The sequence below is a fragment of the Hemibagrus wyckioides genome, linkage group LG22, assembly GCF_019097595.1.
Source record: "Hemibagrus wyckioides isolate EC202008001 linkage group LG22, SWU_Hwy_1.0, whole genome shotgun sequence".
Taxonomy (NCBI): Eukaryota; Metazoa; Chordata; class Actinopteri; order Siluriformes; family Bagridae; genus Hemibagrus; species Hemibagrus wyckioides.
The window spans coordinates 20,356,750-20,500,928 of NC_080731.1; the positions used below are offsets into that span (position 1 = coordinate 20,356,750).

Sequence of the window (144,179 nt, forward strand, 5' to 3'; positions counted from 1 at the left end):
TGTTACCAGTGGATGATAAGTGACCAGGAGTGGTTTATTTGTATAAATAATCTTACAATAATCCTGACGCTAAATTATAAATCTGATTTAATGATAAAGTCTAATGACAGATCAGATCACACTCAGCTGATTTCAGAAAGTGTTCATAAAGATTTCTGTAGCTGTTCTCCTCGTTCATTTCTGCTGCATATTTCTCTTTCATCCCTAAGACATCAGACTGGAAAGGGAATCAGCGTGGAGCCTGATAAGAGTTCTCAGAAACCATGTGACTTTTCTAAATGAAACTGAAACTGTATAGATGCACATGCAGGCCTGTGTTTCTCTGAAACCATGTGATTTATTTGTACATTATATGTTTTCTCAGAAACCATGTGACTTTTCTGACTGATTTAAATGTCTGTGTATTTATAATCAGTAAATGAACTGTTTAAGCAGCTATTTACATGCAGTAAGACATTAGTTTCAGCTCATTTGCAGATCATTATCACTCCTTTAGTTTATTAGGCTTTAAAATAGAATATTTTCTATTAGTATAAAATAAACTATTTCTTACGAGATAGCATTTTGCTCCATAGTATTACCTGGTAAGGATTTTATTGATTAATTAGGACTTATTCTTTGTATATGCATTTCTTTTGTGTGTAAAATATAATTTTTAAAACAGTTGTTTTAAATTTAAAACTAATTTAAAGCTTAAATTCTTTAAAGCCACATGTACATTTTGCATAAAGTCTGCCCCCTAGACTTTACTGAAGTATTTTTTTTTTTTACAGTAACATGCCAGTGAATGCAAAGGTGTTGAAATCTCCGGGGTCATAATTTTCCTACAGCACCTCCTTTAAAAGGGTGTGTTCATTATAAATACACAAGTCTACTGAGTCTGCACACTTACTCCATCCAGAATTCAACATGATTAGGTAAGACATTTTGATTAAATAATGAATTATTGAACAGAAAGTGCACTGCATGTGGGAAAAAAAGGCTTTATTTGCAGTGGAAGGGCAGATTTTAACTGAGGCATGTTGACCCCAGCCCCCCCACCCCACCCCCAAACAAATGAAGTTTTGTCAAAATTATAGTATATATATATATGTTCCTAAAATACATTGATATTCATTGGTGTGTTATTATATGGTTCCACGTTATGAAATGCAGTTTTATCCACAACAATTCGCACTGGCTGACTTTCCCCCAAATCCCAAAGACTCGAACCCGGAACCTGCAGTGTGTTTAATCTCAGATTACAGAGGACTTTAACCTCACCTCTTATCCAGACTCATGTCGCCCTCTAGTGGCTGTTTAAGTCCAAACTGAGTTTCATAATAATAATAATAATAATAATAATAATAATAATAATAATAATAATAATAATAATAATAATAATAATAATAATAATAATGCACTTTACAGGTAAACCTGTAGCTGATGCCGAGTTGAAATGGATTCTTCAGACCCTTCAGACCCTTCAGATGGACTGGCTGCTCAAAATGTAATGAATATTTTATACTGCATTTTCTTCTGTTTAGAAGGAGTATAAAACTGTTATTTAGTCCTTTCAATTACTTTTCTGTCAGAATCCTGCTGAAGAGAGAACAGATCCTGTGGAGAATGCTGACACGCTTCCTCAGAACATTTCTCACGGTAAGAAGTCCAAGAAGCTCCATAAATAATCATTTGCAACTCAACACTTTCATAGTGATGAACTAATGTGTGCTCTAATCATTAGCAGACCGAGAAATAATGAAGTGTTTCTGTGCACATAGTATAGTACAGTTTAGTAAAGTACTTGTGCAGGGTGCCCTTAAGGCAGGACTGCAGAGTCATTATTATAATCTTTTCAAACATCTTCATTAGAAACAGCAGGACAGCTGCAACCAGACACACCGGACATAGGAACAGAGGTGAGAGGAGCTGAGAAAGTCAAATTAGATCATTTCACTTAGAATATCTAATGTACACATCCTTCTGGACACTTACATTTCATCATTCTAACTTGAAGATCCAGGTGACAGCTGAGGCTACTTCAGAGAGAACAGGAGAAACTCCACATGATGGACAGAAACACACAACACTGACCGGTACCCTGACTGCCTCTGGTGTTCATGTTCTGATTCTGAATGACCTGATAACTGAAATTTATTTAATCCTTGGTTGAAGCCTTTGTTTGCAAGGACATCATCTAGATGCTTCCTGTATAAATACACTAATCTCTCACAGAGTATAGGTGGGATTCTTTAAATCCTAAAGATTTATATAAACACAGAAAACACCACCATTTCTACTCAGTACTGTAACACACCAACCTGATTACTATCCTACTATTACTATAATTTATGAAAGCACTTTCTGGTCATATTTAGGCGTATTAAAAGACGGTCCACCTGAGCAGGACGTTCCACTGGGGCTCCCCCAGAATCTTCAAACTGAGGAGGGATTTCAGGTAAGGAGCAATTCTCTACATTCATGTTTGCAATTTATATTTTATATTAATGGGATATGAAAGAATTGTTGTGTGTAAGGAAATAAAGAAATGTTAAAATTGCTAACATGCTTTTGGACCACTTTTAGCTTTATATACACTGCCCATCCAAAAACAAGTCACCACCTAGATTTAACTAAGCAAATAGATAAGAGCCTGCCATTGGATAATTACTGCAAGGATGATTATGTTTCAGCTGACAAGAAGTTATTTAACCCTAACTGAGGCAAGGAGTAGCTTCCCATTTCTTAAACAACCATCCTGTAGTCATGGAAAAGATGTTCATCTGTTTCAGAAGGGTCAAATTACTGGCATGCGTGAAGCAAAGAAAACATCTAAGGAGATTACTGAAACTACTCAAATTGGGTTAAGAACTGTCCAACACATTATTAAAAACTGGAAGGATGGTGGGGAACCATCTCTGAGGAAGAAATGTGGTCGGAAAAAAAAATCTTGAATGATCATGATCAGTGATCACTTAAACGTGTGGTGAAATCAAATCGTAAAAAAACAACAGTAGAACTCACGACTATGTTTAATAGTGAAATTAAGAACATTTCCACACGCACAATGTGAAGGGAACTCAAGGGATTGGGACTAAACTGCTGTGTAACCAAAGCTTCTGTGTAACTTGCAGTATTGTCTTACAGGCAATGGCAGTTAATATTAGAGCGCTGAAATGACCTGCACTTGTTAATTAGCTCATATTCAGTTTTATTAAAGAAAAGTTATACTTTTATCTATTTTATACTCCAATGCAGTGTACTACAATGTTAAATTATTACACTCGTACACAAATGTGTCATGGTTGTGATGTAATCGTCTGGGTAGTACATGATCATTAATGTAAAGGTCACTAGATATTGTAGTAGTAATGTTGTGTAGGAACTATAAAATCATCATATTACAGATCTGCTTCTGTCTCTCTGTGTATGTAATTAGCATATGAATAGCTAACTGAAAATTTTTATTCTAGGTTTTGTCTGTTCCACAAGATGAAGGTGTGTTTTAATATTGTCCTCGAAATCAGAGTGTTTGTTTTTCAGATATATCACTGTTAATTTATAGAAGTAAATGAGAACTGTAGACAGTTTTTATAGACAGATAATTACATTTTTTTATTCTGTTAGCAAAGGCTTATAAATATATATATATACACTATATTGCCAAAAGTATTCGCTCACCCATCCAAATAATCAGAATCAGGTGTTCCAATCACTTCCATGGCCACAGGTGTATAAAATCAAGCACCTAGGCATGCAGACTGTTTTTACAAACATTTGTGAAAGAATGGGTCGCTCTCAGGAGCTCAGTGAATTCCAGCGTGGAACTGTGATAGGATGCCACCTGTGCAACAAATCCAGTCGTGAAATTTCCTCGCTCCTAAATATTCCACAGTCAACTGTCAGCTGTATTATAAGAACGTGGAAGTGTTTGGGAACGACAGCAACTCAGCCACGAAGTGGTAGGCCACGTAAACTGACGGGGCGGGGTCAGCGGATGCTGAGGCCCATAGTGCGAAGAGGTCGCCAACTTTCTGCAGAGTCAATCGCTACAGACCTCCAAACATCATGTGGCCTTCAGATTAGCTCAAGAACAGTGCGCAGAGAGCTTCATGGAATGGGTTTCCATGGCCGAGCAGCTGCATCCAAGCCATACATCACCAAGTGCAATGCAAAGCGTCGGATGCAGTGGTGTAAAGCACGCCGCCACTGGACTCTAGAGCAGTGGAGACGCGTTCTCTGGAGTGACGAATCGCGCTTCTCCATCTGGCAATCTGATGGACCAGTCTGGGTTTGGCGGTTGCCAGGAGAACGGTACTTGTCTGACAGCATTGTGCCAAGTGTAAAGTTTGGTGGAGGGGGGATTATGGTGTGGGGTTGTTTTTCAGGAGCTGGGCTTGGCCCCTTAGTTCCAGTGAAAGGAACTCTGAATGCTTCATCATACCAAGACATTTTGGACAATTCCATGCTCCCAACTTTGTGGGAACAGTTTGGAGCTGGCCCCTTCCTCTTCCAACATGACTGTGCACCAGTGACCAAAGCAAGGTCCATAAAGACATGGATGACAGAGTCTGGTGTGGATGAACTTGACTGGCCTGCACAGAGTCCTGACCTCAACCCGATAGAACACCTTTGGGATGAATTAGAGCAGAGACTGAGAGCCAGGCCTTCTCGTCCAACATCAGTGTGTGACCTCACAAATGTGCTTCTGGAAGAATGGTCAAAAATTCCCATAAACACACTCCTAAACCTTGTGGACAGCCTTCCCAGAAGAGTTGAAGCTGTTATAGCTGCAAAGGGTGGACCGACGTCACATTGAACCCTATGGATTAGGAATGGGATGTCACTTAAGTTCATATGCGAGTCAAGGCAGGTGAGCGAATACTTTTGGCAATATAGTGTATATATACAAAGGCTAATATATTTGAATATATTTCTTTAGGGTCAGACTATGCAAAATACTGGACACATTACGGAGATCAAAGGTAAGAATGATTTGATGCTTACCTTTTATTTTTATTTTATTTTTAGAACAATGAATTACATTTAAAAAAAAAAATCAATTCAGTTCAAGTACATACATAGCTATGATACAAAAATCAGGATCCATACAATGGAAGGCTACACACCCCTGATAATATGGCAGGATTTTGTGATGTAAGCAAATATGAAACCAAGATAAAATTTTAAATGTTATAACTTTATCCACCCTCAATGTGAAATTATAACATCTAAAAATTAAGTGAAATGTAACCAGAAACATTTTTTTGGAAAAAAAAAGGAAAAACAAAAAAGCCTATGATAATCTAGTTGCATTAGTTGCATAAATGAGCACATGTCTAAACTAATACATTGTGAGGCACCTTTGGATTTTATATCACCACTCAGTCTCTTTGGGTAAGAGTCCATCTGCATTCTTTTCCAGCCTTTCTTGCAAGAACATTCTGTATCCATCAAACTGTGAGGGCATCTCCTGTGCACAGCCCACTTCAGGTCACTTTGGGCTCTGGCAGGCTCTTTCTTTAAAAATTTCTTGACCAGCCCTTACCAACAAATCCCTAGAGTAAGTGCTCATGCTGTCCATTAACTGTTTAAAAATAAAATAAAATAAAATAAAATAAAATAAAATAAAATAAAATAAAATAAAATAAAATGAAATGAAATGAAATGAAATGAAATGAAATGAAATGAAATAAAATAAAATAAAATAAAATAAAATAAAATAAAATAAAAATGAGGAGGAAGAAATAATAAAAAAATCAATAATAATTATCTTAAATTGTCAACATGGGTGAAAGGCCGCCACATAAAGTTTTTTTCTGATCCTCTAAATGAGTAACTAATCTTTTCAAGCTAGAGACAAGACGTCATTCCTCTAATCCATTGAATATGTGTGGGTGGTAGGGGATCCTTCCATTTTAATAGGATGGCTCTACGTGCCAACAGAGAAGGATTTTGTGCATTGATGCTGACAGCCATTCCTCCCTTAGAGCCACTCCAAATAATGCCACAAGAGGTTCTGGCTCTAATCTGTGTTGAAGAACCACAGAGAGGCTGTTAAATATCAATCGCCAGTAACACTCTAATTTTGGACATGTCCAGAACATATGGATTAAAGTACCCTCATTGACATCTATTACACCAGAAAACATTTGAGCTAACTGGATGAGAGAGTGCCAAGCACACATAGACGATGAATGAACCTGTCTAAGAAGTTCCAAGTGTCATCTGAAAGTGGTCCGCCAAGGTCCTCCTCCCAAGCTCTCTTAATCTAAGGAAGAAGATGACTTATTATTCATTAAATTGTAAGTAATGCAAATTGAGCCCTTAGCTAGTATATTACATGAAAGGTAACTATCCAAAGGATTTTCAGGAGGCATCACTCTAATGACTGTAAAGAAATCAGATTTAATAAGACCAAAATGAGACACTAAGTGTTCGAAAAAAGCAAATAAATTGTCAATAAATAAATGACCCATCCTTCATTGAAGGCAAGAAGAGGTGATTATGGGTAACAGGGCTAAGAAGAGAAGGATCCTTAAAAGACCTTAGCTTGCATTTTAGATTTCTTCTACCTATTTGGGGTTAGGAGAAACCAATAAATATAATAACATGATGTGATGTCCACATATGTGGACGCCCGGTTGTAAAAGGTTAAAACCAAATGATTTCCTAAACTGGGTCCATATCCTCAGCAAGTGTTTTACCACTGGGCACTCAACAGAAGTATAAGAAGTTAACTGTAATTTGCTTGCTAGAAGTGCTGGAAGGGAAATTTGCTTATGGGCATGTATTTCCATGTCCATCCAGGGTGGTTTATTAGGTAGAAGGTGATAATGCCACCAATACTGTGTATTTCATATGTTTGCTACCCAGTAATAAAACTTAACATTAAGCATAAGAGACTTACCACTGTCTCGTCTAGACCTCTGAAAGTAGGCTTGCAAATTAGGATCCTTACCATTCCAAGGGTCCATGGATGTAAAAAATGTTTGAGGGATAAACAGAGGTAAACACTGAAAAAGATAAAGAAATTTGTGGAGCACTACCATCTTAATGGAATTAATGCGTCTGATAAAAGAAAGGGGACCATTTAGAAAGATCTTTCTTAATCCGTTCCAAAAGCATACCAAAATTTTGTTTGAAAAGATGTTCATGATGGCGAGTGATACAGACACCAAGATAAGTAAATTTGTTTTTAACCAGCTTCAAAGGTATGTTGGAGTACTGTAATTGCATGTCTACCTTACTGATTGAAAAAAATTCACTCTTATGCAGATTAAGCCTGTAGCCAGAAAACCGACCAAAATTCTCAAGTAGGGTTAGAGCTATAGGTAAAGAAGTCTGTGGATTAGAGATAAAAAGTAGTAAATCGTCTGCATATAGAGTTACCTTATGCACGGCCTCACCACGTGTAATTCCAGTATAATTCGTGTAATTCTGCTGACATTCGTGCAGAGCAATTGCTAAAGGTTCAGTAGCTAGGGCAAATAATAATGGACTTAACGGACAACCCTGGCAGGTTCCACGATGCAAGTTAAATGGTTGAAAATACAAACCATTGATCAGGACTGCAGCAGACGTTGCACTATAAAGTAACTCAATCCAAGAAAGAAATCCAAATCCAAATTTTCCAAAACTAAAAAAGATACTCCCGCCCCACCCTGTCAAATGCCTTTGCAGCATCCAAAGAGACAACACATTCTGGAATGGACTGAAGCTAAGAATATACCACATTAAGTAAAGTGTGTGTGTGTGTGTGTGAGAAAGACAGAGAGTTTTGTGCATTTCAGTCCTGGGTGTGTGTGTGTTTGTGTGTGTGTGTTTGTGTGTGAGAGAGAGAGAGAGAGAGAGAGAAAGAGAGAGAGAGAGAGTTTTATTCTGGATGTTGAGAAGCCTGATGGCTTGAGGAAAGAAACTGTTACACAGTCTGGTTGTGAGGGCCTGAATGCTCCGGTACCTCTTTCCAGATGGCAGGAGGGTGAAGAGTGTGTGTGAGGGGTGTGTGGGGTGTGTGGGGTGTGTAAGAGTGTGTGGGGTGTGTAAGAGTGTGTGTGAGGGGTGTGTGTGGTGTGTTAGAGTGTGTGTGAGGGGTGTGTGGGGTGTGTAAGAGTGTGTGTGAGGGGTGTGTGGGGTGTGTAAGAGTGTGTGTGAGGGGTGTGTGGGGTGTGTTAGAGTGTGTGTGAGGGGTGTGTGGTGTGTTAGAGTGTGTGTGAGGGGTGTGTGGGGTGTGTTAGAGTGTGTGTGAGGGGTGTGTGTGGTGTGTTAGAGTGTGTGTGAGGGACAGTGTGTGGTGTGTAAGAGTGTGTGTGAGGGGTGTGTGTGGTGTGTAAGAGTGTGTGTGAGGGGTGTGTGTGGTGTGTAAGAGTGTGTGTGAGGGGTGTGTGTGGTGTGTATAGAGTGTGTGTGAGGGGTGTGTGGGGGTGTGTAAGAGTGTGTGTGAGGGGTGTGTGTGGTGTGTTAGAGTGTGTGTGAGGGGTGTGTGTGGTGTGTTAGAGTGTGTGTGAGGGGTGTGTGTGGTGTGTTAGAGTGTGTGTGAGGGGTGTGTGTGGTGTGTAAGAGTGTGTGTGAGGGGTGTGTGTGGTGTGTAAGAGTGTGTGTGAGGGGTGTGTGTGGTGTGTTAGAGTGTGTGTGAGGGGTGTGTGGGGTGTGTAAGAGTGTGTGTGAGGGGTGTGTGTGGTGTGTTAGAGTGTGTGTGAGGGGTGTGTGTGGTGTGTTAGAGTGTGTGTGAGGGGTGTGTGGTGTGTAAGAGTGTGTGTGAGGGGTGTGTGTGGTGTGTTAGAGTGTGTGTGAGGGGTGTGTGTGGTGTGTTAGAGTGTGTGTGAGGGGTGTGTTAGAGTGTGTGTGAGGGGTGTGTGTGGTGTGTAAGAGTGTGTGTGAGGGGTGTGTGTGGTGTGTTAGAGTGTGTGTGAGGGGTGTGTTAGAGTGTGTGTGAGGGGTGTGTGTGGTGTGTAAGAGTGTGTGTGAGGGGTGTGTGGGGTGTGTAAGAGTGTGTGTGAGGGGTGTGTTGGGTGTGTAAGAGTGTGTGTGAGGGGTGTGTGGTGTGTAAGAGTGTGTGTGAGGGGTGTGTGTGGTGTGTTAGAGTGTGTGTGAGGGGTGTGTGTGGTGTGTTAGAGTGTGTGTGAGGGGTGTGTGGGGTGTGTTAGAGTGTGTGTGAGGGGTGTGTGTGGTGTGTAAGAGTGTGTGTGAGGGGTGTGTGGGGTGTGTTAGAGTGTGTGTGAGGGGTGTGTGTGGTGTGTTAGAGTGTGTGTGAGGGGTGTGTGGTGTGTAAGAGTGTGTGTGAGGGGTGTGTGTGGTGTGTAAGAGTGTGTGTGAGGGGTGTGTGGGGTGTGTAAGAGTGTGTGTGAGGGGTGTGTGTGGTGTGTTAGAGTGTGTGTGAGGGGTGTGTGTGGTGTGTTAGAGTGTGTGTGAGGGGTGTGTGTGGTGTGTAAGAGTGTGTGTGAGGGGTGTGTGTGGTGTGTAAGAGTGTGTGTGAGGGGTGTGTGTGGTGTGTTAGAGTGTGTGTGAGGGGTGTGTGGGGTGTGTAAGAGTGTGTGTGAGGGGTGTGTGTGGTGTGTTAGAGTGTGTGTGAGGGGTGTGTGTGGTGTGTAAGAGTGTGTGTGAGGGGTGTGTGGTGTGTAAGAGTGTGTGTGAGGGGTGTGTGTGGTGTGTTAGAGTGTGTGTGAGGGGTGTGTGTGGTGTGTAAGAGTGTGTGTGAGGGGTGTGTGTGGTGTGTAAGAGTGTGTGTGAGGGGTGTGTGTGGTGTGTAAGAGTGTGTGTGAGGGGTGTGTGGGGTGTGTAAGAGTGTGTGTGAGGGGTGTGTGTGGTGTGTTAGAGTGTGTGTGAGGGGTGTGTTAGAGTGTGTGTGAGGGGTGTGTGTGGTGTGTAAGAGTGTGTGTGAGGGGTGTGTGTGGTGTGTTAGAGTGTGTGTGAGGGGTGTGTTAGAGTGTGTGTGAGGGGTGTGTGTGGTGTGTAAGAGTGTGTGTGAGGGGTGTGTGTGGTGTGTTAGAGTGTGTGTGAGGGGTGTGTGTGGTGTGTAAGAGTGTGTGTGAGGGGTGTGTGTGGTGTGTAAGAGTGTGTGTGAGGGGTGTGTGTGGTGTGTAAGAGTGTGTGTGAGGGGTGTGTGGGGTGTGTAAGAGTGTGTGTGAGGGGTGTGTGTGGTGTGTTAGAGTGTGTGTGAGGGGTGTGTTAGAGTGTGTGTGAGGGGTGTGTGTGGTGTGTAAGAGTGTGTGTGAGGGGTGTGTGTGGTGTGTTAGAGTGTGTGTGAGGGGTGTGTTAGAGTGTGTGTGAGGGGTGTGTGTGGTGTGTAAGAGTGTGTGTGAGGGGTGTGTGGGGTGTGTAAGAGTGTGTGTGAGGGGAGTGTTGGGTGTGTAAGAGTGTGTGTGAGGGGTGTGTGGTGTGTAAGAGTGTGTGTGAGGGGTGTGTGTGGTGTGTTAGAGTGTGTGTGAGGGGTGTGTGTGTGGTGTGTAAGAGTGTGTGTGAGGGGTGTGTGGGGTGTGTTAGAGTGTGTGTGAGGGGTGTGTGTGGTGTGTAAGAGTGTGTGTGAGGGGTGTGTGGGGTGTGTTAGAGTGTGTGTGAGGGGTGTGTGTGGTGTGTTAGAGTGTGTGTGAGGGGTGTGTGGTGTGTAAGAGTGTGTGTGAGGGGTGTGTGTGGTGTGTAAGAGTGTGTGTGAGGGGTGTGTGGGGTGTGTAAGAGTGTGTGTGAGGGGTGTGTGTGGTGTGTTAGAGTGTGTGTGAGGGGTGTGTGTGGTGTGTTAGAGTGTGTGTGAGGGGTGTGTGTGGTGTGTAAGAGTGTGTGTGAGGGGTGTGTGTGGTGTGTAAGAGTGTGTGTGAGGGGTGTGTGTGGTGTGTTAGAGTGTGTGTGAGGGGTGTGTGGGGTGTGTAAGAGTGTGTGTGAGGGGTGTGTGTGGTGTGTTAGAGTGTGTGTGAGGGGTGTGTGTGGTGTGTTAGAGTGTGTGTGAGGGGTGTGTGGTGTGTAAGAGTGTGTGTGAGGGGTGTGTGTGGTGTGTAAGAGTGTGTGTGAGGGGTGTGTGTGGTGTGTAAGAGTGTGTGTGAGGGGTGTGTGTGGTGTGTAAGAGTGTGTGTGAGGGGTGTGTGTGGTGTGTAAGAGTGTGTGTGAGGGGTGTGTGTGGTGTGTAAGAGTGTGTGTGAGGGGTGTGTGTGGTGTGTTAGAGTGTGTGTGAGGGGTGTGTGTGGTGTGTTAGAGTGTGTGTGAGGGGTGTGTGGGGTGTGTTAGAGTGTGTGTGAGGGGTGTGTGGTGTGTAAGAGTGTGTGTGAGGGGTGTGTGTGGTGTGTTAGAGTGTGTGTGAGGGGTGTGTGTGGTGTGTTAGAGTGTGTGTGAGGGGTGTGTGGGGTGTGTTAGAGTGTGTGTGAGGGGTGTGTGTGGTGTGTAAGAGTGTGTGTGAGGGGTGTGTGGGGTGTGTTAGAGTGTGTGTGAGGGGTGTGTGGGGTGTGTTAGAGTGTGTGTGAGGGGTGTGTGTGGTGTGTAAGAGTGTGTGTGAGGGGTGTGTGGGGTGTGTAAGAGTGTGTGTGAGGGGAGTGTTGGGTGTGTAAGAGTGTGTGTGAGGGGTGTGTGGTGTGTAAGAGTGTGTGTGAGGGGTGTGTGGGGTGTGTTAGAGTGTGTGTGAGGGGTGTGTGGTGTGTAAGAGTGTGTGTGAGGGGTGTGTGTGGTGTGTTAGAGTGTGTGTGAGGGGTGTGTGTGGTGTGTAAGAGTGTGTGTGAGGGGTGTGTGGTGTGTAAGAGTGTGTGTGAGGGGTGTGTGTGGTGTGTTAGAGTGTGTGTGAGGGGTGTGTGGGGTGTGTTAGAGTGTGTGTGAGGGGTGTGTGGGGTGTGTTAGAGTGTGTGTGAGGGGTGTGTGTGGTGTGTTAGAGTGTGTGTGAGGGGTGTGTGGGGTGTGTTAGAGTGTGTGTGAGGGGTGTGTGGGGTGTGTTAGAGTGTGTGTGAGGGGTGTGTGGGGTGTGTAAGAGTGTGTGTGAGGGGTGTGTGGGGTGTGTTAGAGTGTGTGTGAGGGGTGTGTGGGGTGTGTAAGAGTGTGTGTGAGGGGTGTGTGTGGTGTGTAAGAGTGTGTGTGAGGGGTGTGTGGGGTGTGTAAGAGTGTGTGTGAGGGGTGTGTGTGGTGTGTAAGAGTGTGTGTGAGGGGTGTGTGGGGTGTGTAAGAGTGTGTGTGAGGGGTGTGTGTGGTGTGTTAGAGTGTGTGTGAGGGGTGTGTGTGGTGTGTTAGAGTGTGTGTGAGGGGTGTGAGGGGTGTGTAAGAGTGTGTGTGAGGGGTGTGTGGTGTGTAAGAGTGTGTGTGAGGGGTGTGTAATGTCTGTGATAGAGGGGAGAGAGACTCTGATGATCTTCTCAGCTGTCCTCACTGTCCCCTGAAGGGTCTTGTGATCTGAGACGGTCCAGTTCCCAAACCAGGCAGTGATGCAGCTGCTCAGGACGCTCTCCATGGTCCCTCTGTAGAACACAGTCAGGATGGGGGGAGGGAGATGGGCTTTCCTCAGCCTCCTCAGGAAGTAGAGACGCTGCTGGGCTTTCTTGGTGATGGAGCTGTACAAGAGAGTGTGAATTGGATCAGGAAAAAGAGAGAGAGAGCGTGTTTAAAGAAAATGACATCATCCAAGTTAGGGGCATAAAAATGAGCTAAAGTTATATTATCATTGTGTAACGTGCCTGAAACAATTATATAACAACCATTCTTGTACATTCTTAGCAATCTTGGAAGAGGACAATCTCTGCTTTCAGCTGTCGGAGATAAGCGAGAACTCTGTCTCTCTTCACCAGATGATTGAAGCCCCTAACATTCCAACTCAAAAATCTCAAATCTCTACCCATTGAAATAAACATCAGAGGATTGTGATTGAAGATTGGAAACACAAAAAATGACAAAAAAGAAACCAAAAAAAACTACAAAGGATCAACAAAAACAGAAGAAGTAAAGCCAGCATAATGGCAGCCCATAAAAATCTCCAACTCTCCCACCAATTTAACCCACCCAGGAACCACCACAGCAACCAAACCCCCCAAAACAACAACTAAGTATATTACTCACTTGCTTATTTCTCCATACCTTATATAATCTCAGTCCCCTAAGATAAAATATCCTCAGTATGAAATATGAAATGCCCAGTAGTAGGTTTAACATATGAGCAGACCTATGGTATAACAATCTGTAATTCACTGTAAGCATTTTAGTGATAAAATAATCATAGGGAAAACCATAATAGATGAAAATGCAAAGAGAAACAAGAACCTTCCCTGAGATTAACAAGAACTGTAATCAAAAACAGTAATTATAACATTGAAGAAAGAAAAAAAAAATACATATGAAGAGCGTACAGCATATCTTGCTCAAAGGGAGAGATCAGATCAAATGCAACAACACAATAAATAAGAGCGTAGAAATGTCCAGTTGACTCAAAACTATTCAAGTGAACAGTAAATCAACCTTGAAACTTCAGAGGGCCAAAAAGAGACAGGTGTTACGTCAATAATGTACAGCGGGTCATCTTATAATATAAACAGTATGAAAAAAAAGTAGATATGTCTTATAGAAATCCACCGGTCTACCAAGTGACCACCATTACCTTATATATAAGGGTCTTTACAATGAGCTGTTAAGAAAGTCTACTGATGCAAGCATCTTTTGTTCAACTTCCTTGGTCATAACCCCCAATCTTGCAGGGAAAGAAGAAATGGTTTAAATCCCAGATTGTAAAGCTCTACCATTACCTCATGATATTGAGCACACTGCTCCAGAACCTTTGGACTGTAGTCGTCATAAATAGCAATCGGCTTGCTTTGATACTGCAACGATCCTCTCGCCTCCTTAATCTGATACTGATGAAAACGAACTATAACCGCTCTCGGCTTCCCTCCTTGCTTCGGCTTAGCAACACGTGCTCGATGGGCTCTGTCGAGTTCCGGGGTAGACTGTAGAACATGTTTGCCCATTATTTCCAACAGCAAAAGAACACTGTGGGGCGAAGGCCCTCGACGGACTGCGGTAAACCAATAATCCTAATATTATTACTCCGACTTCGGCCTTGGGCCTTGAGCTTAGCGTACTTCTCAGTTAGCTCGGCACATACCACTTCTAACGATTAGATTTGCTCATTGACGAGGTCTGCATTAGATTCCAGTGATGTTATTTGTGGACCATTATCCGACAGTCCAGCTTGGACAAGATCAAGTTTTGTCTCTAAAGATGTTAAAGAGGTTTTAAGTTCAGGAGAGATATTGGCTCTGTGCTCTTCCAATAAACTTGTCAAGGCCGACATGCTAACCCCACTGTGAATGGCTGGTGCATCTTCTTTACCGGTAGTATCTTTCTTTCCTTGTTTGGCTGCTTTAGATGCAATTTCCTGCTTTCTTATATGTTAAATGTGTTTACCAACTACCTTGGAAAATATTAAATGATTGTTAACTGTAAATAAAAGAAACTTGTATAGCAGGGGTATAACTAAAAATTAACTAAAATTTAAAAAGGTCCAGCTAGAGAAAATTTCTTGAAACAAAGGTTCAATTCACTTCAATTCAATTTTATTTTATTTGTAAAGCGCTTTTAACAAAGAGCATTGTCTCAAAGCAGCTTTACAGAAGAAACAACATAAAAAACATGTTATCTAGACTAGACTAGACTTGGGATACTAGATATTAACCCCAGTGAGCAAGCCTGAGGTGACTGAGGCGACTGTGGCAAGGAAAAACTCCCTTAGATGGTATGAGGAAGAAACATTGAGAGGAACCAGACTCAAAAGGGAACCCATCCTCATTTGGGTGACAGCGGAGAGTGTGATTATATTGTGCATTTCTGTATAGTCAATTGTGTGATGCAGATACAGCATGTGTAGAATATTATGTACATTAATAAGGAGGTTGTTGTTGTCCACATAAGGTTGACAGTGTTGCTATGAATACCCCAATCCTCACAAAGCAGAACTGGAGCCGGTCCATCTCCGGATGCCACTGGAGCCGGCACAATCTCTGTATACCTCGGGATGGGTAGAAGAAGGGAAACAATGGAACAGAATTAGCCTAGCTGCTGTTCATAATATTAGCAGCACTAGATGATAATGTGCATTTAATCAGATGTACTGGAGCACAAGGTTATGGGATGTGTTAAATGTATGCCAGGCTAAAGAGATAAGTCTTTAGTCTACGTTTAAACTGGGAGACTGTGTCTGAGCCCCGAACACTGTCAGGAAGACTATTCCAAAGTTTAGAAGTGTGTGGTGGATTGTAACGTGTTAGAAGACTGCCTAGATACGTGGGAGCTAAACCATTTAGAGCCTTGAACGTAAGTAGTGCTAGTTTATATTCAATTCTAAATTTAACAGGTAGCCAGTGCAGGGATGATAATATTGGGGTTATATGATCAAATTTTCTTGATCTGGTAAGAACTCTGGTGGCTGCATTCTGGACTAACTGTAGCTTGTTTATTGAGGATGCAGGACAACCACCTAGTAATGCATTACAGTAGTCCAGTCTGGAGGTCATGAATGCATGAACTAGCTTTTCTGCATCAGATACAGATAAAATGTTCCTAAGCTTGGCAATATTTCTAAGATGGAAGAAGGCTGTTTTTGTAAGATTGGAAATATGATTTTCAAAGGACAAGTTGCTGTCTAATATTACACCCAGGTCTTAGAGCTAGTAGTAACAGTACATCCTTCTAAATGCAAGCTGAATTGCGAGAGCTGTGTACTGGTTTTTGGGCCAATATAAGTAATATCTCTGTCTTATCAGAATTTAGTAATAGAAAATTATCAGTCATCCAATCTCTAATATCTTTAACACACTCAGTTAATCTAGACAAATTAGATATTTCATCTGGTTTTGATGAGATATATAACTGGGTATCATCGGTCCTAAAACTGACCCTTGTGGGACCCCGTATTTCACTGGCACTACACTGGACATTTCTCCATTTAAATCTACAAAGTGGTATTGATCAGACAGGTAGGATCTAAACCATTTTAATGCCTGTCCCTGCATACCTGTGTGATTTTGTAAGCGATCTACGAGAATGTTATGATCTATAGTGTCGAATGCAGCACTAAGATCAAGCAGGACTAAAATGGAGATGCAGCCTTGGTCCGAAGCTAAAAGCAAGTCATTAGTGATTTTAACTAGTGCAGTTTCTGTACTATGATGGGGCCTAAAACCTGACTGAAATTCTTCAAGGATATTGTTTTCCTGTAGGAAGGAGCATAATTGAGCTGACACCACCTTTTCTAGTATTTTTAATATAAATGGAAGGTTTGAAATAGGTCTGTAATTTGATAGTTCATCAAGGTCTAGTTTTGATTTCTTAAGAAGAGGCTTAATAACTGCTAACTTAAGAGATATAACCAGGAATTAATAATATTGAGAAGAGGCTCTCCAGCTGCATGCATCACTTCTTTCAGCAATCTAGTTGGAATTGGATCTAACAAACACGTTGTTGGTTTAGCTGTGGTGATAAGTTTAAATAGCTCTTCCTGCCCTATGCTGGTAAAGCATTGTAGCTTTAAATGTGGAGCTTTAGGCTGGTCTAGATCACTGGATGCCATCAAAGGTTGAACATCCAATATTTTGTTCCTGATACTATCAATTTTTTCAGTGAAGAAATTCATAAAGTCCTCACTACTAAACTGTGCTGAAATACTCTCTCCAGAAATCTGATGTTTTGTTAGTCTAGCCACTGTACTAAATAAGAATCTGGGATTGTTCTGGTTTATTTCTATCAGTTTGCTCAGATGTTCAGCCCTAGCAGCTTTTAGAGCCTGTCTAGAGCTGGACAAACTGTCTTTAAATGCAATTCTAAAAACTTCTAATTAGTTTTTTCTCCACTTTCGCTCGAGGTTACGGGTCGCTCTCTTGAGGCCGTGAGTATGACTATTGTACCATGGTGCAGGTGTTTTATCTCTGACCTTTTTTAGTCAGATGGGGGCAACAGTGTCTAGTGTGCTGGTGAAAATAGTGCCTATGCTGTTAGTTACTTCATTTAAATCATCTGCTTTCACGGGTCTAGTAAGAAGTTGAGACAGATCTGGCAGATTGCTTGTAAACGTGGAGAGACGTGTCTAGTATGTTCTACAGGTAGAGTGTACACTAAGAGGTGATGGTCTGTGATGTCATCGCTTTGAGGTAGAACGGTTATATCAGAAACATCAGTCCCATGTGATATGGTCTATTGGTCAATTAATGTTTTGTTTAACCCCAAAGGAATTTAGTAAATCTATAAATGCAAGTCCTAACGCATCGTTAGCATCGTCTACATGAATGTTAAAGTCTCCTACAATTAACACTTTGTCAAAACTGATCAAAAGATCTGAGAGTAAATGTGCAAAAAAGAAAGTCAGTGTAGGGCCCTGGGGGTCTATACACGGTGACCAGAGCAAGATATAGTAGGGATTTTTTGTGTACGTCAGTGAGTGCAACATTAAGGATAGACACTTGAAATGAGCTAAACCTGGGTCCTGTTTTCTGAGTAACGGTAAGAGAATTGTTATAGATGGTTGAGACACCACCACCAAAAGTCTGGAAGATCATAATGTCATAGTTAGTGTGATATATATTTAAGTAGCCTAGTATGTATCAACATAAACGTGTAATCAATACCTGACTGTCAAATCAAATGAATTTAGTACAATTCAAAAACTTTCTGTATATTTATATACAGTATATTTACTTGACAATATTTATTGTCATGTAACATAGAACTGAACATATATGTATGACTGTAGATATGTATAATGTTCTCTCATTAACTAAATAAAAGTAGGGCTGCATTTCACAATAAAATAAAGGGAGGAAAAGCTTGAATTTCCCCTTTTCTGTTTTACATCTTGACTTAACAGTCTCAACCAATTTTACAGATAATAAATCTTAACACATCTTAACAACTGAACAGTTTTAGAGTATCACTTTCTTCCCCTCTTATATCCCACTCCCCCACTTTTTTGCTCAGTGAGAGAATTGAGCTCTAGCTTGTCTCGCCAGGATTTTAAACCTGGGCTTGAATGGAGTCAGGGCAATTCTCATACACATGTGGAGGTGCTCATTGGTGAGCCTGGAACGATATTTAGTTTTGATAATATTTATTTTGGAGAAAGCTGCCTCGCAGTTGTATGTGGAGCCAAACATGGTCAAGATGTATAGGGCTACTTTCCTCAGACCTGGGAAAGCTGTCTCAGGGACCATTTGGAGCCAGAAAGTGGAAGGGTCAGTTCTTTCAAACTGCTCTTTTAGGGCCACATCTGCTTGCAGATCAGCCAATTGCATCTGGAGAGGCCCAGCATTTACCCATTTGAAGTGCGGTGTGACTTCCTTTGAGAACCCCCTGACATCTGTGATCATCCACAGCTAAGCCTACACATGATGCCTTATGTATGGCTTCATCTAGCTGGGTTAGCACATCTTGAGCTAATATTTCACTTTTCTTTGTGGCAGATGATGCTGACATGGGAATTTGCTGTATTTTATCACAAAGCTCTTCTTTTTGTTTTCCCTCAAGTATTGTTTCAGCTACTGCACTCATGCATTCTTTGACAACCCCTCCATCAGTAAATGGCTTTTTGTGTTGACCCAAAATCCAAGCAACTCTGAGGGAACACTGAAGAGCACGTTGTTGGGCAGTGAATGTGTGGCTCAGGATCCTGGTGGACTGGTCATATTGGGCTCGGAGACTACTTATTTTCTGTGATCTCACTTCAGATCTGAGTGGGTATGTTTGTTCATAACCTTTATGTTTTGTCTCATAATGGCGTTTCACATTGGCTCTTTTAATAAGTGCCACGGTTTCTGAACATATGAGACACACTGGTTTAATGCTCCCAGTGGGAAGTATGAACAGAAATGAGTCTGTCCATTCCGGATTAAATCTCTCCCTTTCTCCGTCTTACTCGTCTGTTTCTCTACCTCTGTCCCTCTAACTTTCTTATCTGTTTGAACTGTAGAGTCGTAATGTTTACCGCCTGGAATGCACAGACTTGATTGGCTGAGTGGAATCATGTGGGATGGCTTACCACTAAAGACTACAAAAGCTGCTCCAGTTGAAATAGAAGCGCCCCATCAGGTTTTAATTAATAACCATCTGTTTTGAATGAGTTCTCTATACAATGTGACTACTCGATTCACATCCAAAACCAGAAGGCTGAGTTTCAGTTCATTTTTATGTTCTAATTTCACACTGTATCAAATGTTTTTTTTTTTTTGATTACAAAAACCTGACCTTTTAACAGCAGAAGTGTGTAGTCCCTTCATATCTATTGTGTAGATCAGATGTAATTTATATGCTATATTTATATGCATTTTATATCTGAGTATCAGACAATTTGTAAACTGTGAATCTTGACATGGAAATATCAAAACCCTCGGTTTTTGCTGCAGATTATCAGAAGCATGTTTAGTATAGATTAAACATCCTTTTAATTTTGTGACAAAAACAACAGGTCTTATTATGATCTTACTTTGAGTGCACTTTTGTTTTGCATTAAAATGCTGAAATTTAAAGACCTGAACTGTGAGTGGTGGCCGTACAGACAGCAGTTGTCTTCAGTGTCAAATTTGACTTATTTACTAATATTTTATATCAGAAATATGGTTTTACACACACAAACACACACTTAGCATATCCCCAAATTGCCTCTGTCTGAAAATTTCAAGGTTGCAGATGTGTAAACATCACCCTTTGATCTGCCATTCAGTACAGGGGTACAAGACAACAGCAAACAAACTTAGCTTATAGGTACAGCTTCCTGAGGGCATCTCACATTTCAGTCTGAGACTATACATTTTAGAGGCTCTACAATAAATCAGAGGCCTGTGAAATTAGAACCCTGTGAAAGAGGAGAAAGGCCAGAGGAACCTGTAGAAGAGGAAGAAGAAGTGTCAGAAGAAGAGGGCAACTCTGAAATTAAGGATTATGGTTCAATCGATGCGGAAGATTCAAATGATTAGGAAGAGGAACTTCAGCTGGAAGATGGTTTCCAATAAATAGATGGAAATTTGCTGTCATTGTCCATCCCTCCCAGTGACAATCGACACATATCGACCACTTCTCAGAGCAAAGTGAAAACATAGTGCTAGACATAAAAGGAGGGGAGATGGGCTTGTTGATTCTTGGTGTTTACAGAAGCAAGCTTGAGGCAAAAGTTAGTTTATGGCATGCCCAGTCTGGTATGTCAATTCAACTATACAATGATGCCACTCAAGATGTTACATATAATCTCAAGAGTAAGTAGTTTTGAGAAATATGGGACAATTGGGTTTATCTTCTGCCACTGTTATACAATCCGGAGACTGATGTGACTGTGGATGAGCATCTGGTCCCCTTTAGAGGTTGCTGTGCCTTCAAACAGTTCTTGCCTAGTAAAGCAAGGAAATATGGCATAACAATTAGGTCTCCAGAGTCAAATTACTCCAAATCATCCCAAACTACAACCAGAACAAAGGGAGAGTCGACCACCTCAACAATTAAAAAAAAAAAAAAGGATACATCTATCACTGCAGCAGCTGTCCCTTGTCCAGCTGCTTCTCCTGAGTGATGACCCACAAGGAGGAAATGCCACATAGGTGACATCAAAGCAAGCCTCAGGTGGAAAATGCAGTGCATATGTTGGGGAAATAAATACCAATACAACCACACACTGCCACTCATACTGCATACTGTTTAAAAAAAATTAAAGAAACACTTTTTAATCAGAATATAGCATCAAGTCAGTTAAACTCTGAACCTACACTGGTGCAGTGGGTCCTGGGTTCCTCCTGGTGGATGACAATGCCCGGCCTCATGTGGTGAGAGTATGCAGGCAGTTCCTGGAGGATAAAAGGACTTGATACCATTAAATGGCCCCTATGCCTAACCTAAATCCAACAGAACACCTCTGGGACATTATGTTTTCAAAGTGTTCCTTAATTTATATATATATATATATATATATATATATACACACATACATACATACATACACACCCACCCCCACACCAACAACCAGTACAGTAGCTGCAAGTAATTATTCCATACATGTTGGGTATATCTCTCTGCACAGCTCACTGACCTTCTGTAGTCATAACACTTTACCTTTTTATTTTTATAGTGGGACTGGATGTAACAACGAAGACGTCATTTGTGTGAAATTTTATGCTGCTCTTCGGCAGGGAGTTGGTACTCCACATGATAAGATGCATCTTATCTTCTCAGACGGAAAGAAATTTGAGATGAAGCCAGTAAGGTAGGTTCAAAAGTTACATTTTAAACCATAAAAGGAACTTTTATTAAACACACAAACTCATATTGTGGTATTTCACTCACTCTCCTTAAAAGTACATTTTCAGTCAGTTTTAGTAAACAAAAAAGCTGCAATATGAAGCTGCAGAAAAAGCACATTAAATAATTATACAGTTTATACTAAGCAAACCTGATTTCCAGTCACACCAAATAAAAAATCAAATAAAACCAATCAAAAAACTTGAACTGCAGTATTTATGTACTTAATATCAGCCTCAAACGACATTCCATAGCGTTTGAGTGTATTAACAACCAAAACATAAATTACGGATATACATTATGGATATTGTGGCTTTACTCAACACTGCTCCTCACTTGAGCAGATATCACACCAGAACAACATGATAAAGGTCAGAATCCTCTTCAGAAACGCCTCACTTTTCAGAAGCTCTTGTGCTCAATTTTCTATGTAGTGATTAAATCTGTTTACCTCAACTCAGCTCTAAGTGTAACGTCTGGGACCCCCGCCCTATGCGGGGCTCGACCCCAGACGCCCGTGGTGTGTGTGCGCACGCCAGCACACGGTGTAATGAGACCCATGCGCAGGATTCAGCGAAGCACTGCTTTTATTACATTTAAGACGCGACATAGGGAAACAAACGTAACACTAGACATGGCGTGGTTAACTAAACAAAACAAAACCTAGACCTTAGCTTGGACATGGAACCTAGCAAACAAAACCCCAACAGAAACCACGGTACAGATAACAATCATGGACAAGGACACAAACCCAAGGATCCCTATTTATAGGGGTAGACATTAGGGCTAATGGGATACAGGTGACAATCAGGATAGGAACAATAGGAAGGGCGTAACAAAAGACACACAAAGAAGCAGGCTTCCAAGGTTCAACTGGGAACTGTCCAGCTGTTCCTGACACTAAGTTTGTTCTTGAGGTATAGGAAATTGCATATTTTTTGCAGGACTTCACAGGAATAAAATTAATAACACTAAAACAGTGTGGTAGAAATATACAGTGCCATGCCACAAGCTATCACAGTCAATTAAAACCTCAGAACTTCAGCAAACTGTTTGTGTTTCTCCAGAACTGATGGAACCGGCAGGATGTTCAAACTTGATGATGTTTTTCTTGATAAGACACATGCCCAGAATATTCGTTATAAATATTGTCTTACTGATAAAAAAGACAAATTTGAAACACTTGAACATGAAAATCGGGAGTACACCTACAGGAAATTGTTCAGAGACATCACTGAGAAGGATAAAGGTAAGACTACTGTTGACTAACTACTAACTCTATCAGCATGTTATATCACTAAAATGAATCAAATGATTTCATAAAATATCCATTACACACAATAATTTACCCGATCCCCATTTGGTGACCTTTTTCTGTCCCTGTGGAACAATTCTGAGATTTCACACATGTAAGCACACCTTTGTCATCAATGACATTTCTAAATGTGCTATTGATGTGAAATTTTCACCAAAGTTTGATAACAACCCATGCAATCCACACATGCAAAGAAATCAAACCATCGATGTCCATAAATGAAGCTATGTGTTATAATGTGAAATGACACTGGAAAAAGTATTGAACATGTGTACTGAAATTTATTTAATACTTTGTACAAAAGCCAACTCTGATCTTTAGTTCTTTCCATAGATTTTCAGTTGGATTCAAGCCAAGTGATTGGCTGGACTATTCTAGCAGTTTTATTTTCTTGCTCTGAAACCAGTTGAGAGTTTCCTTGGCTGTGTGTTTGGGATGATTGTCTGAAATGTCCACCCTCGTTTCATCTTCATCATCCTGGTAGATGGCAGCAGATTTTTATCAAAAATGTCTCGGTAAATTTTTCCATTCATCCTTCCTTTAAGTATATGAAGTTTGCCAGTACTGTATGCTGAAGAAAAGCCCAACACCATAATGTTCCCTCCTTCAAACTTTACTGTTGGTCTGGTGTTTTTGGGGTGTTGTGCAGTGCCATTTGTCCTCCAAACATGGTGTGTATTATGGCATCCAAAGAGTTAATTTTGGCCTCATCTGACCAGACTGTCTTTTTCTGAATGCATTTTACAATTATCTTAACAATTATCTTATTAAATTGTCCATACAATTTATGGACCTCTAGGGTTTAATTTCTTTGCATTTGTGGATTGCGTGGGTTGTTACCAACATCTGGTGGAAATTTCATGTCAAAAGCACTTTAGAAATATATTCACTTCAATTTGCTTCAGTATTTATTTCAATACTTACTTTTTCCGCTGTCCAGCTCTGGATTGAAAAAAATTGAAAAATCACTGAAAAATGATGAGTTTCTCTGGTTTTATTATTTGTAGGTGTGTGTTTGAGTAAAATGAACATTTTTGTTTTATTCTACTGGCAAAATGTCTCCAAAATTCCAAACAAATTTACTGTCATTTAGAGCATTTATTTGCAGAAAATTACAACTGGTCAAAAGAACAAAAAAAAGCATTGTTATCAGAGCTCAAATAATGCTAAGTAAACAAGCTCATATTCATTTTTAAACAACAGAGTACTAATGCTTTAACTTAAAAGATTAACTTAAGAAAAATTAAGGTACTTCATTAAGGAATTCATTTTTGCTCTATGTACAGTAAATGCCTTTGCAAAACACTGAGTTCACAGACTAGAGTTGGTAAAATTGCCTTTAAATTTCTAGATCTTTTGATTTAGAAGAGTTTATTGCCTTCAAACCTTGCATTCCAGTGGATTTCCTGTAGAAGTCAAATTTAATGTCATTTTTAACAAGCGATTTTAAGTAGAAAGTCAGTAAGTTTTCATTTTTATTTTCACGAATGACCATCGACTCATCTAGACCATTTTCAGCATGTAAAACATCACATCACATAAACAATTAATAAAAGTGTCTTGTAGAATATTGTAAATGGTTTTTATAGATATTTAGTTTTATATTTTTAATAAATCTGGTAATTAATGCACATTTTCAGTAAAATTATGTTGCAATGTAGTTATATATTTGACCTAACACTGAGTATACATCAACTAAATGATTTGAATTGGCATTACTAAAAACACTCAAGTTGTCAGGTTTTGGCATTGCAGTTCAAAGACAAGCTTTCACTTCATAACATGTCTCTATATGGTGTATAAAGTTCCTGATATTTCACATGCTCATTGAAAAACCACTGCCTTCCTGAATTCAGACATTCTGGGATCATGCCAGAGGCAAGAAGAAATTCTGGCTTTCTTTTTTCACTGTAATTAATGTTTTGTCTTCAATTGCTATAAAACACAATCTGGAAAATATTCGCAGAGAAATAAAGACAAAAAAACGTGCACCTGCTACAATCGTGGCCTACGATTTTCATTTCATTTAAAAAAGTATCATCTCATAGTGGTAAATAATTGCATATATATCAAAAAATATTTTCTTCTGAATAATTTGATGCAGTATTCACTCGTTAACAAAAGGATTTAACAAATGGATTTAATGGACCTCTGTCGACAAAGTAGCTTACACAAAATGGCACCTTGACTCTCTCTCTGATCGAGGCCACTGCGTAGGGTCAAAAAATCGTGAGGCGTGTATTTAAATTGTTTGTAAATGTGAGTTGCAAAGAGTTTGTTTCTGAACACAATTTTTACATCAAAAGGAAGGTCGTAATCTCTCAGAATATATAACCGTTTTGGCTATATATAATATATATATCTCAGAATATATAACCGTTTTGGCTATATATAATATATATATCTCAGAATATATAACCGTTTTGGCTATATATAATATATATATCTCAGAATATATAACCGTTTTGGCTATATATAATATATATATCTCAGAATATATAACCGTTTTGGCTATATATAATATATATATCTCAGAATATATAACCGTTTTGGCTATATATAATATATATATCTCAGAATATATAACCGTTTTGGCTATATATAATATGTATATCTCAGAATATATAACCGTTCTGGGAGACCTCAGTCAGTCCAAATCGGGAACAGTATCTCCAGCACCACCACACTGAGCACTGGAGCTCCTCAGGGCTGTGTGCTCAGTCCACTGCTGTTCACTCTACTGACTCACAACTGTGCAGCAATGTACAGATCCAACCACATCGTCAAGTTCGCCAATGACACGATGGTGGTGGGTCTCATTGGCAAGAACGATGAGTCAGCATACAGAGAGGAGGTGCAGCGGCTAACAGCCTGTTGCAGAGCCAACAACCTGTCCCTGAATGTCGACAAGACTAAAGAGATGGTTGTTGACTTTTGGAGAGCACAGAGTGACCATTCTCCACTGTCCATCGACAGATCCTCGGTGGAGATCGTCAAGAGCACCAAATTCCTTGGTGTACCCCTGGCGGAGAACTTCACCTGGTCACTCAACAATAGCTCCATCACCAAGAAAGCCCAGCAGCGTCTCTACTTCTTGCAGATGCTGAGGAAAGCCCATCTCTCTCCCCCATCCTGACTGTGTTCTACAGAGGGACCATTGAGAGCGTCCTGAGCAGCTGCATCACTGCCTGGTTTGGGAATTGCACCGTCTCGGATCGTCCCTTTAGCGGATAGTGAGGACAGCTGAAATGATCATTGGAGTATCACAGACATTTGCACTACACGCTGCATACGCAAAGCCAACAATATTGTGGATGGACCCCACACCCCTCACATACACTCTTCACCCTCCTGCTGTCTGTAAAAAGGTACCGAGGCATTTGGGCCTTCACAACCAGACTGTTTTCTTCAGGCTCTTCAACATCCAGAACTGAAACTCTACCAACTTTCTCTCTCTCTCTCTCTCTCACACACACACACACCTTTGTGAACAGACTCCCAATATAATGTTACCTCTTATTTGCACTACTTCAACTGCTGTTATAATGTTTCAGCTGCTGCTATAATGATTACTTGTTATTTGTACTACTTCAACTGCTGCTACTGCATTTTTGCACACTCCACACTGTCATGCTGCTATGTGTATGTTTACAAACATATATGCAATTAGATACTTGTTTTTTACATTTTCTCCAGTTTGCACATCACATTCCATTTTGTTTGTTGCATCTGGTTGAAATGACAATAAAAGCTTCTTGACTTGACTCTTAACACAGGCAGTCCAACTCCTCAGGGATGGCACATCAATACGTGCCATTGCCAGAAGGTTTGCTGTGTCTCCCAGCACAGTCTCAAGAGCATGGAGGAGATTTCAGGGGACACGCAATTACTCTATGAGAGCTGGACAGGGCAGTAGAAGGTCCTTAACCCATCAGCAGGACCGGTATCTGCTCCTTTGTGCAAGGAGGAATAGGATGATCACTGCCAGGGCCCTACTAAATGACCTCCAGCAGGCCACTGGTGTGAATGTCTCTAACCACACAATCAGAAACAGACTTCATGAGGATGGTCCAAACGTCCTCTAGTGGACCCTGTGCTCACTGCCTGGCACCGTGGACCTTGATTGGCATTTGCCTTTGAACACCAGAATTGGCAGGTTCACCACTGGTGCCTTGGGCTTTTCACAGATGAGAGCAGGTTCACCCTGAGCACACGTGACAGACGTCATAGGTCTGAAGAAGCCGTGGAGAACCTTATGCTGCCTGTGACATCGTTCATCGGTCTGGTGGTGGTCAGTGATGGTCTGGGGAGGAATATCCATGGAGGGACACAGACTTCTACAGGCTAGACAATGGCACCCTGACTGCCATTAGGAATTGGGATGAAATCCTTGGACCCATTGTCAGACCCTACGCTGGTGCAGTGGGCCCTGGGTTCCTCCTGGTGCACGACAATGCCCAGCCTCATGTAGGAGGAAAGACCCCAAGACACCATCCATCGTCTCATTAGGAGCATGCCCCGAGGTTGTCAGGCATACAAGCACGTGGGAGCCATACAACCTACTGAGTACCACTTTGAGTTGCTGCAATGAAAGTTCAGCAAAATGGACTAGCCTGCTGCATCATTTTTTCACTTTGATTTTCGTCTTTGAATTCAGCCCTCTGTAGGTTGATATTTTTGATTTCCACCAAACGATGTGGCATCCTTTCATTCCTAACACATTACCCAGTCCATATCAGTATAGACATCCAGTATGATATTTTTCCCCATTGAGATCTGATGTGTTGTCAAAGGGTTCCTTTAATTTGTTTGTATAAATGCGTGTGTTTTGGCACCTTTAGCACATGTGTACGTCTCTGCAGTTTACTGAACACAGCTGTATAATGTTACATTGATGAACATGGGAGCCTGTGTCAAGCAGCTCACCACTGGTTGCTAGCATGCTTAGGATTCTATTTTCCGGGAAGTAGTAAGAGCTTTACCCTTTATGTTTCCCTAATGTTTCCTGATGACAGACAATTTACATAAAAATCAAACTATGTGTTATATATACAGTGGCACCTCGGTCCTCAACCACCACTGTGTTCGAATTTTCGGTATTTGATTAGAATTTTTGAGTCAATTTGACCTCAGTGTACGAAAATATTTTCGGTGTACAACCTGACCATCAGGAACGCCAGTTCTTGTTTCATACAGGATTGCAACGTACATACAGTATTTTCGACACAAATTTTCAGTTTTCAAAAATATTTTTCTGTGTTTGAACTGAACTGAAATGAGCTATTGTGACCGCACACCGGGGCAATTCTAGGATTTTCATTTAAGGGGGGCTCAGCCCCCAATGAGGGTATAATAGTAAAAAAATAAAAAATAAATAAATAAAATAAAATAAAGGTGTGACTAACAGGGCAGGATGGTAAACTTATTGCAGCATTCCACTGTCTTGCATAGACGTGTATAACATTCGAGTACTGAACAAGCCAAATACGAGTCTTCCTGATCACACACACACACACACTCTCTCACTCACACACACACACACACACACACACACACTTGTCCTCTGATCCTCGCTCTGTGACTCCATGTTCTGCGAATTGAAGAACGCACTGAAAGACGGGGAGGAGCCGAAATCTGCCGGAGTTTTCATATGAAATTTAAAGGGGACTGAGGAGATCACCAATTTGTGTAGAGTTTATGTTGAATCGCAGAAGAGGGCTGAGTAGAATTGTTAGGGGGGGACCCCCTAAAAATAGCCTAGCGACACCCGTTCCACACACGCTTTCCATCCGGTGTACCCTGGCAATGTTGCCAAAGAGGAAAGTTGTGATCAACCATCGAGTTAAAACAGATTAATTCATTTTACATTATTTCCTATGGGGAAAAATAATTCAGTTTTTGACCAAATCGGTATTCAACCAGACTTTTGGAACAAATTAAAGTCAAACACCGAGGTACCACTCTACAGATGTTTTTCATGTTCAGAATGCACCATATGTACTGATATATTTTTGCATATGTTTGAGAAATATTTTGTATTTCTTGTTATATTTACAGTCTTTTACCAGTTTGATGACGTATGCATGCAAACAGGAACATGGTATTGGAAGAAGAAAAGTACAGTGATTAACAAAATACGATCCAAATTCCTTCGTGCAGTGTTAACACAACTGATGAACTGCACAAATGAGGATTTATCAGAGATGCAAACTATGGCTTTATTTTTTCTTAACTGTGTTCAAATAAGACATGTTATTGACTCCAAAATGCTCTCTAAAGAAGTACTGACATCATGGGTGAGTACAGGTGTAATCAGTCTGTATATTTGTTTGCCAGTTTGAAGAGCTTTATATACAAGTCTGTATCAGGAAAAATGTCTGTAAATGTGCTTCATAATTTGTAATTATTCTCATTTTAGGATGTTGTAAACAGAAGACTGAACAAAGCATTTCTGTGTGCGGTTAAGGAGTCCAAAGCTAACACTCCAGTTCAGTATGTTCTCGCTGCAGCGATCATTGCTAAGTGTTTTTACATTTGTCCTGAGAAAGCTATGGAAAAGCTGTCTGAAATTGTCAAGAGAAATGGTGAGCTTCAGGGCCCACTGGCAAGCCTCAGAGACACAGTGAGATTGTGAGTTCATTTTTTTCCTTGCACTTTGATGAATTGTAGGATTTCTTCAAATGTTTTGAGATGTTATTTTGTTTTTTTATATTACAGAATTATCCTACAGAAGAGATGGTTCTTAAGACACATTTTGTATGAAACACTATTTATGATTTAATGACAGTTAAATGATGCCTGTCAGTTTTTCATAACTAAATTTAAAAACATAAAATGCGTATTCTAATTTCCAAGTTGTGGAAACAGTGGTATTGATGAACAGTGTATTAGATTTATCGTACACTCTCTCTATATAAGACAGTGATTAGAGACTGATAAAAGTGACAAAATGGTGCTATGGGTTGGAAACTGGCTGTGTTTTGATTCTCTAAAGTCAGACTGTAATTTTTAACAAATTGCTGACGCTTTCAAGTTGCTGGGATCCTCTGAATGGTACAATTTAATTGAAGTAGTATATTTCCTGAATTTATATGTAGTCTGGGAACAGCATCAGAAAAAATGGGAATAAATGTGCAAGCCTTTCTGAGTGAGAGAAGACAGAGAGGACAGAGGAAATGTGGCTCAAAGACACCTATAGCTGTATTCAGTTTAAGAGAGGGGATTTGATGTTATGGGAGCAGGACAATGAATTAGATTGTTAATTTATCTGATGTAGGTGGATTGTCTATGCTGCAGGTGTGTGTGTTAAGGGGAACATATTCACAACTTTTGGTTTTTCAGAGAATTTTTAAAAACTGAATTTTCTACTGACTATAACTAAACACATCATAGGTCATCTTAATTCTTCAATCCCTTTAATCACCCAGTAAATCATCTTGGCCTAGTGGTGCTCCCAGGGAAGCTAGGCCAGGGGCAGAGCAGCCCAATCTGTGCAGGTCATGGGGTATTGCTCAATAGGGTTTGCTCAGTAAGAGAAAAAATTAAAGGCTACATTGGTGTTACGTCATTTGTAGATTACTTGGAAGCATTTTTGTATCATTTATAATTTGTCATTTATTAATCTTAGTGTTTTTTTTACAGGGAAATTTCTGAAGCTGTGCGTTATGTGTACAGTCTGGCCTGCCAGAAGTCACCACAAGCAGCACTTTGGTTTATGGCGCTGTTTTATACAGTGTCTCCAGAATGTGTTGATAAATTAGCATATAAGCATTGTATGCAAAAGATGTCTGCAAACAGGTATAGCTACTCAGTTTTATTTAAAGAAATTATATATATATATATGTTTTTGCCCATTTATATAATGGGCGAAAACATTTAATTTCTAGATTAAATTATTAAAATTTAAATTTAACCCATGTTTTCCAATTCAAAATCATTGTCCACTTAATCTGAAGTCTATTTTGCTCAATTTTTCGTTTACTTCTTTATTTTTTGTTTGGTTGAGTTCTTTATTTAATATCTTCTGGTAATACTAGTCAATATTATAAGAATATATTCTGCATAATTACTAAAATGATTCTTGTACAAAGATCTGCATGGTCCAGTGGCAGGGTCCCTAGCTTTTACTGCTACAGCCTGGGTTCAGTTTCCAGGCAGGGAACCACCTGAGGGGATAACTCTCAGTGCCGGTCCCAAGCCTGGGCAAAATGTAAATGTAAACCTGTACTAAAATCAAATATACAGATTGGGTAATCTGTGACTCCCCTGAACAGGGAGCAACTGAGAAGGGCAGCAGCACTCCGATACAAAGAAATAGAACAAATGCATTTTGCAAATTTGGAGTAGTAATCTATCCAAAGCTGCAAAATCTATTTATGACTGAAATAAGTAAATAATGGACTGAATTTATTTGTTACCTCATGTAATGAAACTGGTGCTAATTATAGTTTTCTAATGTTTAATCAAATGTCTTATCAAGGGACTTATCTGAAATGATCGAGACACACTCTGTGGTGATCAAGAGAAAGAAAGATTTCAGAGATGCTGTACTAGACATGTCTAATGCAGGCGATGGACGATACCTCTTAAAGATCACCGTTACTCCAGAAGAATTCTTGTCACAGCTGATAAAATGGCAGCGCTACAACAGTTTCCATGTAAGTGGTAATTTGAGGTCAGTGTATATGGAGCTCTCTATTTCAGGTGTGACCAGGTTTTAACCCACAAGCATGACCTTAAATCTTAAACATAGTTATGCTGCATATTCATTTTAGGATATTTACAGTGTTCTTTAAACAAGAATAGATTACAAAAAAACAAAAACAAACATACAATTTAACTTACTGATGAAGAGATGGATGTAAAGCATGTGGAATACTGCTTTATTGTATTTTGAAAAACAAAAATCTATAAACTGTAGTATATATAGTACATCCACCTAGTTGATTCTGAATCTGCACAAATCAATTTCACCCTAATTTACATATTTTATATTTGTTTTTCCAGGAACTCCATGAGGATGTGAAAACAGCAGCTTTGCAAATTAAGGACTGGCTAAAAGAAAGGTACATTTAACAAGACAGCTTAATGAATAAATTATCTACAATACAGTGCCCTCCTTGATGATTGGGACAAAAGTATTCTGTTTGTTTATTTGTTTATTTACCTGCTGATGTCTACAAGCATGTGCATTTTAACCCCGATGTAATTGTTTGAGGTGAAATTTGAATGCCTCTGTAACTGAGTATGAAGGGAAACATGCAAAGATTATCCCAAACATTATGGAGGGCACAACTTTCATTTATTATTCCTGTTAAAGTCACACTTTGTGTAACTTTAAAGTTCTTTGTGTTATTTATGTTTCCACAAACAGCCAAGAAACTTCAACTTCAGAAATACTGAAGAAGGATGTACGTTCCTGCCTGGAGAAAACACTGAATGTCCTTGCAAACTCTTTAGATGACAGAAACTGGACAGAGCACTGGAAAAATGTCCTGTCAGCACTGCAGCTTCTGAATGCATTCACTGACTATTTGGACCGTCTTTCAGATGATATGGTAAATAACTGTCTTGACAGATTGTAAATGTGATTCTGTGTGCATAAATATACTGTAGATTTATTCTGAATAGGATTACACAAAGCAAGAGGAGTTTAATTTATAATGAAATGTTGATAAATCGATAGCCAAAGCATGACTCAACTCTCCTGTTAATGCTCATGATATTTGTGGTGTGCTATTGAATACAAAACATCAAACTAGGGCACCATGAGCTTACATCGATTATATTGTAGCTCAGGTAAAGTTCAGCATGAAAAATGTTATTTGCAAGCTTTATTCACCATCTTAAGATTTTAGATGTATTTAAAAATGCATTTCATCAACACCTCCACTGTTTTAGGGAGCAGGACTGAAAGGAGTTGAAGTGTTGAAGCTTTAACAGCTGAATGCTGACTGTGCATTATGTTTTTGCTGATTTTAATATTTTGCAGGGTTTGAACACAAATAAATACAGAGCTACCTTTTCAAATCTAAGAACGAAGATAAATGCCTGTATCAAAAAACACCAAGTAGGAAACAAGACGCTGGAATTTAAGGTATGTGTATTTACACTATGGGTCAAAAGTTTTAGAACAAGTCAATAACCTGAAATGGTACAAAGGACTACCAAACCTGCCAGAAGTGCATGTGAAAAGTTTAGGTTACCAAAAACTGAAAAATAATGTACATTTCAAAGTTATACAAAAAGGCCTTCATCAGGGAAGAAGCAATGGGTAAAAACCTACAGCTGTTCTACAGCATTGGGAAATGAAGCCTTGAAGGTTTATACTAACTCTTCCTATAGGTGTCCCAACATTTGTTAATTCCTTACCAACCCTCTGTCTGTGTAAAAGCAGTGTTGGAACAGTCTGTGTTACTACACACTCATAAGCAACATAAGGACAGTATTGTACTGCAGGAAGGAGTATATTGGTCTCATTATGGCAAGAGAAAGGCAATTAACAAGGAAGACATTAGACCATTATAACTCTTAAAAGTCCTTCCTTGAGCGAAATTGCAAAGAAAGCCAGGGAATAAAGTTTCCTGCACCATTAAAATGGACTTTAAAAAAATGGAAACTGGAGGAAACAATGACAGGAAGACATCCGGCAGACCCAAAGCCACAATAGAATCAGAAGGCAAGTTTCTGAGAGCCGAGGCTTGCATGATGGGCAGCTCACAGGACAACAGCCTCAAGCACAGCTTAACACTGTTGGAGTTACCATGTCTCAGTTTCAGCTGTGAAGAGAAGGCCTCAAGCTGTAGGTTTGACTGGTTGCCATGGAGCACTGCCAGTGCTCTACTGAAGACTAGAAGAAGGTCTGATGGACTGATGAATCAAAATCTTTGGATCATCATGCAGGGTTTTTGTACGCTGTCGTGCAACATATTTAAGGGATCTTCTGCACCAGTGTTGGGAAGAACTTTCCTCATAATATTTGATTTCCATTGCAGAAAAAGTGTGTTCAGCTGTTATATTTATAACAATATAAAAATATTTATTACGCATTTGTTATATTTGAAAGTGTTAATTTCACCAAAGTAGTAGTAATGTTTTGTCAAGAATGTGATTTCTTTCTCAGCACTGGCGTGCGGTGTTTGATCTTCGTTTGCCAAAAGTGTGGCAAAAAGACTGGGAGGAAATTCTAAAGAGGCAATTCAGAGAACATATACAAAAGGCAAGTTTTATTTTAATATAAAGGGCAGACATGTTCCTGCCTTCATGGCTTTAGTTCCACCAAACTAGAATTACAAATTGACAAGAAAGCATAAAAATAAATGTATCATAAAATTCCAGTTACCTAACATCAGATTATTTTGCAAACAAAATAATCTGAATACAAAATTTACTATACTGTTGGTGTAATTTTTGCAATGGACAAAATCGTTTTTAGTTTAGCAAGCTGATTGATTTTTTTTTTTAATTGTATTTTATTAAATGTTTTCCACATAGTCTAATTCTCTATATTATTTATGTACAATCCCTTATCTGTTTTATCTTTATGTTCATGATTTATATATCTGTATTACTGTTTATATACATTTTAAACTTTCTATATTAATTAATTAATTTATTTACACAGAAAAAGATAATTGAGCAAGTGAAATACTGCTGCACTTATACTGATGTTTGTCCAGCAATGGAGGAGTGCATGCTAACTTGTGCTCAAGATGCAATTAGCAGAGAGGTCATTGAGGTAAGGTTAATACATTTCTATTGATCCTAGGGTCTACAGACACTTACATGATACTATTAGCACTGACAATTAATATTGAATTGTCAGACCCTAAAAAGAACCAAGTGTTGCTAGTATAGTCGGAACATGTGAGTGTTCTTCGCTCAGTGAGCATGTTCTCAATACACCTTCAAATTGAGAATGATTGGTATCCTTCATTACCATAAGCAAAAAGAAACAATAAGAGCATATTGCTTAATTTGTCATTTTTATCATTACATATTTTTCCATAGCTGCAAAAATGTTATGCAGTTATTTCTGCAAAACACTGCTTTTAAAATGATCTGTCTGGATGAGTGTCTATATCTATATATCTATATATATATTTATTATATATATGGCAGTGCAGATTGATTGAGAAAAAAAGTTGTCTACTTGCAAAGCAGACTTACAGTTTGGATACATCAGCTCTATCTTTTAAGTGCATTAACATCAGCCCCAGAAGCAACACGCTTCAATAAAATATCAGACACCCAGTGCCCTGTGTAATGAGTAAAAACACTGCAGCTAAACGTGACTCATTCAAATCTGCAGTTTACCATCAGCCCTTATAATTTATGTGTTTATTCCTTTTTACAATGTTTAGAGCAATCACAGAGGATACCAGTCTACTTGGGTGAGACTTCAGTAGTCAAACAATACAATACAAGTCTATAACAAATTATAATTGTTATTATGAATTGTCTTGTGATATGTTCTTAACAAATACAATTCGATTTGGTCAAAATAGAGGGATCTCCTAAACATAATATCAAAGTCTACTAAACATGGACTACTGCCCTTCCTTATCGAAAGCAAGCTGCGTGACCTAGAGTGGAGCCACAAGGACTTTCTTTACCTCCTGTATGATGAACAGCTGAGAGATGTTTTTCGTACAGTGGGTAAGATTTTATTTTCCTTTCTTTTTGTTGAGGTGTTTCTGTCATTTTTATTTTGGTATGTCTAGTTGAGGCTTAATTCATGACTAACAGTGACACAATATGGGAATGTGGAGTCAGTAACAGTACAGAGAGAATTTCAATATTTTTGACACCATAGCAAAAACAGACATTCAGCAGACACTCGTTCATTAAAATATTTGTGAAACATACTCAACAATAAATAGAACTACAACATATCTCCCACTTTCCCCCTGGTAAAGTTGAAATTAATATGAAACTATCACCAGTATTGGCAGACAGGTTCACCTGTAACTGAAGCTGAGCACAAAATGCCAGATGTGTACCAGGTGAGGCAGGAAGTTGGCCATTTACTGATGGAAATTTATAGTATAGTGAAAAGGTGACAACATCTGTGTGCATGCATATGAGAAAGTATCCTGGTGTTCAAACATCAGCTTTTCAGTGCAAAAGCACTGAAGCAGCAAGGCCAGTTCATTTAGTTCAAGACTTAGTCTGCACTTGCAAAGATTGTTAAATATTTATTCAGTACTAAATTCTGGACTTTTGCACATCTCAGCAGAGCAAAAGGGCATGGAAAATATCTGTATGGCACATCACCCAACAAAACAACTAATACAGAAAGCTCACAGTCTAATGGACCAACTGATCAAGGAAATGATTACCAAGTCAATATCATGCAGACTACTGAAAGGGATCATTGAAAGGAAGAAACATGCCAACCGTTACTTATTAGGTAAGTTTTAAAGTTTTTATGTGCTTAGATTCTGCCTAGATATGTGTACTACTCCTCATTATGTCATTAGTGTATACAAAATATATAGAGCTTATTCCTTAATAGTGTACAGAGCAACCCCTCATGTTCTAAGATTTATATCAGTTATTTAATGATGGCAATTCCAAATAATTTAAGTTGTTTGCAAAAATACATCTGTGCACTTGATTTTTATAATTAGTTTGAGTTGTGTGAGGTAAGTGTTCATCCATGTTTAGCCTGGAAAGGACAGAAGATGAAGGCCCATCCTAGAGGGCGAGTATTGGTGTGGCCATCACAAAGTCCTGACCTTAATTCAATTTGTAGAAAATGTAGGCATCCAGGTACTCTGTATCTTGACATAAATAGTAGCTGAGCACCCTAAAAGTGCCATTTCACCCTGTTATGCTTACCTTAATCAAGGACCTCTTTAAAAGAATTGGCATGAACCTCACCAAGCCGTTAGAACAGAGTGCACAAAGGCATCACAAGGGCTAGGGGATTACACAGCACAACACATAGAAACAGTGCCACTCCACATCAAAATTCTAAATGTATATATTCCTGTAAAACTGCTCTATGAAAATATCCATCCAGCAAAATATAGAACCTGATATAATACCTGCTTCTTCTATTTATATGGATTCCTCTAAATTTGGGCATACTTGTATATAGATAGAGCCAAAAATAGGCTCATGGAGGGTTCCGGTTTGTGCAGAAGAGGAACTTGGTGATATAGAATTCGACCTCTTTCCAGATGGCAGGAGGGTGAAGAGTGTGTGTGAGGGGTGTGTGGGGTGTGTAAGAGTGTGTGTGAAGTTTGTGTGGGGTGTGTAAGAGTGTGTGTGAGGGGTGTGTGGGGTGTGTAAGAGTGTGTGTGAAGTTTGTGTGTGGTGTGTTAGAGTGTGTGTGAGGGGTGTGTGGGGTGTGTAAGAGTGTGTGTGAAGTTTGTGTGGGGTGTGTAAGAGTGTGTGTGAGGGGTGTGTGGGGTGTGTTAGAGTGTGTGTGAGGGGTGTGTGGGGTGTGTTAGAGTGTGTGTGAAGGGTGTGTGGGGTGTGTAAGAGTGTGTGTGAGGGGTGTGTAAGAGTGTGTGTGAGGGGTGTGTGGGGTGTGTAAGAGTGTGTGTGTGAGGGGTGTGTGGGGTGTGTAAGAGTGTGTGTGAGGGGTGTGTAAGAGTGGGTGTGTGGGGTGTGTAAGAGTGTGTGTGAGGGGTGTGTAAGAGTGTGTGTGAGGGGTGTGTGGGGTGTGTAAGAGTGTGTGTGAGGGGTGTGTAAGAGTGTGTGTGAGGGGTGTGTGGGGTGTGTAAGAGTGTGTGTGAGGGGTGTGTGGGGTGTGTAAGAGTGTGTGTGAGGGGTGTGTAAGAGTGTGTGTGAGGGGTGTGTGGGGTGTGTAAGAGTGTGTGTGAGGGGTGTGTAAGAGTGTGTGTGAGGGGTGTGTGGGGTGTGTAAGAGTGTGTGTGAGGGGTGTGTAAGAGTGTGTGTGAGGGGTGTGTGGGGTGTGTAAGAGTGTGTGTGAGGGGTGTGTAAGAGTGTGTGTGAGGGGTGTGTGGGGTGTGTAAGAGTGTGTGTGAGGGGTGTGTAAGAGTGTGTGTGAGGGGTGTGTAAGAGTGTGTGTGAGGGGTGTGTGGGGTGTGTAAGAGTGTGTGTGAGGGGTGTGTGGGGTGTGTAAGAGTGTGTGTGAGGGGTGTGTGAAGGGTGTGTAAGAGTGTGTGTGAGGGGTGTGTGGGGTGTGTAAGAGTGTGTGTGAGGGGTGTGTGGGGTGTGTAAGAGTGTGTGTGAGGGGTGTGTAAGAGTGTGTGTGAGGGGTGTGTGGGGTGTGTAAGAGTGTGTGTGAGGGGTGTGTGGGGTGTGTAAGAGTGTGTGTGAGGGGTGTGTAAGAGTGTGTGTGAGGGGTGTGTAAGAGTGTGTGTGAGGGGTGTGTGGGGTGTGTAAGAGTGTGTGTGAGGGGTGTGTGGGGTGTGTAAGAGTGTGTGTGAGGGGTGTGTGAAGGGTGTGTAAGAGTGTGTGTGAGGGGTGTGTGGGGTGTGTAAGAGTGTGTGTGAGGGGTGTGTAAGAGTGTGTGTGAGGGGTGTGTGGGGTGTGTAAGAGTGTGTGTGAGGGGTGTGTGAAGGGTGTGTAAGAGTGTGTGTGAGGGGTGTGTGGGGTGTGTAAGAGTGTGTGTGAGGGGTGTGTAAGAGTGTGTGTGAGGGGTGTGTGGGGTGTGTAAGAGTGTGTGTGAGGGGTGTGTAAGAGTGTGTGTGAGGGGTGTGTGGGGTGTGTAAGAGTGTGTGTGAGGGGTGTGTGGGGTGTGTAAGAGTGTGTGTGAGGGGTGTGTAAGAGTGTGTGTGAGGGGTGTGTGGGGTGTGTAAGAGTGTGTGTGAGGGGTGTGTAAGAGTGTGTGTGAGGGGTGTGTGGGGTGTGTAAGAGTGTGTGTGAGGGGTGTGTAAGAGTGTGTGTGAGGGGTGTGTGGGGTGTGTAAGAGTGTGTGTGAGGGGTGTGTAAGAGTGTGTGTGAGGGGTGTGTGGGGTGTGTAAGAGTGTGTGTGAGGGGTGTGTAAGAGTGTGTGTGAGGGGTGTGTGGGGTGTGTAAGAGTGTGTGTGAGGGGTGTGTAAGAGTGTGTGTGAGGGGTGTGTGGGGTGTGTAAGAGTGTGTGTGTGAGGGGTGTGTAAGAGTGTGTGTGAGGGGTGTGTGGGGTGTGTAAGAGTGTGTGTGAGGGGTGTGTGGGGTGTGTAAGAGTGTGTGTGAGGGGTGTGTAAGAGTGTGTGTGAGGGGTGTGTGGGGTGTGTAAGAGTGTGTGTGAGGGGTGTGTAAGAGTGTGTGTGAGGGGTGTGTGGGGTGTGTAAGAGTGTGTGTGAGGGGTGTGTGGGGTGTGTAAGAGTGTGTGTGAGGGGTGTGTAAGAGTGTGTGTGAGGGGTGTGTGGGGTGTGTAAGAGTGTGTGTGAGGGGTGTGTAAGAGTGTGTGTGAGGGGTGTGTGGGGTGTGTAAGAGTGTGTGTGAGGGGTGTGTGGGGTGTGTAAGAGTGTGTGTGAGGGGTGTGTAAGAGTGTGTGTGAGGGGTGTGTAAGAGTGTGTGTGAGGGGTGTGTGGGGTGTGTAAGAGTGTGTGTGAGGGGTGTGTAAGAGTGTGTGTGAGGGGTGTGTGGGGTGTGTAAGAGTGTGTGTGAGGGGTGTGTAAGAGTGTGTGTGAGGGGTGTGTGGGGTGTGTAAGAGTGTGTGTGAGGGGTGTGTAAGAGTGTGTGTGAGGGGTGTGTGGGGTGTGTAAGAGTGTGTGTGAGGGGTGTGTAAGAGTGTGTGTGAGGGGTGTGTAAGAGTGTGTGTGAGGGGTGTGTGGGGTGTGTAAGAGTGTGTGTGAGGGGTGTGTGGGGTGTGTAAGAGTGTGTGTGAGGGGTGTGTAAGAGTGTGTGTGAGGGGTGTGTGGGGTGTGTAAGAGTGTGTGTGAGGGGTGTGTGGGGTGTGTAAGAGTGTGTGTGAGGGGTGTGTAAGAGTGTGTGTGAGGGGTGTGTGGGGTGTGTAAGAGTGTGTGTGAGGGGTGTGTAAGAGTGTGTGTGTGGGGTGTGTAAGAGTGTGTGTGAGGGGTGTGTGGGGTGTGTAAGAGTGTGTGTGAGGGGTGTGTGGGGTGTGTAAGAGTGTGTGTGAGGGGTGTGTGGGGTGTGTAAGAGTGTGTGTGAGGGGTGTGTGGGGTGTGTAAGAGTGTGTGTGAGGGGTGTGTGGGGTGTGTAAGAGTGTGTGTGAGGGGTGTGTGGGGTGTGTAAGAGTGTGTGTGAGGGGTGTGTGGGGTGTGTAAGAGTGGGTGTGAGGGGTGTGTGGGGTGTGTAAGAGTGTGTGTGAGGGGTGTGTGGGGTGTGTAAGAGTGTGTGTGAGGGGTGTGTGGGGTGTGTAAGAGTGTGTGTGAGGGGTGTGTGGGGTGTGTAAGAGTGTGTGTGAGGGGTGTGTGGGGTGTGTAAGAGTGTGTGTGAGGGGTGTGTGGGGTGTGTAAGAGTGTGTGTGAGGGGTGTGTGGGGTGTGTAAGTGTGTGTGTGAGGGGTGTGTGGGGTGTGTAAGAGTGTGTGTGAGGGGTGTGTGGGGTCATCCACAATGCTGTTAGCTTTGTGGATGCAGCGTCTGGAGTAAATGTCCATGATAAAGGGAAGAGAGACTCCGATGATCTTCTCAGCTGTCCTCAATATCCTCTTGTGATCTGAGACGGTCCAGTTCCCAAACCAGGCAGTGATGCAGCTGCTCAGGACGCTCTCCATGGTCCCTCTGTAGAACACAGTCAGGATGGGGGAGAGAGATGGGCTTTCCTCAGCCTCCACAGGAAGTAGAGGTGCTGCTGGGCTTTCTTGGTGATGGAGCTGGTATTGAGTGACCAGGTGAAGTTCTCCGCCAGATGAACACCAAGGAATTTGACGATGGAGAATGGTCACTCTGTGCTCTCCTGAAGTCAACAACCATTTCTTTAGTCTCAGACAGATTGCTGGCTCTACACCATGCTGTTAGATGTTGCACCTCCTCTCTGTATGCTGACTCGTCGTTCTTGCTGATGAGACCCACCACGGTCGTGTCATCGGTGAACTTGACGATGTGGTTGGAGCTGTACATTGCTGCACAGTCGTGAGTCAGCAGAGTGAACAGCAGTGGACTGAGCACACAGCCCTGAGGAGCTCCAGTGTTCAGTGTGGTGGTGCTGGAGATACTGTTCCCGATCCGGACTGACTGAAGTCTCCCAGTCAGGAAATCCAGGATCCAGTTGCAGAGAGAGGGGTTCAGGCCCAGGAGACTCAGATTCAGACTCAGCTGCTGAGGGATGATTGTGTGGAATGCTGAACTGAAGTCTATGAACAGCATTCATACATATGTGTCCTTACAGTCCAGGTCTGTGAGGGCAAGATGGAGGGTTGTGGTGATGGCATCATCCGTGGAACAGTTAGGACGATACACAAACTGGAAGGGGTCCAGTGAGGGTGGTAGCTGTGACTTGATGTGCCTCATGACAAGCCTCTCGAAGCATTTCATCACAATTGGTGTGAGTGTGACGGGACGATAGTCATTGAGGCAGGAAACCTTCAGGGACGATGGTCATTGTCTTGAGGCACGTTGGGATGATGGAGCTGCTCAGGGAGATGTTGAAGATGTCAGTGAAGACATCCACTAGCTGTTCTGCACACTCCCTGAGCACTCTGCCAGGAATGTTGTCTGGTCCAGCAGACTTCTCTGGGTTAACTCTGCATAGAGTGTTGATCATGTGACAAATAATTGTTCATTTCCTTAATTTAAAAACATTGTATTGGTTACATTTTATGCAGTAATTCATTTTTCTTTGTTTGGTTTATGTGATAACGTCCCACAGGGTTTTCAGATGAGTGATGTTTGTAATTAGTGTACCTTATTATGTTTATTATTATTGTACCTTTTAACAAAGCTTTCACTGTGCCCTACAGCCAAATGATTTTTAAGAACATTGTCTCTTTTTTTGTGTGTAGGAAAAAACTGGGACACATTTTGGAAGACAATAAAGGAAGCAGAGGCTGATTTTACAAAATTTGAAAGCCAGAAAAACAAAGTAAAGGTACTCAATGACCTTAACCAAGGCATGCCAGGTACAGTGTACAGTTTTTTTTTTTGAACAGTTGTATTTTAATCATCTTACATTTTATTTTTCACTGACAGTCTCATTAATTATATGTTTAAATATTTAAATAACATACATTGATTTTGTTTGGTTTATTACTCCAGTCAACTTATCTTTCATATCTGTTACCTGTACGTTTTGTGGTGAATTTATCATTGTTAAAGACAAAACAGTTTTTTAGCCCTCTGCTTATGGTGAATATAAAAAGTGTACACTACTCTCATAAAAATCTGTGAGGCCAAAAAAATTAAACCAAGATAAATCATGGCAGGCGTGCGGCACGCTGGCTTAGCGGTTAGCACTGTCGCCTCACGCGTCCTGGGTTCGAGTCTTGCTCCCGCTCACTGTGTGTGTGGAGTTTGCATGTTCTCCCTGTGCTTGGTGGGTTTCCCCTGGGTGCTCCGGTTTCAGGCCCATCAACATTTAAAACATATGGCAACCAGGATGTGTCTCTTATCCAGACACCTTTGGATCACAGAGAGAGACTAAAAACTGTTGCACCATTACACCGGCCCATTTAAGGTTCTCCAGAGTGTCAGTGGCATCACCTACACCTGGAATTACCATGTCACAGTCACCTGACTCCATCATTCTATGTCTCCCCCCTCAAACCATTCACAAAGGGTTCTTTGTGGAAGGCATTCCCCTCTCTACTCCCCAGTACTCCTTGACACTGAAAATGATCCTGTCTAATCAGTAAAAGAGATCTCACAGTGCCACAGAAAAGTGGAGAAAAGTGGAGTGACATCAGAATATACCTCTAAAATGTAAAGAAAAAGAAAAAACATACTAGGGAAACGTACAGCAGCATTAAAGGATATTTAGGAATATTTAACAAGTACTAATTATCTCTACAACAGTTCTTCACATCATTTTTGCATACTTTGCAGTTTCACATTAAAGATGAGAAAAGTTCTCACATGATTAAAAGTTATATTAAAATAATAACATAAAAAGAAAAGGGAAATAGCTTGTATGTGTAACATAAAACAGATATTCAAGATAAACATAAATGTTTCTATTACTGTTTTTCAGTTGATGTAAAACAACTTGAGTCAACTTTGTCAATCGAACTGGACAAAGAGGAACGATCGCTGAAAACTATCATGGACATGTTGAACAGCGACGAACCTGGAAGTGACACATATTTTATTAATATTCAGGCATTTGAAAAGATTGATTTTCTGTCTAAAAGCACATATTTCAAAGAACTGTGGCGAGAAACAGCAAAACAAGCCAAGGACACAGAGTTTAAAGATATTCCATTAATTCCACTGGATCAAGTCTATGAGAAAATTTACAAACCAGCCTTTGAAGAATTTCAAAACTCCTACAAGGCCTTGAGGGATCTCTCAATGACTCTACAGGACTTGGAGAATAAACTGGGCAAATACTTAGAGAGCATGTCAAAAGAACTGAACACAATGGCGGATGTGTTCAGTGAAGATAACCGTAAATGGATTCGCAAGACAGAAGAACACACTGAACGATACAAAACTCTTCAGTCTGCAAAAGAAAATGCAGAAGTGATCATTGAACTAAAAAATAACCTTGGGCTGTGTGGAGAGTTTGGTGTCATTGAGAACCTCAAGGTATGCAGAATAGTAAGAATTTCTACTGCTGAAAGCTTCGTTTTTACATGTTTCATAAGTTTACATGCTCAAACCTCACACTCAGGAATATTCTAATGGAAGTACTTTGTGGACATCAGTACAAGAACAGCATGACTTTTTATTTCTGTGAAATGTTTAAGCTACACTGAAACTAACCAACTCTTTGAAAGAGATTTGTTTTTTATTCCCAGTACTAGTTACTGTATAGGACAAGTTAGGAAATTAAATGAATGTCCTAAATAAGAACACTATTTAAAACTGTATAAATAAAACTGGATTCAGTCCAGATAAAAGATAATCTGCAATACTTTTGATTATTGTTGAGCGTGAAGAGATTGAGCTCTTTTCTATCTGTCATGGAACAGCAATGCTTGTAATCATAAATATTTTTTCTGATGTTAGATATTAAGTTGTAGTAACATGTAATTACAGAATATGGACTGCAGTTGCTTGCGTGATCTCACTGAAGATGTGTCCAAAGTTGGAAACAAACTGAAGGAAATTCCGAAGAAAACAACTAGCTTTCTAAGAGAATTTAATAAATGCATCAGACGAGGTTTCATCTCATGGATTAAAGAAATCATAAAAGGTTAGTGGTCAATAACCCTCATTTATAACAGTAATGATTATTTGACTTAAATGGAATAGGGAAGTAATTTTTTTTGACAAGCCTTAAAAGGAATAATGATTGCACATTTTTGGAATCTAGCCATGGGGGTCACAGTCCAGTGACTTTTGTGCCGGTCCCAAGCCCGGTTAAATAGAGAGGGTTGCATCAGGAAGGGCATCCGGCATAAAACATTGCCAAATTTAACCATGTGAATCGTCAGTACTCTAAATTTCATACGGGATCGGTCGAGGCCCGGGTTAACAACGACCGCCATCTGCGCCGTTGACCTACAGGGCGCTGGTGGAAATTGGGCTACTGTTGGTCGAAGAAGTAGAGGAGGGAGGAGAGTGTGCAGACAGAGAGAGAAGAGGAAAGGTAAGAGTGTAGGACTGAGAATAGGAACTCTGAATGTTGGTACTATGACAGGGAAAGGTAGAGAGCTGGCTGATATGATGGAGAGAAGGAAGGTGGATATACTGTGTGTACAGGAGACCAGGTGGAAGGGTAGCAAGGCTCGTAGTATAGGAGCAGGATTCAAGCTGTTTTATTATGGTGTGGATAGTAAGAGAAATGGGGTAGGTGTGGTCCTGAAGGAGGAGTTTATGAGGAGTGTTCTGGAGGTGATGAGAGTGTCAGACAGGGTGATGAGTCTGAAGTTAGAGGTTGAAGGGGTGATGTTGAATGTTGTCCCACAGGTAGGTTGTGAGTTAGAGGAGAAAGAGAGATTCTGGAGTGAATTAGATGAGGTGATAGAGAGTGTTCCCTCGGGTGAGAGAGTGGTGATAGGAGCAGATTTTGGTGAGGGGAACACAGGTGATGAGGAGGTGATGGGCAAGTTTGGAGTTAAGGAAAGGAACCTTGAAGGACAGATGGTAGTGGACTTTGCTAAGAGGATGGACATGGCTGAGGATGGACAGGACTGTAGAGAATAGACAGGAATACAAGGAGTTACAGCACAGAGTGAAGAGGGAGGTGTCTAAGGCCAAGCAGAAGGCGTATGATGAGTTGTACACTAGGTTAGACACTAGAGATGGAGAGAAGGACTTGTACAGGTTAGCTAGGCAGAGGGATCGAGATGGGAAGGATGTGCAGCCAGTTAGAGTTATTAACCCTTAGGAGTCGGCAAACCTGCCGGCGGGAACACTTGCATTTTTTTCTGGTAACCGTGAAAAGAACATAAAATGCTCCCTCATTTTTGATCATACACATAAGTGTAGTACATCATTTGAATCTGTAAAGGGTCTACTTTTATTTATGTACACTCACAATATCCACAAAACATTGTGCTTTTGTAAAATAAAGAAAATATCAACAGGGTGCGCTTTCAGCCGTCTCAGTCTCCGCGAAAATATCACTAAAATGAACTGAAACTCCGCGAATACTGCACACACACACACACACATGAGAAATATATCTATAGAAGGCTTAAAGGGTCTACTTTTAAATGATGCAAGTCACAAAACAAACATTCTCAGTTTATGTAATCCGTGTGAAACCAAGGAGAGGCACAGAATTTCTGTCACACTTCATTATCTGATAATGACCTGAGGCAAGACACGCCCACATGCTATTCACAGGGAAAACAGTCTGGGTAATCTACATACAAGGCCACGCCCCCCAGACACCAGCTTGCTGTTGCAGTTTTACCCTGCATGTATGTTTTTGGACAATTGCTGAATGTCTGTTTTTACACTTTTTATTTACCTTGAACTGTTCCTGGGATTCTTGCAAGTGACTCGAGTTATTCTACATAAACTACAAACAAAGAAATATGTTTTTGTCCTCAAATTATTTTCTTGTAGCACTTTCCTCAATCACATACCTGACTGAAAGGGGTAATTATGTAGTTCATTATGCGGGTCTTTGTGTTCTCTGGTGTGAATTACAGCATTATTCATGATCATTCACACCTCCTCGCATATGGCCTTTCTAAACAAAAAGTGTCTTAGAAAATTTAAATGAATGTATTGTTTTCTGTGATTAAGTGAGCAGGATGAGTGTCACATCATTTCAAAGTAAAATCTCCAGGCTACAAGATCCAGGTCACAAAAGTCTTGTACACAAATGTTATGAATGTGTTTTGTGGTCTTGTTTCAGTGACTTATTTTTTTGTTGTTTTCAATAATCACGCATAACTGTTATTTTCTCCAATATACAAACTTATACACACATGCTGCTCACATATTATTGTATTTGTGCTGAATACAGTGTAATCAGACTTTAACCATTTATATGTTTATATGTAACTGAAATATACACAAATGTCAGGACATGTCAGAACTTCTTCAGGGCCCCAAAACACCTGCAGACTCCTAAGGGTTAAGGATAGAGATGGAAAGGTGCTCACAAGTGAGGAGAGTGTATGGAGGAGATGGAAGGAGTACTCTGAAGAGCTGATGAATGAGGAAAATGAGAGGGAAGAAAGAGTAGAAGGGATGAACTCTGTGGAACAGGAAGTAGATAAGATTAGAAAGGATAAAGTCAGGAAGGCTTTGAAGAGGATGAAAAGTGGAAAGGCAGTTGGTCCTGACGACATCCCGGTGGAGGTCTGGAAGTGTCTAGGAGAGGCAGCAGTGGAATTTTTAACTAGTCTGTTTAACAGGGTTCTAGAGAGTGAGAAGATGCCTGAGGAATGGAGAAGAAGTGTATTAGTGCCGATCTTTAAGAATAAGGGTGATGTGCAGAGTTGCAGCAACTATAGGGGGATAAAGTTGATGAGCCATACAATGAAGCTCTGGGAAAGAGTAGTGGAAGCTAGGTTAAGGAAGATAGTGGAAATTTGTGAGCAGCAGTATGGCTTCATGCCCAGAAAGAGCACAACAGATGCAATTTTTGCTGTGAGAATGTTGATGGAGAAGTATAGGGATGGTCAGAGAGAGTTGCACTGTGTGTTTGTAGACTTGGAGAAAGCGTATGACAGGGTGCCAAGAGAAGAGCTGTGGTACTGTATGAGGAAGTCAGGAGTAGCAGAGAAGAATGTCAGAGTGGTGCAGGACATGTATGAGAGGAGCAGGACAGTGGTGAGGTGTGCTGTAGGTCACAGAGGAGTTCAAAGTGGAGGTGGGACTGCATCAGGGATCGGCTCTGAGCCCCTTCCTGTTTGCTATGGTGATGGACCAGTTGTCAGAGGAGGTCAGACAGGAGTCTCCTTGGACAATGATGTTTGCAGATGACATTGTGATCTGTAGTGAGAGCAGGGAGCAGGTGGAGGAAAACCTGGAGAGGTGGAGGTTTGTGCTGGAGAGAAGAGGAATGAAAGTCAGTGGTAGTAAGACTGAGTACATGTGTGTGAATGACAGGGAGGGAAGTGGAACAGTAAGATTACAGGGTGAAGAGGTGAAGAAGGTACAGGAGTTTAAGGACTTGGGGTCAACAGTCCAGAGTAATGGAGAGTGTGGGAAAGAGGTAAAGAAGCGAGTGCAGGCAGGTTGGAATGGGTGGAGAAAGGTGTCGGGAGTGCTGTGTGATAGAAAAATATCAGCGAGAATCAAGGGGAAGGCGTACAGGACAGTGGTGAGACCGGCCATGCTGTATGGTTTAGAGACAGTGTCACTGAGGAAGAGACAGGAGTCAGAGCTGGAGGTAGCAGAGCTGAAGATGTTGAGGTTCTCTTTGGGAGGGACACGGTTGGACAGGATTAGGAACGAGTACATCAGAGGGACAGCTCATGTTGGATGTTTGGGGGACAAAGATAGAGAGGCCAGGTTAAGATGGTTTGGACATGTCCAGAGGAGGGACAGTGAGTATATTGGTAGGAGAATGTTGGACATGGAGTTGGAGCTGCCAGGCAGGAGGAAAAGAGGAAGGCCAAAGAGGAGGTATATGGATGTAATAAATGAGAATATGAAGCTAGTGGGTGCAAGTGTTGAGGATGCAGAAGATAGGGATAGGTGGAGAGAGATGATTCGCTGTGGCCACCCCTGAAGGGTAAAGCCGAAAGAAGAAGAAGAAGGCACATTTTTGGAGCTGTCAAGGATCTTCCTCTTCTGCTAAGTGAGCAGCCTGCAGTGCTACAGCACTCAGGTGCACTTTGAAACCGGTCTCATGTGTTTTCTTTATTTACATTGCAAAATGAGATAAACTGTGATTCGCTCTGGATAAGGGAGTCTGCCAAATGCTGTAAATGTAATGTAATATGTCTTGATTAGCCTCAGTGTCTTGAGTTTGGTGAAGTGCAGTATACAGTGTGTCCCGTTTCCCTTGTTCCCTTGCCTGCAGTTACAGATTCATTTGATTTGTCTTGTTTACTCTTGGTTTTGATCCTCGCCTGATTTTGCCTCAGCCTAGTCTTCGATAGATCACCCAACCCTAGCCTGTGATTTTGACCTTGTTATTTCCTAATGCTTTGGACTGCCTACCATTCTTAATAAACTGCCCCCTGCAATAGAAGATTTATGTTATATTATTGGAATATAGAACATACATACAGAGCATTGTTAAGAAATAATAAAGTTAACTAATGGTGAAACACAGTAATTACTAATGAACAATGTATTAATGAAAAAAAGTTTATTTATTACTTCATTTTTACTCACTATTTTTAAGACACTGGAGAGCTAACTGCATTTGTGGAGCTGGCCTCTATCTCTGCTGGAGAAAATGCCATGGACATTGATAAAGTGTGCTGTTTCAGAGATGCCATATCTGCTGCTGCACCACTCATATATCAGCTGTCTGAAAAATCTGGAACTGAAGATCTCCTGCAAGCTATCAACAAGCTTAAATGTGCTTTGAATAGTGACCAAAAACTGGAAGCTAAACTAGTAAGTTTCATTTAATATGCAATCTTTAACACTGAAAAAAAGCATTATTCTCTCCTTTGTAACATTAGAATGACGGTTGTTAGCGTTTGTATAATTTTCTCACATTTTTTTATGTGGCAGCTTTATGGCCAAATAGTTTAAATTATTTGTTTTCCTCATATACCACATAATGACAGAGCAAAAAAAACAGATTTGTTCTAAATTTTAAATGTATTAAAAAGAAATTTCACAGTGACATAAGTATTGAGACCATTTGCTATGACACATGAAATTCAGCTCAGGTGCATCTCATTTATCTGAATCATGTTTAAGATGCTTCTATACTTGGAGTCTACCTGTGGTAAATTCATTGGATTAGATATGATTTGAAAGACCTGTCTATAAGGTGAAAAGAATTGAAAATGCAGATCAGAGCAAAAACTAAGCCATGAGGTCTAAGGGAACTGTCTGTAGAGCTCAGGGATGGGATTGTGTTGAGGTCTGAGCTACAAATATTTCAGTTTATTGAAGGTTCAGTGGCCTCCATAATTCTTTAAAGGAAGAAGTTTGGGACAACCTGAACTATTCCTAGACCTGGCCGTCCAGCCAAGGAAGTGGGAGCTATAAGAGAGGTGACAGAGAACCTGATGGTCAAGTGGCTTTAAAGATTATGTGTGGAGAGGGGAGAAACCTGCAGAAAGTCAACCATCACTGCAACATTCCACTGATCTGGGCTGAATGTTAAAATGGCCAGACAGAAGCCTCTTGCAGAAAAAGAATCTAAATTGCATATTTGTTTACCTTGATCACATGAAACCACAGTTATGCATTTAAAAGATCTCTCACTCTTTAATACATTATGAATATTATAACATTTAACAGAAAGACTCCTGTGCCAACATGGAGTGGCTCAAAATTGCCTATGAGACTCATGGTTCTGTTGAGAGGTCGTCTTTGCAGCAGGCCACAGATATAAACGACAGCGGGATTTACATCATCAAAATTCCATCTGAAGCTCAAACAAAGGTAAAATATTCTAATCTGTTACTTTCTTCACTGAGGCTTGTAGCTGTCTATTGAAGATATTACAAAGATACTAGATATGAGATTCTCTTTTCTTGCATTTCTACATACAGCTGCTCTATATATTAATGGTTTATTTTGTTATTGTTAATTAATTTTTATTGATAATTGAATTCTGAATAGAAAGAAAACAATAGCATTGCTTCAGGTCAGGAGTGGGGGAGAGGGTGGGGTAACAAAGTATTAACAGTTACACACATGGCTTCAACATACATACCAAAGAAATCACTTCATTAAATCTTTAACAAATCGATTGCAGCTGTCTTGTTATTGATGGTTTGAAATGTTGCCTTATGAAGTTGGGCTGTGGTATGTTCCAAATTTAAAACAGCTAATGAGTAAAAAAAAAATATTTAAGAAAAAAATGAAACATTTAAGAAACCTTATCCAATACTAATGTAACATCCCAACACGAACGTGAACCCTCTCCGGAATACTAATTACTCACGTGACTCACTGATTGTTTTCCCACGGACATAAATACCCCACCCATGCATTGTTTTACGCGAAGTATCGTCCTCACGTGACCTACTGAGCGTTATTCTGTGTTTGAGATTGAATTTGTGCATGATCCTTGCCTGTTTTCCATGACCAATTCCTGCCTTGTCTATGATATTGATTTCTGTGTATGACCCTGCCTGTTTCTCTGATTACACGCTTCATTTTGTGCTTTTGGTTTTGTTTTCTCGTCCCAGTGTTTTTTCTGGTTTTGACTTGCGTTTGTTTTTTGACTTCGATTAAGCCTGTGTGTTTGTTAATAAAGATCTGCTTATGGATTCAACTCCTGCAGCCTCCAGCTCATCCTTACAGGATACTTTGCCAATGGAGAATCCAGTGGATTTATAAGCCACTATCGTCCGCCAAGGACATATGATCCATGCATATCAAGATCAGGTCGTGGAGCTACAGGCCACCAACGCGCAGCTGCAACAACAACAGCCTCAAGCCCAGGTATCTATCGCTGCTCCTCCTGTTTCTCAGCCACCTGCTCCTGCTGCATGTAGCTTAACTCCACAAATGGCACTACCAGAAAAATTTGATGGATCAGCTGATCGTTGCCGGGAATTCCTTTGCCAGTGTGCTAATTACTTTGCGCATCAGCCAGAACTGTATAGCAGCAATACAACCAAGTGCGCATTCATGCTGTCTCTACTCACGGGCAGAGCTCTGGACTGGGCATCGGCAGTATGGGATGCAGATCCACAGGTTAAGACTTCTGCTGATTATTTCGCTGGGCAGATCCATGAGGTTTTTGAGTATCCAGCCGGGGGTAAAGACATTTCTGTGCAGTTGATGGAATTACGCCAAGGCTCGGATAGCGCCGCCGATTACACCATAAAATTCCGTACCCTTGCAGCTCAATCTGGGTGGAATGATACAGCTCTCCTGGCCGTTTTTCGAGGTGGTTTGAACCCAGTTCTACAGGCTAAAATGGTGTGCCGAGATCCTAACACCATTCATCGGAATGGCGATCCAGCTCGACAACCTGCAATGCCAGCACTGTGTCACTGCTTCCTCTCGTCTTCCACCACATTGCTACCAGGATATCCCAGCTGCTCCAGAGGATACTTCTGAGCCCATGCAACTGGGAAGAGCAAAAGTGTCAGAGAAAGAACGCCAGCGCCATACCAACATGCGCTTATGCTACTACTGCGGTCAACCAGGTCACCAAGTGTCACGTTACCCTGAGAAACCAACCACATCTCAGGTAGGAAAGATTAAAAATTCTGCTAAGGTATCTTTATCGTCCATACTGCACTATGCTGATCATATGTTTCCCATCTCAGCGCTACTAGACTCTGGGGCAGCCATCAACCTCATCAATAGCGGCCTCGTAGAGAAACTACACCTTCCCACTACACCATGCATCCCTCCTTTACGAGTGACGGCCATCAACAACCAACCTATCGGGAGGGATTCCTTTATCGTCAGACTTAACCCCTTGACCTCCAAATCGGGCTTTTTCACTACGAGAGGACCACGTTCTTTGTCATCTCCTCGCCTGCTAACCCCATCGTTTTGGGCCTGCCCTGGCTACAACAGCATGAGCCTCGCATTTCCTGGAGAGACGGGGAACTGAGGCACTGGTCTCTTCACTGCCAGTGCCATTGTTTCTCTCCCACCTCACCACGTCTGTGCTTTACCACAACAGTAGAAAGCCCCAAACCCAATCATGCAGTCAGAATACCCAAGGAATATGAGGACCTGCGCGAGGTGTTCAGTAAGGAGAGGGCCTCTCATCTTCCACCGTATCACCCTTGGGATTGTGCTATAGAACTGCTACCCAATGCCATGAAACCCAAAAGCCGGGTCTACCCTCTATCACTGCCAGAGACTCAAGCCATTGAAGATTATATTGAGGAAGCACTAGCCTCTGGGTTCATTCTCCCCTCTACATCACCTGCTGCTGCCGGTTTCTTTTTTGTGGAGAAGAAGGATGGAGGCCTTCACCCATGTATTGACTACAGAGGTTTGAATAACATCACCATCCATTACCCATATCCTCTCCCTCTGGTACCCGCAGCTCTAGAACAACTTTGAGGGGCCACGATTTTCACCAAGTTGGACTTACGGAGCACTTATAACCTTGTGCGAATTAGGGAGGGGGACGAATGGAAGACGGCCTTCCACACGACCCGGGGACATTACGAGTATCTCGTCATACCCTATGGTCTCACGAATGCCCCCACCATTTTCCAGTCTCTAGTTAATGAGATTCTCAGGGACATGTTAAACAAATTCATCATTGCATATATTCATGATATTTTGATTTACTCCTCTTCCCTCGAAGACCACACCTGCCATGTACGCCTCGTTTTGTCCCACCTCCTACAACATCACCTCTATGTTAAATTAGAAAAATGTGAGTTTCACCATACCACCATCGCCTTCCTAGGTTATGTGCTCTCACCAGGGAAGGTGGAGATGGATCAAGCCAAGGTCCAAGCTGTCTCCAAATGGCCTGAACCCATCACAGTTAAGGATTTACAACGCTTCCCGGGGTTTGCTAACTTCTATAGATGCTTTATCAGGAACTATAGCATGATTGTCGGGTCCACTAACCTCTCTTCTTAAACGGAAGCCTAAGAGACTGTCATGGACAGACTGAGCATGTGACGCATTTCAAAAACTCAAAAACAGTTTCAGCACAGCCCCGATCCTACGTCATCCTGATCCAGATAACCCCTTTGTTGTGGAAGTTGACACCTCCAGCTCGGGGATTGGGGCAGTCCTGTCGCAATGCCAGCCAGATTCTGGGAAACTCCATCCATGTATGTACTTCTCCAGGAAACTAACTGCAGCAGAGGCAAATTATGACATGGGCAACCATGAACTCCTCTCCATTAAAACCGCCCTGGAAGAGTGGCGCCACTGGCTGGAGGGAGCATGACACCCCTTTCTGGTTCTTACAGACCACCGTAACCTTGAATATCTGTGGGGTGCCAAGCATCTCAACCCCCGTCAGGCCCACTGGGCACTCTTCTTCATGTGCTTCCACTTCTCTGTCACATACTGTCCAGGATCCAAGAATGGCAAAGCTGACGCGCTCTCCCGTCAAATGGAAATGAACAACTCGCAGTCTCAGTCTGAACCCATCCTGCTATCCTCTGTTATCTGAGGAAATCAGGAGAGCTCATGTGGAGGAAGCTCCACCCACAACCTGCCCTGTAGCAAAGCTTTATATACCCGCCACTCTTCGTCATAGAGTTCTACAGTGGGTGCACGAGGCACCCAGTAGTGGCCATCCGGGTATTCGCCGTACCACAGAACTCACCCAGTGCCGTTTCTGGTGGCCCTCTCTCAGATCCGACGTAGTGGATTATGTGAGATCTTGCTCTACCTGTGCCCAGTCATGCACCAGCCGCCAGCTTCCCAAAGGGCTGCTTGAGCCACTGCCCATCCCACACTGTCCCTGGTCGCACATCGCAGTGGACTTCTTGATGGATCTCCTGGCCTCGGACGGGTTCACTGCGATCCTAGTTGTCACTGACCAGTTTTCTAAAGCCTGCAAACTGATACTGCTCAAAGGATTACCTACAGCCATGGAAACAGCAACCATGCTCTTTCACCAGGTCTTCCATCACTACAGTTCTCAGTTCACCTCACACATTTGGTTCTGTTCTGTTCTCAACTGGGCATTAATGTGAGCTTGAGTTCTGGGTACCACCCACAGTCTAATGGCCAAGTAGAAAGATTTAACCAAGAAATTGGGAGGTTTCTCTGCTCCTATTGTAGCCGCCAACAACACCGCTGGAGCGAGTTCCTCCCCTGGGCTGAATATGCCCAGAACTCCCTCACCCACTCGTCCACAAGGCTCATGCCATTCCAATGTGTCTTAGGTTATCAACCACCATTGTTTCCCTGGTTTGGAGAGCCCTTCTCTGTCCCTGCCATAGATGACTGGTCCAGACGCAGCCAAGAGGTATGGGAAAGAGCTCACATCCATTTACAGAGGGCTATTAGACGGCAGAAAGATATGGCGGATGGCTGCTGCCGTCCACACCCCACCTACAGGGTTGTCTACTCGTAACCTGAAGCTCCAACTCCCTTGTTGTAAGCTGAGCCCATTCACCATCATCCACTAGGTCAACGCAGTCTCCTACCGTCTGCAGCTGCCACTCACATACTGAATCTCTCCCACCTTTCATATCTCTCTTCTTAAGCCTGCCTATGATCCCCCATCTAAAACCCCCAGTCAGGACGAGCCTCCACCTCTGCTGGACATTGACGGGGCCCCGGCCTATCGAGTACGCACTCTACTGAACTCCTGTTCGCATCTGCAACCACATACAGTATCTGGTTGAATGGGAGGGCTATGGTCCTGAGGAACACTCCTGGGTGGACTCTGCTGACATCCTGAACCCCTCCTTAATGGAGGAATTCCACTCGACTGACCCAGACCGTTCCACCCTTGGGGTAGACCACGCCATAGAGCACCAGGAGGTGTTCATAGAGGGGGGTCTATGTAACATCCCAACACGAATGCGAACCCTCTCTGGAATACTAATTACTCACGTGATTCACTGATTGTTTTCCCACGGACATAAATACCCCACACATGCATTGTTTTACGCAAAGTATCATCCTCACGTGACCTACTAATTTGTGCATGATCCTTGCCTGTTTTCCACGACCGATTCCTGCCTTGTCTATGATATTGATTTCCGTGTATGACCCTGCCTGTTTCTCTGATTACACACTTCGTTTTGTGCTTTCGGTTTTGTTTTCTCGTCCCAGTGGTTTTTCCAATTTTGACTCACGTTTGTTTTTTGACTTCGATTAAGCCTGTGTGTTTGTTAATAAAGATCCGCTTATGGATTCGACTCCTGCAGCCTCCAGCTCATCCTTACAATGAAACACTGTTATTATTTAAGCTCGAGTATTCTCAAATAGTGCTAATATTTTAAAGGCATTTTAAATTTACAATTTAAGAATACAATATTAAACATGTAATTTGGCAAAATATGGTTTGGTTGTACTAAATGACTTCCCTAATGAATTCCCTAATCATGCTTCATTTTGTTTTTAAGATTAATCTGGAAAATTGCCTCACATTAAAGTGCAAGGAAAAATTGTCTAATGTAGAGGATACAAAACACAGAACATACAACCTTGCTGAGCTTCAAGAACTGCACAACAAACTGATGCTGATCACTGTCAGTGTTAAAAACCGAGAAGATGAAATCACAGCCTACACTGAGGTAGGTTTATGTACATAAAAATAAAAATTAAATAATATTGTAATACTGTGAACAATTTCTCACAAATAAAAATGTTGCGGAAAACTGACACGTAGTCACCTACAGTAAATAACCTTGGCTAAAATAATTAAGAAATTTAAGAAATTTACTTAATAATTAAGTATTTAGTCTGTAAGGTCTTTTAATGAACAGGCCATTACTATATATTCTCGTATTGTAGAATATTTAATGTATTACTATGGAATATCATGATACACATTTGTTTTAAACCGTAATTTTACATCCCTACTCCTGTTAATCAAGACCTTCAGTAACATGAACTTTAAAGGCATCTTTGTTGAAACTAAGCTGTGCAGAGCAATAGATCTACCGCAGTGTTGGGTAACAGCTTGCCAGCAGGTATTCTTCCAGAGTCACAGTTAGACTTTTATTTAATTTTGATCTCAAAACCTTTCACAGATGCAATAACACTTCAGTCTACAAACTCTTCAGTAGCTCCTGCATCTCCGTGAAAAAGCTATAGTATTTATCTATTTTTTCAGGTTTTGGAGCAGATAATAAATGTGGGAGAGTGCTTCCTTGACCTCCGTGATGCTGGACATATTCTCTTTCAAGACTGGGAGATGACCGCCTACTGCCAAAAAGAACATGATATTAAAATATGGGTAAAATTTGGTATTACAAATGTAGAGATCAAAGGTAAAAGGCCGCTGCTTGATGAGTTGAAAGGACTGTGTGAAAGCATGAGAAGCTGTCTCTCTGAATGGTTAAAGTATATGGAGCTGAAAAGGAACACATACTACTGCTTGAATTACTTCACAGCAAAACAGCTAGTCTATCTGTGTCGCTCTGTGGCCGAATTTCGCATTGAGTGGAAGAACATTAGCACTAGTCTTCTTAACATGTTATCCATCATGAAGGACAACATTAATGAAAGTGACGTGCAAAATGCTCTCCTCAGAGCACTCGAAACCCCAGTTGAAAGCGCTGGATCCCAAGCATCACTCGAGCTCAAGAAGTTCCTCAATGATTATCCAGACATGATAGAGTATTGTCTTGAGACCGGTTTTACAGAGGAACTGATAAAAGCAGCAATAATCTTTTGTGAAGAAGATGAGCAAGAAGCAGAAGGCAATAGAGACACGAGGTCTATAGAGGAGTACCGAGACAGTGTGATGCAATGCATTGATGATCATCAACATGATGAAGAATGGGTCGAGGAATGGTGTGAGAAATATGAGACAAGACGAGATAATGTCCTTAAAAATCAAATGAAATTCAAAGGTGGACTCACGACAGAAGAAGAGTCATTTTCCATGACAGAGGAGCAGATTGCAGCAGCATTTGACCACTTGGAAAATTCTGATGAGAAGATCGTTATGCTTTGGAAGACATACCACAACAAACTCTCAGGACTCGTATCAGACAAGTTTGTCGACTTAGATGTTCTTGGAGAAACCATGAACCATCTTGCCAAATCTGCAGAAGTGACTGTGAAACGAAAAGTACCAATCAGCTTGGAAAGAGGAAAGCCCAACCTGATTTCCTGTAAAGATGTTGAAATGCTTCCACTTTGCTTATCACTGTACAATGATAAAGAGCAGCCATTGCCAACCTATGATGAAATTCTGGTCTGTACCTCTGAGACGACTGCAGAAGAGGTGGAACTGATCATCAGGAGAGCTGTAGAGCCTGGCAGCACACATGAGAAGATCTACTGCTTACTGAATGCAGACAAACTAAATCATGATGTGTCTCGGAGATTCGAATCCATTTTTTACAAAAAAACTCAGGAGGCACATGTCCAGGGAGGCGTGTTTAAGAACGATTACCAATTAATTGTTTTCTGTGACTCCAAGGCATATCACAGTTATGTTGCCACGGCTTTTGACATGTTTAAGAGGACAGTTACTGAGAATCACAATCAAAACGTGGAAAATAAACAGTACCTCCTACACAAGCACCAAGCATCCTCAGAAGGTGGAACTGCATTTACAGAATTGAACCAACCTGACAAATTTCAGCTGAAAACCAAACTCATTTTCTCAGAGCATGCAGGCATGGGTAAGAGCTCTTCTGCACCCAGACTCATTTCATTATTTAGATTTTTTAGTTATAATGTTAAAATATGTAAATATCTGAATGAATACAAATTAAATATAACTTATAAAGCTAATACCAATTGGAAATGCCATTTTCACTTTTGTGTGTGTGTGTGTGTGTGTGTATATGTGTGTGTATGTGTGTGTGTGTTTCAGGTAAAATGATTGTTTAGGGTCTTTGTCCTTTTTTGACTTGTTTTCTTTTTTAAATGTGTTCTACAACAGGAAAATCCCTGTATGTGAAAAATCTTGTGAAAGTGTCTGAAGAAAACCTTAGAAGTGCAGGATTTACTCATAAAACAATACGGATAAACCAGTCACACCTGAGGACTGAGGACATTGCCTCTCAGCTGCGGCAGTATGAGGACAAACCCACGGACAGAATCCCAAGAATCTTTCACTTTGACATTCCTCCTGTGGTTAGTATTTTTATTTTATAATATGTGGACAAAGCAGACAATATGTATTTTTGATACCCTAATTTAAACCAGAATAGGATGCTTTTTAACCGTATACTAACTTTATATTTCTGGCATTTCACAGACACCCTTATCCAGAGCAACTTATACACTGAACAAAATTATAAACACAGCACTTTTGTTTTTGTCCCCATTTTTCATGAGCTGAACTCAAAGATCTAAGACTTTTTCTATGTACACAAAAGGCCTATTTCTCTCAAATATTGTTCACAAATCTGTCTAAATCTGTGTTAGTGAGCACTTCTCCTTTGCCGAGAAAATTCATCCACCTCACAGGCGTGGCATATCAAGATGCTGATTAGACAGCATGATTATTGCACAGGTGTGCCTTAGGCTGGCCACAATAAAGGTTCACTCTAAAATGTGCAGTTTTACTCTATTGGGGGGGTCTGGGGCAGGTCCGAAAACTAGTCAGTATCTGGTGTGACCACCATTTGCCTCACGCAGTACAACACATCTCCTTCGCATAGAATTGATCAGGTTGTTGATTGTGGCCTGTGAAATGTTGGTCCACTCCTCTTCAAGGCTGTGCGAAGTTGCTGGATATTGGCAGGAACTGGAACATGCTGTCATATACGCCGATCCAGAGCATCCCAAACATGCTCAATGGGTGACATGTCCGGTGAGTACGCTGACCATGCAAGAACTGGAATGTTTTCAGCTTCCAGGATTGTGTACAGATCCTTGCAACATGGGGCCGTGCATTATCATGCTGCAACATGAGGTGATGGTCGTGGACGAATGGCACAACAATGGGCCTCAGGATCTCATCATGGTATCTCTGTGCATTCAAGATGCCATCAATAAAATGCACCTGTGTTTGTTGTCCATAACATACGCCTGCCCATACCATAACCCCACTGCCACCATGGGCCACTCGATCCACAACGCTGACATCAGCAAACCGCTCACCCACACGACACCATACACGCTGTCTGCCATCTGCCCTGTACAGTGAAAACCAGGATTCATCCGTGAAGAGAACACCTCTCCAAAGTGCCCGATGCCATCGAATGTGAGCATTTGCCCACTCGAGTCGGTTACAACGACGAACTGCAGTCAGGTCGAGACCCCGATGAGGACGACAAGCATGCAGATGAGCTTCCCTGAGACAGTTTCTGACAGTTTGTGCAGAAATTCTTTGGTTGTGCAAACCGATTGTTGCAGCAGCTGTCCGGGTGGCTGGTCTCAGACGATCTTGGAGGTGAAGATGCTGGATGTGGAGCTCCTGGGCTGGTGTGGTTACACGTGGTCTGCGGTTGTGAGGCCGGTTGGATGTACTGCCAAATTCTCTGAAACACCTTTGGAGATGGCTTATGGTAGAGAAATGAACATTCAGTTCACGGGCAACAGCTCTGGTGGACATTCCTGCAGTCATCATGCCAATTGCACGCTCCCTCAAAACTTGCGACGTCTGTGGCATTGTGCTGTGTGATAAAACCGAACATTTTAGAGTGAACCTTTATTGTGGCCAGCCTAAAGCACACCTGTGCAATAATCATGCTGTCTAATCAGCATCTTGATATGCCACGCCTGTGAGGTGGATGGATTACCTCGGGAAAGGAGAAGTGCTCACTAACACAGATTTAGACAGATTTGTGAACAATATTTGAGAGAAAAAGGCCTTTTGTGTACATAGAAAAAGTAACCACTAATATATAACATCCCCCAACTTAAACAGTAGTCTTTTGGCTTGCAGTTCACTAAGTAGACTAATGCCGAGTTCACACTGCACTTCATTTTAGCCCTGATTTTTAAGTCCCCGGCAAGTTTTACAAAGTCATCATAAAATGCCCAAAATCTAAGGTAAATCAGAGCTCATGCACACAAGTGACAATTGCAAAGTGTGAATTAACAAAGACGCGATCTGAGCAAGTCGCCGAAGCATTGCCGACGCCTGAAATATTTGGCCTGCTAAATATCTGTATCTGTCGGCGACTCAGAATCCTGCAGTGTGAAAGGAGTTCTGACTGAAAAGTACCTCGGTGATGACCTACAGCCAATGAGAGAGTGAGATACAGGGCAGCGGACAGTTTGGGGAGGAGTTATAGACCACAATATCAGCGAGCATGGCTTCAGTTGGAGCACAATATTATAGTTCAACAGAGTTTATAGGTTTTAATCAGACAAATATTCTTATATATCAGACAAATATGTCTTATATATAATATATCAGAATAAATAATCTTTACAATAACATCAAACAGAAATAAAGCAGAAACATTTGCTTGACCAGCTGCATCAGCAGCAGGACATTGCAAAATTTTTCATTTGTTAAAATTTGTGTAACGCACAATCCTTGTTCCCCGCACTGACCATTTGGATGGTGAACTTTTTTGCGTGGTTTCATTTCAAGTCTCGCGCCAGAACTCTGACCTCACATGTGATCTTGTGTTATTTCCTTATCATTTCTGGCGTATGTTCGGTTGTGAAACTCAGTCTGTGGAGCAGACAGGGTTGTGGGTGATTCTTCCTATTGTAAAGTCATGCAGTGTGAAAGCTCCTGTCACTGATCCATCGTGCAGTGTGAACACAGAGTCTGAATGCTAACACAGATAGCGGTGCAGTGTGAACACAGAGTCTGAATGCTAACACAGATAGCGGTGCAGTGTGAACACAGAGTCTGAATGCTAACACAGATAGCGGTGCAGTGTGAACACAGAGTCTGAATGCTAACACAGATAGCGGTGCAGTGTGAACACAGAGTCTGAATGCTAACACAGATAGTGGTGCAGTGTGAACACAGAGTCTGAATGCTAACACAGATAGTGGTGCAGTGTGAAAACAACCGTAATCCGACCACTTTGAAAATCGTGCATTAACAATTTCGATTTCAATTTATTTGTATAGCGCTTTTAACAAAGAGCATTGTCTCAAAGCAGCTTTACATAAGAAACAACAAAAGAAACAAACACTAGTCTTTTAGTTTACAGTTTACTAAATGTGCCCATGAAGTGCCTAAGAGCTGTCACTATGGCTGTTTGATGACACTGGTAGTTAGCTAAATATACAGCAGGATATCTAGTTGTGTGAGTTGGAGTTTGATTTTGGAGAAGACATGATGGCTTGGAGTTGCTGACTGCTGACAGAGGCAGTTCTGTGACACTGCTTTGTGTTGATTCATTACTAAAGGCTGAGAGAGATTCTCCACAACTAGTCTGCTGTGAACACAACTCTACTGTACTGTATATACTTCACTTTCACACAATTTGAATCAATTCTGTGTTCAGGTGACCAGAGGACTGTACACCTTTCTGCTGCAGCTGTTTGTGTTGAGGAGTTTCCAGAGCCCTGATGGGATCATATGGAGATATAATGACTCCCATATTTATTTGGTGGAATACACAAAGCGAAAGCACAGGGAATGTGACCGGCACAGCTCTGAGGTAATCACTCTGCTAAATTATTTTGTGAACTTATTGCGGTAAATATATTTTAGTTTAAATGCCAGAAACTGCTGACTTTGTGTTTGGACTGGATTAGACTTTATTATAATAAATTTTTATTTTATTAACACACACACACACACACACACACACACACACACACACACACACACACACACACACACACACAACAGCTTACCAACTGCTTCTCTAACGGTTTTAACTGCATCTTTTGTATATTGCTTTGTTCTCTCATTTATACATCTCCATTACTTGCCTTTTGACACATATACTTTATTCATATTTAATTTCTATACTATAATAGCATTGTATACTATGTAAAAGAGTGCTTAATCTGTACAGGCATGATAACACACATTTAGAAAAACTAACTTGGTTGGAGTTAAAAACTTTTATTAATCTTACAGTTGAATTATGACCTGGATTCAAACATTTAGTAAAAACTGTATAACTTCTGTACCTATGTTTACTCTCAGATTTCTTCTCAAGTAGAAGATGCATTTTTGGAAATGTTGCCAACTGTGAAGTGTCTTTCCCCTGAGGAAACCCTGAGACACCTAGAGCAGAAAGGATCAGATGATAAAGACTACCAGCTCATGGATGACAGAGAGTTTCGTAGTGAAGCCTTTCAGCGCACTTACCAGTACTTTAAAATCTACAGACAAAAACAAGACCAACTGGAGGGCTTCTCTTTCCGTCCAGGATCTGTTGAAGATTCACCAAAGGAATGGTTGGAGTGTCTTCTGCAGTTCTGTGACATTAAAAACCCATCTTGGGGAGAACTGAGAAACTTCACACACTTTCTCAACAGCCAGCTGAAGAAATGTGAGCAGTCTATTTTTTGTAGCCCTGCTCTAAAAGATGACCTGACAGGCTTTAAAAAATTTGTTGTGAAATTCATGATGACAATGTCCAAGGATTTTTCCATGAGATCTCTGAAGACATCGGATGACAGTGACGAGAAAGCAGAAGATGCAGCAGCAGAAGACACGGTTCTCGAAGAATTTCAGCTCCGAAGACGATGGGAACAACAGGCACATCCTTACATCTTATTCAATGCAGATAATGAGTCCATGACATTTTTAGGGTTCCACATTCACAATTTAGATGCAGTTGATGCTCGGACTAAAGAGGTGGTGGAAAAGAAAATTATTGATAAGAGACTTTTTAGCCAGTTAAAGGCACAAAGAGTGCCATTTAACATTAACTTTGAGGAAATGGACCGTGCTGAACAGCTTGCTATTGTAAGCAGAGTGTTAGGAGTCAGTAGCCTGTATGATCCAGATGATACGTATCAGTTGACTTTAGATAACGTGATGAAAATCCTTGCAATTCACCTTCGATTTGAATCGGACATTCCTGTGATCATCATGGGAGAAACAGGATGTGGAAAGACCCGGCTGGTCCAGTTCATGTGTGACCTGCTGAGATCAAGAAAGGAGAGACAAAACCTGATTGTGGTGCGAGTGCATGGAGGCACATCAACAGAGGTCATTTACCAGAAAGTGAAGAAGGCAATCGAGATCTCAAAGGACAACGAAAAGTATGATTTGGATACAGTTCTGTTTTTTGATGAAGCTAATACAACAGAGGCTGTTAATGCAATCAAGGAGGTGATGTGTGACAAGACTGTGAATGGAGAACCGATCGATGCACCTCGCCTTAAGATCATTGCAGCATGTAATCCCTACAGGAAGCACTCAGAGGAGGCCATAGAGCAACTGGAACGAGCTGGACTAGGATACAGAGTCAGAAGTGAGAATACGGAGGAGAAACTTGGGCAGATACCAATGCGGCAGCTGGTCTACAGAGTTCAACCATTACCACCAAGCCTTACTCCTCTGGTGTGGGACTTTGGGAAGTTAAATGAGCACACACAGGAGCTCTATGTCACACAGATGATCAAGACTTTCTTTTGCAAAGAAAAGCTTCCCAATGCTGGACATCAGGTTTTATTTACAAAGGTAATCTCCGCCTCTCAGAAGCATATGGCAGAGTTAACTGATGAATGCAGGATGGTCAGTCTCAGAGACATAGAGCGATGCTTGAAAACTGTCATGTGGTTTTATCAACAAAGGCACAAATTATTTAAGGAAATCAACAAAATTAGAGGAAACAAAGGAGGCATTGATGATGATCTGGTTCGGTCTCTTATACTTGCAGTCGCCGTCTGCTACATGGCTTCACTGGAGAAACGAAATGAGTACTTGAAACAAGTTTCAGAAGCTTTCTCTCTGTCCTGCAGTGATATTCTGACAGAGATTGAGCTTTGTAAAGATGCATTCATCTCAAATATTGACTGTCCATCTTCAGTGGCAAAAAATGAAGCTCTGAAAGAAAATGTATTCATGATGGTTGTGTGCATGAACTTAAGAATCCCTTTGTTTCTGGTTGGAAAACCTGGAAGCTCAAAATCTTTGTCCAAGACAATTGCTGCTCATGCAATGCAGGGCAAGGCTTCTGCAAATGATCTTTTTAAAGGATACAAGCAGGCACAGCTGGCCTCATTCCAGTGCAGCCCACACTCATCTCCTGAGGGGATCATCTCAATATTCAGGCAATGTGCACAGTTCCAGAAAGACAAAAATTTGAAGGAATATGTTGCTGTGGTAGTCCTTGATGAAATTGGATTAGCTGAAGACTCTCCAAAAATGCCACTGAAAACATTACACCCCCTTCTGGAATACGGATGTGTTGATGATGAAAGTCCAGATGAGTTCAAGAAAGTTGGATTTATTGGAATTTCCAACTGGTCATTGGATCCAGCAAAGATGAATCGTGGTATTTTGGTTCTGAGAACATCTCCTGAGACAAAGGAACTGGAAAACACAGCTTGTGACATTTGCTCAAGTGTTAAGGAACCAGTCAATACAGAGATTAGATTTTTGATTCCATATCTTACCCAGTTCTACTTGAAAGTGCTTAAAGAACAGAAAAGTGAATTCTTTGGACTCAGGGATTTTTACAGTCTTGTAAAGTTGCTTATGTCTTATGCCATTAAAGCAAATGGCCGTCCATCAGATGAAGATCTCACCAGAGCTGTGCAAAGGAATTTTGATGGTTTGGATTCTCTCAATGTTCTGGAAATATTTTCTACTATTTATAAATCAAGAACTAATACATGTGACACAGTCTCACTGCTCAGAGAAAACCTGGACATAGGGACTTCCGGATTTACTTCCAGGTACCTTCTGCTGCCAACAATCAATCACTCTGCTCTTCAGATTTTAAAATCCCAGAAGATCATTGATGAAAGCAATGTTGAAATCATCTTCGGTTCAGGATTTCCACATGATGAGGAATACTCTCAGGTTTGTCGCACAGTAAACAGAGTAAAAACATGCATGGAGACAGGAAGGTCAGTTATCCTTCTCAATATTCAGAGCCTTTATGAGAGTCTCTATGATGCTCTGAATCAGTGCTACGTAAAATTAGGTGGGAGTTACTATGTCGACCTGGGGCTAGGGTCCCATAGAGTTAAATGCAGAGTCAAAGACGAGTTTCGACTGATTGTCATTGAAGAGAAGAGAACAGTGTATGAGCAGTTCCCAACACCGCTGCTGAATCGACTGGAAAAACACTGCTTGGAGATGACTAATATTCTTCCAGACTATGCTCAAGACATGAAGACTGAATTGGAGGACTGGCTAAACTTATTTGTGACACAGGATTCAAATGAAAGTGAGCAGCTCATCACCACCAGGAAAAAGTACGACTCTATAGTTGGCTACACAGAAGACACATGTGCATCTATCCTTCTGGAGTGCTGTCCACAAATATTGTTCCAGGAACTGGATCAAGATGAGAGAAAGGAAGTTCTTGAAAAGGCCCAGGAAATGCTTCTTCAGTGTGCAACTCCAGATTCAGTTTTGAGAGCAACAAACTACATGGAGGAAAGTTCTGAGAGATTTCTAGAGGTGTATTTTGCAAAGCAGTCACATGGCAACCTAATAGAGGCTTTAAGAAAATACAGAGAGACTGAAACCGATGGAGTTTGCCTTGAGGTGCGCTTTACTTGTGTATTTGTCACCACATTTTACTTCATATAATTTTATATAATCATCTGTTTAATTTATTATTTTATTATAATTCATCTAAAACAGGTATCTACATATTCTCGACTGCTCAATAAAAGAGATGTGGAGAAAATCAATAAGGAGCTTGACATTGCAGAGAGTGATTCCTGTCTCTTCCTGCTGAATGAATTTTACACAGAGCAGTCATTTTCTCAGACTGTGAGGTAATGATTTTACTGGCTTATGAAAAATGTGTTATACTCATTTTACAATTATTTCTGATCAAACAGATTCACCTATACCATTATAAAAGATAAACTTTAGACTTGTTGGTCCTTGCCAAGGTTGTGACAAAAGTGATTTTGTTTCTTCCAGTGAATTTCTTGTCTCTGATGCAGGAGCACGCAAACTCCTGCTACTGCAGTCTTACTTTAATGATCCAAAACAAAGTCAGCGACTTCTCTTCTGTGTGAGGTAAAAACAAAAACCTGTCATTAATGTATCACTATATGTGCATGGGTTTTGCATGTTTTTCAGTATTTTATGTCCTTATAACAGAATTGGACACATCTTAAAATTGTCACTTAAGAAGTAAAAGAAAAAACAACAACTAAAGAAATCAGGCAGTCGGTGTCTGCGACGGGTTTTTAACCAAGTATTATAAATGATCAGTTGTCAAGATCCTCATATGACAGCTGAAGCTCTTGCAGCTCATATTCATGAACTAATTGAAACTCCAATAGATTTTGGTAGATTAATATAGATTTGGTAGTTAATATAACAACAAATGGACCTAACGGTATAAAAAATAATTAGTCCTGTATTGCATTAAAGTGTTATTTTATATATTCCATGGTTATGCCTAATTGGTATTTGAACTACAGTATATTTCCCATCAGCCCCCACACATCTCACTCATATATCACTTGTGTTTTTAATTTCACTTTAATTCGCACCACTAAGTTCTGGTTTCTTTTTGTTTCTCTTTCTCATGCTTCTGCTGATGCTGCATATTGTTTGCTTTGCCTTGTTCATTGTCTGTATATGTAATGAGGCAGAATCCACATGCAGATAAAACGTGGTTTAATATAACCAAGAGCAAGGCACAAATCCAAAACAACAGGCAAAGGCAGGATAAAAAACAAGCAAACATATCTAACCCGCAAAAACACAGTCAGCGTAGTGAACAAACAAACAAGGGCAAATACAAAAAGCAATAAGTCCAATAAACCCAACAGTGGTCACAAACACGGGAAAGGAAAATACAATACAATGGCCTGGTATGCAGCATAATGATGATACTTCTCTTTTGAGCGACTGTGTGAGCATGCTTAAGAGTCTGTAACCCTGGAAGCACGAGACCGGAAGTGCACCCCGTGACCCGTAACTTTCAGAACTTGGGTGAGGGTTCCCTCCTGCGGGTTGTAGGGGAAATTACGGGTGTGATTGTAACAGAATCCCCCCTACTAGGAACACCAATGTACCTAGGGCTCAACTTGCGACACGTAAGCTTAAGGCACAGGCTTTTGGTGGAGAGCCACAACATTTGACCCAGTTGATATTGGGGTTGTTATTGGCTTAGATGTGCTGGTACACACTGGAATGGTGTGAGGCCATTAGAGTACTATGCCCAGGGGAGGAATTCACTCCACCCTTGTTGTTCTTTGCTGCAGTACATCTGTAGGTAGTGCCCCAGCTCCTGGTTAAGCCTCTCCACTTACCCCTTAGATTGGGGCTGGTAGCCTGAAGACAGACTCAAATTAATCCCCAGTTTCTCGCAGAAGGCCTTTCAGACGTGCAAGGTGAATTGGACCCTTCTGTCCAAGACGATATCCTCTGGGACACCAAAAAAACGGAACACATGCTCAAACAGTATGGTGGCGATTTCTATGGCCATGAGAGGACTTTTCAGGGGAACAAGCTTACAAGCCTTAGAGAACTGATCTACGGCCACCAGGATGAACCCATGGAAGCTGGGGAGATCGGTGATGAAGTCCACTGCCAGATGGCACCACAGACATGTGGGTACAGGGATAAATTCCAAGAGTCCGGCTGGCAGCTGGCATGGGGCCACCAAAAGCAAGGGCCACCAGAAGGTGTTTTGGTGTCCTGTATTGTGGACACTATGGACCCACACCTACACTGGGGATGTATAGTCATGATAGTCATGAAGGGGGAACACTCCAAGGTTGGCGCTTCGTCTTGGGCTTGATGGATCTCCTCCATGATGTCCCAACTTATCAGTGGCACAATTACAGAGGGGGGCAGAATGGGTTTGGGTGCAAGTGAAAAACAGTGCCCATTGTGCTTGCCTGGGGTTGAGTCGCTAGGCTCCTCTGTGGGAGTCAGCTTTCGGGAGTAGAAAGCACAGGGGTGGAGCTTCCCTGGGTCTCCGTAGCAGTGCGACAGTTCAGCCCCTATTCCACAGCTAGAATCGTCTATCTCAACGATGAAAGAGAGGTTAGCTCGGCTGCTGCTGATGTAGCCCAAGAATGTGATGGTGTGTTGGTGAAACTCACGTTTCTCTTTTTTAACAAAGAGGTGTTGCTAAAGCAGGTGATTAAGCACCAAATGGACATTGGCGACATGAGTGTTGTAGTCCTTAGAGTATATCAAGATGTCATCGATATAAACGATGATGCATTGGTTCAGGAGGTTCTTGAACACCTCATTCACGAACAACTGGAAGACTGCTGGTGTGTTTGTTAGCCTGTAAGGCATGACCAGGTACTTGTACTGGCCCCTGGTTGTTAGGAATTTTCCCCTTGTCCCCCTCCCATATCCGCACCAGCTTGGTAAAGAATCTGGCCTCCCTGAGTTGTTCCAGGGCCGGAGGCACTAGGGGAAGTGGGTAGGGGTGCCAGAGCGTTATGACATTCAATAAATGTCATAAATAAATAAATATATAAAATAAATAAAATTAAATTCTAAACAGTAGGATGTGCTGATTCAACTACTGTTTTATGTGCTGCTGAATATTTATTTTGGTAGACATCATAAATTTAACTAAATTTGCAGTGATTGTAATAATTACAAGTAGGGCTATTCATACAGCAATATACTGGTAATATACCAGCCTCTTATTAGAGTCCTTGTGTCCAAAGATGGAGGTCTAGATGCTGCTCAAAACCCCTAATTTCTGACTGTAAATATAGCGCAGTAATCACATAATGTCTATTAATAGTTCATCTAAAAGTTGTATAAATGTGTGTAACTTTCAGACACAGCATTTCACGGATCAAACGTTCAGTCTCACATGGATCTGCCTTTGACGTCGTGCTTCTTACAAGGCTCCCTCGGATTTCAGGAGGCTGTGGATATATTGCTACATTTGGAGGTTATTCCTGTTATATAAATGTTTTGATTTGCATAGTGTAGTGAGTAATCAATTATAAAATAGCTTTTATAAGTAATGTATATATACCTGTTCACTGTGATTCGACCCTGAACTACTGATCTAGCATGATGATTTATTGACTCCAAAGCACTTCTGTAAGTCACTCTAGATAAGGGCTTCTTCTGAATGTCAGAAATGTAAATGTGTCTCCTTTTAGATGGTTGGGTTTCACTACACATGGATGAACTAATTGTAAGTCCAGGATTTCCAGGAGACATTTATGATCTGCAGCAATGCATGACTGTCTCAGAAACGCTCACAAAATGTTCCATCTCTGCAGCAGGTAATGTTTATACAATATTGCAACCTGCATTCGGATATTAATTCCTTTTTCCCTGTAGTCTACTAGAGTTATATTATAGTCATATAGTGTTTGTATTATAGTAATAATGTAATAAAGTAATTATTTTGCATATTTACAGACAATCCTGACATGGATAGTTCGAAAACCACATTTTCTGAAAAACAGGTAAGCTGTCTGTGTGTGTGTGTGTGTGTGTGTTCTCTTCTACTGCCCTCCTCATTCAGCGTCTGCAGATGTAGAGGGATCTGTCCCACTGTGGTACCATGTGGGACTGGACCATGACTCATAATTATTTTCCCTGGGTTTTTGATGACTTGTGATAAAGTGTGCGTTTTGTTCATAAACTTGTGTGTGATTGAGCTAAGATTTTTAACAGTCTGTTAACAATGTTTAAAATATCTTTTTGTAATTAAAATATGTTTATTCCTAATTTTCCCTGCAGCATGTCTTGGTTGACACACACTTGTTAATGAAGAAGTCTTTACAGAAGGGTATTATGCAGCTGTGTGACAAAGCAGATAACACTCAGAGAGCAACAAAACGTATAGAGATTCTCCATGGGCTGCTACAAAACAAATACTCAGGTGAGACGTCCACTGTAAACAAGTCCTTATTGAGTGACTGGAACTAATGCCTCAGTAATGCGGTGGTATCTGGCCTTTAATGGTGCCTCTTTATAAACAGGAAGTTGTAAGCAGCTGCCATTGCTTCATCGTTTTTTATGTTCAAGCTCTTGTTCATGACCCTAGTTTATTCTGTGTTCTGTTATTTCATGCAGCAGGATGACTAAATGTATGTCAATGATTTTTTTTCCACAGTATCTGATTCTTTCATTAAGTCACTGGAAAGGAGAATAGTCAGTTTCCTTTCAGAGCTGGAAAAAAGGAAAGGAAAAGAGAACTGGGTTGTTGCTCAGGCACTTTCTGGTCGTTTTGTTGCTGAAGGCAGTTCATTCAGGTAAATAAATATATCAGGTGTAGCTTATTTGAATTAAACTTATAATAATAAATAACAATAAGTAAAAGAATGAAATATTTGTGTAAAAATTGGTTTGTTTTTCAGGCATGTGCTGTGGGTTCATCTGGAGGACAGTGTAGCCTTGGCCCTAGCTCACATACTGGCAGTCATTGATGGAGACAATAACCTAGATAATCTGATCAATGATCAGCTGCTGGAGAAGACTGACTTCTGGCTGAATGTATTTCAGGAGGATCAGTGGGATCTGCTGCACATTCCAGTCACTACGTCAGTATTCAGTGTTATTCTTAATAGAGGGAAAATGTGCTTTCTTTAAATACTTTAAGTTTAAATTTGAGATGGTCCTCAGGAAGTGAAAGCTGAAAAAAAAACATATCATCTTATTTTCATCATTCAATTATAAAAGATTATTTTCTGAACTCCCATGGTTATGTGTGTGTATTGTATATGTATTTATAAATGCATTAAATACAGAACAACCATAACATTAATGTCAAATACAGTATTTGACCCTTGGGCCACCAAAACAGCCCTGAGTTGTTGAGGCATGGACTCCACTGAAGGTGTGCTGTAGTATCTGGCACTGAGACATTAGCAGCAGATCCTTTAAGTTCTGTAAGTTGTGATGTGGAACCTCCATGAATCAGATTTATTTGTCCAGCAAATCCCACAGATGCTGGATCAGTTTGAGATCTGGGTTAATTTAGAGGCCAAGACAGCACCTTGATCTCTTGGTCATTTGCCTCAAACTGTTCCTGAATGGTTTTTGCTGTGTGTCAGGAAGCATCATCCAGATGAAAGAGACCATGAACTCCAGGACTCAAGGTTTCCCAGCAGAACATTGCCCAGAGCATCACACTGCCTCCACCAGCTTGCCTTCTTCCCATGAATCCACAAAATGTGATTCATTATACCAGGCCTCCTTCCTCCATTGCTCTATGGTCCAGTTCTGATGCTCACATGTCCAGTGTAGGAGCTTAGGGTGGTGTACAGGAGTCAGCATGGTCAGGAGCTGTGATGCTCTGTGTGATCTGACTCTTTTCTATTAGAGACACTTTTGTAATAGTTTGTGCTTCAGTAGCTCTTCTGTGGAAATGGAGCAGATAGACTAGCCTTCACTCCTCACACATCAGTGGGTCTTGGGTGTTCATGATCCTGACACTGTGCTCATTAGTGTTACTCACTTCACCTGACAGTGGGTTTAATGCTATGGTTGATTGATGTATATGTTTTATATGTTTTCAATGCCTTACTTTAATTTAGATTTTTTTTATCATTTTGAGAATTTTAATATATTTTTCCTGCTCCATTTTCCAGCTATCATGGGCAGGTATGTGTTCTGTCAACAAGTGGAGACCAGACAAAGTCATGGACTTGTCATTTCCCATTTAGCTGGGCTTTAAAAGAGAGATTTGAGGAGATTTGGTCAGGTGTCATTAATCTGGAAGGTAATGCATGCACATGATGTTTGAGCTGTCTGAAAGTTGAACTGATGTTTGTTCTTTACATTACTATACAATACAAAAATTCTATACAGTCTTTAAAATGACAGAATACTACTTACATTACTTACATTGCTAATTACATTGGTCCAAGTTCAAGACATACATGCAGGGCTGTGTGGATGCTAATGTGGATTTATTAAACAAAACATAATAAGAGAGAAGCACAATTTGCACAAATAAATCTAAATACAAAACTAATCATGGTGAGACATAACATGTATATGTAAAAGCAAGAATAGATATACTGGTGTAACTGCAAGTTTGGAGCAAGGCTTCACAGTGAGAGTACATAGCTGTATACACACATACACACACACATACACACACACACACACACACACACACTCTCTTTGATCTTAGCTGATGTGGTGCACAGCAACAAGGGCGTGGCTGGAGGATTGTGAACTGTCAAGAGTAACCAATAGCTGAGACCGATTAGTAAGCTGTCCATGTGGTTGTGCAACAATGACAGAACTCTGCTGATAACAGTATAGAGTCCATTCAGAAACTATTGGAACAGCAAAGCCAAATCATAGATTGAAGACTTCTGGGTCAAGCGATATGACAATAGAGCTAACAATTTCAGGTTTTATTTCCTGCTATTTTTATGTAGATATGTGTAGCAACACAGAACACAACACATTTTGTATTATGTATTTTTAGCTATTTTGAAGCTAGAGTGAAAAGATAGAAAACTCCAATTTCCAAACATGAAAAAACTTAACAGAATATAAAAATAACAGTCTGGTGATGTCACTGAGTCACAGGCATGAGGCAGTGTTTGCGATCAAGGGACATGAAATTAAAAGGAAAGTTTTAGTTACTTAATCTTATCAGACTTATCTGTTCTTATACTTCTGTTCACCTAAAGTAAGCAAAAATATTTTTTTCAACACAAGTGTGTGAGGTGGAATCAGAGGCGATAGACGCTGAATCCATTTGCAGATATTTACTAAATGAAAGTGTCCAAACAGACATCCAAAACAGCAAGCAGAGAAATTGTAGGGCAAACAAATCCAAAGAACAGGTAACAATACTTCACACTGAAAGAAAAAACACACAATGGCAGGGAATACAAAACAACGGCTTGGAATTTCATTATGAACTAACAATACTTTGTGTCTGAGTTAGCGTGAGCATGGTATTTATGTCCATGAAACTGGAAGAGTGACGTAGATGATGATGTTACAAAGTGTAATTCAAGAGCATGATGAAGAAGTAGGTATGAAAACTGCCTGTGACTTGGACAGCCATGATACATGTCTTTCATTCCCTTGAGAGATAGTAGGTCCATTTGAGCCATGCCAGAGGCTTGGTGGCAATGTGGTGCAGAGCAGAATAAGTACCTTATTATAGGCTTTGTAGGTTTTAGACCTGATGTGGGCAGCTACAGGAAGTCAGTGATGGGGTGGTGTGGGAGAATGTGCACTGACCCTTGGACATTCCAATACTTTTGGAGGACTATGTATGTATGTATGTATGTACGTGTTTACTCAGTCATATATATACTTCTAGGACCATGTGTTAAGCCTTCCAAGAGGCACTGTGAGAAGTTTGAAGAACTGATACCGCTCCCCTGGATTAAAAACATCACACAAGGCCATAAGCTGTTTGCTCTGTTTTCTGAAGATCTTGTAAACATCTCAATGCCATCGTATCCACATGAGCTAAATAAGGTAGGTGAAAAAGAAAACTGCTAGACATCTTAATAAATAATTATTGGATTTCTCCCGTGGTCACGAGAAAAATCAGGAGCATTACAGTAAATTCTATTGTTGAGTCATTGGTTTAATGTTGCATAATGATTTATTAATTGTTGCTTGTTCAGACCAAAGTTCATTGTGTAACAATGTAAGAAAAAGTAACATGGTTCGATTAACCAAATAAATTAATAAACTCTACAACAACAATGTAATATGGTTATATATCATACATTATACATTAATGGAAATTTGTAAACCTATGGACAAATGTGTGCTTGTTCTGTCCTGCAGTCTTTTTCAGATACACTCACTAGACTCACACCACGTGTCTATCACAGTTTAACGGGAAATGATCCTGGCTCTGTTCCTCTGCCATGGCTGTATGTAGTTAATAAATATATGCATGACAACCATCAGCTTTTGTACAGTTTATTTTCCCAAAACAAGGATGTGGTCACTGCAGGGGAAGCAACTGAGGTAGGATTTATTTTTGTTTCAATTTTGCCATTCATCCCTCATCAACAGAAGAACACAATTAAAGTCATAGACAATACACTGGACTTCAGGAATGAGGATATATTAATATATTGTTATTTTAAGGCACTCAGCCAGGTACTTCAGGACCTTCAGCCAAAAGAAAGTGAGCTGAAAGACTTTGTCAGCTGCCAGGACTGGCTAAAGAAAGTGAAGTCCCTGTCTGTGACTGTTGACTTGATCTGTTCAGAGGACTCACTGGTGGCACTCCATGCTGAAAATGCAGAAATACTAATCACAAAAATCAGGTGTGTCCTGCAAATTCACTTAATGCTAAAAGACAAATTAAAGACACTTAGGGTTAAGCAGCCATGTAACTCGACTCTAAATGCAAACAATATTGTAGTGTCTCAGCTTTCCAACTTAAGTCAGTATCTTTCAGTCAGTATTAATTATTTAGAATAGCATCATGTGATAAGTTCATGGTGTGAGGACTGTACCGTTTGACCTGTTATAAGGGTTTAAATTCTTTAACTTCTTTAAAAAGTAACATCTCAAGCAACACCTAAAATATTGTATAGTAGTAGTAGAAGTTTCAGAGGTTTACGGCAACAAATAAAAACAAGCTCACTGAAACAGGTTTCATATTTTAGACTTATTTGGCAAAGTACCCGGATAATCTATCTTCTAATGGACCACCTCCTACAAAACGAGCAGGAAATGGAAAAAAAACTACTGACCTTTCTTGTAAGAAATCTGTTGTTTGCATGGAAGGTAGGATAATTATTTCCATCTTTTTTAAGTTCAATAAATCATTATGAATTATGAATTATCTTCCTGTAAATAACACTTGATTTCTTTGTACAGAAACTAAACTCAGAAGAAGGAAAACAGATGGAATTTGTGATTGATCATGTCATCGCGACTCTGGCTAAATGTAGCAAGAATGCTTGTAATGTGTTCAAGTGAGTCAAATGAGAATGACAACTAAAGTTTCATATTAGCACACACGAACATTATTCATTTTACATTTATAAACTGTAAAATGTAGATCCAGTGATTAAGTGTCTGTGCAACTGAATAGCTTAAATAACTTGAAGCTAAGAGGGAAATGTATAGAGTCTGTACTCTACTAAATCTGTAAATTTGTCCATTTATATCTTTGAATTTATCGTCTTCTCACTAAGTGGTAAGTTTATAAGCATGTTGCACATCAGCATGGCAACCACTGGTACACGTTACATGGAATTAAGGAGACCATTAAAACTACTGATTCACTGGGTGAAGTGAGTAACACTGATTTCGTTACCTGTCATCTGTCAGGGTCTGATACATTACACAGCAAGTGAAAAGTCAGTTCTTGAGGTTGATGTGCTGGAAGCAGGAAAAGTGAGTAAGTGTAAGAATCTGAGTGACTTCAGCAAGGGCCAAGCTGTGATATTTAGATGATTGGGTCAGAGCTTCTCCAAAACAGCAGGTGTAGTTGGGTGTTTGGTTTAGACACAGTTCTCTATAGAAGGACAACCAGTGAACCAGTGTCAGGGGCATGGTTGTGTGAAGAGTAAAGGCTAGCAGTCTGGTCTGATCCCACAGAAGAGCTACCATGTGGACAGCTGGGTGTGTGTGTGTCACTTACATGGGGAAGATATGGCATCAGAACTATTAACTATGGGAAGAAGGCAAGCAGGCAGAGGCAGCGTGATGCTCTGGGCAGTGTTCTGCTGGGAAACCTTGGGTCCTGGAGTTCATGGTCTCTTTCAGCAATATGATGGTCCCTGGCACACTGCAAAAACCATTCAGGAATGGTTTGAAAAACAAATAGTTCAAGGTGTTGACTTGGCCTCCAAATTCCCCAAATCTCAATCTGATCCAGCATCTGTGGGATGTGCTGGACAAACAAGTCTGATCCATGGAAGTTCCACCTCACAACATAAAGGATCTGCTGCTAATGTCTCAGTGCCAGATACCACAGCACACAGCTGTTTTAGCTTTATAAGAAGAAACTATCCAATAGAATTAGAATCAGAAAAGTTTTATCACCAGGTACAGCAAAGGGTTCGCAAAGAGCACTTTACAGTACTAGGAATTTGTCTTGGGGTCAGATGCGACCATATACGCAGATAAGAAATGTGTACACAGTATTAGAATAAACTAGAATAAATTAAATAATACTGTATACAGAAAGAGACTTTGCATGAGAAGTAGTGCAATTTAGAATGTAAAAGTGAAAGTGACTGTCCAAACATCTATACAGATATGAAGTATGTACACAGGAGTGTGTGAGGATAGACTCGATGATGGCAGTGTAGAAGTTCACCAACATCTTCGCAGGGAGAAGAAACTTTTTCAGTTGCCACTCGAAATACATCCTCTGCTGAGCCTTCTTGGTAAGGGAGCTGATGTTCTGCTCCCACTTGAGCTCCTGGGTGATGGTGGTGCCCAGGAAGTGGAAGGACTCAACAGATGTCACCAAAGAGTCACAGAGGATGACAGGGGGAGGGGGCTGGGTCCGTCTTGAAATCCACTGTCATCTCCACTGTCTTGAGAGAGTTGAGCTCCAGGTTGTGCTGCACCATGACACCAGATGGTCCATCTCACTCCTGTAGTCCAACTCATCCCCATTAGAGATGAGGCCAATGAGGGTGGTGTCTTCAGCAAACTTCAGGAGTTTGACACACTGGTGACCAGATGTACAGCTGTTGGTATACAAGGAGAATAGCAGAGGAGAAAGGACACAGCCTTGGGGGGATCCAGTGCTGATGTTCCAGCAGTCAGAGACATGCTTACCCAGCCTCACAAACTGCCATCTCTCTGTCAGGAAGTCCATGATCCAACGGCACATGGAGTCAGGCACATTCAGCTGGGAGAGCTTGTCTCTAAATAGAGCTGGGACAATCGTGTTAAACGCAGAGCTGAAGTCCACAAACAGTATCCTGGCGTAGGATCCTGGGGAGTCTAGATGTCGAAGGATGAAGTGGAGGGCCATGTTCACAGCATTGTCTACAGATCTGTTGGCTCTGTAGGCAAACTGTAGTGGATCCAGGAAAGGACCTGTAATGTCCTTGAGGTAGGACAGCATGAGGCGCTCAAAAGACTTTGTTAGTCGTTCACAGAGTGGGGGGCTCTAGGCTTGTAGTTGGTGATTGCCTTAAGCCCTTTCCAAATAGAGGCAGAGTCGTTGGTTTGGAATTGCTGTTTCATTCTTTAGCTCTTCCCACCTCCTCGCTAAATCTGTACTTAGCCTCCTTGTATTATCCTTTGTCCCCACTTCTGAATGTGGCCTCTTTCTCTGACCTAAGCTGTCTGAGTTTGGCTGTGAACCAGGGTGTGTCATTCTTATAATAGACAGTGTGTGATGAAATGACGCTGTCCTCAGAAGTTAATGTGTCTGTGTACTCATCCAGACTGTTGGTGACAGACCTAAAAACATCCCAGTCTGTACAGTCCAAACACCCCTGAAGTTCCCCTACAGCTTCACTGGTCCACGTCTTTGATGTCCTCACAACAGGTTTGCAGAGTTTTAATTTCTGCCTGTATGCAGGAATCAAATGCACAACGATGTCGTCGGACTGGCCCAGTGCAATGGTCCAGCATGTTCCCCTCTCTGGTCGGGCACATAATAAACCGTTTGTATTTGGGCAGTTTGTGGGACAGATTACCTTTATTAAAGTCTCCTAGGACAATAACCAAGGCGTCCAGGTTTGTCCGTTCCACACGCAGTATCTCATCCGCCAGCATGCACTGCACTTCGGCTGGATGTAGACACCAATGAGAATGAATGAGGAGACTCACAGGGCGAGCAAAAGGGCTTGCAGTTAATGTTGAAGGCCTCCAGGTCTGGGGAACAGAGTTGAGACAGTACTTTCACATCATTGGACCAACTGTTGTTAATATAGATACAGATTCCACCATCTTTTGTTTTGCAATCTATGAAGATTAAATCCACCCAGCTGGGGTAGTAGCCCTGGAATGGGAGCCACCAGAACTGTGGCAGAAAACTGAATAACAACACAAAACAAGGAAAAGTAGAGCACAGTGAAACACCATGACTACCATTAATGTTATGACTTATCAGTATATATGCAATATGCACTGATATGGTAATTAATCTAGGCAGTAGCACATGTCTAAAGCAGGTAACTAGAACACTCACACTGTACAGAACACCTCTCTAGAACATGTTTTAGCCTGAATGTCTGGTAAGGGAGAAGATAGAAAAATCTTTTAATTTTTATGTTGAAAAATGCAACATGGGTAATAGGAGCTGAATTAACAAATGTCAGCTACTAGCTAATATTTGCTACTAGCAAATATTATATTAACTGTTATTAAGGGTTACTGTACTTTCAATTTAATAATTTAAAGTTAAACAGCAACTATAAAATATTTGTGAACTTTTTGTTCTCTTTTATCATCAGAGTCGTATGTGGCTACTGTGATAAAGACTTCACAGAGGACGACACAGCTGAGGTGGAATGTGGACACATGTTTCACATATCTTGTTTAAAGTCACATGAAGACACACAGTGTAGGAAGTGCAAAAAACAGATCAGTCAAGATTACAAACCTTGTGGAGTTGTGGCTAAGTAGGAAAACCTTGATTTACTGTTATTTAAAAAAAATAAATAAATAAAATTTATTATTATTTATTATTAAAGTACAATTCTTTCCCCTTTTACCAGAGACACCTTTCTAAAAGTGAACAGATTTAGAAGAAAGTGCAATTCCTTCTTCGTGGAGTTCATGTGGAACTTCATTAGCAGCAAAGAGCAACTAACTGACAATGTACTGAACAAACTCATGGACTATGTAAGCTGTAGCCCATCTACAGAAGGTAATTATGGAATGTAATTTGAATTATTCAGTATTTTATATTAAATTAAGTCCTGAAATACACAAGATTGAGAATAATTCCAGAATATATGATTCAATTAGAAAAAACCTTTTTATAAAGTTGTAGTAGTGAAACTGGTCTACAGAACTACACTACAAAAAGAAAATATTTGATGTTTGGTACTGCATGTCCAAGTAAACGGTATTAAAATTAATATAAAAATGAACATCCTTATCATATAACACAGCTTCCAGTGAGAGGTCCACATTACAGCAGTACATGAACCCAGACCCGGCTGTCCAGTCTCTCGTACTCAAGATCCTACTGAAATGCGGGTATTGTGTTCATTTGTTCATTTCTTTGCTCTTAGAAAAGTTTATGTTTATCATTAGAGATTAAAAGTAAAAGTGATGCACTGGATCTAATAATTGTGAATACTGACTTCTAGTGAACTGGACTGGAATGGTTTTCTTTAAGTGTATGTATTGTATGTGTAAGTGTATGTCTCCATGATGCTGAACCACTGCCACCTCTCATGCTGTGTACAGAGAGAGAGAGAGAGAGAGAGAGAGAGAGAGAGAGAGAGAGAGAGAGAGAGGGGTGAAGAGCATTTTTTCTGTAGATGCATGTGTTGCAGTCTGTATTGGTATAGCTCAATTATATTGTTTTAGCTTAATATTCTCTCTTTATGTTCTGACTTCTGACCAGTCAGAATCCAGAATCTGGTAGCACTGTGACATTTGTTTTGTCGTTCTATTCTATTGAATTAAAATCACTTAGCTAAAATTAAGAGCTGCCATTTGTTTTCTGGGCAGAATGGAGGAAACAGCACCTCAGCTCCAGAGGTTCATTGAAGAGGCTGTGAAATCAAACGAGAGGAATGCTAATGAAATCTACTTCATGGTGATGCGCAGCATCGAGGTCAGCACTGTCTCTCATAATACTCCATGTCATTATAACAAAAAATATTTTTGCAGCTTTCATACATCTAATTAATCTCTTTAAAGAGCAAGTAGAAAGGTCAAGAACATTAGTGTAAAAGATTTTTTAGACCAACAAAACTAATATTTTTACATAAATAACAATGTGCATGGAAGTAACATAAACCCTAATATCATTCCTCTCATGCAGTGCATAGAATAGCACTTGATCCAGCACATCTTGTTATTTTACCATGCCATGTATCAGCGGGAAACATCTAAACATGCCAGTTCACCAAAACACTCTATGCCATGAGATTGAGGGCACTTTATGGGCAGAACTCAACTCTGAAAAAGCTTTGATTTATTAATCTTTTTTATAACTGTACTTATTAAAATGTCCTGCAGGATCACATCCACTTTTCCAGTCAAGGATCTCTTATCAACAAGGCAAGTGAATGTCTTCGTACCTGTGTGTTGAACAAATCTGACCAGAACATGATTTCTGAGGATCTCCACACCATCGCAAAGCTGCGGTTTGCCATCACGGTTGCCTCTGAGGCCATCAGGAGTGTACTGACTGAAGGTCCATCAAAATTTTTACTTTCACATTTTATACTCTATATATTCATCTTTTAAATGTGAAATTTACTGACCTAAAACACATTAGATATATGAGACTTAGCATTGACCTGGAGGTGATGCAGCATTTTTGCCTTTACTTTTTGGCACACAAAATTAATTTTCACATTAATTAGAAATTCACTGTAATTTGGATTGACCAGTGCTACTGTCCATTGAAATATTAGGGCCTTGCCATTTGTTTTTTAAATGAAACCTAAGGAACTCTTTTGTTGTTGTGTTGCAGTCTTATGCTTATGGGACAGATGTGAATGCAGTTAGAGGGGTTTATTAAGCAGTCGGAATAGAAATTCAATATGTTAGGCAAGTTTATAGTCGAAACACAGGCAGCGGTCTGGGGATCAGGACGCAGGACTAACCGATTGAGCCACCACTGCCCTAAAGAAAGATGACAGAAGAATCTTTCATACTGAGGAGTATAGAACTCTGAGGTGCAAAGAACACACTCAACACAATGGAGATAATGCTTAAGGCTGAAATAAGAGAAAAACATGAATAATGGTGAAACATCGTGAATGAAGGACCGACATGTAAACATCATGAGTAAACAAAAATCAAATTAAGTTGATCCGAAATTATTAAATCATCTATCTTTTATCACATAGACATACAAAAACATTTAAAAAAAAATAAAATAAAAAAAAACCTTAGTGTGATATTTCAGTTTTTACTTTTAATAAATTTAATAAAATGTGTAGAGTCTAGAATGATGTACAAAAATAAATAAATAAAATATCATAAGGCTGCAACATAACAAAATACAGAAGAGGTCTGAATACTTTCTAATGCACTGTAAATTTAGTACACTATTATTTTTTAAACTCTAAAGCTCATATAATTCAATACATTTCAACAGACCAAACCAACCAGCTTTTTGTAGCCCAGTAGAGATGTACAACTCTTTAGGACTATTGAAGACTTATTTAAAATAATTACAGTAGAAAATAAATATCGGGCTTCATACGAGCATGACCTTGTCCTGGTTTTAATTCTAAATCTTTTTTAGAGGTTAAAGGAAAAACCCCTGTAAAATTCTGTATTTCTACTTTAGAGGTCACAGACCATGCTGAAGAGTGCAGACAGCTCTTCCGAAACTTGCAACAGCTTTTGTCTGACACAGACAATCCGTGGATACAGATATTTCTGTTACGCAACATCTGTGAGACGCATGGATTCAGCCTCGTCCATCAGCTGGGACAGAGTGAAAAGTTTCAGTGGACTATACCAAGTCAGGTGTTACAAGAACAGGTAAAAATCTGCATTTTTATTACAAAGCTGTCATTTTATTCTCAATGTAACACACTTTGTGACCCCAGCAGGACATGTCTACACAATCAGTGGATCAGTTCCTGGTCTATGGACAAATGTATGAGAAGATAACTGCCGACTCGTTCAGAGCTCTAGAAGAGCCTTCACACGAGATTGCACAGGTACTGTACATAGATTTAAATAATAATCAGAATTACTAGTTTTATTTATATTGTTTGTGTAGAAAAAAATGGTGATAAAGTTATCTGTAAGAACAAACATTTAATGTGTATGTGCTAATTATATGCTATTTTCTAGCATATAACCTAATATAATTAAGATGTAAAATGGAGATAAATAAATATCATGTAATATTGTAATAAATATCAGGAAATGTCGTCTCATGACACCAGCAACTTTATATAATGATTTATGTGTTTAACAGGAGTTTGATGAAAGCGCTGTGTGTTTCCGAGTGTGTATGGCATTAGCTGCAGTCAGACAGGCCTCACAGAATACAGCCTCAACCAACAGTACAGGCTCTCTGGTGAGATTTCTCCATACAGTTAGAATGATTTTTATTTTACATACATCAGTGCATGATCATTGACTCCTGTGTAATACCTAGATGTTTCTGTTGTGATTAAATTATGCAGATTTACTTGTATTATTTTATGTGGAGGCCTGAAGTTTACACCTTTATTATTAACATAATAAGGTTCTCTAGTTTAGATATATATTGATAATATTGTTGCATGAATATTAGGGGGACCTGCTAATGGGTCTTATACAGTCTTTATCACACACATTTCTCTGTAATTAATTTTAGATCTCCAAGATGCGGATGAAGTCAAACACAGACCCTAGCTGGGGACAGCTTGTTAAAATCTGTGAATCAGTGCTGGAGGATTTCAGTCTGTCTCAGATTATTTTACACACTGCCCTAGTAGCACAAGTTTCTACAGCGCCAGAGATGAAACTGCTGAACGCTCTGTGCTTCAGTCCAGGAAAATGCAAGGTTGGTACTTTACAGAGCTAATTTCATCAGTGGTTTGCAATTGTTTTAAAGTTTTGTGAATATTTACCTGCCAGTGGAAAGACCAGTTCATGAGATCATGTACATGATGGCATTTTGTGAGAAAGTCATTTTCCTTCTACGGTGAGTCCTGTTGTAGAAAACACTACATTTTTGCTAAAAACATTTAGGTTCTATTTAGTTTAGTATTTGTTGGCATTAAATATTAAACTTCCAACTCAATCCAGACAGCAGAATCTGGTATCTTAAAAAAAAACAACAACAGCTGAACACCTCTAACCTCTACCATGAAAACCTAAACTGACTTGTTCTCACTAAAAAAAAAACCTCTTACCCTAACTCTTATACCTGTGCACCCTGTTCTATGAGCATTAAAAACCAGAGGCATGTTATGCTGTATTACTAAAACTAGAGTTTAGTGACAATAAGTCAGCAGTAAAATATATACATGACACAGTGAACAAAGCTAAGTAGTAGGTAATGGGTTCCCTTTTGGTGGGAACTCAACACTGCTTCATGTCTGACGCTATGGGAAAGCTTCATTGAGGAAGTTGTGTCTAAAGCTCTGGTGTGCACACACGAATTTAAAGGCTCGGATAGGACATGTGACAAAAGGAATATGTGCCAGTAAGTCCAGGCATCTAGGGCATCTACAACACATTACTCCGGCTTCTTTGTCTTCAGAAAGCCGTCTGTATATTTGTTGATTGTTTGTCCAGTCTGTCTACACTAGGGAAAAAGATGATATTTAACAGACTAGGAGAAAAAAAAGAAAGACATTATGGCAAGCCATAATTTAAGAATTGTGTGCATCCTGCATGTAGGAAGCCTGTGCACCCCCTAAGTCGTGTAGTCACCTCAGCCCTTGTGGGGAAAGCCTACACAGCAGCAGGCCAAGCTGGTGCGTCCCTGCACACCATGGCGGTCTTGCAGGCCTACCAGGCAGACCTGCTGAAGGAACTTGAATGTGGCAATGGATTTAACCCTAAAACATCTTAGGCCGTTGATCGGCACCAAGAGGGGAAGCACCAATCGGTGGTGATCAGACATTTTATCTCCCTCCTGCAGTGAGCAGCCTGGGCTGTCTTCCATAGAACATGTTCCCCTCCCAGACTGAGAGTCAGGCTTTTACAGACACTATTTTATTGGTCCCAAGAAAGGTTTGGGAGCTGCATCCAATTTTGGACCTGTGGGCTCTGAACTGTGCACAGAAGACATTCAAGTTCAGGATGCTCACAATCAAACTTATTGCATAGCAAATCTGGACTGGTTTGTGACAATAGACCTCAAAGATGCCTATTTTCATTTAGACATTCTGCCAGAACGCAGGAAGTCCCTCAGGTTCACTTTCGGGGGCGAAATATACCAGTATTATGTTCTTTCTTCTTCATAAGCATTTACAAAGTGTATGGATGCTGCCCTGGCATTGCAGCATCTTCAGGGCATCCATGTACTAAATTACCTGGATGACTGACTCATCCTGGCCCAGTCAAAGGCCATGGTGGCCAGTCATTGAGATGCTGTGCTTGCCTATATTTGGTCTCTAGGCCTCAAGTTGAATCCAGAGAAGTGTATACTTTTTCCTTCTCAGAGAACCACCTACTTGGGGGTAGTTTGGGATTCCACCATGATGCAGGCATGTCTGTCTCCTGCTTAGTTGGCTTTCATACTGTTAGCAGTGAAAGCTTTTTGGCTAAGCCAAAGCCTCTCTGTTGCCGAGGTGCAGAGAGTGCTTGGCCTCATGGCAGCAGCAACCAACATAATCCCTTAGGGTCTGCTTCATATGAGACCGTTACAACTCTGGCTCAGGGGTGCAGGCTTTCATCCTCAGAGACATCCCCTCAGTGCCATAAGGGTTATGTGCCATGGGCTTCGTACCCTTCTTATGTGGAAAAGACCCCAGTTCCTGACCTTGGGTCCCGTTGCAAAAACATAGACGCAAAATAATGAATGTCTCTTTTTCTAGCTGGGGAGCAGTCTTGGACAGCCACCCCACCCAGGGTCTCTGGGAGGGCCCGCATCTCCCATGGCACATAAACTGCCTGGAGATGAGGACTGTGTTTCTAGCACTGAAACAGTTTCTCCCACAACTCACTGGCTACCATGTGTTGGTGCACACAGACAGCACTACAGTAGTTTTCTATATCAATCATCAGGGTGTTCTGCCTTTGTTCTCTTTGTCTAGGTTAACCCAGCAGATTTTGCTCTGGGCAGAGACCAGGTTTCTTTAGCTAAGAGCGGTTTTCATCCCAGGAAACATAATTTGGGATGCAGACTTCCTGTCGAGGCAGGTGATGAGGCCCCTGGGTGGTAGTGGAGACTCTGTTAAATGCTAGGGCTCCGAAGTGTATGCTCTGAAGTGGAGGCTTTTTCACCTCTGGTGCACACTGTCAGGACCCAGTTCACTGCCCAGTCGGTACAGTGCAGGAGTTCTTGCAGTCTCGCCTTTCTCAGAACCTGTCCCCCTTTACTTTAAAAGTGTACGTGACCGCCATTACTGCGAACCACAAACTTGTCCTTGGGGCCTCCTTGGGTAGGCACCCTCTGGTCTCTTGGCCATCCTGCAGACCATGCCTCCCCTCCTGGGAACTCTCTGTGGTCCTAGAGAGGCTGTTGGAAGCTCCCTTTGAGCCCATGGAGTAAGCCTCTGAGACGTTTCTGAACCTAAAGACGGCCTTGGCCTCCCTTAGAAAGGTAGAAGATCTGCAGGAGATCCACCCCCTGCTTAGAATGTCTGGCATGTCCAAGGCTATCCTGCACCCCAGGGTGGTATACCTCCCCAAAGTGCCCAGGATGGTGGGTTGTCCGGTCATCTTGCAGGCCTTCTGTCCTCCGGCCAGTGAGTCGCAGGAGAGGCTGCACTTGCTTTGCCCAGTAAGGGCCCTGAGAACTTATGTCCACTGCTCAAGCTTGTGATGTAAGTCTTCCTCCCTGTTCATCTGCTTTGGGAGCCAGAACAAGGGCAATCTGTTCTCCAAGCAGTGCCTGCCACACTTAGTAGTGGAGGCCATTACCCAGGCCTATGAGGCGTGTGGTATTGCTTTGCCTCTAGGTGTTAGAGCTCACTCTACTAGGTGTAGCACTTCATCAACCAGCATGTGCCAGCGTGGGTATTGACTTTCCCATAGCGTCAGTCATGACGCAGTGTTGAGTTTCCTTGATAGGGAACTACACCAGGTTACATATGTAACCTGGTTCAATGAGAGGGGACAATGATGCTGCGTTGCTTGCCACACGGTAGGCTTCCACTCGTGCTTCCTTCAGACAAGTAGAAGCTGGACTAATATGACGTAGATGCCATTATATAGACTTATAGGTGCGTATTCCCGTCATCACATGTCACGGGTTACATACGTGTCACGGGTTAAATACATAACCTGGTGTAGCACATAAGGCTAGCTCATGGACCTAGCTCATGACCATCTGGCCATTTCCACACATATCAAGGTCTGCAGCAGACAGTTCACACAGACAGGATCAACAGAATAACACATTTGCAGGAAAATAAAAAAAAATAAAATGAATGAAATTTCAAATAACTGAATTAAAAGAAACTAGAAACTAATATCATGAGCAGTTCAACTGAAGACCCTGTTAGCAACAGTACAAACTACTTTGCTGTAATTTTGGTGGATTTATAAAACTCGAGATTATTCAAAATTGTCAGACAAATTGAAAATACACATTCCTACATTATTCAGTACAGCTAATGATGATGAAGGTTTCAGGGTGTAAACAGCGGTTGCACAGTGTGGTTATGGTGGAACTTGAACAGCACTGAGGAACACAGCTAGCTCTAAATACTTCTGTAAAGGTTTCTTTGATGATCAAGATTCAAGATTCAAGAAGCTTTATTGTCATTTCCACCACATATATCTGACGCAGTACATAGTGAAATGAAACGTTTCTCCAGGACCTGGTGCTACAGAAACATACAACATTTAGTTTAAACGCAAAAAACTACAACGCAGAGCTAGGACAGAAGTTTGTCCAAGCCACATAAAGTGCAAAGTGTGCAGCTAGAATAGGAATAGGATCATATTCCTTTTCCTCTCAAACACACTTTTCTGTTGTACAGGATTCCTTCATCCCAACTATGCCTAACTCAGTAAATGAAATAAAAGACTGGATTAAAAACTGGGCTGAGGATGCCAAGAAATCAGCAGCTCATGCAGAACATCTGAAAATATGGGGTAAGATTTCTTCCTTCTTTAATTGATTCATCTACATAAATAATGACAAAAGCATTACTTTTCTCTATAAAGTACACTACACTATTTTTATAATGTGTGTACAACTCCCCTTTATGGAGTGGTAGCTGTGTCCTTGTGGACTAGAGTTTTAGTTTAGAGTTTTGGACTAAGTATGGATTAGATTTAGTCACACATAGTAAGAACTCTGCTACTACACCTCTTGATCAGGGGCAGCATCTGTACACACTTTGAGGGCATTGTGAGGGGTCATAAGAGGATGCACATCTAGGGCAAATTTAGTTCACTTTTTGTCTTCATTTTTAAGTGATCTATTTTAAGTATCTATTTTAATCAACTTGGTGTTTGGTGACTTTTGTGGTCTTTCTTGCCTCCATTTCCTGTTTGTTGTTTAATAGACAGGATATCATCAGGATGGGAGTATCTGGTGCTCATGGTGTCATAACTCATTTCTCAGCTTGTTCACACTTCACAATAAATTCCTTTTATAAATGAATTTTCTTTCTCTCCAGTGTGTCGGTGTGGGGAACCTGTTTTAATTGGCAATGTGAGTAGCAGCTTCATCTTTCAATTAATGCTTTTGTATTTGTTCATATTTCAGCTTATACTGTAATAACACCATGGATTCTTGTGTTTGTGTTGAACCTAGTGCGGGGAACCGTGGGTAAAATCAGTGTGTGCTAACTGTGGCAGTGATGTCGGTGGTGGGGGACACAAACCAGTAGAAGGTTTCACAGAGTTTAAGTAAGTGTTAAATGCCTACATGTAAAGAGCTTCAGCATGCTTAATACCAGAATTGTTCAACATACACATGATGTTCACCTAATGCCATGTGCCATATGTGATAAATGCCGTAGGTTTTTCCATTCTTAGTTATTTTTTTATTAACAAGAAGAAAAAGAAGTTGCATTTTATGAGTGAATGCATCTTTTGATTTTTAGTCATTATATCATTAATAGAAAGGGCTACTTGTTGTAATAATACTTGTTGTAATTTACTTGTTGAAATAAGTAATGCACAGGGCAGCGGAAGAGGTCACAACCTTGGGGATCCTAGCAGTCGGAAGGAGCAGGTTGGAGAGAGGGGTCTTTATGGTGCTAACCTTCACTTGGTGCGAGTTTTAATACACTCCTCTATGATCTGGGGTACGACTGAACACACTGAGGTATGTTCCTAAAAAAATTTTTTAAATATTCCACTGTCTACTAGCATGTTTGACAAAATAACTAAGTAGGATGTGTAGAGGCTGAGAACATTAGCAGGTGAAACATTTAGCTAATGTAATGTTTAATTTAGTAGTGCCTGTAGTTTTAACAGGAAGTGTTGAACTATGTGATGTTCTTGTGTCTGTGTTGCTCAGGAGGTTCAGAATCTCACTGAGATGCCACAAGGAGCACACGATGTCAGGAAGCACCTCCTTGATCACCTCCAGAAGGACATTGAGCTGCTCGCCCAAGCTTTAGGAAAGAGTGAGCAAGATGCTGAGATGACCGTCCACTTGTTTCTGAAGTTCATCTTGGAGAGCTCCTCTGGTAATATCTCTGCTCTCCATTAATTTGTTAATGAAAATAATTGTATCAGTGCCAGTTAGGAGAAATCTCCCTTCCTACACAGCAGGAAAACTATTTACAGTATCTCACAAAAGTGAGTACACCCCTCACATTTTTGTAAATATTTTATTATATCTTTTTATGAGACAACACTGAAGAAATGCCCCTCTGCTCCAATGTACAGTAGTGAGTGTCCAGCCTGTATAACAGTGTAAATTTGCTGTTCCCTCACAATAACTCAACACACAGCCATTAATGTCTAAACTGTTGGCAACAAAAGTGACTACACCCTTAAGTGGAAATGTCCAAAATGGGCCCAATTAACCATTTACCCTCCCCGGTGTCATGTGACTCGTTAGTGTTACAAGGTCTCAGGTGTGAATGGGGAGCAGGTGTGTTAAATTTGGTGTTATCGCTCTCACACTCTCTCATACTGGTCACTGGAAGTTCAACATGGCACCTCATGGCAAAGAACTCTCTGAGGATCTGAAAAAAAGAATTGTTGCTCTACATAAAGATGGCCTAGGCTATAAGGAGATTGCCGAGACCCTGAAACTGAGCTTCAGCACGGTGGGCAAGACCATACAGTGGTTTTACAGGACAGGTTCCACTCAGAACAGGCCTCACCATGGTCCACCAAAGAAGTTGAGTGCACGTGCTCAGCGTCATATCCGGAGGTCGTCTTTGGGAAATAGACGTATGAGTGCTGCCAGCATTGCTGCAGAGGTTGAAGGGGTGGGGGGTCAGCCGGTCAGTGCTCAGACCATACGCCACACACTGCATCAAATTGGTCTGCATGGCTGTCATCCCAGAAGGAAAGATGATCTACTAAACATGATGCACAAGAAAGCCTGGATACAGTTTGCTGAAGACAAGCAGACTAAGGACATGGATTACCAGAACCATGTCCTGTGGTCCGATGAGACCAGGATAAACTTATTTTATCTAAGATACAAGTGTATCTTGCCTACAGTCAAGCATGGTGGTGGGAGTGTCATGGTCTGGGCCTGCATGAGTGCTGCCGGCACTGGGGAGCTACAGTTCATTGAGGGAACCATGAATGCCAACATGTACTGTGACATACTGAAGCAGAGCATGATCCCCTCCCTTCAGAAACTGGGCCACAGGGCAGTATTCCAACATGATAACGACCCCAAACACACCTCCAAGACGATCACTGCCTTGATAAAGAAGCTGAGGGTAAAGGTGATGGACTGGCCAAGCATGTCTCCAGACCTAAACCCTATTGAGCATCTGTGGGGCCTCAAACGGAAGGTGGGGGAGCGCAAGGTCTCTAACATCCACCAGCTCTGTGATGTCATCATGGAGGAGTGGAAGAGGACTCCAGTGGCAACCTGTGAAGCTCTGGTGAACTCCATGGCCAAAGGGTTAAGGCAGTGCTGGAAAATGGTGGCCACACAAAATATTGACACTTTGGGCCCAATTTGGACATTTCCACTTAGGGGTGTAGTCACTTTTGTTGCCAACAGTTTAGACATTAATGGCTGTGTGTTGAGTTATTTTGAGGAGACAGCAAATTTACACTGTTATACAGGCTGGATACTCACTACTGTACATTGGAGCAGAGTGGCATTTCTTCAGTGTTGTCAGATGAAAAGATATAATAAAATATTTACAAAAAAGGCGACAGAAAACGACACAGAAAAATTAAGTATCTGTACAAAGTATTTGTGTTGAGAAGAAACTTTGTGATGAAGCAGACTTCAGAGAAACCCTACATTGGCCTGTAGTTCTGCAGGAGAAGCACATCTGAGATGGGGTTTTTCATTAGCATTTACAGTAGACCACTGCCGTTAAACATAAAAGAAGAAGGATTTTTAGCTGTAACAGGCTGTAGTATGGTAACAGTAATCTTTTCAGATACATATGTACATGCAAATTACTGACATGGTGAATTTTGATGGCTCTTATTATATCCCACATATACACCGATCAGCCATAACTTTGTGAGCAGTGCCAGGTGAGGTGAATAAGACTGATGATCTCCTCATCATGGCACCTGTTAGTGGGTGGGATATATTAGGCAGCAAATGAACATTTTGTCCTCAAGTTGATGTGTTAGAAGCAGGAAAAATGGACAAGAGTAAGGATTTGAGAAAGTTTGACCACTGGATCAGAGCATCTCCAAAACTGCAGCTCTTGTGGGGTGTTCCCGGTCAGCAGTGGTCAGTATCTATCAAAAGTGGTCCACGGAAGGAACAATGGTGAACCTATGACTGGGTCATGGGAGGTCGAAACTCATTGATGCACGTAGGGAGAGAAGGCTGGCCCGTGTGACCCGATCCAACAGACAAGCTACTGTTGCTCAAATTGCTAAAAACGTTAATACTGGTTCTGATAGAAAGGGGTCAGAATACACAGTGCAAAACAGTTTGTTTTGCGTATGGGGCTTCATAGCTGCAGACCAGTCAGGATGCCCATGCTGACCCCCATTCACCACCAAAAGTAACAACAATGGGCACATGAGCATTAGATCTGGACCACAGAGCAATGGAAGAAGGTGTCCTGGTCTGATGAATCACTTTTTCTTTAATATCACATGTATGTCCAGGTGCGTGTGTGTCTCTTACCTGGGGAACACATGGCACCAGGATGCACTATGGGAAGAAGGCAAGCCAGTGGAGGCAGTGTCATGCTTTAGGCAATGATCCCCAGATCTCAATACAACCGAGCATCTGTGGGATGTGATGGACAATCAAATCTGATCCATGGAGGCCCCACCTCATAACTTATAGGACTTGCTGCTAACATCTTGGTGCCAGATAACACAGCACACCTTCAGGGATCTAGTAGAGTCCAGGCCTCAATGGGTCAGGGCTGTTTTTCAGCAAAAGGGGGACTAACACAATATTAGGCATGTGGTCATAATGTTATATCTAATCGGTGTATATTATGCCTCTATATAAAGCTAACACAGTCCAAATGTGGTGTTTTAGATCTCAGAAATTGTTAACTCTGTGCTGTTATCATGTAGAGTCCAACATCCAGATCCAAATAATAGACAGTGAGGAAAAACGGGAAGAATGGGAGAAAGTCATTCACCAAAGACTTCAGGCCTTCTTTCAGGTAAGGTTTTCACTTTTTACTTTTGCTCCAAGGCTGAACTTTTTTTTATTTTCACCAGATGGTTCTCAGACTGCTTTCATGTAAAAGATAAATGTTTTTAATTACAAACTTTATGGTCAACATTATGATGGCACTAAAACAGTCTTTTGATTTGAATCTTATTATAATTTTGATGTTTCTGAAGAATTTGGAGGCAGAGTTATTGGAGGTGCAGAGTAATATGCTCGGATTTGCTGGCATGGGTACTTTGCAAAAAATGATCTACAGTAAGGAGCCAGCGCTGAAGGACCAGCCAACCTCTGGAGTGTTCAACCTTCCACTGATGTGGAGCTTCACACAGAGGATGACCATCCAACGCTTCAGTCATTTAATTGAGCTGAAGGATGAAAGGAAGAATGTTCCTCTGCTCTCAGAACTCCTGAAAAGTGTAGGCCTTTTTATTACAGTGATTATAATTTGTTCACACATCATTTCTACAACTCTGAATGTAGAGAAAGTAGCTGATCATTACTATGATGATCTGTCAGTGAAAGTGGTTACATTTTATTCATGAAGTACATTTTAAACACAAGTTGACTGAGATGCAATAATTAGACTGATAGAATACAGATTGCAGTACCAACAGATACAGATTAAAACTTATTAAAGTCTTGAAGTGTTTTTTATGTGTAAAAGTGTCAGGACATGTGCAATACTAAGTAAGGTCTTTAGAAATCAGAAAAAATAGTAAAGCACAGTGTATTTTTTATACAGATTATACATTAGTGAATAAGTGAGTGAATGAATGAATTAATGACTAAATAATTGAGTGGGTGAATGAATGAATGCAAGGATGAAATAATAAATAAGTCAATCGGTCAGCAGTGGCCAAGTGTATTTGCTAGTGAAGCTGTAGGTTTGCATTCTAACAGGAATTGATGCTGATGCAGCTATGGCTCCTGATTGGTTGGATTAAAAACCTGCAGTCACACTGGCCTATTGAAGAGAAGACTGAACACCACAGGAGTAATTCTTATTCTTTTATTTACAGCATGCTCACATTCGACACATCAGATATCTCCCTCAGGTTCTGAGCCTGCAGCAGAAACTGATGTGCTATTTTGTGAATCTGGATCTGCAGTGTTATAATAATGTGCCCATTAACACCTTCAGGAAGGAGAATGTGGCAGGTGAGATGGACATCAATACATATGGATTTTCTATAACATTAGTAATGAATTAAATCCATTGAATGAATGAATCCAATGCATTTCTACTGTTTTTAATGCTATTGGTGTTATTAATGTTATTGATTTTTTTTCTTCTTTAGATCATGAGCAACAGACCTTCAGCGAAAGTGCTGAAATTGTGAAGTTGTTATGGAAACATCTAAAATCAATTAATTGTAAGATTTTTAAATATTTTGTTCTTTCCATCATTATAAATGTAAAACTGTAAAATAGGTCACAGTGTGTTGTCTACATGTGTATGAACAGAGCTTCAGTTACCGGCTAAAAAATAACCTGAGAATGTTTAAAATCACGACAAATTGTTTGTAGACCCACAGTTAACACCCGAGCTGAAGGAAAAAGATGACCTCATGATTCTGGACCTCCTGCCGACCAAAGGCTCTGTGGTTCAGATTATAACAAAGTACCTCGTCCAGATGCAGAACAACTACATCGAGAAGACCAACCCTACAGCAGACAGGTACACTGTAACATCTGCAGTAGTCATTGGAGTTATTGGACTTTAGGTTTGATATTGGGTATTAGAATTGTCATTATTCATCTTCATATTTAATTTCTATTCACTAATTAAAATTCCTTGCATAATTATAATTATGAACATGGCCCATTGTAACCTCATGGTAATATTTTCCTATTATCATTTTTCCTGTGTTTAAGGCTAATCACTGCTAATGAGCTCAAGCCTTCCCATGTCATCACCTGTGTTCCTGAGCAAGACTTCCTCACTATTGCCATTTCAAACATCGACCATGTGGTGTACGAGGACGGGAAACACAGCACCAACTATAATTTTAAAACTGTGGAGAGGCAGATTATCGATCGATTCTTCAAAGAGAAACCCATGATCAAAATCACTGTAAGCCATTTTTTAAGCTACTTTCAGGCTTCTGAAAATAAAACACAGTGCTGTGTAAAATTTAATATAGTTATTAAATTAAGTATAACCGGGGGCATTGGTGGCTCAGTGGTAGGTTTCTCACCTACCCAGGTTCAATTCCCAGCCACTGCACAAACCCCAGCCACTGGATGCAGTGTCGGTCCCAAGCCCGGATAAAATGGGAGGGGTGTGTCAGGAAGGGCATCCTGCGTAAAACCTGTGCCAAGTTGTTGTGCGGACCGGTTGGTCCACTGTGGTGACCCCTCACACAGGGAGCAGCTGAAAGAACAACATTAAATTAAACCATAAAGTTGCTAAATTTGCCTCAACATGCACCATCATTATCCAGTCTATCAAATGCTGAAAAAACCCTAGTAGAGAAACACAGTACAGTTTTCGGCACATGCACTGAGACAGGTCATCAGGTGTGGATTCATTCACTATAACAGCAGCAAAGGCTGGGTTTCTATAGCAACAGCTCATTCACAGGGATGTGGAAGCTCCATTAAATGCAACTGTAAATGGATGTGTTGTTATTTAATAGTGCGAGTTGTAATAGCTAGCAAATTGCTGTGGAATAAAACAATATTCCATATTGTTGAGGTTCAAGTTGCTTCATTATCCAAAGCTTCAGTGTTTACATTAGACTATCTAAAAATGCTAGTTTATTTCACCTCATCTTATTTTTCTCCTTCAGACGGTTCCATTATTTAAGCATGACTCGGGAACAACACTGCGTGCCTTTTTCAGCACAGTGCAGGACAAGCTGGTATGAAATGTCTCATTTCTATATTGTAATAAACAGAGAGCACCAGGACCTTCATTTCATTTGATTCTTCATTTTAGTCTCTTGATGTAGTTAAGCAGGCTAAACTAAATTTAGCTCTGAAAATAAGATTAGGTAACAAATGTCATTTCACAGTGGAGGTGTTTAGCTGGCATTTATAAAAAAAAAAATTATATGGATGATAAAAATCATTATGCTCGGAAACTTGCCTCTAATAGAAGAATATGATAATTTTCTGATAATTTATGGGTTTTTCCCCACAGGAACCCTTAAAGACCAATGACAGGAATTGCATCATGAATGATTTCCGGTTTTTGAATGAGATTTCTGCAGCTCTTTCCACTCTACGGATTGTTATTGGATTTATGAAGCTGTCGTTTCCTGCACCAGAGCAGAAGCTCATGGCATACGTGAAGAAAGACCTGAAACTGGACGACAGAGCACAGACACTGAACTTGCAGGTGCAGCCGTTTTTTCAACAAATCCATTTTTCTATATTGATTTCTTAATAACTTGATGTGTTGAGTCTGCTGCCCGGCTCTGGATTATCTCACATCTGCTATGCCTGTCTCTGTGCTGTACTTCAGGAATACTTCATAATACAAGAATAGCAGATGTAAATAACAGCACTATACATTTACACTGATCAGCCATAACAGTAAAACCACCTGCTTAATATTGTATAGTTCTTAATTGTCTCATCAAAACAGCTCTGTGCTGTCAAGACATGGACTTCACAAGACCTCTGAAGGTGTGCTGTGGTATCTGGCACCAAGACATTATCAGAGGCAGCAGTCACTTTTTTAAGAATGTGTGCTCCAGTCTTATCTGGAATCGGCCTTGACTCCACACACATCAGTAAGCCTTGGGTGTCCATGACCCAGTCTCTGGTTCACAGATTGTTCTTCCATTGAGCACTTTTGTTAGGTTCTAACCCCTGAGTACCAGGAACACCCCAAAAGACCTGGTGTTTAGGAGAAGCTCTGACCCAGACAATTTTTTTCCTGCTTCTAACACACTAACTCAGAGAACTGACTGTTCACTTGCTGCCTGATATAACAGACCCTGACACTCACTTCACCTGTCAGTGGTGTTAATGTAATGGCTGATCAGTGTATAATTCTGAATTTTAATAACAGTTTCAGTTTTGTTTCAGGTGCTGAGATCCAGCCAGGTGAAGCACATCCAGGATCTGTGGGAAGCGTTATCACTGAGACAGTCATCACTGCTCATCGAAATGAATCAGGTGCAATTGACCATTCAGTTTTTTTTCATTGTACTTCACACATCACTTTCTATGAATTTGTAAGAAGTTTGTCAGAACAGCAGTTTTGTGTGTGTATACAGTACATACACTGCTCACTAAAGGAATTGTTGTGGTCTGATTAAAGGAATGCTCTTTAATCAAGTAAATTAAACTCCTGGGATACTGATGTGGTCAGTTCAGTAGCAGAGGAGGTTGTTAATCAGTCTCAGCTGCTTTGGGGTTAAAGAAATTAACAATTTCATCTCAAGAGCATGGAGGAGAATCCAGGAGACAGGCAGTTACTCTAGGAGAGCTGGACAGGGCCGTAGAAGGTCCTTAACCCACCCTTGCTCCTGTTTGCAAGGAGGAACAGGATGATCACTGCCAGAGCCCTATAAAATGACCTCTAGCAGGCCACTGGTGTGAATGTCTCTGACAAACAATCAGAAACAGACTTCATGAGGGTGCCCTGAGGGCCCAACGTCCTCTAGTGGGCCCTGTGCTCGCTGCCCAGCACCGTGGACCTCGATTGGCATTTGCCACTGAACACCAGAATTGTCAGGTCCACCACTGGCACCCTGTGCTTTTCACAGATGAGAGCAGGTTCACCTTGACCACACGTGACAGGAATTGATACCATTAAATAGCCCCCACGCTCGCCTGACATAAATCCAATAGAACACCTTTGGGACGTTATGTTTCGGTCCATCTGACTCCGCCAGGTTGCACCTCAGACTGTCCAGGAGCTCAGTGATGCCCTGGTCCAGATCTAGGAGGAAATACCCCAGGACACCATCCTTCATCTCATTAGGAGCATGACCCGACATCATCAGACATGCATACAAGCATGTGGGGGGTACCACTGAATACCATTTGGAGTTGCTGCAATGAAATTGAAATAGACGAGCCTGCTGCATCATTTTTTCACTTTGATTTTCGGGGTGTGTTTAAATTCAGACCTCTGTGGGTTAATCATTTTCATTTTCATCAAACAAATGTGGCATCCTTTCATTCCTAACACATTACCCAGTCCAGATCAGTCTAGATATCCAGCATGATATTTTTCCCCATTGAGATCTGATGTGTTTCCAAAGCGTTCCTTTAATTTTTTTGAGCAGTATATATATATATACACATATTAATTTATGGGTATGAAAGAAAATAATGATAGAAAATTATTGGAGATTCATGAGGCGTTACCTCGGTGTATAAGATGGTAAACGGTTATAAAACTTTAAACAATAAAACATTATAATCTGAATTTTTTTTTTACTTTAGAATCCTTTTATCATGATTGAGGATCGCAGTTTTCATGAGATGTTCACAGGAGATCAGAAGAATGAAAAGACAGTTCTGGCAAATATCACTAACCTGGATGTCCTCATCACCGAGCTTCACTACGTGATCCTGAACATCAAGCTCAAAGCTGTCCATCCAAACTGGACGTAAGTGTTTTCATTCATTAAATGTTACACAACACAAGTAGCTGAACAGAAAGTGCTGAATGTGCAGAACATATCCAAAATTAAAGCACCAACTAATATGTAGACTGATAAAATCTGTTATGCCGTGTATGCCAAACAACGGAAAAAGCTCTAATCCTTTCATTCAAACAAAAAACACTAACACATTGTACTTCAGTTGGACAGTGTGTGTTTTATCCATCACCTTATTAAAGCCAGTGCTCTAGGATCAGCATTAACCCTGTGAGATTTGAGTCAGCAAGCGGGATTTTATTGATAATTCTACTGTCCCATGTTTCTATTCCATGCACAGAATTCTGGAAACATTTGAAGCGTTCCTGGATAACGGAGAGGTCAGCGAGAAGGCTGTGGAGTGTCTGAAGGATCTTTCACATGTGGAGATGAGAAACAGCATCGCTCTGTGGAAACTAGCAGTGCAGATCAAGAAAGGGTTAAAAAACAGTGAATCTGTGTGAAGTGAAGCTGGAGCACACGTGTTTCCACTAGTTAATCCACATTAATACTATAAAGATTCATTTTCTTTCTTTAAGATCAATTGCAATCAGAATTTCTTATTTTATCCTGAGTAAAGTAGAACAGAAAGGAACATAAAAGCAGTTCAACTTAATATTAATGCTGTTTGATATTAAAATCTTGAAATTCCACCTTTGAGGGAAAAAATTGAATATAAATTTCTTTTTAGAAGGATTTCAGGAGGGTTTATTTGTTGAGGGTAATCATGATAGCTTCTAAAACTTGTGTTCTAAAACTAAAAATGTGTGATTAAAGTCATTTAGGATTTGGGGAGATTCCTGTTTTCTTTTTCTATTGCTGTCATTAATTGGGTGGTTTGTGTTCTGATTGTTCTTTGATTGAGCTTCTATGATTCCTAAGCAATTAAAACTTATCCATTCCCCCTGAGTGCTTTATTTATTTAACTGAATTGTTGAGATGATTTTCTGCTATTTTATCTTACATTTGGAAGCAATGAATTTTACTGAATTACCTCTAAAACAATGTGTGTGTGTGTCTGTGTGTGTGTGTGTGTGTGTGTTTGTGTGTGTGTGTGTCTGTGTGTGTGTCTGTGTGTGTGTGTGTCTGTGTGTGTGTCTGTGTGTGTGTGTGTGTCTGTGTGTGTGTGTGTGTCTGTGTCTGTGTGTCTGTGTGTGTGTGTGTCTGTGTGTCTGTGTGTGTCTGTGTGTCTGTGTGTGTGTCTGTGTGTCTGTGTGTGTGTGTGTCTGTGTGTGTGTGTGTGTCTGTGTGTGTGTGTGTGTCTGTGTGTGTGTCTGTGTGTGTGTCTGTGTGTGTGTCTGTGTGTGTGTGTCTGTGTGTGTGTCTGTGTGTCTGTGTGTGTCTGTGTGTGTGTCTGTGTGTGTGTCTGTGTGTCTGTGTGTGTGTGTCTGTGTGTGTGTCTGTGTGTGTGTCTGTGTGTGTGTGTGTCTGTGTGTCTGTGTGTGTGTGTGTCTGTGTGTGTGTGTGTCTGTGTGTGTGTGTGTGTGTCTGTGTGTGTGTGTGTGTCTGTGTGTGTGTGTGTGTGTCTGTGTGTGTGTGTGTGTCTGTGTGTGTGTGTGTGTGTGTGTGTGTGTGTGTCTGTGTGTGTGTGTGTGTGTGTGTGTGTCTGTGTGTGTGTGTCTGTGTGTGTGTGTGTCTGTGTGTGTGTGTGTCTGTGTGTGTGTCTGTGTGTGTGTGTCTGTGTGTGTGTGTCTGTCTGTGTGTGTGTCTGTGTGTGTGTGTGTGTCTGTGTGTGTGTCTGTGTGCATGCTGTCTGTCTGGATGTATGAAAGAAAGGTAGCAGTTTGTTTGGACAGAAACCTCCTTATCTGTACTAGGCAGATGGAGATAGCAAGACAAGAGAGAGAGACAGACAGGGAGGAAAAACAGGAGAGAGAGACAGACAGGGAGGAAGACAGCAGAGTGAGAGACAGACAGGGAGGAAGACAGCAGAGTGAGAGACAGACAGGGAGGAAAAACAGGAGAGAGAGACAGACAGGGAGGAAGACAGCAGAGAGACAGACAGGGAGGAAGACAGCAGAGTGAGACAGGGAGGAAGGAAGAGTTGGTGCTTATCAGAAAGAGCAGCAGTCTCAATCCACGTCCTCGGAGAAATGAACCAGAAAAAAAGCTGCTCCCATGGGACATCCCACTCCCTCTCTTTCTCTCTTTTTCTCCTTCTCTCTTTTCATTCATTTCTGTTTCATTTTCAACTCATAGTGTTATCCTTGGCCTTGCCTGTGAGTTTCATTCTCTTATTATAAATACTACAATACAGTCTCTTATATAATCCATATAACTATCCCTCTCATCCCGGAAACAAACTTTTTCAGTCCCTCCCCTCTGGCAAGAGGCTCCGGTCCATCAGGACCAGGACGTCACGCCACAAGAACAGTTTTTTCCCCACTGCAGCCAGCCTGCTGAACAGTGCCTCACTTACCCCCAGATGACCCCCTCCCACCCCGGACACTCACTTCCACATTCTAAATTGCACTACTGTTCATTCAAACTCACACTTTTGTACACAATACTTCTCATTCTACATTGTGTACATACCTCACATCTGTATATATGTACATACCTCACATCTGTATATATGTACATACCTCACATCTGTATATATGTACATACCTCACATCTGTATATATGTACATACCTCACATCTGTATATATGTTAGTCACTTTCACTTTTTACATTTTTCTATTGCACTAATTTTCATACAAGTCTCCGTACACAGTATTTATTTAAATTATTTACCTGTGTATATTTTTGCACCTGACACCAAGACAAATTCCTAGTACTGTAAAGTGCTCCTTGCTGACCCTTTGCTGTACCTTTTTCTGATTCTGATTTCTGTCTCATCCTTTTCTGTCATTTTTATTATTGTTTTTCCCTCTGTGTGTTTTTTAGTTTAATCTCTCTCTCTCTCTCTCTCTCTCTCTCTGTGTGTGTTGCATGTTGTGAGTGTGAGAGTGGGGTGTATGGGATGAGTGAGTGGAGAATATTCTGCTTTTTTCTTTCTTTCCCGTGTGTGTTTTTCCCTCTCCTTAGCCACAGACTGTTGTTAAAATTGTTTAATATAAGTGTGTGTGTGTGTGTGTGTGTGTGTGTGTGTGTGTGTGTGTGTGGGCACGTGTGGCATAGACACTAGAATTGCGACTGCTTCAACACAGGTATCACCAACCCTATTCCTCTGTAATGGGTGTAGGTGTGTGGCAGAGCCTGGTGTTACTGTGGAAGAGTTGCTTGAGGTTGTAGAAGAACAGGAGGGTTTGACAACATACTGCTGGCCTCGTGCAGGAACAAAGTGATTGTCGGGAGTGAATCCCTGGTAAATGACTTGACTGTGGATGGAATATGGGTAAGAGATGCTCATGTCACAATTAACCCCATCAGCCCCGCCATTAAAATTACTGTCTCTAACGTTCCGCCTTTTGTGACTAATGATGCTATCAAATAGATAGATAGATAGATAGATAGATAGATAGATAGATAGATAGATAGATAGATAGATAGATAGATAGATAGATACTTTATTCATCCCAAAGGGAAATTTACAAATTTATGTCACATCACTCCAGCTTCTATTTGTCTGAAGGAAGTGTGAGTGGATGCCTGGGGTGTGGCCAGCAATGCAGCATCTCGCTCCCTTCTCAGGGAACCGGGGTGCATATGTAACCTGGTGAAGTTCCCTTTCGAGGGAACTCAACGCTGCGCCATGACCAAACAATTTGAACGTCAATACCCACACCGCCACACGCCGGTCAATGTCTGTCCCAAGGGTCATGAGAGAGCATAAGCAAACCAGGAATAGAACATTAATTAGCCCTGAAGGACCTGGGACCCTGGAGTGGGGTCCAGGTCCAGGTTATAGAACCTGATAAAGGTGTGTGGAGAAGACCAGCCTGCCGCAGCACAAATTTCCTGGAGGGGAACACCCCCAGCCAAGGAACTGGACGAGGTGATACCCCTAGTAGATTGAGCTCTAACACCTGGAGGCGCAGCAATACTGTGCACCTCGTAGGCCTGGGTAATGGTCTCTACTATCCAGTGTGCCAAGTGCTGATTGGAGCCCAGATTGCCCTTATTCTGGCTCCCAAAGCAGACTAACAGGGAGGGGGACTTATACCACAAGCTCAAATGGTGGACATAAGTTATCAGGGTCCTTACCAGGCAAAGTAAGTGCAACCTGTCCTGTTCTACTGACTCATGGGGCGGAGGACAGAAGGCCTGCAAGATGTCTGGATGGACATCCATCCTGGGCACTGTAAGAAAAATAAAACAATGAGATCTTGAAAAAGTAGTTTATTGCAGTGTTGTAGTGACAAAATACAAAAAGTACTTTGGGTTCATCAGAGTCAAAAAAGAACACAGGACAAATCCTGCTCAAACATTTTATACAGTGTTTCCCGTGTGTAATTTAAATGATTTTTACTTTAAATGTAAGTTATTGTAAGAACTGAGTATCACCCAAATGGTGGGTGATACTGTCGTCTAGCCAGATGTCCTAAAATGGTAATCACGTTCACATACACTGTGGCTATGTATTGTTATAGGTGTTACCACCCAAATGGTCAGGCAATACTAAGTGGTAATCATGGTCACGTAGACCCTTTGTTCAGTAATGGTCCTTGCTGTCTTGCTTGAAAATGGCGAGACTGAAATAGCTCCAGCACTGTACCGACGGTGCAGCAAACTGTGTCCTGACCATGCTGACTGCACCAGAGGCAAAAAAGCCTCCACTTCAGAGCATACAGCTTTCTAGCGGAGGGAGCCCTAGCATTCAACAGAGTCTCCACTACCTCAGATGAGAGGCCTGCCTCTAGGAACTGGTTCCCTTAAGGGGCCAGACCCAGAGCTTCCACATCTCAAAGCAGGGGTGTAGAATCGCCCCTCGCGTCTGAGAGAGGAGATCTTTCCTGGCAGGAATCTCCCACGGAGCACTATCTAGGAGGGAGAACCAAATTCGAGCAGGCCAGTGAGGAGCCACTAGAATAAGGAGGACTTGAGCAGAGCTACTGGTGGAAAGGCGTACAGATGCAGCCTCGGCCAGGTCTGTACCAGAGCATCCATGCCCAGAGGGGCTGGGTGAGAAAGGGAATACCACAGCGGACAGTGGGTCGACTCCTTGGAGGCGAACAGATCCACTTCCACATGGCCGTAAATCTGCCAGATGCTCTCCACCACCTGTGGACGGAGACAACACTCCCTGGGCCTCAGCACCTGCCTCAGCAGGAAGTCTGTATCCAGATTTATGTGCCCTAAGATGAAAATCACTCTCAGCAAAAGAAGCCTGGCCCTGATGACTGATATAAGAAACTACTGTAGTGCTGTCTGTGTACACCAATGCATGGCAACCATTGAGGTGTGGGAGGTGCTAGAAATGCTAGAAACACAGCCCTCATCTATAGACAATTTATGTGCCATTAGAGTTGAGGGCCCTCCCAGAGACTTGCCCCACCAGGGGTGAAAGGGCACTGGACCACTGCTACACAACAATCAAAGACGGCTACAAGGCACAATCTCGTCCCCCCGTTTGGGAAATCTGACTGCCATCTTCCTCATGCCAAGATATAAACAAAGGCTCAAGCAGGAAGTTACGGCTCAGAGGGAGGTCGCACGCTGGATGGACCAATCGGTGGCCACTTTACAGGACGCACTCGATGACGCAGACTGGGACATGTTCTGGCGCAGATCTGATGACATCAATGTGTTTACAGAAGCGGTTGTGGGATTCATCGGGAAACTAGCAGATGATACTGTGCAGAAAACCACCATCAGAACGTTTCCCAATCAGAAGACATGGGTGGATAAGACCATCTGTGACACTCTGAGATCGCGCACTGCTGCCTATAATGCAGGACTTGTGTCGGGTGACATGGACTCATACAAAGCTGTGTCATACAACATTTGAAAAACATTGAAGGAGGCAAAGCAGCGCTACAGGAGGAAACTAGAGTCACAGGTCCAACAGAGTGACTCTAGAAGCCTGTGGCAGGGACTAAGGACAATAACGGACTATAAAGCACCAACATCAGGTATGACGAATGCAGACATGCCTCTGGCAGACAAGCTAAATACTTCTACACTCGCTTTGAGGCTGCAGCTAACGATGCTAATGCTACAGCTATTGCTAAAAGCTGCAGACAGGAAGAGAATGCCAACACTAGAAATGTGTTCATCTCCTCCAAGCATGATGTGAAGAGAGCCTTCAGGAGAATGAACACCAGGAAAGCAACAGGACCAGATGGAATCTCAGGTTGAGTCCTCAGAGCCTGCGCTGACCAGCTAGCACCCATGTTCACAGATATATTAACCCAGTCGGCAATCCTCACATGCTTCAAAGAGTCCATCATTGTTTCTGTCCCAAAGAAACCCCATCCTGCTTCCCTCAATGACTTCCGCCCTGTAGCCCTGACCTCAGTAGTGATGAAGTGCTTTGAGTGGCTGGTCAGAGACTTCATCATCTCTTCACTACCAGACACACTAGATCCACTACAGTTTGCTTACCGCCCAAACCGCTCAACCGATGACGCCATTTCTCACCTCCTTAACACATCACTCACTCACCTGAACACTAGAAAAGGGAATTATGTTAGAATGCTGTTTGTCGACTACAGTTCAGCGTTTAACACTATAATCCCCTCAACACTCACCACCAAGCTGGAGCACCTGGGACTCAGCCCATCTCTGTGTCAGTAGATCTCCAATTTTCTAACTGGCAGACCACAGGCAGTAAGAATGGGCAGTCATGTCTCAGCCTCCCTCACCTTCAGCACTGGAGCCCCCCAGGGTTGTGTTCTGAGCCCCCTGCTGTACTCATTGTACACGTATGACTGCATGGCCACTACCTCCAACTCCACCTCCATCATCGAGCTTGCTGATGACACCGTTGTGGTCGGAGTGATCTCCGACAACAGTGAGACAGCCTACCTGGAGGAGATTAGGAATCTGGAGAACTGGTGCCAGAGGAACAACCTCCACCTTAACATCAGCAAGACAAAGGAGCTGATAGTGGACTTCAGTAAAAAGCAGGAGAGGAACTACCAGACCCCCGTGACCAACAAGACCAGTGGAGAGAGTGGACAGCTTTAGATACCTCGGTGTTCACATTACTCAGGACCTGTCATGGTCCTGTCACATCAACACCATGGTGAAAAAGGCCTGGCAGCATCTCTACCACCTCAGACGCTGGAGAGACTTTAGACTGCCCACTAAGGTGCTTAGGAACTTTTACTCCTGCACCACAGAGAGCATCCTGATGGGAAACTTCACCACCTGGTTCGGGAACAGCACCATGCAGGACAGACAAGCTCTTCAGAGGGTGGTGCGATCAGCTGAGCGCATCATCCGTACCAAGCTCCCTGACCTGCACTCAATCTACAAAGCTCGTGAAGGACCTCAGCCACCCCAACAATGGACTTTCTGTCTGTTGAGGTCAGAGAAGCGCTTCCGCTCCTTGAAGGCCAACACAGACAGACTGAGGAGAAGCTTCTTCCCACAGGCCATACGGTCTCTCAACCTGAACTCCACATAGGACTCAACTGATTGGATTTGCCATGTTTCCTTCACACATGTGTTGGAACACACTACAACCAACCACACCGTACATTTGCAGATTGCAGGACTGAAGTACACAACAAACAATGCACAAAACATATATGTTGTACATTTCAGCTTGTTTACACAAAGAGGACTACTGTGCACACCTGCACTTTAAAGATGGACAATAACACTGCTGCTCATCATCTCATTTCACTCCATGACCACCTGTACTGCTGCTGTCTGCACACTGCACATTTACACACTTTATATAGTATTATTTATTAGTTATTTATATAGTTGTTTACATTTTACATTTTATACATATTCTATATTCATATATTCTATATACATATTATAGCATACCTTATTCTATTCTATATATATATATATATATATATATATTCTATATATATTTTTTATATATATTTTATTTTACCTACTGTAAAACTTTTTCTGTCCTTATTCCTTTTTCCTTTTCAAGGGTAAAAACAGTCATGCAAGCATTTCACTGCATATCATACTATGTACAATTATGAATGTGACGAATAATGAGATGAGAAATGCAGAGTCCTTCTGAAACTCCATAAGCAGTTTTGTCGTGCATTGGCAGACAGGCTACAGGAATTAAGTTCAGAAAATAAGTTCAGAAAATAAGGATAAAGAATGCTTTACTATTTTACAAAAAATAGTAAATGACTGTGAAATATGCAAGAAGTACAAAAAGACAAAGCCTGCTGTGGGGCTACCCTTACCATTGGAATATAATGAGACATTGGTGGTGGATCTCCATGAGTTAGAACCAGGTATCTTCACATTATCGATCACTTTACAAGTTCCAGTGCTGAAAATAAAGTTATCTTCACTGTGAAAATAAAGTTATCTGAAATTGTTAACTCCTTTATTCACACTACTATCCATGCCAGCCCACAGAGACTGTACACTGACAATGGGGGTGAACTGAACAAAAAAGAGATCAGAGACATGGCTAAAAACTTTAACGTTGAGAGAAGAACAACAGCAGGATACAGTCCTTAGAGCAACGGACTACTCAAGAGACTTAAGAGAATTAAACACTTACTGAGATCATCCTGAAGATCAATGGATGTAACTGGCACACTGACATGGCCAAGAACAGTATGGTGAATGTTCATGGATACAGTCCATATCAATTGGTGTTTGAAAAGAATTCTAACCTTTCTTGCTGTGTTTCTGCTTTTTTTTAGGAAAGCATTAACAGAAGCAGAGTTTTCTGAAAAGATAAGAAGGGCAATACATAAGCAGCTTAGGGGCCCACAGATGATATATTGTTTCAGGAGACAAGGTATACTACAAAAGAGCAGACTGTCCTGAGTGTAAAGGACTAGGGGTAGTTATTGGTCAGGATGGAGCTGTTGTGTTTGTAAGACATGGGGGGACTCTTTTTAGAGTACATCAATCTAGGCTCTGTAAAATAAACACACAGGATCAGGAATTTCAGGATGATCAAACTTTGCAAGACAACAGTCAGACAGCAAGTGAAAAAGATAGCTTAAACAATGTAACAGAAAGCTAGTGAATAAGCTAGTGAAAGCTAGTGAATAAAACACAGACAGTGAACAGCAAAACATCAGCAACAGTGAGGTAAATACAGGAGAGGTGGTTCATCCTAATATGACCCAAACGGAAACAGATCACAATGTTCATGGTAATCCTGTCTCTTCTGCTGGTGTGAAGTTAAAAAGAGGACAGACCATAACATTTATGAAACAGTATGGTGGTGGTCTACAGAGAGCCAAGGTTTTAGGAAGAGCAGGCCTCTGGAGAATACAAAAACTGGTTAAATCTGCAGCATATTGAATCAGATGGCAGTGATGAGCAAAAGGTGCCAGTGGATATGTAATGTTCCAATCTTAATATTGAGTCAGTGTATGGGGCGACTGATGTGCTCATAATAAAGGACATTTCATTTGTTGCAGTCAAGCAGGAGAAATCATGAATTGGTACAAACACAATGTGTTTGAGTGTATCTCTAGCAGATGGGTCTGTAGTCTCAAAGAAACTCCCAATGGCATTGTGCCTAAAGCATGATTCATGGCCAGAGGTTTCAAAGAGCTTAACATTCATGAGCTGCAGAAAGATTCCCCAACTTGTGCTTCTGAGTCTCCTAGACTATTATTAGCAATAATCTGTCAAAACAAGTGACAGGCCCATTCAATGGACATAAAATCTGATTTTTTACAGGGTATGTGTAGTACCCTCTACTCATGAGAAACAACATAAGAAAACAACAAACATATAAACAGACAAACAGTCCTAGATGTTATCCCAAGTGAGCAAGCCTGAGGTGACTGAGGCAACTATGGCAAGGAAAAACTCCCTTAGATGGTATGAGGAAGAAACCTTGAGAGGAACCAGACTCAAAAGGGAACCCATCCTCATTTGGGTGACAATTGTGTGATGCCAGTACAGCATGTGTAGAATGTTATGTAAATCAATGAGGAGGTTGTTGTCCATGGCGCTGCTTTGAATACCCCAATCCTCATAAAGCAGAACCCGGCTGGAGCTGGTCCATCTCCGGATGCCACTGGAGCCGGCCCAGTCTCTGTATGCCTCGGGATGGGTAGAAGGAGGGAAACAATGGAACAGAATTAGCATAGCTGCTGTTCATAATATTAGCAGCACTAGATGATAATGTGCATTTAATCAGATGTACTGGAGCACAAGGCTATGGGATGTGCTAAATGTATGCCAGGCTAAAGAGATAGGTCTTTAGTCTACGTTTAAACTGGGAGACTGTGTCTGAGCCACAAACACTGTCAGGAAGACTATTCCAAAGTTTAGGAGCTAAATACGAAAACGCTCTACCCCCTTTTGTGGACTTTGATATTCTGGGAACTACTAGAAGTCCAGAATTTTAGATCTTAAAGAGCGTGGTGGATTGTAACATGTTAAAAGACTGGCTAGACACATGGGAGCTGAACCATTTAGAGCCTTGAACGTAAGTAGTGCTAGTTTATATTCAATTCTAAATTTAACAGGTAGCCAGTGCAGGGATGATAATATTGGGGTTATATGATCAAATTTTCTTGATCTGGTAAGAACTCTGGCGGCTGCATTCTGGACTAACTGTAGCTTGTTTATTGAGGATGCAGGACAACCACCTAGTAATGCATTACAGTAGTCCAGTCTGGAGGTCATGAATGCATGAACTAGCTTTTCTGCATCAGATACAGATAAAATGTTCCTAAGCTTGGCAATATTTCTAAGATGGAAGAAGGCTGTTTTTGTAAGATTGGAAATATGATTTTCAAAGGACAAGTTGCTGTCTAATATTACGCCCAGGTCTTAGAGCTAGTAGTAACAGTACATCCTTCTAAATGCAAGCTGAATTGCGAGAGCTTCTGTGTACTAGTTGTTGGGCCAATAAGTAATATCTCTGTCATCAGAATTTAGTAATAGAAAATTATCGGTCATCCAATCTTTAATATCTTTAACACACTCAATTAATCTAGACCAATTAGATATTTCATCTGGTTTTGATGAGATATATAACTGGGTATCATTGGCATAACAATGGAAACTAATCCCATGCCTTCTAATGATGTTACCCAATGGAAGCATGTATATCGAGAACAGCAGAGGTCCTAAAACTGACCCTTGTGGGACCCCATATTTCACTGGCACTACACTGAACAGTTCTCCATTTAAATCTACAAAGTGGTATTGATCAGACAGGTAGGATCTAAACCATTTAAATGCCTGTCCCTGCATACCTGTGTGATTTTGTAAGCGATCTACGAGAATGTTATGATCTATAGTGTTGAATGCAGTACTAAGATTAAGCAGGACTAAAATGGAGATGCAGCCTTGGTCCGAAGCTAAAAACAAGTCATTAGTGATTTTAACTAGTGCAGTTTCTGTACTATGATGGGGCCTAAAACCTGACTGAAATTCTTCAAGGATATTGTTTTCCTGTAGGAAGGAGCATAATTGAGCTGACACCACCTTTTCTAGTATTTTTGATATAAACGGAAGGTTTGAAACCGGTCTGTAATTTGATAGTTCATCAGGGTCTAGTTTTGGTTTCTTAAGAAGAGGCTTAATAACTGCTAACTTGAGAGATTTTGGGACATGACCTAGAAATAACGAGGAGTTAATAATATTGAGAAGAGGCTCTCCAGATGCATGTATCACTTCTTTCAGTAATCTAGTTGGAATTGGATCTAACAAACATGTTGTTGGTTTAGCCGTGGTGATAAGTTTAAATAGCTCTTCCTGCCCTATACTGGTAAAGCATTGTAGCTTTAAATGTGGAGCTTTAGGCTGGTCTAGATCACCAGATGCTGTCAAAGGTTGAACATCCAATATTTTGTTCCTGATACTATCAATTTTTTCAGTGAAGAAATTCATAAAGTCCTCACTACTAAACTCTGATGAAATACTCTCTCCAGAAATCTGATGTTTTGTTAGTCTAGCCACTGTACTAAATAAGAATCTGGGATTGTTTTGGTTTATTTCTATCAGTTTGCTCAGATGTTCAGCCCTAGCAGCTTTTAGAGCCTGTCTAGAGCTGGACAAACTGTCTTTAAATGCAATTCTAAAAACTTCTAATTTGGTTTTTCTACACTTTCGCTCGAGGTTACGGGTTGCTCTCTTGAGGGTGTTGGTATGACTATTGTACCATGGTGCAGATGTTTTATAATGCGGAGTACAGGTGGTAAAATGTCCCAAGTAGGTCCAGCAGTATTTTATTTTAAACTTTTTAACTGATGTGATTCCCATACTGAAAACTGCATTCCATGTTGGATGTGAGGAAGATAAAAATTTCTGCTATGTGGGAATGCTTTTTGTTACAATTAATAATTTAGTTTAAAAGTTACAGCCAATTCACCTGCAAGCAGCATGTGCCATAGAGAGAGATGCCTCTCTTAATGAGACTGAAAAAGAGCAGCTCAGGTCAAAAATAGGTCAGATAAAGTGTGAGTTGCTAAACAAACCAGACCAGACATTATGTTTGATGTAAGCAGATTGGTGTCAAATACAACTGTCCAGTCTATTCATGAAACAAATAAGGTCATGAGAAAACTTAAATCTGAAAAAGTGACTCAGGTTTTAGCATTTGTGAAATAATGATGCTCTAAACGTTATATTTTTCAATGGTGCTTCCCTTGGAAATCTCCTTGATATGGACACTTTAGGGGGAATATTAATTGGTTTAATGGGAGAAGAAGGAAAGTTTTCTCCTTTCTATTGGTAATCTAAGAGAATTAGACATGTGGTAGGAAGCACCCTGGCAGGAGAAACTCTAGCCCTGTCAGATGGCATAGATAATGCTATCTTTCTGTCTGCCCTCTTTTCTGAGCTTACAACTGGAAATGGACGCCTGGGGTGTGGCTAGCAACACAGCATCTTGTTCGCCTCTCAGGACAACAGTCAGACAGCACAGACACGGTGGGAGATGTTTGTCACGGAGGTCATGAAAGAGAACAAACAAGCCAGGAGCATAGCATCATTAGCCCTGTAAGACCCAGGAAACAGGAGTGGGGTCCAGGTCACAGAACATGATAAGGGTGTGCCGAGAGGAGCAACCTGCCACAGAACAAATACCCTGAGTGCTGGACATGGCGATACACCTAGTGGAGTGAGCTGTAATCCCTAGAGGTGAAGCCACACAGTGCACAGGCTAAGGAGATCAACAAAAGCTCATCTTCCTAAGAAGTACCTTTCCAGCTCCTAGTAAATTTCTACAGGAGTACAATAGATAGCATTCTCTACCACTGTGTCACAGTGTGGTACACCAGCTGCACCGCAGAGAACCAGAGAGAGCTGGCTCGGATAGTCAAGACTGCAAAGAGGATTGTAGGAACCAAGCTTCCCAATCTAGGCATGGTCTATGCTAGCCATCTACACAAGATAGATAGCAACATCATTAAGGACCCAACCCACCCAGGACACAAACACACTGTACTGAATTTATTATAATCTGTGCAATACTTCCCCAATCTCATTAATACCTGTTTGCACTGTTACTGTTTTTGTACTACTATTCATGTCCTGCTGTATTTATTCACTCATTCATTTATTCATTCACTCATTCATTCACCTTCTGTATTTCTCTGTATATTCTATTTTGTATATTTTTATTTTATATTTTTTATATTGTTATAATGTAAATTTTACACTCCCCTTTGCTGCTGGTCTCTGAGAGCTACCAACCAAATTTTGTTGTATCAATACAATGACAATAAAGACTCTTTACAAGAGGAGAAAGTTCAAAACAGTCTCCACAATCTGGGTTGGGAGAACAGAGTCTAGGAGCTGGTTCCGCTCAGGGGCAAGACCAGAGGTTCTAAATCTTGGGGGTGAAGAATTGCCCCCTGCACCTGAGAGAGAAGGCTCCTCCTGAAAGGAATCTCCCAAGAAGCATCATCCAGATGGGAAAAGAGAAAGCCACAGGGCACAGTAGGTTGACTTCTCAGAGGCTAACAGCCATGCATTCCACCACCTATGGGTGTAAATGCCATTCCCTGGGCCTCAGCAAGAAGTCTGCTTCCCAATTATGTGCTCTCGTGTGTAAATCAATCTCAGCAAGAGAAATCTGGTCTCCACCTAGGGCCAGATTTAAAGGCCAGCCTTTAAAGAGGGTGCAAACACTCTAATGATTGATGAAAGGGACCTCCAAAGGTAGCCCCTGAGTTTTAGGAGAACGTGTTTCAGCACTAGAAACATAGCCCCCATCTTCAGGCAATCTGTGTGCCATGAGAGACAGGAGCTCTCCTTAATGCCATGGGCATTCCGTCAAAAGTCCTGTGACAAGGACACAATCTAAGAGTGGGACCCAAGGTGAGAAACCGGGGACTGTCCACATAAGAAGGGTACAAAGCTCATGACACGTAATCATTGTGATTGTGAAAAGGGTGTCTGTGGGGGTGAAAACCTCATGTCTCATGTGTAGCAGACCCAAAGGAATAGCTTTGGCCACTACAGTCTTAAGCCGAGCACCCTCTCAGCCTGATTATATATATATATATATATATATATATATAATTCAAATTCAAATTTTATTTGTCACATACGAAATCATACATAGTACGATGTAGTGAAATGCTTTTTAAGACTGTCTTACATAAAAGAGGAAAGAATGGAAAGAAAATCTGTAAAAGAAAGTGTAACAGATATAAAAGTGTAAAAATATAAAAGTATAAAAACAAACAAAAAATATATACGTGTATATATATATATATATATATATAGTACAATATAGAATATGTATAGCATATGTGAAAAATAAAACAATATAAAATAAATATATGTGTAGACTCTATATGTACAGAAGATACAGTGTATGAATATGAATATATGTAGGTAAAAGGTCTGCTAAGTCAACATTGAAATGGTGATGCAAAAGAGTGTAGTATGTCCAGTGTGCATATGTAAGATAAATATATAAATATATTGTGTAAGTGTATATGAGGCAAAATATAATGTCCAATTTTACAGGGAGCAAAGTGACAGTGCAAAGTGACAAAATATAATGCCCAGTTCTACAGGGAGTAAAGTGACAGTGCAGTGCACACACAAAGATGTACAGAGAAGATGTACAGTGAGTGTTATTGTGTGTACAGAGTAGTGCAAAATAGCATGTGCAACAATCAGCTGAGGTAGAATGTTATGTTATGTTGTGTGGGGGTAAGAACAGAGAGTCCAGATCTTAGATGTACTGGTTGAGGGTCCGAATGGCCTGCGGGAAGAAGCTCCTCCTCATTCTCTCTGTGTTCGCCTTCAAGGAACGGAAACATTTCCCTGACCTCAACAGAGAGAAGAGTCCATTGTTGGGATGGCTGAGGTCCTTCATTATCTTCCTGGCCCAGCACCGCTTGCTGTATATGGTGTCCAGGTCAGGAAGCCCGGTGCGGATGGTATGCTCGGCTGATCGCACCACCCTCTGGAGAGCTTGCCTGTCCTGTTTGGTGCTGTTCCCAAACCAGGCAGTGATACTTCCCGTCAGGATGCTCTCAATGGTGCAGGTGAAGAATGTCTTTAGCACCTTTGAGAGCAGTTAAAGTCCTTCAGGCGTCTGAGATGATAAAGACGCTGCCAGGCCTTCTTCACCAGGGTGTTAACGTGACAGGACCATGTCAGGTGTCAGTGTGTGATGTAAACACCTAGGTAATGGAAACTGTCCACTCTCTCCATTGGGGTCCCGTTGATGGTGAGGGGCTGGTAATTCCTCTCCTGCTTTGTACTAAAGTCCACTATCAGCTCCTTAGTCTTGCTGACGTTCAGGAGGAGAATGTTGACCTGGCACCATGTCTCCAGGTTTTTAATCTCCTCTAGGTAGGCCGTCTCGTCATTATTGGAGATCAGGCCCTCCACCACAATATCGTCCGCAAACTTGATGTTGGTGGAGCTGGAAGTGGCCACACAGTCAAAGGTGTACAGAGAGTACAGCAGGGGGCTTAGAACACAACCCTGGGGGGCTCCAGTGCTGAGGGTGACACAGGGATGGGCTAAGGCCCAGGATCTCCAACTTAGTGGTGAGTATGGAGGGAATTATGGTGTTAAACGCTGAACTGTAGTCAACAAACAGCATTTTGACATAATTCCCCCTTCTGCTGTCCAGATGGCTCAGGGCTACATGATGGAGGTGTGCGATGGCGTCCTCTGTAGATCGGTTGGGACGGTACGCGAACTGTAGCGGGTCCAAGGTGTCAGGTAGGGAAGAAGTGATGAAGTCTCTGATGAGTCTTTCGAAGCACTTCATCACCACTGAGGTCAGGGCCACTGGACGGTAGTCGTTCAGGCAGGCGGGCTGGGGTTTCTTGGGGACAGGAACAATGGTGGACCGTTTGAAGCACGTCGGGATTGTAGACTGTTCCAGGGAGAGGTTGAAAATCTCAGTGAACACAGGAGCAAGCTGGTCAGCACAGGCCTTCAGGACCCGACCCGTGATGCCATCTGGTCCTGCTGCCTTCCTGGTGTTCACTCTCCTGAATGCCTTTCTCACGTTGTGCTCCAAGACTGTGAACGCATTGTCCTCTCCGGCATGCTTCTCGTGTGTGCTGCCTGTAGCGCTGTTAGCACTGCTAACGCCGTTAGCGCTCTGAGCTGCAGCCTCGAAGCGAGCATAAAAGGTGTTTAGCTCGTCTGCCAGAGAAGCGTCCGCATTCAATGATCTGGAAGATGGTGTTTTGTAGTCCGTTATAGTCCTTAGTCCCTGCCACAGACTCCTAGAGCCACTCTGTTGAAATTGTGACTCTAGTTTCTGTCCATAGCGCCGCTTCGCCTCCTTCACCACTCTGCGCACGCTGTAGGATGCAGCTTTATACTCCTCCATGTTTCCGCTGGCGAGCCCCGTGTTGTACGCAGTGGAGCGGGATCTCAGAGCATCACGGACGGATTTATCCACCCACGGCTTCTGATTGGGGAAAGTCTTCATGATAGTCTTGTGAACTGTGTCATCCGCTAGTTTCCCGATGAATCCCACAACCGCTTCCGTAAACATGTTGACGTCATCAGAGCGGTGCCGGAACATGTCCCAGTCTGCGTCCTCCAGAGCATCCTGCAGAGCATCCACCGATTGGTCTGTCCAGCGTAAGACCTCCCTCCGAGCCAGAACTTCCTGCTTGAGCCTTTGTTTATATTTCGGCATGAGGAAGATGGCGGCGTGGTCGGATTTCCCAAATGGTGGGCGAGATTGTGCCTTGTAGCCGTCTCTGACTGTAGTGTAGCAGTGATCCAGTGTCCTTTCGCCCCTGGTGGGGCAGCTGATGTGTTGGTAAAAGTTTGGCGCTGTGCGTTTGAGGTTGGCACTATTAAAGTCCCCCACCACAATAAGCACAGCATCTCAGTGTAGTGTCTGGTGTTGTACGAGTGCTTCATGCAGCTCGCATAAAGCAGTGTCCGTGTCCGCCTGAGGCGGAATATAAATGGCGCTGACTATGACCGATGTAAACTCCCGAGGAAGATAAAAAGGACGACATTTGATGGTCAGTAGTTCCAGGTTGGGTGTGCAGGAGCGTGTGAGAGGAACAATGCTTGTGCTGTCGCATCAGCTGCTGTTCACCATTAAACACACACCGCCTCCTCTCGACTTCCCCGAGTCCAGTGTTCTGTCCATGCGGTGGACCGAGAAGAACTCGGCCGGCTGGATGGCGTGGTCCGGCACCGCTGGGTTCAGCCATGTCTCGGTGAAGCAGAGGAGATTGCAGTCCCAAATGTCTCACTGGAACTTTACCCTGGCCCTGAGGTCATCAAGCTTGTTCTCCAGCAACTGGACGTTGGTGAGCAGGATGCTAGGCAGAGGTGTGCGGCGTGCACGGGCTCTCAGCCTGTTCCTGACGCCGGCTCGTTTCCCTCGGGGCCGCCGCTTCGGGTCGCGTCCTTTGTTCTCCCTCAGGATCTCACTCGGCCAGCTTGGATCCGGGGTCAAAAACGTCGAATTGTGAGTACATTGTACACCAATAGAAATAAGAGCATCTCTATTGTAACGAATGTACTCCATGATGGAGAATTAGCCAGTATTACTGTACTGAAACTTAATTTAAAACACAAAAACAAAGAAAAAGTTGTAGGAGCAGTTGTGACGGCAGCCGACCTCACTGGCGCCATCTTGGATCTATATATATATATATATATATATATATATATATATATATAGAGAGAGAGAGAGAGAGAGAGAGAGAGAGAGAGAGAGAGGGGGGACAGCTAGAGCTACAGTGTGTATATATATATATATATACATACATTGTAGCTGTCCTTGAACTGTGTGTAGCAGTGGACCAGTGTGCTTTTTTGGGGCAGATGATGTGTTGATGAAAGTTTGAGATTAGCACTGTTGAAGTCCTCCGCCACAATGAGCGCAGCATCACGGTGTTGTGTCTGGTGAAGAGTGAGAACTTCATGCAGCTCCCATAAAGCAGTGTCCGTGTCCGGCTGAGGTGGAATACAAATGACGCCGACTATGACCAAACTAAATTTCCGAGGAAGGTAGAAAGGGCGACATTTGATGGTCAGAAGTTCCAGGTTGGGTGAGCAGGAGTGTGAAAGAGGTGAAATGCTTGCACTGTCACACCAGCTGATGTTTACCATCAGACACACTCCACCTCCTCTGAAGATTCGCATATGGATCCTGCTCAACCTCCATCGCAGCATTATATTTTTTTTTTATATGCGTCTATTACTGTAATAAATTCTGTATGTATTTATATTAAGGTTGAGTGAATGGACTTCAAAATTTTGTTCTTATTATTGTTCATGATTTATGAGAATAATGTGTTAACGTTAGCGGAACTTTTCTTGAAGTGTTTGTTATGGGGAGGGGGTGTTTCAGTGGAACACCTTAGCATTCAAATTTGTTGGTTATGATCGAAATGTATTGCTTAACATGTAGTTTGATTTATATGAAGTACATCATGGTGCTAATTGATTAGCATCATATGTTTAGCGTGTACCAGAGTGGGAGATGCAGTCGCATGTGATCCACTGATTTAATTCTCCTGTTCTCCAGGTATGTTGCTTATTTCTGTTAAAAAAGAAAAAAAGAGAGAGAGATCTAGTTTACCTTTAATGAATGCATTTTGTAAATAAAGTGTTACAGGGAAATAATCCAAATAATTGTTCATAGTTGTGCATGATGCACGTGGTGCGGCCACGGTACGATGCTAGATATTCTGAATATTTCATTTCAGTATATAATGTGTAAAAATATGGATTTATTGATATAAGTAGAATTATAATTCTTACATTATAGTATATTATATATAGATATATTTAGATGTAAAATAGAATACAAAACACTGTAATATGTATATTATAATGTATTATAAGTATTTTTGGTTATTATATGGCATGGATGGCATGGATGCACACACTTTCTGAACATGCCATCTTTCCTTATCTTTTATATTTATCCTCTTTTTCCCTAGTCTAGACAGACAGGACAAACAATTGACACAAACATACACAGATAAATAAGCTGGAGTAATGTGACATAGATGTGCTTTTATAGTCTTGCTGGCGTACTCCACTTTGTCACATGACCTACCCGAGCCGATAAATCGGTGTGATTTCACACAGAGCTTCAGACACAACTTCCATATAGAAGCATGTTATAGTTATTATAGTTGAATGTGCTCTAGCAACAAGATCTCATAAGAGTTGTTACTGCCATTTTAATGTGAACTCTCTAAAACAGAACCCAGTGGTGGGAAGTGGGGAAAGTTTATATAACAAGTTTTATTTTCAGCAATATGCCTCTTTTTCTATTTAAATTAGACAGTAAAACAGCTGGAGCAAGAAATTATTGCTATTGAATGAAATATGTCTGCTGTTAACTCTGCTAATTTACAGGAACTGTCGACTGAATAATTTCTCTGAAATCTGATTTCTCTGAAATCAATTTTAGATGAAAAAGTTAAGCATGCACTTATAAGGAGTCGATTTTTAACAATAAGAGGCATGGATGGTCCTACTTCTTATTTCTTTAATTTGGAAATTTGCAAAATTGCTCCAGAGACCAGCTGTACAATTTAAGGGACAGTAATGGACATACTACTGCTGACCCAGTGGAAATGCGGAGACTGGTGATTTTATTCTGCCCTGTATGCTGCAGACCACTCTGATGAATGGTGCAAAAAATAACTTTTACAAGGTCTTTCTGTTCTAACAGCAGAGCAGAAGGATTCTCTGGAAAGAGAACTTACCATCAGTGAAGTGACTACAGCTGTTAATGAACTCGCTTTAGTTCGTTCAGCAGGAATAGAGGGACTTTCTGCTGAAAAAAATATGGACTGTCATTGGAAGTGTTTTAGGAATGTATCAGAGAAAGATGCCTTCCTAGGAGTTGTCAGTGAGAAGTCTTAACATTACTCCCAAAGAAGGGTGACTTAACACCTTAAAAAACTTAAAAAACTGGAGGCATTTTTATGTAGTAAGTACAAACCTCTCTCCAAATGCCTAGCCAAAAGATTACACAGTGTCCTGCATGTCTACTGTCCTCAACAGTGGTGTTCGACAGTCAGATAAACTCCCTTCCCTCACACAACACTGAAGACAAGAATTTCGTTTGTCCACAGGTTTAATGATCTTGGGTATGGAGTGAAACTACAAATGAACACATTAAATACTAATGATTTTAGTTTTTAATAATGAATTAAATAAAAATGGCCAATTAATTCATTTTGCCCACAACAGTTCACATTTATATCCAGATATAATGAACATTATTGTAAATAAATAAATACTTACAAGCGATGCTGTTGCAAGGTTAAAGATTACAGAGATGCACGGTAATTAAAGAGAGCCATCATTATTGCTGCCCGCGTGAAGCTACTTCCTGAATCACGTGACCTCCGGAAATTGCAGTTTAAAGTAACGCTAAACTTGCCACTAGATGGGGCTCTAAACCATTAATAAAGTGAACAGGAGAGTTACTAACATTAATGAATCATACTCAATAAACAATTAAATATCTTATCAAATTAAACACTAAACATTAAATCTGTTTAAATTAAACTTGTTCCCTCACAGCATGAAATAATTCACAAAGATCTATCATACTGCATTAAGGGTAGATCCACTGCAGGTCATTTGCATTTGATGAGGAATATTTACGATTGTTGTGGGTTTTTTGTCACTGGACCAGGAAAAAGCTTTTGACATGGTTGACCATGTTTATCTTTTTGAAACTCTGTGACTGCTCTTCACTGAGGCCACTTGTTTGGACAAAATGGCTGGTGGCAGACAAGGCTGTCCTCTTTCAGGACAGCTTTACAACATTGTCATTGAACCCTTGCTGTGCTGATTAAGAAGAGAATTAACAGGCCTGCAGGTTAACACACTGATTCCCCGACAGTCTGTCAAAATCTCTGCTCATGCAGTTTTAATCAGATGTAATCAAGATATTTACCATTTAAAAGGAAGCTTTCATTGCAATGGCAAAGCATCTTCTGCCAAAGTAAACTTGGCAAAAAGCAAAGCTGGTGTGGACAAGATAACAAAAGTCTCACGCTCTCAGGTGGATAGCAATGAGGGAGAACAGGCTTTCAATACTTAAGGGTGTCTTTAGGGACAGATGAATATAAGGAACAGAACTGGGAGGGCCTATAGTGGAGAAAGTGTGTGCTCAGTTGTCTCTCTGGCAATGGCAAAGTGGAGGGTGGTCTTCTGTCCTTTGTGACGCCTCAACAGGGACATCTCAGTCTCATCGGGAGGAAATCACTCTATGTACTGTGTGTAAAAGTGCTGCACCTTCATGATCTCAAGAGCTTAAAAGAGTTCAAATGGAGGGAGTTTTTTGGATCAGGCTCTTCACCTAGAGGTAGCTGGAGGACCTTGTACAAACTCCCCATTAAGAAGAGGTCAGGAGACCTGCAGTGGATTGTACATGGTATACTAGCCATAAACAGACACAGCTTGAAACAGTTTTTTATTTGTTTCCTAATTGTTCAAGGCTACTTCCTTTATTTTTTCTCCTGGAGGAGAGGTGCCAGATATTAGAGGAAGCTTTCATGAATAAATTATACAACTATGGTCCAAAATACAAACGTAGCAAGAAGGAACTTCATGGTTTATTGAATTTTATTTTTGGGCAAGCAGAAATGGCAGCGTGGTGTCACATAGGAATAAGCTAGATGGATGGAAAGTTGTCTTGATTTTTAAAGGTTAAAATCTTGCTTAAAGATAGAATTTGCCTTTTATAAACTGATTCTGGACATCGAGTCCTTTAATTTGACAATCCTTTCCCCCCTTATTCCTCCTTATTCAATCTCTTCCCCCTCTTATTCCCCCGAATAATAATATTATCATTATTATTACTGGAGTACAATACATGTATTTTTTGTACCCTGTACTGTTTACATTATCTAACTATTTATTCACAAGTTTTTTTGTTTAACTCTAACTGACGGTCATTACTTGGTAAATTAAAGATATGTTTAAATGTCAAATACTCTTTTGGCAGCAAAAGGGGGAACAACACAACATTAGGTCATAATGTTATGACTGATTGGTGTGTATTGACAGAAAAGGATTTACTGTCATCATAGAAATCTGGTTCGCTTCCTGTGTGTGTGTGTGTGTGTGTGTGTGTGTGTGTATAGGAAAAAAATAATAAACCGTCTCTCTCTCTCTCTCTCTCTCTCTCTCTCTCTGTCTCTCTCTCTCTCTCTCCCCATCTGTTTTTTTCTGCCTTACTCTCCTTGGTTATTTCCCCCTTTTTCTTTCACTGAGCTACATCACACAGCTTTTCCTGTGATTACAAAATAGCTATGTGTGTGTGTGTGTGTGTGTGTGTGTGTGTTATTCACAATTACTATTAGTCCTAATGCTAAATACACAGCAGAGGAGAGAGAGAGAGAGAGAGAGAGAGAGACAGAGAGAAAGAGAGAGATAAGTAAAGTGATTATTAAATAGTTACTTTTGCTTAGTGTGCTATCTGTCTGTCTGCATCTTTCTCTCTCTCTCTCTCTCTCTCTCTCTCTCTCTCACTATATATATATATATATATATATGACTGTCTCTCTTCATGGGTGTCAGTCAGTTTGTCAGTCTCTCCCTCTACACGCCTCCCTTTTTAACTTTCATCCAGTTTCTATAAATGACACCCACCGGTCAGTTGAATGTGTGTTTACTCTCCCCGTGCACTGTATCTGCTGAACAAAAGGCTTTAGATAACAGTTAGAGTTAACAGTACAGTAATGACCATGCCTTTATCCCTCTCTCTCTCTCTCTCTCTCTCTCTCCCTCTCTCTCTTTCTCTCTCTGAGAAACACACATGCTGTTCAAATCTGACCTTTTATTTTGTCTTTCATTCACTGCTCACAAACCAACAGAACAGATATAACAGCAGTGTGCAGGCTTTCCCACACATTACTGCCATCTGTCTGTCTGTCTGTCTGTCTGTCTGTCTGTCTGTCTGTCCGTGTGTGTGTGTGTGTGTGTATCTATAGACCTGTGATTAGTTAAATATTCTAGGTTCTGTTTACAGTTATAAAAACCAACATTATAAGGATAGTATGGATTTTTTCATGTCCATTTATCATGTTTTTGAGATGAGAGGAAATGGAGAAGTGCAACTTCACTGGAAAGTGGGTGAAAAAAACTGCAGCTAGTTCGCACCATCAAGCCACAGTTGGGTGCAAAATTTTTCAAGATATTAAAGTTTCAGGCACAGTGAAGATCAAGGCAGTGTATTTTTAATCTGAGAAGCACGTGTTTATGTTGGTTTCATTTCTTGCACATTGTGAAAAGCTGTTTTTTTTCTTAAGCTTTAGTTTTCCTTATTTTCACCTGGAAATGCTGCTTAAAGACACCTCAGTGCCTGAGTGTGATTAGCTCACGGATCGATCAGGTATGTTTAGAGTTACACAAAATAGATACAGATCTCTCATGCTCCTACTCCATCACATCATCATCAGGACAATTAGAGCACAGAGAGAAGCACTTAGATACCTGTACAGGTGAGAGTGGAGAAAGTTTTATGTGTAGAATAAAAACACTTTAATGAAAGAAATTTAGTGAACAGAAATATTACAGCAGGCACAAATGTGTGGAGTGAAAGCTGGGACTGTGGTCAGTGAAGGGAAGTGAGAAAACTAGTAAGAGACCTGTGCCTCAGCTAGATCTTTCTAACATTTAGAGACCTTTAACTCAGTGAGAGACTTGTACCTCAGTGACTGAACTTTACCTCAGTGAGAGACTTGTACCTCAGTGACTGAACTTTACCTCAGTGAGAGACTTGTACCCCAGTGACGAAATTTACCTCAGTGAGAGACTTGTACCCCAGTGATGAACTTTACCTCAATGAGAGACTTGTACCCCAGTGACGAACTTTACCTCAGTGAGAGACTTGTACCCCAGTGAGAAATTTACCTCAGTGAGAGACTTGTACCCCAGTGATGAACTTTACCTCAATGAGAGACTTTTACCTCAGTGACTGAACTTTACCTCAATGAGAGACTTGTACCTCAATTACAGACCTGTATCTTACAGGGAATCCTCTACCTCAGTGACTAATTTTTACCTCAGTTAAAATTGAGTGTAAATATATCATCCTTTACATTTGGTATACATGGCAGTATTGTTGTTGTTCCCGAAGTAGATCATGTTATAGATGATAAATGTCAAGGTAGCAGCATCTTGAGTGAAACTGGAACGAAAGCTTTCATGAAATGATATAATTGTGTTTAATTTTCTAGTTTGTGGAATTTTTAAATTCTGCAATATTTTAGAGATGTAGAAATTAAACACATGTCAAATATGGTAATACATTTTTATTTGTTTTACAGAAGCAGCCACCCTGAGAACAGCAAAGTCCCTAGCACTCCAAGCACTCCCAGTCTCCTGGAGGCTCTTGGATGTTCAGATGTCACAAATAACTCAAATTAGTAGTATATGTTAAGATATTAACAATTTAATGGTTATTTTCAGTAATTAGCATCTTAATCTCTGATAAATGTTCAAGATCATTTGCCTTTACAGCTATCTCAAACTGCTCTTCTTTTCAGGAGGGTCAGATGAGGACCCAAATGCAGAACACAGTCCATGTACAAGTTCAAGGGTCTTTAATGGGAAAACCACGGTTAGGCCAAGTAGCTCATAATAACAGCGCAGTTCAAATCATGAGGAGATAGAACAATTAGGGTTAAACAGTTAATAGGAAATCCTGCAAAGATAAACTGGCAGAAGAGAACCCACATGGGATGAAAAAAGTAGTCAAATAATAATCCACAGGGAAGACACCTGAAAATAGAGAAAGTCATAGAAATAATCCAACAGGAAACAAACTGAACAGTCAACTGTAATTCCAACAGAAGTAATACAACAGGTGAAATCCAAACAGTCAATAACAGAAATCCTAAAGAATTAATCCAACAGAGAATAATCCAAAATCTGTAACACAGGCTTCAGGAACAACGAAGGGCAGGCAGAAATCAGAGTTTACTGGACAGTCCGAAATCCAAGCACAGGTGAAGGGCAGGCAGGAAATCAGAGTCAAAAACAGCAGGGTCAAACCAGGAGAAGCAAACCAAAGCAAGGCAGATAGCTAATCAGACACATGAGGCAAACTGAGAAGACCATCTGGCAAGGAACATGCAGTATGCTTGCTTATTTAGGGCACTAGCAAACAGGCTTGGACAGGCTTGAGTCTGGAGACATGGAAAGTCGGATGGATGTGAAGGGCCTGGGGAAACTTCACTTGGATGGATACTGGGTTGAGAACCTTGGAGATCGGAAATGGACTGATAAAGTGAGGAGCGAGCTTCCGACAGGCAATTTTCAGGGGCCAAGGGCACAAAATGGACCATCTTAAAGAACTGGTTAACCACAGTAAGGATGATGGTGAGGTCAACAGATGGTGGTAGACCAGTGACAAAGTCCAGGGAGATATGGGACCAAGAATGCGGAATGAGAGGGTGAACTTGAAATGCCCGAAGAACAGTCCCAGGATTGAGTTACTTAGCCTCCAGTAGCTATTCTAGGTTTCTGTGATCTGTCCATATGATAAACGGCTGTTCTTATTCACCAATGGCATACTTTTGTTCAGATACTTCAGATAAGATAAGAAGGCGCAGCGGTCAGGAAGAGTCAGGATCTGAGCTGTCATTAAGAGCATCTTAAGTCTGGCAAAAGCTTGTTCGGCATCTGGGGTCCAAGAAAAGGGGTGGAGTAAGGCAGTGAGGCAGTGCAGGGGTGCCACAACAGTGCTGTAACCACTGATGAACTTCTGATAGAATTTGGCGAACCCCAGGAATTGCTGGAGATGCATCTGACTTTCAGGCCATGGCCAGTCCCTCACCGACTCCACTTGACTGGGTTCCATCCGTATGTTAGCAGTCGAGAGTATGAAATCCGAAAAGGTGACCAACCGAACATGATGCACATCCAGGGAGCAGGAGAAAATGAAGATGTCATCCAAGTAAACAAAGAGGAACTGGCTAAGGCCTCAAAGGATGTCGTTGACCAGGACTACTGCTTGGAATACTGCTGGGGTGTTGGTAAGCCTGAACGGCATGACCAGATGTTCATGATGGCCAGTTGGCAAAGTAACCAGCCTCTCCACAATACAGGCATAGTTTAGAAGCCTGCCATCTGTCCTTCTCTGTAGGTGATAAGTAAAGATGGCCAATCTCCATGGCTTGGGCGAGATGAGAACTCCTGGTGGTGGAGACAGGAGAGGTTGGAGAAGGCGGGGAACAAGAGGCAGTGGGTCAGTGCTGGGCCACCCTTTCTCTACGCTGTTCCCAGATGCATCAATTGATGAGGGTAGCCAGGGTAATCAAGTTGTCGAGGTAGACTGGTACAGTATAGTAACTGTGTGTGTGTGTGTGTGTGAGAGGGTAAAGTTCTCCTGTGGTCTGTGGGGATATGGCCCTCTTCTTTGAAAGGGAAGTCGTCAGGTATTATATCACCTGGTCCTTGGCTGCCTCTTTAATTCTGGCTTGCACTGTCTGCCAGAAAATGTGTATAGTTAAAAAAAAGAGAGAAAATATGGACAAGAAAATATTCACAATGTGAAAGAAATCCTCATGCATTTTGGAGAGGCATGCTTGGTGGGTGTGATTATTCAAAATCCCTATGTGTTTGTCCCATAGAGAAAAACACCTTACTCATAAAACAACCTTCATGCAAACTTTTTATACAATTAAACAAATTGCTAATAGGTCAGCTAAAAAACACTAACCCCCAAATAGCAGGACTTTAGCTGGCACTGTCTTCTCTGGTTCTTTTCTGCTGGGCCATTTTATTTAAAGCCAATTATTGTCACTGTCAAGGTCTGGCTCAGACGTCACTTGGTTAATTTGTTGGTCAGAATAACCAACAATGAGCAACATACTTTCCACCTTTATCGTTTTATTAAAGAGGTCATAAATAGCAAACTGGAACGACATTTTGACCGCTAGCACCATGCACCTGCATTCAAGTGAAACAAGCACGCATGCACGGTATAAATTTCGTCCCCAGCTCTGATTGGCTGACAAGAAAAATCAGAACACACTTGACTGGTCGAAGGACGGAACAATTCAAAAGTTTAAATTTCATTTAGAGTCATAGTGTCACAGGCACGCCGGACCCGACACCTCGCCAGCGCACTCATTCTCCTGAGTATTAATTTAGATCACCTGCACCTCATTAGCTAATCACCTCCACTCCCCTATTTAAGAACACTTCCTTCACTTCATCATGGGTCTCGTTTTTGACACCGACTCGCGGCAACATACCCTTATGTTAACTTTAGCCTCCGTGCTACTCAGTCTGAGCATATTCACCCTAACTGCCTTTTTTTCCCTTCTCCTCGTATTCAGCCCTATTGCTGCTCTTCCCATTATCATTTACCTCTGTGCACGGTGTCTTCTGCTCCCCTCAGCTCCGATTTCCAGATCACCACTCCTACAGTTGAGTATCCTCCTCTCTCCTCTCTCTACCTGCATTCAGCCTCAATAAACACACCCCTTCCAGGGTTTTGATGCTCCATTTTCTGTTCTCTTGTGGTGTTTTTTATGACAGAAGACCAGACCGAAAACAGAATGGACCCATCCGCCACTGACGCCATCCAACAGCTGATCGGCACACTGCAAAGGGTGCTCCCCACGCTGCGGGAACCCACCACATCTCAGCTCGCTGCCGTTGCTGAAACCACCACGGCTGCGCCTCCTCCACCGAACCCGGAAATGACGACTCCCGTCGGCCCAACGGTCACTCCTTCCCTCTATGCTGGTTCGGCAAAGGATTGCAGTGGTTTCCTGCTGCAATGTCAACTCGCGATGGAGATGCAACCTCACTGCTTTCCCACCAACCGAGCTAAGATTGCTTTCATCATTTCTCTTCTCACTGGGAAAGTGCTCCTCTGGGCGGACTCCCTCTGGCAGCAGAATGGCCCGGTTCTCCAATCTGTTGATGCTTTTGTAGCCTACTTTCAAGAGGTCTTCGGCAAGCCCTTAGAAGATGTGACTGCAGGGGAACAGCTCTATCACCTGAAACAAGGTAAACGCACTGTTCATGACTACACCTTGCATTTTGGCACCCTAGCTACTGCCAGTGGGTGGGACGAGCGCGCCCTGCTTACTACCTACCGTCAGGGACTTGAACCGGGGGTCCGTCTGCAGCTGGCGACCATAGATGACTCCATTGGTCTGGAAACATTCATTCAGATGGCCATTCGAGTCTCTGAGCGTAGGAAGCGCTGCCTGGAGGACCCGGGAACACCATCTCCACCCAACCTCCATCGCAGTTCCGTGGCCCCCTCTCTAGAACCAGAGTCAGAGCCCATGCAGATAGATCACACTAGATTGTCCCGCTCCGAGAGACAACGCCAGCTGACCCAGAGTCTTTGCCTCTACTGTGGCCAACCAGGACATGCACTCCCTGCCTGTCCCTCATGTCCAGTATGCCCCATGGTGAGTACCATTTCTTATCCCCCTAACCAATTAAAATCACTCATCATTCCTGTAGAACTGATTAGCAGTGTCTCCCATGTTACAGTTCACGCGCTCCTTGACTCTGGATCAGCCGGGAACTTAATTTCTGCTGACTTCTGCCGACAACTGAACCTCAAGAAGAGGTGAAGAGTGAACTACCGAGTTCACTCCATCACTTCTAGTCTCCTCGGATGAGGAACAGTTTGTCACTTCTTGGGGCCCATTCACATGAAAGTCGGCTTCCTGCACTCTGAAGAGATCAACTTCCTGGTTCTAGAGAGGTCCACATCTGACATCATCCTCGGACACCCGTGGCTTATGGAACACACCACTACTATCTCCTGGGCCACTGGTGAAATTCTGAAATGGGGAGAAGGCTATTTCCCACACTGCTTCTCGGATCTACCCATCCAGGTATCCAAGTCTACCCCCATATCGCTTCATACTACCTCGATAGAGAGCCCACACCAACAACAACTCCCATCCATTTCTCCACAATATGCCGATTACCAAGATGTGTTCTGATCCGCAAAAAAAGTCCAAACATCCCCCTCACAGACCTTGGGATTGCTGCATTGACCTCCTTCCGGATGCCCAAGTTCCCCGAGGTAAAATTTACTCCCTGTCCCTACCTGAACACCAGGCCATGGAAGATTACATTAAAGAAGCTCTGAAACAAGGCTACATCTGCCCTTCCAAATCTCCGGCAGCCTCGAGTTTCTTCTTCATGTCCAAGAAGGATGGAGGACTACGTCCCTGCATAGACTACCGTGCTCTAAACCAGATCACAGTCAAGTACCATTATCCCCTTCCACTCGTCCCAGCCACCCTCGAGCACCTCAGAGATGCCCGGATCTTCACCAAGCTGGACCTCCGCAGCACCTATAACCTGATCCAGATCCGCGAGGGGGGTGAGTGGAAGACGGCGTTTGTGACCCCTACCGGCCACTACGAATATCTCGTAATGCCGTATGGCCTGGTAAACGCACCATCAGTATTTCAGGGGTACATGAACGAGTTGTTCTGGGAGTACCTCCATCGTTTTGTTATCGTTTACATAGATGACATCCTGGTGTACGAAACGGAGCATGTACGACATGTCAGAACCGTCCTCCAAAAACTCCGTGAACACCACCTCTTCCTTAAAGCTGAGAAGTGTTCATTCCATCTGACCTCCACCAACTTTCTCGGTTATGTCATCAGCCCCAATGGCGTAAAGATGGAAGAGGGTAAGGTGGACGCCATCCCGACCTGGCCAGTCCCCACCATGATTAAGGAGCTGCAACAATTCTTGGGCTTCACAAACTTCTACAGGAGATTTATTAGGGGTTACAGCTCCATCGTCAGCCCCCTCACAAACCTCCTCAAGAAAGGACGTAGGACTCTGCAGTGGAGCCCCGAAGCTGACCAAGCCTTCAATCTCTTAAAGCAGCGATTCATGTCAGCACCCCTACTGACACATCCTGACCCCAAACTTCCATTCATTGTGGAAGTAGATGCGTCCACCACCAGAGTGGGGGTGGTTTTGTCACAAGAGCATGGTAGTCCGGCACGACTCCACCCTTGTGCCTATTTTTCTAAGAAACTTACCCAGTGTGAACAAAATTACAACCTGGGGAACAGGGAGTTACTGGCCATCAAGCTCGCCCTGGAAGAGTGGAGACACTGGCTGGAGGGAGCGCGTCACCCATTTACAGTTATCACCAATCATAAGAATCTCCAGTACATCCAGGACACCAAACGCCTCAACCCCTGCCAAGCCCGTTGGGCTCTATTCTTCACGAGATTTAACTGCAAAGTCACCTACCAACCGGGGTCCAAGAACGGCAAGGCTGACGCCCTTTCCCGGCTACATTTCCCTCCCTCCAAACAACCCGAACCCATACCGCCACCCAATCTATTGGTCTCACCCATCCCATGGAGCCTGGATGACGACCTCAGATCGGCCAGTGTCTCCGAGTCGACTCCACCAGAGTGTCCGTCAGGCCTCACATATGTCCCACCATCTCTACGTCAACGCCTCATTCAGTCGGCTCACTCCTCCCTGGGCACTGGGCATCCCGGTATCAACCAGACTCTCTCACTCCTGCAGGAGCATTACTGGTGGCCCAGTCTAGCCTCGGATGTTAGAAGGTACATCGGGTTGTCAGGAGTGCGCTATGACCAAGATTCCCCGACATCTTCCAGCTGGCAAGTTGGTTCCATTGCCCACTCCTCAGCACCCCTGGTCACACCTAGGAGTGGATTTTATCACCGACCTGCCTACCTCAGAAGGTTACACCTGCATCATGGTGGCAGTGGACCGATTCTCCAAGGACTGTCATCTCATCCATCTCAAGGGCCTCCCACACAGCCTTTAACTGATAGTACAATTTTTTGTTAGTATATTTTCAATGTACTATAGAAAATGTTAATATATTTGTAATACATTAAAGTGGTTTTGTTTTTTACTAGGGCAGTTTTCCTGGAATAAATCTGTGCCTCATGACACTGAACTGTGTTGATAAATGCTGCATGGTCCTAGTGACCAATGAGGGAGAATGAAGTTTCAACCAAAGCCAAGGAAAGATAAAAATAGAACTGCTGAACCTAGTGAAAGAAAGACTCAGTCGATACTCTCACCACGTCTGTTTCATCTTTTCAAGGTCGGCTCACTACAGCTGAGCAAAGGATTAGCTATGTGGAAGGTGCAATGTCTGAATAAACTAAAAGTCCTAAGTCTTCAGTCTTAAGATTCTATGCATCACTTGAGATAAAGCTTAAATTTTCATTGAGGGCAAAAGAGTCAGCTTTTACCCGGATTTCTCTTCAGATATGATGAGCTGCAGGAGAGGAATGATTCCAGTGCTCAAGGCATTGAAGAAGAAGTACTTCTAAATACTGAAATTCTGTAAGCCACCCACACACCAATGACCCGTGTCCTGACCTGCAGGATTTGTTTTAAGTAAACAGGAGAAAGACTCTTTCATATTCAGATTCCTGCTCTGCCTCAGTGAGATACTATTTCTTTTTACAAGAATTAGTAATTTCTTTTTACAGCACTTGAGCAGCATTCTATATTAACGTTACTGATGTTCTACAGCAGCACAATAACCCAACTTTTATTGTTGATATTTGACCGGTCACCAAGTAACATTTCTTTTTCATAGTTTTTTATGTAAAGCAGAATAAGATTACTGCACAAACACTGTAATTGTCCATCACATACCAAAGCATTAGTTACTGAATACTGAAATATTGACTGTGCTGAATTTGAACTTTTTTCCTCTGAATCTGTAGAGCAGTAAGTTTCTGTTAAAGTCAATCTGCTTAGATCCTTGCTGACTCCCAGGACACATGAGTGTCCAGCTATAACATCTCACCTGGTATCAAACTGCCAGCGGGAGCCCTGGCCCGAATTTTAATACACCCACGAAGGAACACCTCCGGGGTTTTCAGACTCTTAAGCAGCGTGTCCATGTATATGTACCTGTGCCCTGTAAACACTGATACTGACAGACACACACACACACACACACATACACACAGGTGTCATTTCAACATCTGCATGGTAAAGTGTTTAATCAGGTTTTAATCTTAAATATAACATGAATCTTAACAGGAAAACCTAATAGTTCTCAAGTCCTGTTATTTTCAGGATATTTTCAGATCAGAGTGTAGTGTTTGTAGGCTGCTCACTCTCATGTGTGTGTGTGTGTGTGTTATGTACATGAGCTAATAGTCTTATAATAAATTGTATAAATTGAGAGATTGTGGAGTTCAGAAAGACGTCTCTGCTCCTGTAAATGTCCTGATGTGGCGTCCTGTCCTCTGATTTCTGTGTGTGACAGAAACACACTCACATTTCTGTTACATGGTAAAGAGTGAGTGTGTGGTTACGGATTTTGTGGAGGTAGGAGTATGTCCTGCATTACCAGTAAAAGTGGTATCTTTCATCTTGGGTAATAATTAGCTGGTGGGTGGGTGATACCTTTATTAGAGGTAGTAGATAGTCTACTGACCCAACCTAGGACAGATGATTTGTTTCAGAATTCACAGAGTGCATTTCATGCATGTGTTGTTACATGCGCCCATGCTAAGAAAGAAAACGATATATCTTTATCTGACTCTTTCTTTTGTACAGATGCTGAGTCTAGGGAACTTGCACAAACTGAGTTTGGTGCCAATGACCATGTGAGGGAAGTAGCGGGTGATATTTTGCCCTTGGCAGTAACTCGTGAGAATCTTATTGAAGCTCAAAACAATGAACCTTCATTGGTAAAATATGAAAATGGCATAAAAGTAATTCTACAGAGGACAAGTGGAGTGTAGTTTACCAAGTGGTAGTTCCCACTGTCTTTCGTCAGCAGGTTTTGTCATTGGCGCATGACCATATACTATCAGGACATCTAGGAATAACAAAGACCTACAATCGCATCATACAACATTTTTTAGGCATGGCCTCAAGCATGATGTAATACGGTATTGTAAGACTTGTCACATCTGTCAATATGTAGGTTAACCTAACCAGGTGATCCCACTGGCTCCTTTAATCACAATCCCGGTTTTGGGTGAACCTTTTGAGCACGTCATAGTAGACTGTGTGGGGCTTTTGCCAAAGTCTAAATTTGGTAATCAGTTTTTGCTCACGATTATGTGTGGCGCTACCAGATATCCGGAGGCTATCCCACTGCGTAAAGTTACGGCCAAAGCCGAGGTATCGAGGTACCAATTTACTATCAAAGTTGCACTCACAAGTCTTTAACACATTGAACATTACACACGGTACATCCAGTGCGTATCATCCCGAAAGTCATGGAATGTTGGAAAGATTCCATCAGACATTAAAAACAATGTTGAGAAGATATTGCATTGAGACAGGCGCTCAATGCAAACAAGTGGGATGAAAGAGTTCCCTTGCTTTTATTTTCAATCCAAGAAACTGTGCAGGAATCCATTAGGTTTAGTCCCTCAGAACTGGTCTTCAGACATACCACAAGAGGACTGTTAAAAGCTTTGAAAGAGAGGATGTTGTGCATTGAGAGGGGTGAGTGCTATGATAAAAGTGCTGTGGCTAGATCTTTTGCAATTGGTGACCAAGTATTGAATGTGCCCAAAAAAACGGATGTGCCATATTAATATGTTAATAGCTTATCATTCCAGAGATGCCGTAGAACCTCTTACAAGGGGAAAGGGATGTTAGTGTTGCTTGTGACTACGGCCTAACTGTGGAGCAAGAGAATACAGAATTGGATGTTTTTTTGGAGTCTGAGGTAGTCAAAAATTACAAAAATTGCAGCTATTAATGACTTCCCTATGCCAAAGTCAGATGTGAATTACGTCGAATTTTCACGGGCATTTTGTTAGACAACAGTGTCTAGTGTCATTTTCAATGCAGCGGCCTGTTGGGGAAGTAACATGAAGGTGGCAGAGAGAAATAAACTGGACAGACTAATCCATTTTTCTACCTGTATAGAGTATATATTTCTTTCTTTCTCTCTTCCATTTTTAATAGAGCAACTGTAACATGGCAAAGTAATTTCCCCCTGGGATTAAGAAAGTTCTTTGAATCTTGAATTGAGTTTACACATATATATTATTTATTTATATATTATTTTATTTTTATATATACTATATATTATACTATTTTATATTATATTTCATTTTATATTACATATTATATTATTATTATTATTATTATTATTATTATTATTATTATTTACTGTTTGTATTGATATTACATATTTATATTTATATTTATATACATATATATCTATATATATATACAAATATATTTGCACATGCATATCTGATAACTATTGGTTTTTTCACAATTATTTTGTCTTTAATTTCTACCATTTAATTTTCCCTATTCTCTATATATTTTCTCTATATATTTTTAACTATATCCCTTTATCTTTCATGTCCACACACTTTAATTTTTACTCTTTTCTTTCTTCAAATGTTGGACAGTCGTAAAAAGCATTTCACTACTTGTCGTACTGTGTATGATTTCGTATATGATGAATAAAACTTGAATTTGAATCTTTAATTAAAATTATCACATAGGGTTTTAAAGAATTACACAATAACATTGTAACGTCTCCAGACTCATAGGCCTATGCTACAATATTGCAGCATGAGCAGAGAGAAAACCAGGAATGTTTTGCCGCAGATTTTAAGTTGTAGTGACTGTCCGATTCTTATCAGTGTCCAACAATAGTCCCCCAGCATAGACCGACTCCACTTTCCCTTTCTTGGTGAAAACTTTCACCATGTTCGTCACTTATGGTGCTGAGGTTACAGTCCAAGTGGGAATGAAGAGAATGTATCTTTAGTGACTTCAGTTACAGTTTGATGACTTGGAGCAGACTTTTAACTTGTTCGATGTAGTTTGGTGCCCTGTAGTTGCCAGAATGTTAAAATTGTCCACGCAACATGTTCGGCACCGTTCATCCACCCTGCAGAAGGCCATAAAAGTGACTATCCTTCAACACTTGTTGGATCTGTGGGCCAACGAAAACACCTTCTTTATCTTGGCATCACTGATGAGTGGAAACATCTGTCACAAGTATGCAAAGGCTTCACTTGGCTTGTTCACAGCCATTACAAAGTTTTTCATTAGCCCAAGTTTAATGCACATAGGTTGAAGAAATATGTTCTTTGGATCAACCAGTGGGTCATGTGCAACATTCTTCTGCCCAGGAACCAATTCCCTGTGAGGTGATCAGTCCTTTATCACGTAATGTGAATCTTTTGCTCGTCTGTCCACTCGCAAAGTATACAAACAGTACTTGGTGTATCCAAGCTGAAAACCAAGTAAAATTGCAACCACTTTCAGATTGCCGCATATATTCCAGCTGTACCCCGAGTACTGAATGTGATTAAGCAGCAGCTGAATGTTCTCGTATATTAAAGGGTCGAATATTGAAAGGTCAATATTGCCACTGTTGAGCAAAACTGTCTCCAAACTTAACAATGATGAGTCCATTAACAGTTGCCATTCTGTTGGATCATGTTCTCACCCAAGAGCAGAAAAAAATGACTAAAACCTGAAATTTTTGTACCTGTTGACAACAGGTTCCAACCTTGCAATCTGGATCCAATCAGCTCCGCCTGACTCTTCAATAAATCTAAATCACTGACAAGATCGTTTAGCTCTACCTGAGAAATTAAATGAGGATCGCTGGATGTTAATGGCTCTAAATCTGGATCGTCAGCAGCTACAACAGCTTCCATTTGTACAGGATTATCCATCCCTGCCTCCTCATCCTTATTCTCCTTTCTTGCATTATTTTAGTTATAAACTGCATCATATAATCATTTTGACTTAAGAATATCATGAGCTACCACTAAGCAGCTAAACATGAGCACCTATAACTATGCAAAACACTCGGGTTTGAAAAATTTGTAATTAAAATCACAGAGTTAGATGTTTCTCAGAAACCTTGCGTGATGGGAAAATTTTTAAACAAAACCTTGTAAACCAGTGTTATTCAAAGCCAGTGTTAACAGTGCCACCTAGTGGCAGTGTTAATTAATTACTCTTCATCATTTAATGACACTTTATCACCTGAATCAGGAGTGAGAGAGCTTTAGTTAAAAATACTGCAGGAATTTCAGGTATTTCTAAAAATAAACTATTTCTGGTTTTCTGGTTGTTTCAGGTCTCCTGTAGATCCCCTACATTTTTCCTTGTGTGAAATGAAGCTGTAATGATCTGGGTTTACTGTAAATAACCTGACAGGCTTTAGATCATGAGCCACTATGTGATCTTCTCTGTTTCACCTGTTCAGATATATTCAGGCCTCAACTGAACACACTATAGGAGACATGCTGCAGAGAATCAGACAGGAAGTGACACAAGAACCAACAATGACCTCCTAATGCTTTTACTCAGCACCATGAAAACTTACTGGAAAGCAGTGTGTAAGATTTCTCTGTCTTGTAAAGTTATTAAAGTGTGTGTGTTATGGAGCAGAAAGGTAGCTAAAATCCTGTCTTTTGTTATAGAAATACATCTAAATATTTAAATTAAATAAAGTTTAAATATATATTTGTTTTAAATGATATGACATTTACACAATCATTTCATCTTGATGATTTTTACTCTTTTGTTCTACAGGCTGATCTACAGCTGATCTGTTCCTCACATACTACTCAGTGACTGGATAGTGATGTAGCTCTGACCCATGTCTTCCAGAGCTTGCTTTCACAGAAGCCTATGGCCTGAGCAAACTCTGCAGGTTCTTTGTGCAGGAATTTGTGGAGAAAAGATAAGAGGCTCTGAAACATTAACAGACAATAATTTTACTCCTTCTGCATCTTCTGCTTATTTCACTTGTTCTCCATGCTCATTTTAATGCTGGATAAATTTTAAGTTAAATTTATTATTGAGTTAATGATGTAAACAGAAATTTCAGAAGGTTTAGAACTTTCACTGGTGATAGAAGTGAAGGATATGTTTCTAATGAACCTTAATGAAAGCTGGAGCAGTAGCGTCAGGGTTGTTGATGAGTTTGTGCAGTAAAATGGAGGTGTTGTGTTGATGGAGACAGAAACAGGAGTCAGTCTGAAGCGTCTCCACTCAGTACAATCATTTTCATCTTCTCATCTGAGCCTCCACCCCAACCTCCACCCCTCTCCACCCTCCACCCCACCCTCCACCCCTCTCCACCCTCCACCCCAACCTCCACCCCTCTCCACCCTCCACCCCAACCTCCATCCATCTACACCGTCCACCTCAACCTCCACCCCCCTCCACCCCAACCTCCATCCCTCTCCACCCTCCACCCCAACCTCCATCCCTCTCCACCCTCCACCCCAACCTCCATCCCTCTCCACATTTCCACCTCAACCTCCATCCCTCTCCACCCTCCACCCCAACCTCCATCCCTCTCCACCCTCCACCGCAACCTCCATCCCTCTCCACCCTCCACCCCAACCTCCATCCCTCTCCACCCTCCACCCCAACCTCCATCCCTCTCCACCCCAACCTCCATCCCTCTCCACATTTCCACCCCAACCTCCATCCCTCTCCACCCTCCACCCCAACCTCCATCCCTCTCCACCCTCCACCCCAACCTCCATCCCTCTCCACATTTCCACCCCAACCTCCATCCCTCTCCACCCTCCACCCCACCCTCCATCCTTCTCCACCCTCCACCCCCCCCTCCCCCCCTCTCCACCCTCCACCCCAACCCCCATCCCTCTCCACATTTCCACCCCAACCTCCATCCCTCTCCACCCTCCACCCCAACCTCCATCCTTCTCCACATTTCCACCCCAACCTCCATCCCTCTCCACCCTCCACCCCAACCTCCATCCCTCTCCACCCATATATAAGATTACATTCACTCTTTACTCAATTTACAGTCAAAATATTAACACACACACACACACACACAGGCATTTTACAGCTTTAACATAATTATATACTATATACTGTACTGTCGAGTCACAACAGAGAGGAACAGAGAGGAAAAATATATTTATATTTATATTTAAAGATAATTATTATTAACTGACTGTAACAGTTATAGGAAATAATACTGGTGTGTATCAGTTATTTTTAAGGTGTTTATTTAACTTAGGACAATGTAAACAAACTAAATATCTTTTGTAGTAGTAGTAATAATAATAATAATAATAATAATAATAATAATAATGTATTTTAAAGATGAAATATAAAGAGTGATGATAAACTCTTTCCTCCTCCTTCTTCATCTCCTGCTTTTACTTTCAGTATAATCCTGCACTCCTCACATCTCCTCAGAAACTGGTGACGTCACTGAATCGTGAATTCTGATTGGTTTACACCTTGAGTTCTGATTGGTCAGAGCAAATCAGACTCTCTCCCTCTGAGAGGAAAAAACATCCTCGCGGAAAACAGCAGCAGCGGTAGGATCAGTGACTTTCTCTTACAGAATTACAGTTTTGTATAATTGCTTAAGCACAATTTTAAAAACAAGGATCATCAAAACACTACACACAATTCACAGATCCACACACAAATAGCAGAACACCTCAGTTCTTCTGCAAAACCTTCCATTAATTTAACAAAACCCAACTTTGACCCCATATGGAACACACATGGTTCATCCATTCTGATTCTGTTTGATTCCTTTACACACTGCTGGGCTCAATCATAAACACTTGTAACTTTTACACTTTTCTGATGATATAGTCTGGGTTAGATTTTTTTGTTAGTGTAAAATACATGAATATTGAAAAAAAAAAAACACGACACCAGTACTGTACATTGACGGAAATCTTTCCCTCACCACATTGTACAGACATTCAATACAGTCATGCTTTCCAAAGGCTGCATTTCAAATCAGAACATATTCCAAATACAATATAGTACACAAACAAAAACATGGAGACAAAGCAAAAGAAAAAACAACCTAAGCATCTCTTGGCCTAGCTGGATCTGACCACAGCACGTCATCCACATCACAGGCGATGTCCGATCTCACAAAACAGCGAGGGAAGAATCTTCTTGAATGGCGAATCCATCCTTGCACAGACCCTGTATCAATTAGGCCACAGGCCTCCTCCATGGCTAGAATGAGGGGAATCCTGACATAGGGCTGGAGATCGTAAACCTTCCACCGCCATGCTGAAAAAAACTCTTCAATGGGGTTGAGGAAGGGAGAGTATGGTGGGAGGTATTGGAGTAAAAATTGTGGATGATCATGAAACCAGTTTTGGACAAGAGCAGATCGGTGGAAAGATACATGAATTTCTTTCAAATGGCACTCGGTACAGTTGTTTCATCTGGATGTGATGCTTTTTAAGGATTCACGCCAGTGTTGTTAGAGAGACCTGATGGACATTGAAAACTGTGTGGTCATTCAGGATGTTTGTCTGAATTTCTCTAAGACATATCACATTATTGACCAAAACCATGTTTATAATAGCTCTCTCTTGTTCCTCTGTGAATATGGGGCTCCTTCCTCCTCTATGTTCTCGACCCTCCATCCTATGTAGATCAATCAAAATACATGTTACAGTAAATGTCACAAGACAGCACACAAGACATTGTCTCAAACATGGAACACAGTGAATGGTACCAAATAGTACTGATGGAGGTCATGTAATAGGCTTTAATGTACTGTAGACAGCAGAGAAAAGTTGTTTTTATACCTGTGCTCTTGTCAAAATGTCCGAATTACTGAAGCAGCAGTATATCTGCTGAGGTTGGGCTGAACTCTCAGGCCAGCCTCTCTCAATGTCAACCCATGGTTTTAAACATGGTCAACCAAGGTTGCTCGAATCACATCTGATAAATTTGGTCCCCGTCTTCTTTGTCCACGTCCTCCAGGTCTACCTCTTCCTCTCCCTCTTCCTCTCTCTACCCCCCTTCCTCCATGGACTGCCCCTCTCATCTTAACTCTTTCTCTTACTGCGACATTGCCTTCCATTTTTGTTGAAGACAGGTAAACTCACCTGTTGCCTTTTTATAGCGCTTACACCTGATCGCTGAGTTTATAGTTAAGCACCTAAGTGTCTGTACATGTGACGGCCATGTTTGATTAACTGGTTTATAGGGGTGGTATTTTGGAAAGCAGTGTCTTGAAATGGCAAAGAAGTGACATTATATTAGATTTCTGTGTCTAATGTAGAGAAGTGTGTTTAGTGTTTTGCAAAAAGTGTGAGGCTGAGAATGTGCTTATAGTTGTGCAGATCTGGGCTGAGGTTTTGCTCCTTCAGTGTAAGGTTTTAGTAACTGTGTGTTATTTTCAATTTTAGTGTATAAGCAATCATAAAAAACTGTAAACAGAATTAAAGTGGAGTTAAACTTGTAGATCGACTCGATAAATAAGAGATTTATTGTGTGTTTATTGTTGTAGTGGATCAGACAGAGAAAGATGTCTCATTTTAGTGCAGTGATGAAGACTCTGGTTTTCTTCACCTGTTCTCTTCATCTTTCATCAGCAGGTGAGTTCTGTAATGTTTACTGTCTTTACTACATTTATTTACTCTCTAATATTAAAGTTTAACACTAAAGCTGTGATAAGAGTCAAATCTGATAAAGTTACACAGAAATAATACAGGAAATAAAGAAATAAATCACTCTGTACAACAGAAATACACACTTTATTATTATTATTATTATTATTATTATTATTATTATTATTATTATCTTGTGGTATGACGGTGAGAGTAATTTCTGCGCGTGTGACGTCACTCCTCATTTAAATATTCATCTCCACAATCCTAACAACACCATCTGCTGATTTTAATCTCCTGACTTTTACTGTTCTTGCTGTCATTTCTGTCTCATTTCATCATGGAAGTGTTTAGTTCAGTTTAGTTTATTTCTTTCTCCCACTCTTTTTTCTTCACTTCTCCCTCACTGCTACTGTAATCAGACATTTCAGATGGTTGGAGGTTCGGGGGCAGCAGTGACAACATTCAGGGTTTAGTCCTTACAGTAGGATGATGGAGGGCAAACTGGAGAGAAAATCCAAATAAGAGAATAAATACAGATGAAGTGGGATTTATTACAAACTGGAGAGAAAATCCAAATAAGAGAATAAATACAGATGAAGTGGGATTTATTACAAACTGGAGAGAAAATCCAAATAAGAGAATAAATACAGATGAAGTGGGATTTATTACAATTTTAATCTCTTTATTCACATTTAATCTGCTGATGTTCCACAGAAGAAATGTTCTGAATCTGTACTTTACTGATTTATTTCATTTATTAAAATAACTTTTACTGAAATAAATAAATAAATAAATGATAGAGCTTTTCTTATTATTATATTGGATATAAAGTTGAAAACTGCAGTGTGTGTGTGTGTGTGTGTTGAGTTAGTGATGTAGTGTTAATGTGTGTGTGTGTGTTGAGTTAGTGATGTAGTGTTAGTGTGTGTGTGTGTGTGTTGAGTTAGTGATGTAGTGTTAATGTGTGTGTGTGTGTTGAGTTAGTGATGTAGTGTTAATGTGTGTGTGTGTGTGTGTGTGTTGAGTTAGTGATGTAGTGTTAATGTGTGTGTGTGTGTGTGTTGAGTTAGTGATGTAGTGTTAATGTGTGTGTGTGTGTGTTGAGTTAGTGATGTAGTGTTAATGTGTGTGTGTGTGTGTTGAGTTAGTGATGTAGTGTTAATGTGTGTGTGTGTGTTGAGTTAGTGATGTAGTGTTAATGTGTGTGTGTGTGTGTTGAGTTAGTGATGTAGTGTTAATGTGTGTGTGTGTGTGTGTTGAGTTAGTGATGTAGTGTTAATGTGTGTGTGTGTTGAGTTAGTGATGTAGTGTTAATGTGTGTGTGTGTGTGTGTTGAGTTAGTGATGTAGTGTTAATGTGTGTGTGTGTGTAGAGTTAGTGATGTAGTGTTAATGTGTGTGTGTGTGTGTGTTGAGTTAGTGATGTAGTGTTAATGTGTGTGTGTGTGTTGAGTTAGTGATGTAGTGTTAATGTGTGTGTGTGTGTGTAGAGTTAGTGATGTAGTGTTAATGTGTGTGTGTGTGTGTGTGTTGAGTTAGTGATGTAGTGTTAGTGTGTGTGTGTGTGTTGAGTTAGTGATGTAGTGTTAATGTGTGTGTGTGTGTGTGTTGAGTTAGTGATGTAGTGTTAATGTGTGTGTGTGTGTTGAGTTAGTGATGTAGTGTTAATGTGTGTGTGTGTGTGTGTGTTGAGTTAGTGATGTAGTGTTAGTGTGTGTGTGTGTGTTTTGAGTTAGTGATGTAGTGTTAATGTGTGTGTGTGTGTTGAATTAGTGATGTAGTGTTAATGTGTGTGTGTGTGTGTGTTGAGTTAGTGATGTAGTGTTAATGTGTGTGTGTGTGTTGAGTTAGTGATGTAGTGTTAGTGTGTGTGTGTGTGTTGAGTTAGTGATGTAGTGTTAGTGTGTGTGTGTGTGTTGAGTTAGTGATGTAGTGTTAGTGTGTGTGTGTGTGTGTTGAGTTAGTGATGTAGTGTTAATGTGTGTGTGTGTTGAGTTAGTGATGTAGTGTTAGTGTGTGTGTGTGTGTGTGTGTTGAGTTAGTGATGTAGTGTTAATGTGTGTGTGTGTTGAGTTAGTGATGTAGTGTTAGTGTGTGTGTGTGTGTGTGTGTGTTGAGTTAGTGATGTAGTGTTAATGTGTGTGTGTGTGTGTGTTGAGTTAGTGATGTAGTGTTAGTGTGTGTGTGTGTGTGTGTGTTGAGTTAGTGATGTAGTGTTAATGTGTGTGTGTGTTGAGTTAGTGATGTAGTGTTAGTGTGTGTGTGTGTGTGTGTTGAGTTAGTGATGTAGTGTTAATGTGTGTGTGTGTTGAGTTAGTGATGTAGTGTTAGTGTGTGTGTGTGTGTGTGTTGAGTTAGTGATGTAGTGTTAATGTGTGTGTGTGTTGAGTTAGTGATGTAGTGTTAGTGTGTGTGTGTGTGTGTGTTGAGTTAGTGATGTAGTGTTAGTGTGTGTGTGTGTGTGTGTGTTGAGTTAGTGATGTAGTGTTAATGTGTGTGTGTGTTGAGTTAGTGATGTAGTGTTAGTGTGTGTGTGTGTGTGTGTGTTGAGTTAGTGATGTAGTGTTAATGTGTGTGTGTGTTGAGTTAGTGATGTAGTGTTAGTGTGTGTGTGTGTGTGTGTTGAGTTAGTGATGTAGTGTTAGTGTGTGTGTGTGTGTGTGTGTTGAGTTAGTGATGTAGTGTTAGTGTGTGTGTGTGTTGAGTTAGTGATGTAGTGTTAGTGTGTGTGTGTGTGTGTGTGTTGAGTTAGTGATGTAGTGTTAATGTGTGTGTGTGTTGAGTTAGTGATGTAGTGTTAGTGTGTGTGTGTGTGTGTGTTGAGTTAGTGATGTAGTGTTAGTGTGTGTGTGTGTGTGTGTTTTGAGTTAGTGATGTAGTGTTAATGTGTGTGTGTGTGTTGAGTTAGTGATGTAGTGTTAGTGTGTGTGTGTGTGTGTTGAGTTAGTGATGTAGTGTTAATGTGTGTGTGTGTGTTGAGTTAGTGATGTAGTGTTAGTGTGTGTGTGTGTGTTGAGTTAGTGATGTAGTGTTAGTGTGTGTGTGTGTGTGTTGAGTTAGTGATGTAGTGTTAGTGTGTGTGTGTGTGTTGAGTTAGTGATGTAGTGTTAATGTGTGTGTGTGTGTGTGTTGAGTTAGTGATGTAGTGTTAATGTGTGTGTGTGTGTGTGTGTGTGTTGAGTTAGTGATGTAGTGTTAATGTGTGTGTGTGTGTTGAGTTAGTGATGTAGTGTTAATGTGTGTGTGTGTGTTGAGTTAGTGATGTAGTGTTAATGTGTGTGTGTGTGTGTGTGTGTTGAGTTAGTGATGTAATGTGTGTGTGTGTGTTTGTGTGTGTGTTGAGTTAGTGATGTAGTGTTAGTGTGTGTGTGTGTGTGTGTTGAGTTAGTGATGTAGTCTTAGTGTGTGTGTGTGTGTGTTGAGTTAGTGATGTAGTGTTAATGTGTGTGTGTGTGTGTTGAGTTAGTGATGTAGTGTTAATGTATGTGTGTGTGTTGATTTAGTGATGTAGTGTTAGTGTGTGTGTGTGTGTTGAGTTAGTGATGTAGTGTTAGTGTGTGTGTGTGTGTTGAGTTAGTGATGTAGTGTTAGTGTGTGTGTGTGTGTGTTGAGTTAGTGATGTAGTGTTAATGTATGTGTGTGTGTGTGTGTGTTGAGTTAGTGATGTAGTGTTAATGTGTGTGTGTGTGTGTGTGTTGAGTTAGTGATGTAGTGTTAGTGTGTGTGTGTGTGTGTGTGTTGAGTTAGTGATGTAGTGTTAATGTGTGTGTGTGTTGAGTTAGTGATGTAGTGTTAGTGTGTGTGTGTGTGTGTGTGTGTGTTGAGTTAGTGATGTAGTGTTAATGTGTGTGTGTGTTAAGTTAGTGATGTAGTGTTAATGTATGTGTGTGTGTGTGTGTGTGTTGAGTTAGTGATGTAGTGTTAGTGTGTGTGTGTGTGTGTGTGTGTGTTGAGTTAGTGATGTAGTGTTAATGTATGTGTGTGTGTTGAGTTAGTGATGTAGTGTTAATGTGTGTGTTTGTGTGTGTGTTGAGTTAGTGATGTAGTGTTAATGTGTGTGTGTGTGTGTGTGTGTTGAGTTAGTGATGTAGTGTTAATGTGTGTGTGTGTTGAGTTAGTGATGTAGTGTTAGTGTGTGTGTGTGTGTTTTGAGTTAGTGATGTAGTGTTAGTGTGTGTGTGTGTGTTGAGTTAGTGATGTAGTGTTAATGTGTGTGTGTGTGTTGAGTTAGTGATGTAGTGTTAATGTGTGTGTGTGTTGAGTTAGTGATGTAGTGTTAATGTGTGTGTGTGTGTGTGTGTGTGTTGAGTTAGTGTTAGTGTGTGTGTGTTGAGTTAGTGTTAATGTGTGTTTTTACTCTTTTACAGTCACACACTCTTTGCAGTATTTCTACACTGCAGTTACACCTGGAATAAATTTCCCAGAATTCACTGCTCTTGGTCAGGTGGATAGAGTACAGATTGATTATTATGACAGTGACATCAAGAAGACGATCCCAAAGACGGAGTGGATACAGAAGGTGACTGCTGATGATCCTGATTACTGGAACAGAGAGACACAGAATGCACAGGGTCCTCAAGAGATCTTCAAAGTCAATATGGCTACAGCAATGCAGCGCTTTAATCAGACTGGAGGTAAACACACACACACACACACACTCACACACACACACACACTCACACACACACACAATTTCAATTCAATTCAATTTTATTTGTATAGCGCTTTTAACAAAGAGGATCGTCTCAAAGCAGCTTTACATGAGAAATGACATAAGAAAACAACAAACCTATAAACAGACAGACAGACAGACAGTCCTAGATGTTATCCCAAGTGAGCAAGCCTGAGGTGAGGTTTACTTGGCCCTCCATGTATACTGATGTCCAGACATACTGCACCACATGCCCCACATGTCAAAAAACCAGTGCTGTGTGCCGACAGGATAGGGCACCATTACTACCTCTGCCAGTGATATCTGTCCCTTTCCAGAGAATGGACATTGTGGGACCCCTGGAAAAGAGCAGGGCAGGACACCGATACATCCTGGTCATCAGCGATTATGCAACAAGGTATCCTGAGGCTTTTCCTCTTCGCTCCATCACTACACCAAAGATCATCAATGCCCTCATCCAGCTGTTCTCCAGAGTGGGGATTCCAGAGGAAATCCTCACGGACCAAGGAACCAACTTCACGTCTCAGCTGATGAAGATGTTGCATAAGCAGCTAGGCATCAAGGCAATCAAGACCACCCCATACCACCCCCAGACTGATGGACTGGTAGAGCGCTTTAATCAAACACTCAAAAACATGCTTCGCAAGTTTGTATCAGACACCGGAAGGGCCCGGGACAAGTGGCTGCCATTTTTGCTGTTTGCCTACAGAGAGGTTCCTCAAGCATCAACAGGCTTCTCTCCATTTGAGCTCCTGTATGGATGGCAGGTCCAAGGGCCACTGGATCTTTTGCGAAAGAGTTGGGAAGCCCCATCTTCATCTGAGGTGAAGCCTGAGAAGGGCATTGTCCAGTTTGTCCTGGAGATGCGAGACCGCCTGGAGTGCTACAGGGAGATGGCCAAAGAGAACCTCCGACAGGCCCAAAAATCACAAAAGTCACGGTACGACCAGCAGGCCAGAAAGCGAGAGTTACAGCCAGGACAAAAAGTACTACTTTTGCTCCCTACATCAACATACAAACTGCTGATGAAGTGGCAGGGACCTTACATGGTCGTTCGCAAGATGGGACCAGTAACTTATAAAGATTTGTCACCCAGACAAGGGCAAAGCTACACAGACCTACCACATTAATCTGCTGAAGGAGTGGAAAGAGCCACCCAGCAAAACTGAAACAGCGCTGCTGATTCAAGAAGTGGAAGAGGATCAGGAGGACAAACAGCCAGCCATGAAGGTGGAAGAGCCACTATCTGGCGTTGTTCCGTCAGAGGCCTGGGCGGACCAACCTGATACAACACCAGATTCACCTCCTTGATCAGACACCCTCCCGGGAGCGGCCATATCGTGCCCCTGAGAGGCTGATGGGACCACTCAAGGCAGAGATTGAGACGATACGGGAGTTGGGAGTCATTGAACCCTCCAATAGTGAGTGGAGTAGCCCCATCGTTATAGTCCCAAAGAAAGATGACACACTGCGCATCTGTATTGATTTCCGAAAACTGAACTCTCAGTCAAGGTTTGACCCATACCCCATGCCACACATTGACAACCTCCTGGAGGGCATTGGCCAAGCCAAGTACATCACCATGCTGGATCTTTGCAAAGGATATTGGCAAGTCCCCCTGGATGAAGCATCCAAACCTTACACAGCGTTTCAGACCCCAGTAGGGCTATTTCAGTTCACGGTCTTACCGTTTGGTCTACATGGGGCACCAGCCACCTTCCAACGTCTGATGGACCAAGTTCTTCGAGGCTGTGAAGAATGGGCAGCTGCCTACCTGGATGATGTGGTCATCTACAGTCAGACTTGGGAGGACCATATACAGCACCTAAAAAAGACGTTAAGTAAGATACAAGAGGCTG

The 144,179-nt window shown here is 41.6% G+C and overlaps 2 protein-coding genes across 2 annotated transcripts in view; both read left to right on the forward strand.

The window, feature by feature from the left end:
* Positions 1 to 878: 878 nt before the first annotated feature.
* Positions 879 to 97,706, forward strand: LOC131343381 (E3 ubiquitin-protein ligase rnf213-alpha-like). Its single transcript, XM_058375029.1, has 71 exons — positions 879 to 917; positions 1,411 to 1,489; positions 1,575 to 1,641; positions 1,855 to 1,901; positions 2,000 to 2,078; positions 2,361 to 2,440; positions 3,456 to 3,480; positions 4,925 to 4,967; positions 21,032 to 21,166; positions 22,269 to 22,450; positions 28,574 to 28,812; positions 28,935 to 29,146; positions 30,158 to 30,313; positions 30,996 to 31,173; positions 31,523 to 31,581; positions 31,890 to 32,073; positions 32,508 to 32,612; positions 33,639 to 33,734; positions 34,140 to 34,253; positions 34,879 to 34,908; positions 35,023 to 35,173; positions 35,751 to 35,927; positions 41,384 to 41,500; positions 42,568 to 43,124; positions 43,578 to 43,734; positions 48,301 to 48,518; positions 49,380 to 49,523; positions 55,112 to 55,282; positions 55,825 to 57,346; positions 57,610 to 57,803; positions 61,094 to 61,249; positions 61,747 to 65,274; positions 65,374 to 65,510; positions 65,662 to 65,760; positions 68,508 to 68,623; positions 68,841 to 68,966; positions 69,106 to 69,152; positions 69,430 to 69,571; positions 69,806 to 69,944; positions 70,050 to 70,232; positions 71,283 to 71,413; positions 72,986 to 73,146; positions 73,465 to 73,650; positions 73,774 to 73,955; positions 74,301 to 74,421; positions 74,515 to 74,612; positions 78,066 to 78,233; positions 78,330 to 78,481; positions 78,729 to 78,816; positions 79,297 to 79,402; positions 79,810 to 79,987; positions 81,095 to 81,291; positions 81,360 to 81,473; positions 81,737 to 81,838; positions 82,121 to 82,309; positions 86,406 to 86,520; positions 87,051 to 87,085; positions 87,188 to 87,282; positions 87,550 to 87,703; positions 87,899 to 88,070; positions 91,084 to 91,175; positions 91,360 to 91,602; positions 92,206 to 92,344; positions 92,485 to 92,559; positions 92,714 to 92,864; positions 93,062 to 93,260; positions 93,979 to 94,050; positions 94,332 to 94,529; positions 95,225 to 95,314; positions 96,593 to 96,759; positions 97,091 to 97,706. The coding sequence occupies exons 2-71, from the start codon at positions 1,439 to 1,441 to the stop codon at positions 97,251 to 97,253; spliced, it is 14,496 nt and encodes a 4,831-aa protein (XP_058231012.1). The 5' UTR covers positions 879 to 917; positions 1,411 to 1,438; the 3' UTR covers positions 97,254 to 97,706.
* Positions 97,707 to 135,599: 37,893 nt separating this feature from the next.
* LOC131343382 (BOLA class I histocompatibility antigen, alpha chain BL3-7-like) overlaps positions 135,600 to 144,179 on the forward strand; it is a 24,607-nt gene continuing 16,027 nt past the window's right edge. The window contains exons 1-3 of the mRNA XM_058375030.1: positions 135,600 to 135,620; positions 137,470 to 137,634; positions 142,016 to 142,282. Of these exons, the coding sequence (XP_058231013.1) occupies positions 137,565 to 137,634; positions 142,016 to 142,282 (337 nt within the window). The 5' untranslated portion in view covers positions 135,600 to 135,620; positions 137,470 to 137,564. The remainder of the gene's footprint in view (positions 135,621 to 137,469; positions 137,635 to 142,015; positions 142,283 to 144,179) is intronic.

Coding starts and splice junctions, on each gene's coding strand:
- LOC131343381 (XM_058375029.1), top strand. CDS start 1,439: ATGGATTCTTCAGACCCTTCAGACCCTTCAGATGGACTGGCTGCTCAA. Junction 65,275..65,373: donor CCGATGGAGTTTGCCTTGAG/GTGCGCTTTACT, acceptor CATCTAAAACAG/GTATCTACATATTCTCGACT. Junction 68,624..68,840: donor ATATATTGCTACATTTGGAG/GTTATTCCTGTT, acceptor GTCTCCTTTTAG/ATGGTTGGGTTTCACTACAC.